A 144,179-nucleotide genomic window follows, 5' to 3' on the forward strand; every position below is an offset into this window, starting at 1 on the left:
CCACTGGAAATGGAGCAGGGACAGGAAGAGATAATGAGATAGAACCATCAGGTCTCTCCGCTCCCCTGAAACGCAAGCAGAGCTGATTTCTTTCCTCCCACGTTGAACCAGAGTTGCACAATCCTCAGGATTTATAGCTCCGGGGCTGCAATGATTAAACTCCAGCCTGAGACGTTTTCTTAAAGAAGACTTAGAGATGTATTCTTTGTGTTTACATTTTGTAAATTCCTGTTACTGGATAGCATCTTGGAGTTAACATTCAACACAACAAATCTAAATCTTTCTTTGAGTCATGAGCAAAATACCCAGCCAGATAACGAGCTGTGTCTCCTGAATAAGACTCTGATTTATGCATCTCACAGGAAATATTTTATTCTTGCTGCATTTTTCTACACCAATAAAAGTTCTTCCATTATTTATGGTAGAAAGCTTCTTCTTCATTACCTGCCCGACTGCGACAGCCTGTCCTCCTCAAGACTTTTGTTCCTGCCTTCCTCAGAGCTCAGAGAAACAAGAGTCTCAGTGTTAAAGAACTCGTCACTCTCTGTGAACTTTAGAGCTTTAACAAAACCTTCAAAATAGCTTCAGATTCTTTTAAGATCTTTACTGGAAACAGAAGGAACTATGAAGCACAAAAAGTGACCCAATTAGGGGAACTGAAAGGCCGGTGAGTCAGCACTGGTCCCCAGTAAGGCAAACTGAGAGGGGATGAGAAGAAGTCTGACAGGGAGCAGTGAAAGTGTCCTCAGTGCTTTTTAATTGTTATTCTGAGAGCGAACAAGTGCCACTGAGCAAGTGAGACACGGTAATAAGTGGTTTCCAATTCCAAAGTGAGCATCCTGAGTAACCCACCAGTCAGAATCTATTATCTCCTCACCTCCTGTGTCCCTGCTATTGATAGAATATTAAAAAGTGGGATTAAAGTCCTTTCTCACACTGTCAGCTCAATCTGTCACTTTCATATTTTATCATCAGTTCAGCGCTGAAGAGGAGTGAAGTTTAGTTTAGGAGGTGGATCATGATAACAGCAATCATACCTCTCAGAAGAGTGTGAAATTATCTCAGCCTGTAAAGACTGAAACACCAGGAGATGTGGAACAGGGGCTCATAGAGAGTTGTGATAGACAAGTTTGAAAGATGGAAGTCGCACAAAACCATGAACCACACAGATTGATCTCAGAGTCAAAACTAGATTTGTAGCATTGTTATATATCTGTGCGCTTGTGCTCTAATGACCGAGGACGGCCAGTACTCACAACTCCAGTACCAGAGGGACGAAGGATGGAGAGTGACAGTGATCGTATGGAACAACGTGTCTCTATCATAAGCAGAGTTAATCAACAGCATGAAGTAATGGCTGTCAAAGGTGACTGAATTACTTACTGCATAATGAAAATAATGATTGTTTTAATTCTCTCATTATGCCCTGTGTCTTGTCTCTACAGTATTTTGCTAATACAGTGCTGCCTTGACTTATGAGTTTAATATGTTCTGTGAAGGAGCTCCAAACTCAAATTACTTGTAGGTCAAATCAGTGTTCCCCATTGAAATGAATTGATAAGACCTTAATCTATCCCAGACTCCCCAAAACCCTACAGTTTTTTTTATTACTGTCACAATTTCAGAAAGAAAAACAAGGAGGAAGAGGACCCAGTTACAGATGTAACAACAACAAAAAAAAGTTTCATCAAACTTAACTGAAAACCCCCAAACTCAAAACCAAAAACTCTAACGAAAGTCTAAACCGAAAAAAAAAAGGAAACACACCAAGGGCAACATGAGAAAATAAACTAATGAAACACTGAGACCATATAGAGACATTGACAATCAAACAGAGGTGTGAAAATAGAGACACAGGTGAAACACATTAGGCGCAATCACACAGGAGGGAAACACAAGGAGAACCAAACCAAACACAGGGAAACTCAAGACAGTTACGTCTTTTTAAATAAGAAAATAGTACCAATAAATAATGAATATTATACAAAAAGAACCATACAAATACATACATACCACAAAAGATATAAAAAAATACTTGAGTTATTACTCTCAGACAGTGACACCTCTGAACAAATCTTACATGCATCCCTCTATAATGACACCAGAATGACACTGATCAACCTTGTAGATGAAGAGATAAACTCTTTTTAATTTCTAGCACAGACCCCCAAAAAAGAGGCCTGGGCTCAAAGGGTCAAAGGTTGTGGGGCTGATTAAAGTAAAGCTTTGTCTGTTTGGATGGAGTTTGGCCTTCTGAGCTGCACCTGCTGTTTGCAGCCACAAAACCTCTCAAAACAGTTAAGCAGAAAATGATTATTTTGCTTTTTTTAGGCTTCATACTGTTCTTGTAGTAGATGTAGGATTTTTTTAGTTCACAAGAATCCTGATTTTTCTCACAGGTGTTTGAGGAAACCCTTATTGCAGTCACTGTCTGAAATACTTTGTTTTAGTTGCTGATTTGTTAAGGCCCTGCTCCAGTGGGATTGGCCAGCTCTCCAGAGCAGTGATTCCCAACCTGTGGGCTGAAGGTGGTGCAAGTGGGCAGCCAAATCATTTCCAGAGCAAAACAATGTTTGAGGGATGTGGGGGAGTGTCGTTTTATTAAAATCAAAACTGTAATATTTACGGTGTTTTAACATGTTACGGATGCTGAGTGACTGTGAAACTCCCAACATGTTTCTCTTGTATTCATTTCGGTCCTTTATGTTCAATCTTCACTTGGAAAGGGCTTTGAACATATTACATGGCTTCCTTATTTATGGAGTTTGACGTGGGCCGTGAAAAGTTTTGACACTTAAAAGTGTGGCTTGAGTTCAAAAAGGTTGGGAACCACTGCTCTAAAGGCCTGTATTGGGTGGAAACATAGGTAGACCTTGGTGTTTGAGGCCCACCCCTTCAACGTGTCATGAACCAGTTAGAAGATCATCATGTGATGACCTGATCATTTCAGTGAGTCCCGTAAAGATCTTGTACGACACTGCCTGGCCAAAAAAAAAATAGTTGTCACCAAAGAAAAGTTCACACTCTAATGTTTTGTTGGACCGCCTTTAGCTTTGATTACGGCACACATTCGCTGTGGCATTGTTTTGACAAGCTTCTGCAATATCACAGGATTTATTTCCACCCAATTTTGCAGTCTGACCTCTGCTCAAAGCCTCCTCAGCACATCCCAAAGATTCTCAATGGGGTTAAGGTCTGGACTCTGTGGGGGCCAATCCATGTGTAAAATGATGTCTCATGCTCCCTGAACCACTCTTTCACAATCTGAGCCTGATGAATCCTGACATTGTCATCTTGGAATATGGCCGTGCCATCAGAGGAGAAAAAATCCATTGATGGAATAACCTGGTCATTTAGCATGTTCAGGTAGTCAGCTGACCTCATTCTTTGAGCACAGACTTTTGCTGAACCTAGACCTGACCAACTGCAGCAACCCCAGATCAGAGCACTGCCCCCACAGGCTTGGAAAATAGGCACTAGGCATGATGGGTGATCACTTCATCTGCCTCTCTTCTTACCCTGATGGCCCATCACCCTGGAATAAGGTCAGTCTGGACTCATCAGACCACATGACCTTCTTCTAAAGCAAAAACTCAAGCCTTTTTTCCAGTGAGCCTCATTAATTAGTGGTTTTCTTAAGGCTGAACAGCTTTTCAGTCCCAATCCCTTGAGTTCCCTTCTCATTGTGCATATGGAAATGCTCTCATTTTAACTATTAAACACAGCCCTGAGTTCTACTGTTGTTTTTCTTCCATTTGATTTCACCAAACGTTCAAGTGATCGCCGATCACAATCGTTCAGGATTTTTTTTCAGGCCACATTTCTTCTTCTTCTTTATGAGATCTGCTGTATTTAAGTGTCATGAGATAACTGAAGCCTTGGCATTAACAGAAATAATCGACTAGTCTTGTTTTCGGTGTGACTTTCAGCCTAATTCATCCAACATGTACCAAACTTTGAAGTCTCTCTCTGCTCCTCCTGAAATGACCTTTCAGAGAGACGCCTCTGAGACGGCTGCTCGCTGAGTTAGACTGAGAGTGTGCTCCACGCTGTTTAGACTTAATGGCGTTCTCTGCTATGTTCCCACAATGTCATTGTCTGAATACTAAAGCAAAGATTACAGCTTTCTCCACACCACCAGGTGAATCTATCAAGGATTGGACTTGGCCACACAGCTCCATCGACTGCAGAGAATGAGATCGTTTGCTCTGCTTCTGTTGTCACACAGCAAACAAATTGAAGGATTTGGAGGGGGGTAGGTTTTCACAGGGGGGGATTTGTCGCTGATGAGGAGGAAACTTCTGTCGTATTTGTTTCAGTTTGTTTTTGGGATTTGCACCGGTGCCCTCCTGCTGCAGGTGCTGCCTTTTTGCATGAATGAAAAGGAATGAGTGAGATTATCCGGTGAAAGAGCCACAGAGAATCAGTTTCCTTTCCAAAGAAAGCGACGCAGATTACCACGTCTGAGGCGTCTGACACCAGCAAGTCTGATTCTGCCTCTGTTTGTTTGGCTCTGAGTTTATGTGCTGCTGCAAACACAGGGACACTGAGTAAAAACACAGGAACAGTTTGTAGGAAGCGCAGCAGGTGTTACTAATCACTGCAGGTTGATTGGATGTGGTGAATTTACCTTTACAATGACGAACTGAGACGTTTAGAGCAAATAAAGGTTTTATATTGTAATGAATCTAATTCACGTTGTGGAGATATATTTTCCAAGCCTGTATGTCCCATGCACAAGACTCTTCTTTTTTCTTCCTCTTTTTTTTTTTTTTAAATTTATTTTTCCATGATACTGCTCTTAATAGCCATTTAACTACTTCCTCTGTATAGTTCTTATGGAATCAGTTTGTTTTGCAAAGTAGTGGGACAATAACTATGAGCAGAGTGACGTTTGAAAAGTGCTTTAGACAATGATTATAGTTGGTTTCACTTTAAGTAAGACTTGCATGAAACACACCTATGACAGAGGCTTATTTCATGTTTCATCCACATGTATAAAACATGGACATAGTCTCCCCGACGTCACCCGTCTGTTTTGGAAAATGAAGCACATTGGCTATAGCGGCCATATTGGTAGTGGTAAGGGCTTTGCATACAGCTATAGGGCACCTGTCGGTCACATGACCCTGAGCTGTGCCTCTTTTTGGGTGAGCTTGCGCTCTGAATATCCTCGTTAGAAAGCCTAGTTAGAAAAAAATTCACCCGTACAGTGTGTGCTGATAGTAAACTTAGCGACTCAGACAGGAGACGTTTTTTGAACCAGGCTGTAAACAGGTTAATTTCTGCTTTGAAAACAGCTTTGTTTGGCCCGGTGTGTATGACTTCCTGTAGTCCAGCCTCAAGTGGACACTCCAGAAACAGCAGATTTTAGCACTTAAGCATTGTCTCATATTCTTAAATCAGAGGTTGCCGCTTGGTTTTATCAGGATGCAAATCTACAGCACCAGCACATCCTGGTTTTTCAGCCTGGTGGAGGCCTGCTATGTCTGCAACTCTGGAAGGGGGGGGGGATTCCTTGCTAAATGACAGATGAGTGACTATGGTAAGCCAGTGTTTGTGTTTATGATTTGATTATCATGATTCACTTTCAGCACTTCATCTGTGCATTAGGTATGTGTAACACTTGTACAATAAGATTGATCAGATGAAACTATGAGGTAGGCTAGTTACCCGATCTAGGTTGGTCTCATGGGAGAGAGTGGCGAGAGACTTTAGATCAAGTTTTTAAATTCTTATGTAATGCAAAAGACACACACAGACACAAAAACACATTAATGACTATAACTTACATAGTGTATGGTATATACAGTGGAAAAAAGTGCAATTTCATCAGCGCTGACAAAAACCCCTGCAGTCCGTGTTCCCACCCCAAAGTTCATTTAAGGATGTCGAGATCCGCTTATGGAATCTAAGGAAAAAAAACTGCGGATGTGATGATTGTTATTGTGTGGAAGGGAGTAAAGAATTGTCCTTGTGGCTACAAGAGCCTCCTACCAGTCCAGCAGGAGCAGTTTCTTATAGGTCCTCGAGGTATCTAGGCTCTCCTTAGCTTCTCCTTAGCTCGCCATCAAAGTCCTGGTCCTGGAGAACGGGACCATAACTCTCATAAATTCAAGTGTTCATAAATAAAGGTTTGTGCACAATTCCTGTTACAGCACTGGGGGTACTATAATCTCTTCAGTCAACATCAAAAAGACTGTCAGTCAATGGACGCTTCATATGTATTTTACATACATACATGCAAACATACAATCAGTCATGACATGAAACCAAGGCTCTCCACAGATGTCCATGTAACAGATTGATACAAGTAAGTCTTCAACATCCACACTTTGTTTCATTTCATTCTGACCACGTTGGAGAAACCAGCATGCTGCTTAGCAAATATTTGTGCTAACCGCACCAATTAAGCTAAATGGCTAAGCTAAATGGACAAGACAGACTCACCTGTCAGATTTCGTTTTACTCCGGCTTGGGTCATCGAAATTTGTCACGGTAAGAGGCTCCTACAAGCCGCATAGTAAGCATGATTCAGTATCAAAGTTGTTAACATAGGAAAAGGTATCGAAATGAATAAAACAAACTTGTAGCTTTCAGTGAAGCACGTCTCCTGCCCCTACAACTCCCGCACTGACTGATAAGCTACCCAGTAGGCTGTTCAACCCCACATGACCCTCCCTGACGTCACTGAACTTCACGCTGTCATTGGCCAACCAGCCCATGTGACCTGTAGACTGCGAAGCCGTGAGAATATCGCGAGACCACTTTACCCAGGTACAGAATAGGAGGAAACAGAGCAGCAACACAGAATATCTCACCTGGGTTACATATGCATTCTACAAATCATTGTTTGTTTTAACTTTTTCTTGTAATCTATCACTGAAAATTACTATTTGTTATGACATATGCTGCTGACCTCTTGGCCAGGCCAACCTTGTAAAACAGATCAAGATCTCAATGGTTTTCTATGTAGTTACACACAGGTTAAGTTTAAATAAATTAATAAATAAATATATTATTATTATCGAATCCCAACTGTGGTTTGTGCTTTGGCTCAATACAAAACTCAGTTCTTAAGGAGCTTAATGATTCTGACCCTGGTAGTTTATAGTTTTTGTGAAATCATTTTGTTTCTTTGTGCAAACTAGAACCATGAAGATATCCAAAATAAAACTAGGATGTTTGATAAAGCTGTGTTAAAAATTGAGTGATCTGTTTCACAGCACTAGGGACTTTTTGGAAAGAAACTTAAATGTTTGGGCCTCGACTGTTACATTTACATTACATTGAAAATCCTCTTTTGTGCCAGCTGAACATGATCAAATAAGCCAAAAAGCTTTAGTCTAAAAAAAAAGCATCCCGCAACTCTTTGTCTCTTTGTGCAGCAAGAAAGAAGTCATTCCAGGACATGTCCATGATAACAGAAATCTGCACCTCACTTTTGATGAGTTGTGTGCTGCAGATTTCTGACGTCAGACCACTTGATGGCCATATGTGAAAAAATCCTCTCCACAAAGGTGTTCAAACCAGGCACACTGAGAACGAATGACACATTCAGGAAAAGGTTGGTCAAGTTAAGTATTCCAACTTTATGGAAGACAGACACCCACTTCTTGCTGGTTGTTTTATGGGCATCCTGACGTGCTTTTTCAATTTCTTCCTTACTGGTGCAGAATTCCTCATACAGCTTGTCCATGTTGAGTGTCTCAGTCAACTTTAGGGCAGCCGTCACATCCTCAGAGAATTTGAGAGTGTCAAACAGGCCTATGTGTCTGAGCTTCATCATCACTTTGCTGGCAGATAAAACCATTTGTCAATGTATAAAATCACAGTGGTGTAGAATCTAGTGTAATCACTTTTCACTGTGGCCTTTTCTGCAGGCTGCAGTTTATCCATCAGCTGTCTGGTCTGGAATCCATAAAACCTGTCATCTTTTCTTTGCTGCATTTTCTCTCTGAATTTTCTTAATTCTTCATAGACATCAGGGATGCAGAGTTGTGTTTCCTCTAGCTTCTTTACAAGCTTGTCGAAGACAAAAAAAAACACAAGTAGATCTCAACTGTGCCAGCTTTATCCTCCTCATCATCTGCGAATATCTTCCTCAGTGCAACAGGACAGGCCTCCCCAAGTGACCTGAAATATGCTGTTATTGCTGGCCAGCTCTGTAGGAAACGTTCAACAGCAGGATACAGAGACAGCCATCTCTTGCAGATGTGACGCAGCCACCCAATGTCCACAAACTCAAAAAGCCACACAGTTCCTCTCACCCAGAAGCTGACATTGAGAAGTGGCTATAAACCTTTAAGACAACTGTCTCTATGTCCACTGACTGCTGGGCACTTGATGTGTCCATGGTTGGGGTGAAGGCAGGTTTTTTTTAGCTGTTAACTAGTGATGGGAAACTCGATTATCTTTACTGAATCGAGTTTAAATGAGTCACTCACCAAAGTGAATCGGGTTTTAGAGTCATTTGAGTCACTCGAGTCAGTTACCCAGAAAGTGCATAGAAATCTATATCTCAGAGAGATTCATCTTCAATTTGGCATCAATCAGTCAATTAGGTTACAACCTATGATTTGTTTTTCAACGGAGGGGGCGGGATCTGGCAGAGCTTCTCTATCTCTGTCTAATACCTGGCTTGTAACAAACAATAGTACTGTAGGTGGCAGCAGTGCTGTTTTAATGAGAGATCAGCATAGATAGGAGAATAAAATGATGACAGCGATATGGCGAGACATTACAAGTTGGAAAAGTTTGCGAACTCAAGTGTCTGTGCCAGTGGGAGGTAAGTGAGATTATGTGCTGTGAGTCGAGCCGTGCAACATATTAAGCTATTGAGTGATTTGTAACTCACGGGCAGGGTGGAAGGGGGTGCGTGAGTGACCTGTATGTGCTTTGAATCATTCTGTGAGTGAGTTAGTGCGACCCGTATGTGCTAAGAGTTGAGTAATGCTACGTACGTTCGAGCTGGCGAGTGACGCCGCGCTCACATTGGCTCTGGAACGGTTGCAGTCCGGATACGGTGCGGATTTTCCCCAAGCTGCCTCTCACATCAGCTCCAGATAGAGGCTGCCGGTACCGGGTGCGGAAAGGGCACTAGCGAGAGTAGAAGCTCACGTGGGTTCACGTTCTTGTCTGGACTTGCGTGAGAGCTTTATTCCTCTAATGTTTATTATTTTTTCTTTTCTTGAATTATCCTTATAATAGTATGGGATGTGTCATATAAAATGGGATGAATTTCCACTTCAAGGATGAGTCTCTCGTCGTCCCTTGTTGTCAAAATGCGACCTCGGGTCAACGGGTGTGATGTAATGTTTACATTTACTACTAGCGCGACTGTGCTGTCAAAGAAGAGTCAAGTTACATTTGTTTGTACATTGATTATATTTTAAAAAACAACGGATCTTCGTGCCACCCGGCAATTCACTTCCTGTATAGCTCACCATATTTCATTCAGCTTGACGCAGACCCTCTCCGGCGTCCAGAAAAGATAGACTGCTTGCGGATTCTTTCCGTTGTGCCGTACGGCTCCCGCAACCGGACTCGCACTGCGCGGGGCTAATGTGAGCCTACAACAGTTATTTCGATGAAACAGTTTACATGCGGAAGCTGCACTGGACCCGCACCGGATTCAGTGTGAGCCTGGGATGACTCAAATGAGTCATTCTGTGAGCGAGTGCGACCCGTATGTGCTGAGAGTGAAGCCATGCTACGTATGTTCAAGCTAGCGAGTGACTTGTATGTGCTTTGAGTCATACTGTGAGTGAGTTTATGACCCGTATACACTGTGAGTTGAGCCATTCTATGTGCCATCCATTCTCCCGTGATGTGAGTGAGGGGCTGGGCTACTGTGAGCTTTGTACTGAGTCACTAAATGAGTCATTTGGGGCGAAGAATCATGATTCTCGAGTCAGTAAAGTGATTCTCGGGTATTGAACAATTCAATCATGATTTGCACAACACTACTGTAAACCATGTAAAGCTACCACAGAGGCACCAGAAGTACAGAGTGAAGCCTAAATAAAAAGCATAGTACCCCCGTTTTTTAAGCTCAGTGTAATGGAGGGAAGCGTTAGCAGCACATGTGAAGGAGTAGGAGGAAGCAGGAGACCCTGAGTGGCCTACTTCTCCTCCAGCAGGCTTGTATTGGTGCTAAAACTCATTAACTGTCAAAGTCAAATTGGCTCTGTAGATAAATATATATAAGTGTTTGACTCCCTGAGAAAGTCATCATAGATTATATAACACTGGCTGAAGAGACCATTTGTAAGAATTTGTCTGACAGCTAAAGTCACACAGACTATACATAACTCCAGCTGATGTATGGCAGCCATTAGCCAGATGCTTTTAACCAGCTGTTTGGATGAATGCCAGCCTCAGGCACTCTCCCCCCTCTGCCTCTTACTGCTTCCTGTTGTTATTTACAATGAAAGGACATGTTTAGAAGAACAGTGTGCACCATGGGACCTGTGAGTTATACCACACACAGTGGGTGTTAATCATATGGAGTTCCTACATCAGGTATCCACACTGCATCAGTCTTCCTGGATGGCCTCTGCGCTCTACTTCCTTTTAGGTCCAACTCCACAACAAGTCAACATGAGGTTACTCTACAGTTTATGATAGGAGAATGATTTTACACAATGTAAAGTCTGGTTCATTTGGTACATTTAGCTGACACTGTTAAAGATAGATCCCAACTTAGGCTTCTTTTAAGTGCTTCTCCCTCCCAACATTTTTTTCACCTACAGAGCTCTCCCAAGGTCCAAGACACGTTTGTGCTCTTAACGAGCTCTAACTCAGCTCACCTGTCCTCAGTGCTCCCAGCTGCTGCTCATCAGCCTGGGGAGTCTATAAAGGAGGATCTTTCCCTCAGTTAGGTGTGTGACACCAAAGAGCCAGCACCTTCAGGTGGTTTCTCTTGGTTTGAGGGATGAGTGTTTTGAGGGGAAGAGGGTGAAGTTTTGTAAGAGTCAATCCCTAAGGAGATTTTTTGCATTCACTGTTTTCTCCCCACCAAGTAACTCCACCTTTGTTTGAGGCCTTTTTTCTTTCTTTTTTGTTTACTCTTTTAGTAGAATAAGTGGAGAGCCACCCACTCCACCTTGTAGATCCCAAAGACCTTATTTTGTTTTTTAATAAAGGTGCAGATTTTCTTTGTTTCCCTGCCTGTGACCCCTGTCCTTCACATCACGCGACTTGGTGAAACGTCATACTTGAATACATCTTCTTGACAAAAAAAATGTTTATATTCCTATTTTAAAAGTTTTGTCAGTGCTGTTAAATTGTAATGATGTGTTAAATTAGGGGAGGGGTCCAAATCATTTGACCTCGACTAGCATAAAACATATAAATGTTCAGCTGGCCAGACCCACAGAGTTTACAACTGGGAGCAACGCATTACGGGGAGAAAGGGGACTTCTCTGTGATGGAGATCGAGAACACCAAAGCAATCAAGGTGGAAATAATGATGCCATGGTTTTTGGCAGCCCCTCCCCAAAAAATCTTGTCATCAAAAAAAAAAAAAAAAAAAAAAAGAAAAGAAAGGGGGGAAAAAAGTCTCTATTGGTTGAAGGCTATACGAAACCCTTACAGCATCAAAGGGAAACGGGAGCAATCTTGATCAGCCATTAATCTGTTTGTGTGTGTGTCCATATATATTTATATACATAGTTGAGTCTGAGAGGAGATAAAGTCCACAAGCTTTTACAAATGCATACATGAAGACACAAAACACACACATACACACCCTCCAATTAATGCCTCCTTGGCTCCCATCACCAGGGATGCTGGGAGCTCAGTGGTCTTGAGGGGTGTTATGGCTCTTTGATCTTTGTTCAGGTGAAGCTCATGAAGCTTGAATATGTTCTGCACCATTGGTCTGAATCAGCATCCTCTGTCTTTAAAAAAAAGACTCCATACCAATGGAAGATTTGAAACCAGTTTTAGGGCTCGTGAACACAGTCTGTGCTCCTCCTGTTGAGTGGTTTTAACATCACTTACCTCTGAGCGTGCTCACCTGGAGAGCTCTTTCCAAGTTGTGTAATATTTTGTGAAAAAGCATGTGCAGCAGGGTGTTCAAATAGCCAAGTTTACACAGTGTTTGACTTTCCTTCTGTTACACAAGATACATAAAACAGCAGATAAGCTCAGAGGGAGGGCATACTCATTGTTTTAGATAAAAGTCTACTTTTGTGGTACATTTTGATGTGTTTAAACTGATCACAAAGGGGGGGAAACAGATGTTTATGAACAGCTGGAAATCCACAAATGAGCTGTGTTGATTGTGAAAATTATGCAGTTTGACTGCTCATTTCTTAAAATGACAACAGTTTGATTTCTAAGAAGTCAAATGTCAGAGACCGTAAATTGCTGGCTCACACAGATTAAGACATAAAGCATAAAAACACAGTTAAACATGGAATCATATTGGGGCAGATCCGGGTGTAAAAATTAGTTTTTGGCAACGTTCACATGTGATTTATGAAACGTACGTACCAGGGCCAATCACAGCATGTGCCTGATCAGGTTTGGATAAAGGTGGCAGCTGAAAACAGTCATAATTTACATAGCACGCCCCTAAATATTCAAGGTTCAGCTAGCCGAACCCACTAATTTTGTGACATTGGTGGACGCATTATAGGAAAAATGGGACTTCTCTGTGCTGGTGATCCACAACGCCATAGCAACAGAGGTAGAGACAAATGACGGCGTGTTGTTTGGCAACTCTCCTCACCAGCAAGAGGATTATAGCGGCTCTCAGCAGTGTGGATGTGACAAACTAAAATATAAAAATTAAATTATATAAATAAATGAAATATGAAAATTGTGTACTCAGACTCAGACCTGTCATGGGGTTTAAGCGTACCTGGCGCCCACGTCCAGATTGATAAATGCCGATCTGTGCACGTTTGATAAATGATGGCCATTGTCCATTTGTCACTTCACACTCTGTGTTATTGTTTGCAACCCAAGGTTTTAAGTTTTACCTACGATGATTCAATTTTCCTGATCATGGTTAGGAACAAAATGTCCTCTCTTGAGTTTTTCAGAGCCTTTGAGCGTAGCAAAATCCCCAAACCTTGATAAATTTGTGATTTTGATTATTCCAAAATCTGAAGTTTCCCAGTGTGCAATGGAAGCATTACACAAGCCTGCTTGTCTTAGCTACAGCCTCTAAAAGTGGTATGGGAGGTGGAGCCTTCAGTTATCAGGCTCCTCTTCTTTGGAACCATCTTTCAAACAGGGTCCAGAAGACAGACACTCTCTCTGCTTTAAGATGAGGCTCTTAACTTTCATTTTTGGTAAAGCTTATAGTTAGAGCCGGACCAAGCCAGAGACAGTTTGTGCATCCAGCCATGACACAAATAGGACCATTATTCATAGTGTTGTCAAGACATCCAGGGAAACAAAAAGGAGGAGAACCCAAATGCAAATGAAACCAAAAATGTTTTATTAAACTAAACTCAAAAACGAAAGTTCAAACCAAAAACTCGTACAAAAGAAATGATACCAAAAAACACAAAACTCGAAGGAAAAAAAAAAAGAAGCATGAGTAGCAGAGGAGATGTCGACAGCATCAGCGATACACACATAGACAATCCAATGAACTGACAAAGAACTCAAGCAACACAGAGACTAAATAGATCAGGGGAGTAATCAAGCACAGGTGTGAAACAAGACACAGGTGAAACACAAGGAGCAATTAAGCAGGAGGGAAACACAAGGAGAACCAAACCAAACACAGAGAAACTCGAGACAGAGACAAAATACTTCATAAACTGAAACACTAAGAATAATCACAAAAAGACATACACATGACAAGAACCATACCAGAACCACAAGGAACAAGAATCAAAGACAAACACAGAAACCTCAGAATCTGAACCCAGAGAAACATGAACACAACTGAAAACCCAAACCATGAGAGAAAGAGACAGATACCAGGGCCCTGTTCTACGAAGCAAGTTCAGCCTAGCAAGATATCCTTGGAGCTACCTCGCTGAACTGAGCGCGGTAGCCGGCAATCTCGCTACACGGTTTTACAATGCTCATAAGTGGATCCAGCTAGGCAATGAGCGCGTGCACGCATATAAGGCGGAGCCCGCTGCATCCGACCAATCCCGAACATGGAACAGTCTGGAGCGTCAGAGCAGGTCGGAGAGAGAAGGACCGCATACTTCACACAGGAGGAGCAGGAGGTGATCCTAAGGCAGTATGAGGAGGCTAAACATATTATTAATGTTAAAAGCAACACCGTCGCTGCGTCTAAAGCTAGGAAGGAGTGCTGGCAGAAAATTGCTGACAGTCTAGATGCGTAAGTGTAGTGCAAAAAAAATCTTTTGTGCCATTATTATCCTGAAATAACACTGTTCACCATGCACTTTTACTGTAACATGCAACATACCTAATTTATTTCTTAGATGAATTTATTCATTTGTTCATTCCTTTATTGTCATGGAACAGAAGTGTTGGCATTGAAGATCTTATTAAGGCAATGAGAGTTCTTCATTCCCTTTAACTACCTGTAGAAAGTGTCATGTACTGTGTAGTGACTCTCAATCTGATTCTCATTTCAGCACCAATCAAAGTGGCACAAAGCGCAACTGGGAACAGGTGCAGAACAAATACAAGAACATCATTCAGAGTGGTAATTGAAAAAGATTTATTTTGTTACATTGTCATAAGACACAATGAAGATATTAACCCCCCCTCTAGCCAACGGAAAGAAAGCAGAGGGGAAAAGCACTGGGGGAGGGGCTCCACTCCCAGATTTTACACCTGTAGAGGACCTGGCCCTCTGCAGCCACAGGACTCAGATCCTCTGATCCATGTGGGAGTGGCACCAGTCACCTCAGGGCCGAACTGTTGCAGGGTAAGATAATAATCCATTGCAAATTACACATGCCCACACACACACACACACACACACACACACACACACCCACCCACACCCATACACACACACAGTGAAAAAAAAAAAAAGTTATTCACTGTCTCACCAGTCGAGGCCGGCACCGTCAAACTGCTGCCACCCCCAACTTACAGGCTGACTTCTCCAGAGGTAGGCTACCAGCTAAAAGGGATTCATATGGTTGCAGGAACAGTGACAGATTAACGTCAGCCTTTTCTTGTCCCCCCTTTTTCAGGTTGATGAGGAGATAATCTCTGCCAGCTCAGCAATGCTACAAATGGTACACCACAGTGAATAATAAGCCTCATTGTATATTCCCACAGGCATGACCTTGAAGCCAAATATCTAAGTGACCTATAGTTAATGCACATACAAAATGAAACAGAGGTTAAACTCCAATTATTTTATTATTTAACCTTAACACACTTAGGGTGTAACCACACTGAAGAAAATGCCAAAAGTGTCACTCAGTACTCAGGACCACGTGTTGCTTCAGATTGTCTAATTTTCTTGGCATGCCATGATGTGCAGGATGAGGAGATCCCCCTGTCCCCCCCCAGAGCGTGTGACCCTCCCCCCCAGCCCCAGGCCAAGGAGAGCACGGGAGGTATTGACGTGACCTGGATGTTGAGCTTTGATCACTGACAATGTGTAAATGTAAAAGGATTTCTACAGCATTATTTGTCCCCAGCCTGGAACAGACAACGTCAGGGCACTTTACAAAAGACACCTCGAGCTTGACATCGAATTGAAGCAGCTCCTAATCAAGAAGACCAAGCTCCAGGTGGAGAAACTGCTCGACGAAAAGAAGGTACTGTTTAATGTTTTTGTTGGAGAGCTGCCATATCACAACTTGAAAAGTACTCTAACTGAAAATGTTCTCTCCCTTCCAGGAACGAGACAGGAAGAGTCTGGACCAATGGTCAACATGAAAAAAAAAGACATTCCTGGGGAATTTGGAATACAATTTTTTTTTGAAAAAACTCAAAATCTGTCTCCTGTCTTTCTAAATGTAAATTTTAAAGTCATGAAAAAAATTGTTCTGTTATGGCCTGCCGCACAGCCCTGCCAGTTGGATGATCCAGGGTGATGGAATCAGTGACATCAGGGGGGAGTGGGTCAGCAGGCGGGACCCTCTCTTTCCGAATGGTGGCTACGTTGTGCAGAACCACACATGCCGCCACAATCCTGCTGGCCCGGCGTGGGGTCACCCTCAGGTTCAGCAAACAGCTGAAGCGGGCCTTCAGGATCCTGAAGGTCATCTCTATCCTGACCCTGGTGCGGGAGAGAGCCACATTAAATTGTGTTTGTGGCCCTGCACCTGGGTCAGGATAGGGGGTCATAAGATAGGGCAGGCAGGGATAGCCTCTGTCCCCTACCAGCACTCCACGGACAAGCCCTGTGAATGAAGGGAGATATCATGGTCAGTGTCACAGGTAGTGTGAACATCAAAACACAATGTGCATAGTGCAAGGGCCTTACCCTGCTCCAATGTTCGAGACAGCATTGACTCCCGGAAGATCTGGTAGTCATGAACAGAGCCGGGCCACTTGGCATCCAGGCTGGTGATGATGCAGTTATGATCACTGGTCATCTGCAACAGCAAAAAAAAAAAACAATATAACATGACAGCAGCAGATGAAAGGCAGCGATGCACTTTTACCTTCCATTGATTAAACTCCACACTCTGTCCTGTGAGTACTGATCCAAAGGACATTACAGTGGTTGATGCCCATGCAGTTGCTTAGCTGGTGTGACTGAACAATGAATCTTAACCCTATGATGCCAGACATATTATATTTAAATAAATGACAAAAATGTTATGTGTATCATCCATAGCCAGAGACACCTAGGGTGGCATCAGGTAATGGTTGACACAACTGTAATTGACAAGAAACACCAGATTTGATTGGTTTGTAGTTGTTACTGTTTTAACCTGAACTCTGCCAGTGTAAAAAAGTTGACACAGCTGACCTATCATTCATCATATGAATTTCCCTTTGGGGATTAATAAAGTATTTTATCTATCTATCTATCTATCTATCTATCTATCTATCTATCTATCTATCTATCTATCTATCTATCTATCAAGACCTGTAGGGCCTAAAAAAATATATTTACAGCATAATTCAAACACAAATGTTAAGAAAACAACCATTATTAGCCATAAAAATCACATTTGAACAGAATATGTTGTTTTTTCTAAGTGCCTGAAGCTATTTACCAAAAAGTGTTCCAATTTAGCTGATATCAACCTACTATATCAAAGACAATTACAAAATTAAGTTTAAAGTTTTGTGTAATATTGAATTATCATCGATTAAATTACAAAGTTAAATAAACCTTTCAGATCCCTACAATTAGGATTTTCTAAACTTAATTTGTTTTTCCAGGCTTTAAAGAGTTTGAAATATGAATTGGTGCATACCTCACAAGCACAGGGGAAGTTTTTGGGGACTCTGCGTGTATGTGTTTGTCTCAATGTGCAGATGGCATGTATGACGCAAGTTACCTGAATATTGAGGCTGTGGTATGACCTGCGATTGACGTAATCACCCTCAGTTAGCCCCAAAGACCCAGTGATGAGCACGTGGGTGCAGTCGATGGCACCTATGACCCTCGGGAATCCTGTGACAGGAGCTGACTTCATTTAATACAACAGTGTACATGCCACAATTTATAAATGAATGGACCATTGTAAAGTGCTTTGAGTGAGCAGAGTGTGGTTGGAAAAGCAATACATGACTGTGATCCATTATTTTTAAAACTGACTCTGATGAGGCAACATGTGAAATGTATGCTTGCCCTGTTTTAACACTGTTTGCATAAAAAGTGTCCGTCATGACACAGCGTGCGCTGAAAGATTTATATTTTTCCCTGTAATACATTATTTGGCCTATTTGATTTATAGTTGATCAGACTTACCTGCAATGCTGTAAAAGCCCTCTTTGATTTCCTGGATGGGCAAGTGGCCTGAGAATGCCACAAACCCATCCAGGAGCTAGGTGAGGGCTGCGGACACTCTCCGGACCGCGTCATACACCGTAGCTTTGCTGAGGCTTTCAGCGTCACCAACAGTATACAGAAATGTACCTGACGCATAAAAGCGAAGGGCAATACACACACTCTGTGGGACCGTTAATGCACAGCTTCTACAAGTGTCGCGAGCCACATACGGCTTTAAAAGCTGGCAGATGTATACCAACCCCTTCCTGGAAAACCGGTACCTTTCATAAAGGTGTTCATCCGAAAAAGAGAGTGGGTTGGTGAGGTCCCTGTAAACTCTCTCGCGCTGGGATCCTCTAGAAACGGACAAGCCATTTTTTCGTGAGGGCTCACTGGTCAGTGGGCGGGGTTTTTATAGTCCCCAAGTTCAATCTGGAACCTAACCTGCCCCGGAGCAGGTTAGCCGTTCAGGGTACGTTGCCATGGAGACTCACGTCGCTTAGGAGTGATCCCGTGTCGTAGAACAGGGAATCCGAAACCTATCCTCAAAGCTACCTCGCTAGGCAGTAATCCTGCTTCGTAGAACAGGGCCCAGATGTCCCCAAAATGAGAGAAAAAAAATAAACAAACAAAAAAAATCTCTGTGAGCCCAACTCAGGCAGATGGAAGGGGTAGGGTGGAAGGGACCACAGAACAAAAAAGAAAGTCAGGGGGCCAGCCCGGTGGCGGACAAGAGACATTGTTCAGAAGGCTGGCCAGGTTGCAGGCCACATGAGGGAGACTGAGCTTGGGTCAACCTGCTGAGGGCCAAGCAAGGCACTGGTGTTGGCCTGGGGACGGCCAAGCAAACAGGAAAACAGAAAAACAGAAGAAATACAAGACCAGAATCACAAATATTAACCTAAAACCTCAGAATCCAAACCCCGAAAAAACACGAATAGAACTGAAAAACCAAACCATTGCAAGCTTACTTTTATGCTACAGCTCATTTGGACCACTACTGCCAAATTAGCCAATTGATTAAAGGCACAATGAAAGCAAGGCAGGTGCAGAAAGTCAAAACCCCTGTCCAACAGATTGGAATTGCACATGTGTCCTCCGCTCCAATACCTGAGGCCTGTACTACAAAGCTGGTTTAGCTCTTAGAGAGATAACCTCCTGGATAAGTTGCAGGTTTTCCGTACTACAAATGTGGATCTCTTTTTATCCAGACACGTTGCCTCGGTAACTGAACGTCAAACCTGGTCCGGTGCAGGATAAGAGCTCATGGGGTGTGACAGACCACCCACTGACCAATCTGTTGTCTCGGGCGGGCATTAAAGACTGTACAGTCCCCAATTTGCTCAGCCAGAGTGAAGTCCTCCAGCGCGGGACCGCCCCCTGTCTTTTTGGACCAACATTTTTTCTTATGGGCTGTGAACAAACAATATCTTACTGATCATCATAACTGAGACATTGTCAGGGAAAAGTAGAAATGTGTGCAAATGGAATCTTTCATACTGACCACTTTGAAGGATGTTTTTATATTTATTTTTTATTTGCTCCCACGTCCTTTTTCCCCACTGCTATTGCATCTGCAACACAAACTGCCTATAATGAGCGTTTTCTTTGGGATTTGTAGGAAAGTGGACTCTTTTTAATTATGAGGTCACTGTTCTCTTTGTACATTCATCTTAAAGGGTAACACATGAACACACCGTACGCCATCTTTAAACAGTCTAACAGGTGTGATATATATTCAGTGCTCCACTGGAGCGTCAACCTGTCTCATGCATACCACTGATTCTTTTTCTTCATTTTTTCACCATGACTATTAACAGTCAGTTTTTCATTGCTAACAGCTGGACATGAATACGGGCCCTAGACCAGCTCTTAGCTATGGTGCTATAGGCTCAAACTGCTGTCAGTCAGGTAAGCTGAGCCTCTGATCGGACAGGCTCATCTTAATTTCTTCTGTACTTTTCTATTGTTGTGTGGTTTCTGGTCAGACTCAAGCAGACACAAACTTGGCTTTAAGCACTTCTGTATTTTTGGAGCAGAGGTTGTTGTATGGGGGATGGTAACAAACCGAGCTCCTATTTCCGTCTTTCCTCGATCTGTCAATCTCAAAATAATGGTGTGACCTGATATCAGTATGCAGTTTTTGACTCTACAGACTCCCTGCCAATCCAAACAGCCTACCATAGCTCACTTCTACCCATCATTCACTGCCTCTTGAGTCTTCAGTATTCATTTTATCTCTTAAACACTCTGCAATTTTGTCTAATTTCTTTCCATTCAGCATCATTCAGCAATCAGTCAGTGGATTAACCAGTCATAGCACCATCAGGCTTCGATGCTTTGAATAAAAACATAACTGCATGGAGGGGAAGGATCTGCAGTAACATTCCTGCTCCATGTCATATGCTTTAAAATCCTTATTCCAGTCCATGAACATCCAATCAGAGCTGACCATGTGACCATGGCCAGTGCTCGTGGCCTGAGGCCCACGTTGCTCTGACCAGTGCTGCTGCGATACAGACCAGTGCCTCAGACTGTGTGTTTGTGCCTGTGCTCGTTGTGTTTTGTGTGTAGAAATGTGTGTTTGGTGGTTCCTGTGCAGGGTGAAACTGCGGTCAGCAAGGTCTGCTCACCCTGAGGCCAGGGACGACCCCAGCAGAGATCCAACCAACACTGTCACCACACACGTGAACACAGAGATAAAGCTGAGCAAGCACAGGCAGTCACTATCACCCCGTGCCTCCCACTTACACACGGTTCACGGCTCTGAAACAACAGGTATGTTTTCACATGCGCTAAAACTGCTCACTGTAACATGTCAGCTGTGAGTTCCTGTGAGAACACAGCTGCATGGAGTCTGAAAACCCACAGTGAGATTCAGCTCAGAGATGTTTTCAGGAGGCTGGCAGGACCACAGAGCTGAGCGCTGTTACTGTCACAGGCTGTTATGAGTGAATCAAGGCGAGGTTTTCAGCATTAAAAGAGTGGTAATGTGAAGTGATCTCTGGTTAAACCATGAAGAAATTTCTTCATTAGAAAGGTCATGTTGTGTTAACATACGCAGCTTAAATAGCCTTGAACTGATATCTCCTGTGATTCACTGTGAGAGCGTTACACAGAGGCTTCATTCAAGCTGATTTAAGCAGTATGAGACTGAAAAAAAGGAGGAAACATTATTATGATTTACTCTCATTTACCATTCTACAATGTGCTTAAAAGTCAAGTTTTGTCAAGTATCTCCATGTGTTACAGCCACAGCTCTGAAAGAGGTAAAGGAAGTAACATAAAACCAGGTGTTAAAGGTAAATTAGGAATGTTTAATGAAATGAGTGGTAACATGAAGATCACAACAAAGGATTTTTTATCAAATCAAACCCCCTGTCTGTTCCTGAAACCATGAAATGAAGCCACATTTGCTAGGATGCCAGCTGTGAGTTTTACAGCTACAGGGCACCTGCTGGTCATGTGACCTGAGCTGTGCCTCTGATTCGAGATGTAAACAACCCTAATAACTTCTAAACCACAGATAGAAAAAAAAAAATCACTCAGAACAGTGTGTGCTGATAGTGAAATCAACGTTTTAGACCAGAGCATAGGCTGTAAAAAAAAAAATGGATGTCATCTTGCTCAGCTTGAAGTGAGGTCACCACAAAAACTGCTCCCCCTGGTGGTTGGCTGCAGTATAGGTAAAAAAAAAATTAGGCTCTCCAGTCATTCTAGATGGGCTGTGGTCTCACTTAAAAAAATTAATACACCTAATAGAAATGTTTCTTACGTCAGATTGTTGTGGTGATTTGAAGATATCATTTGGCTGCCTCCTTGTAATTTTTTTTTTTTTTTTTTCAGACACCGTTCTTGTGAATTTTTTTCAAAAATTGTAAAATATGTCAGGAAAAGGAGTCAAGAAGTGATTAGACTCTTGAAAGAAAAAAAAAATGTATTTCTGTTGCCTGGCTCCACTCAGTTTCTCCCAGAATCCCTCACAGTCTCTACTGCGCAGACTCTGGCTGCACAACTGCTTCAATGGCTGCGTCTGTAACGGGGGAATTTTGGTTTCAAAACTGTACAATGGTAAATGGCAGAGCCACACTGTCCACTCTATATACAGTGTATTGACCCAAGCTGTTTTTTGAACCAGGCTGTAAATATGTTTTTAATGTCGTAAAAGTCTGTTCTTGTGACTGGGTGTGTACGTGACTTCCAGTCTTTCTGCAGCCTCAAGTGGATTCTCAATGAACAGCAACTTTTAGCAATTCCACGTAGGCTTTATTTTTACTAACCGGATGTTGCCTCTTGATGCACACACAGACTCAGAGACACATACAACCACACACTCAGCAGCACACATAAGGGACTTAAACTGTAACACCATACAGTGAGGGTGTTGTTTTTTTCCTGATTTTAAACAAATCTGTAAAGTAACTATGCTGGATGTTCAGACTTAATGTGCATTACAGGCCTCCAGAGAGCTGGCCAATCAGAGGATAGGAAATTTGTAAAGTGGGAAGCCTTAATGATAGGGTCTGGAGAAATTTCCATTACCTGTTAGTTAAAACAAATCCTGGTTTACCTGCAGGTCACATCAAGCCGAGAAAAATGACACTTTTTTTTTTTCAATACAACCGACCCAAGCTCCTGCAGTAACACACTCTAGTGTCCTTGGGTGAGACACTGAACCCCAGATTTATCCCCCTGTTGGTCTGCAGTGTAAGAACATATATGAGTGAGATGAGCTTATAGTGAAGGTCTCTTACTGTAGCTGACTTGTAGAAGTACGAGTCCACTTACATGTTAAGTAAAGGCAGGGAGAGCATCATCAAAGACCCCACAGGGTACAGGACAGAGCAACCATTGATGACAACACATACACAGGTATGACACAGGTAAAATCAGACGCAGCATGAAAGGAGGAACTGTGATGGAGGAGAGTTCAAATCATAATGAAGTGTATCTTCCTCCTGCTTTTGCTCTCCATGCGTGTTTTTTTTTCTTTTTTTTAATCTGCTGGTGCCTTGATCAATTAATGTCATCACATTTTGCACATACTGTATAAGTGATGCACATACACTGCCAAACCATCAGCTGTTTATAAAACACTGGACTACAGTTTTATTGGTCCAATAATCCATTAAAGCTGTTGCAAAGATGCTTTTTCCTTTTACAGCTTACTCTTAGAAATGTCTTATCCCTGAGACGGAGGTTTATACAACTGAAACAACGATCATGCTACAATCAGAAAGCAAAACATAAAGATCTTTATGTAGAGATCAGTCACATATGAGCACAGCTGGATACCACACAGTGTAGAGGGGGCTCCATGATGATGATAAAACACACAGGCTAGGTGAGCTAATGCTAAATGTTATATTGAGTTAAACCTGGAATTGTGAAGATGTGTCAGGGGATGAAAACAGACTTTATTTTTCAAAGAAACACTAATTTATTCTCTCTAAACAGAAAATTAAAGTTAAGAAAGCAGCTGAAAAGCTGAAAAAGAGACGAGGAGCTGTCCCTGATACGCGTGAGAGCCCTGTGTCACTGAAACTAGTTCAAATAATTAACTCAGAGAACAGAAATATAACATCCTCTAGCAAAAACAAATGGAAATAGCAACAGATTGAAAAAAAAAAAAGTAAGGGAAATGAAAATGCAAATTTAAACCTTCACAGAATAATAATAGCACTTTTGTTGTTTCATATTGGAGAGCTTTAAATTTAGTCATGAAATGCCTCTGAGAATACTTTCATTTTTATTCTTAGAGGAAGAAGAAATTAAATCCTTTGTTAGCTGCATAACTGAAATCTGTCTGCTGAATCATATATCATATGTCCTCCAACCAAAAGGAGAGGTCTGTTTTTTAATTCATGATGACAACCCTCATTATTAAAGCACTGTTAAGTTCAAACTGCAAGAATAAACTGCAGAATATGGAGAAATCAATACTGAGAGGATTTTAACTTTGTTCAAAAAATATTCATCACCTGCTGTCTGATGTATTTCTAGCTGTAGAGAATATGAGTTTTTTGTGAGTGCTTAAGTGCTAAAAGTCTGCAACATTCAAGGTACAGTGTGTTGTATTTAGTAGCATTTACCAGAATCAGATGTAATATTCAGAAGTGCATTTAAATCTGTGTAAAATCACCTGAATATAAAAGTCATTTTGTTTTCATTTACAGAGAATGAGCCTTTTATATCTACAGAATGGGTGGGCCGCCACGTTTCTTGGCATTACAGACACAGTCCGGAAAAGTAAAATGTTTCATTGGAAGACGATAAAGATGAGAGTTGTTAACTAAAAAATTTGTCTTGACAGATGAATGATGATACTGACGATGCATCACAGGTACTTTTTTCCCGTTGCAGCTTCACGGGAATTTTAGGAATTTTAGTCTGAGACCTGACTGCTACCCAGTGGTGTATAGTCAGGAGAGGCAGAGCCTCCCCTAGGCTAACAAGAAAAAAAAAAAAAAAAAAAAAAACAATATATATATATATATATATATATATATATATATATATATATATATATATATATATATATATATATATATATATATATATATATACAAATATATTTTTTTCAGTTGTTCGTATACAATTTGTCATAGTTAAAAAAAAAAGGAAAAGGGAAATTGCTGATTTGTTAATAAGAGTGAGGCTAACAAAGGGGGCGGCCAGCGTTTGGCGCTGGCTTCATGCTTGTAATGTGCGTCAGAGGCAGAGACTCACGTTTTGCAGGTTGGCGCATGCGTACTAAGGTCTCACGCTGATTAACGTGGGCATCGATGTGGCACAGCGCTTCTCTGCCTCCGCAGGTTGTACCCTTTTTGAGGTCTCTCCATAGTTTGTTAGTGCAGACGTTTAATAGAGTATACCAGAGGTGCCTGGACTGTGTTCTTTTGTTGTTGAGATACGGGTTATTTTTGTTTCTATTTTGCTCTTGCTCCCGTGATGTAAATCCTGTATAAATGCAGGTGAACGTATGTTTCGGGTTTTAATTGGCATTTCGTCTCGTTAACTCCGGGACTTCAGTCTGTCTCCGAACCGTAGATGGGAAAGCTGATTAACATTTATTTACTTCGCTCGTTGCTGGTCTAGGAGTCCGGACCAAAGTGAGGGAAAAGACTAAAGAGGAGGAAAAAAAGGGGCACCTTGTGCACAACCGCACGTTTATTGAGGAAACAAAGACCAAAACAATGTACTCCCGCCCCACACACACCATGCATGCACTCAGACTGTCTCTCCTTAAGCTATGTCACGCGCGCACGTGCACGCACACACACACACACACACACACACACACACACACACACACACACACACACACACACCTGATCCTGTAAATTCTCATTTCTTTAGACTGTAACTTTGAATGTAAGTAAAAGGTTGACTAAAGAAAGTATGTATCTTGGGTACAAATGAAGCAACAACCTCCAGACTAAAAACATGAGACAGTATTAAAGTGCTAAAATCTGCTGCATCTCGATTGTCCACTCAAGGCTGACTCCAGAAGTCCCAAAAAGTTGTTTACACAGCAGAAATAAACATAGCTACAGCCTGGTACAAAACACATCTCCTGTGTGAATTGCTAATTTCACTATCAGCACACACTGTACGGGCATGACTTTTTTTCTAACTCGGTGGTTCAGAAAATATAAAGATCTTAAGTTCGCCCCAGCCAAAGGCAGAGCTCAGCTCATGTGACTGACGGACGCCCTGTAACTGTCAGTGTGGAGACTCAAAGCATGCCTCACTTCCAATATGGCCACACCAGCCAATGGGCTTCAAAAATCCAGTTCAGAAACAGGCATGTGATGTCACAAGGAGACACTACGAACATTTGTTATACAGTCTATGGTACAAACACTGAATGTGAAATAAGCCAAATCAAAAATAACTTTTTTTTTGTCTGCAACATTCAAAATCCTGCAGAAAAAGACACTGTGAATTAAAAAGTGATGTTAAAGGCAACAGACTGACTGAAAACCTTAATTAAATTTTATTACTATTATACCCCTCACTTATTAAATCATTATTATTGTGTATTTATTTTCTAATTTTCCTTTATTTTCTTTACCAGTTCATTTTATTATTAATGTAATTATATTTACTGATACTATTTCTATTTTATTTTATTTTATTTTATTTTATTTTAATATAATTTGTAATTTGCACTGCTTCTATTCCTATTATTCCTGTAATTAAATGCATTTTTTTTGTTTTTTTTGTTCATTTGTTTTTTTGCTTGTTTTTTTTTTTTATTGATTATTTATTTTTTTATTTTTTTATTTTGAGGGGGATAAATAAAAGACACTTTTTAAGTGCAAACCAACAAGCTTCCAAGACCTTTACAGCTACATTATCATTTTTTTTTTATTAAAAAAAAATGTATACATCAGCTCAATTACATGACTAAAAGATGAAAAACACATTTAGAAAAGTAGAGGACCAAGAACAGAGCCTTGTGGTACCCCACATCGGTTAATATCCATGTGCAGTTGTTTGGGGGGGTGGTCACTCTGCTTTATTTCAGGTGGGAAAGACCCAAAAAGTAAGAACCAGAGTGACGTATGTTCAGCCTAATGAGAGGATCCATGGTTTATAGCGGCTCATGAAGCAGAGGCTGAATGCAACAAGAAGGACCTGCTCTCAGTACACAAATCCTGCAGCCGCTTCTGTAACATGAAAGTCTGACTATTGACCAGTTTTTCGGAAGAGCACACACACACACACACACACACACACACACACACACACACACACACACACACGCACACACATGGACACAAATGTATTCATTTTTAACCCTGTTAATTCAAAGGGTGATCTTACGGAAGAATTCCATCCAGCTTTGTTAGTATTGGCCAGATTTGGCCTCATTCACTTTCAAATGTGAGCTAGATTGACAGTTTGGCATTGAATGGGTTTGGCTCTAATTTATGTTTGAATTTTGGTCCCTCACTTCTAAATGTGGGACGCTTCAGGGCCATAAGGCTTTACCAAAGCTCACACATACAGGTTTTCCATATGAGGCCCAGCTATGAGCCAGAGGTCTGGCTTTACTACGGTTCAGACATAAGTTTTATACACAAGCAGATATATTTTAACTGTTTACCTCCACTGAAAGAAAGATTCTCTGCTCAGTAAAGTTAAACAAAAACAAACTTTTCCTCCCTGCTGCCTCAGGAAACCCTCGTCACCTATCAGAGTGACGTATGATGACTGTCTGTTTGGATGAATTTGCCTCCATCTCTCAGCGTGTTATAATAAAATCCTGCAGTTTAGGCACAGCCGGTTTCTTTTTGAACACAGCATAAATAGAAAACTAAAAAAAAAGTCTCAGTGAAAATGAAAGGAGACGGTTACATCCGCCCCAGCTGACAACAACCCCGACCGCGTGCATGACTTCACACACTAACTCCTGATTGGTTGCTAATGAGTTGCTGACACATCAATTATAAAACAACGCACGCTGAGGCCGGCTATCAGAGCTACTGAAAGCTGGTCAGAAAGCAGCATCACCACAAAGGAGATGTGGAGAGACAGCAGAGTGGAGGATGAACAATAATAGGACATGGTGAGTCACACAGGGCTGGACATCTCTGACCGTTAATGAGACAAGGTTTGTGTCACCGTCATTACAACAGTCCACAATGTTTACTCTAAAAATACAAGATCACATCCTGTTTGTTCTTTTTCAGTCTAATCCAGGAGATGTTTCCTGGATAATACATGGAGCTTTCACTTCTGACATGTCAAAGACAGCATGTATACGTAACCACTGGATACTTTTCCAGGTCATGATCTGAGTCAGAACAACATGTTCGGTCCAGGATATAATTATGATGTGGTTAAGAGGATCTCAGGTTAGCTCACTCTTCCAGTCTTTTTATTCTCAGATCTGTAGCAGAGCAGAACAGTGGGGCTGTAGTGATTAAAAGAAAGTTACTGAGAAATCTCTGTCCTAAACGTGCTGCTACATGTGATGTTTGCTGGAATATAAAGGGTTGTAAACTGTCACACAGTGATCACAACACACTCTTTGTTTACAAGCATCACAGCCTCAAAAGACATTCATCTATTTTTTTTTTTCTTATGCAGAGAAAAACAAATTGATAAAGTGGTGTCATAGAGATCAATGAATCAATGATCAAGAGGTTAGATTTACCACAGTTAAGTTGGAGGTATTTCGCTTGCACCCAAGATTTAATGTCTGAGAGGCAGTTGGTCAGGGTGGAGATGCAAAGTTGGATGTCGTCAGCATAGCAGCAATACTGAAGACCATGATGACAGATTATTTTACAAATGGGGAGGTTGTAGTGAATAAAGGGGAGGGGACCAAGCACGGAGCCCTGGGGGACACCATGGATCAAGGGAGCTGTGGTGGAGGTACAGTTGTTGATATGGATGAACTGGTATCTGTCTGTGAGGTATGATTTGATCCAGGAAAGTGCTGTGCTGGTGCTGTGCAGAGTTGATTGCAGACAGGAGAGGAGGATGGTGTGATTGATGGTGTCGAAGGCTGCAGTGAGATCGAGGAGGATAGGAATACTGAGGTGCCTTGAGTCTGCAGTGAGGAAGAGGTCATTGGAGACTTTAATAAGAGCTGTTTCAGTGCTGTGTTTGGATCTGAAGCCGGATTGGAATGGTTTGTACAGGTTATTGGAAGAGAGGTGGGTTTTGAGTTGGGAGACAATGGCACCTTCCAGTATTTCTGACCGAAAAGGGAGATTAGAGATAGGGCGAAAGTTGCATGGGTCGTCTAGATCGAGTCCTGTTTTATTGGGTATGGGAGTAACGGCAGCCAGTTTCAGAGGTTGCGGGACAAAACCAGAGCTGATGGAGGAGTTGATGATGGCAGTGAGCAGAGGTGAGGTGACAGGAAGGCAGTCTTTGATGAGTGTTGATGGCATGGGGTCCAGGGTACAGGTGGAGGTATTCATTCCTGTCATGAGGATGTGTAAGTCTACCGAAGCCAGTGGGGAAAAGATTGACATTTTCAGCAGTAAATGTTGAGGAAGTGTTGTCGGGTGGTTTGAGGAGGGAGTTTATTGTGGTGAACAAAGCTTATGGGTTATTGGCACCAGAGTGGATGAGGTTGGATTGGTAGGTGGACCGGCCTGAGTGTAGTGTATCCTTGTATTGTTGAAGGTGTTCCTTGTATGCTTGAACATGAACTGTTTGTTGCAAAGTCTTTCCAGTTGTCTTTTACAGGGTTTCATATGGTGGAGTTCAGAGGTAAACCAGGGGGTAGAGTTTTTGAAGGACACTGGGTGTGTCTCAAAGTGGAAAAGTTCCATTCTTCCTTCCTCCACTTGCATCCATTACTTGCGTCTTAGTCCTTCCCACCAGAGATGCATGAGAGCGGCACAACCTGTTTCTGAACGATCCTCAGTGCCTGTCCTCGCTTGTCCTTTCTCTCTCATTAAACTCTTTTGTGTTTGTGAAGTTTTATGTAGAGAAGTCTGAACCACTGCAGTGTCCAATCAGAGAGTGATATTCCACATGGGGGCGCGTCTGTTAGTGAAAAGACTTCTGCAAAGCCAGCTCTCATGTTTCCTCGATCATAGCTCCTCCGATCAGTCTCCTCCATCCTCTCTCCTCTCTCCTCCAAGCACAATTATTGTTTTGGGACAGTCTTCAAAATGGCGACTAGGAAAGTACTTCTGGTGCTGCGGAGGAGACAGGACGGGGGAGGCACGAAATTAAAGGATTGAGACGCACCCATAGGTTTGGTTTTGGTGGGGGTGAGTTTGTTCAGACAAGAGGAGAGTGTGTCATTGTAAAAACTGACCAGAACAGAGGGGTCGCCAAATGATGTTACCTTCACCACTCTCATACTTCCATGCACCCTTTACGTTGGTATTGCAGTGAACCAGTACATCTGGGGGGCGTTGTAGGAGGTGATGGTTTGTGAGACAGTTAAATACACCACAAAAGGTCTGCCATTGTCATTTCTTTATGTCTCACTACAGCTACTGGGTAGTAAAAGTTACACTGCCCCCATGGTTTCCAGTGGTACTGCTCTGTTTGGCCGTATTCGTAAACTTCTCAGAAACATGCAGAAATATGGACAAAATGAACACGGAGCCCGGACAGTAGGCTCAGTCTATAAATGGATCTGTATGTAATGTTGAGCATAAATGGGCTTCTAGTGGAGCCGTTCATGTCTTTATATGGAAGTTGAACAGAAAGATCCTCTGTATCTGTGTACTGGTCCTTCCTCTGCTCAGCCTGTGAAAGCTGCACTGTGATGTTTACCACATGGTGACTGCTGCAGAAACCTCTAAGATTACAGCTCTTACACCTAATGTGAAGACATCTTCACTTCTCTCCCTCTGAAAATTGCCACACCTCTTCCAGCTCAGATGGTTTTAGTCTCCCTGTCTTGGGGTACGCCTTTGAGCCACATCATCATCTCTGCTCACTTCCTGCAGACAGAGGTTTGGACGGAGGAGCAGCACAGAGTGTCCTCTCATATCATGTGTACTTCTCATTGCTCCTTTTCTCCTGCTGAGTTGTCTCACCCTGACTCTTCACATCATTTCCACGAGGGTGCAGGCAGGAAAATGTCAGAGTGGATTTTTGAAGTGTAATGAGTGTTTTGTATGTGTGAGAGGAGGTTTATCATTGGATAATTTGGAGAAATGGAAAGAAAGCAATACAAAAAACAGAACTAAACACACTAGTAACCAACACTTTTTTTTGTTGAATTCATTAATTAATTAATTAATTTATTTTATTTATTTATTTTATTATTATCATCATCTTAAAGGACATAATGCAGGTTAAAAACAGTTGTTAAGAAACTGATAGAAAAATAACTTCAAAATAATATCATGAAAGAAACTCCTAAATTAATAAACCACAGGGTCTCCTGCAGTCGTTTCAGAATAGGTTTTTACTCTTCTGTGTTAAAAACCAGCATTTGAATATGACGTCACAATCAGGGGTCCCTCTGCTTCTGCTTCAGTTTAACATTGATAAACATGGATCAGACTGTCACTCCTGTCAATGAAGAGTAAGAAACCTGTATTCTATCCATATGATGGTCTTCAGGGTTATAACTATGAGCCTGTTAGGAAAGAACAGGGCAGGATTTAGAGGAATAACGTCCGTGGGAGAGCAGAGGAGTTGTGGTGTGAGGAGAGCCAGAGGAGAACAGAGCAGGTGTCCCGGTGAGTCAGCGCAGATAGTTAGTGATATGTAGCCTAACACTGTGTTCACATCAGCATATTTAAAGTTTGAAATCAGATACACTGACTTAAAAAAATGACCAGTAGGTGTAAGAGCTGAACGTAAGGCAACATGCTTTGAGCGTCATGATAAATTCCATAGAGAGAAAGACAAAGAGGTCTATCAGAGGTCTATCCACTGATCTAGAGTCAGAAAACAAAGACTTAGCTACGCTGCTCAGCTCATGTTTCCAAATATTGGGCTGAATCTCTGACAAATCCTTGTTTACGTCTGTCGCCAGAAGCCGGGGCTAGGAGCTGACGGGACAGCAGCCGCGTCGGTCTCACCCAAGGAGCAACATCTGGTTAGTAAAAATGAAGCCTATGTGGAAGTACTAAAAGTTGCTGTCCATCAAAAGGCACAGCCCAGGTTACGTGACCGCTGGGGGTCCTGTAGCTACTCAAAGAAAAAATAACAGCCAGCGTCACAGCAAATGTGGCTGCATCCGCAGATTGGTTTCATCAACGGTTTCAGGAACAGACAGATGACATCTAGGATGCTTCGCTTATGTTTTACACAGTCTGTGGTCTCACCAGGACCTGGCTCTAGTATCTCATCCTGAACTCCATCCATAGACTTTATAAAAAGAATCCAGCATAACAATTGTCCTGTTGAAAAATGGGCATCATGGGCGACTGCGTTTTTGTGACCAATGCAGCAATAAAGTCCTGTGTTGTCACCTGCATGAAAGGAATCCGAGTCTGAAAAGTGGACTCCATGTCCTAGCTAGTATTTCTGTATCCATGCATCCAAACGCGTCTGAATCAGCTTAATGGATGGTTAAATAAATAATACTTTGGAAGAAACACAATAAACACGGGCCAAAACGCCCAAGCTCACTCATGACAACATGTTAATCTCATTAGCTCAAAGCAGAGTAAAGGAATGCGAGTCCCTTTTGAAGCGATATGAAATGTTTCATTTCATCGATATCATTATCCTTTGTGCTCAACGATTCTCTTATTTATTCTTCACACTTTGCCAGAGCTGCAGGACCTTATGTGACATTTTTTAGCTTAGCAGTCAGATAACATTTCCCAAGAAAACTCTGATTCAGGATTCCCGGCGTGAAGTTTTACTGAAGAACTAAACACAAATAAATCTACATTACTTTCGCACAGGAGATTCCTATTCAATACATTAAATGTGGTACAAATCTCCTTATTTACCAAAAACAATATGAACAAAATAGCGCTAGCTTGATGCTAATGTATACGGAACATTGCATTGATACGCTAGCGGTTAGCATACCTAGGTACAACTTTGGCTTCAGAATAGAATATCAACTTACATGACAGAGGCATATCATAGTTACTCTTTTTAACCATTTTTTGAAAACTCCAAATGTCAAAGTACTTCAAGCAGATAAAAGAAAAGTTGGGCTTATGGTTGGCTTCTTATTTACAGCAAGGTCCCAAACAACTTATAATGCTATAACCACTTCGAGACACTAGATGGCCTACTTGAGTCAATAACATAATACAAAACTGTACGCCAATGTCACATGATGTGCAATTTTTACTTATTTCTTTGTATTTACGCCAGGAGATATCCAGATCCAGTAGCCAATAACATATTCGCTTTTAAAAAGAAGGAATTGATAAGGAAGTTGATAAAGAATTGAGTCGAAAAGCAGAATTGATAAGGGCATTGATATTGATAAAATCTTATCAATGCCCATTCCTTGTGATGTTATGGATTTGTAGCTCTGCAGCTGATTTCCTCCACATTTGATGTGTGTTTTTCCTCAGTATGAATCTTATTCTTTTATTTTCACTACCCCCCGGAAGCCTGAGTGTGATCCCTGCTGTTAATCTCTGTGTCTGTTAGCACCTGTCCAATCAAAATCTGTTGACAGATTCTAAAGAACGACTGTGAGTGAGAAACGTCCCCTCTGTAGATTTCATTCTGCATTAAACTGACTGTGAAAGTTATGGAGGAATAAAGTTTTAATGTTATTCTTCTGAGGGGTTATTTTTCTCCTGCTCCACCTCAGCCCTTCGGCCTCCTGCCTGCTGCAGAAAGCCGAGTCAGAGAGTCAGACTTCTGAGCCCTGCTTCACCGTGGCTTAACTGTTCTTCTGTGATCACTTTATAAGCAGAATTATATGGAAAAGCATGCACGGGGGAATTGTAATGGCTACTCCTGCATATTAAATGCATCTGTGTTTTCTTTCTCTGCACTGCTTTCACTTTTTATTCACTGGGATCAGCAGTAAAAGCAAACAGCACAAACACAATGCAGCATTTCCATTGTGCTTCTCTGTCCCCTGACCTTTCCACGTTGATAAAACACGCCCTGTCATCCACTGCTGATTGTGTAAAGCTACAAGATTATGAGGAATGCAGGGGTGTAATCGGCACAAATAAGAGGTTCTTTGATGCTGGGGTTTCCTGACAGAGCTGTTTGAGTGAGTGTGTGTGTGAGTGTGTGTTATTGTTGCTCCTTTCACAGTGTTCACAGCGTCCTCACTTTCCCCTCCCTCGTGGTTCCTCCGAGCACTTCAGCTCCTGTTGGTCTCATCTATCCATATTTGAGTGTGTGTGTCTGTGTGTGTGTGTGTGTGTGTGTGTGTGTGTGTGTGTGTGTGTGTGTGTGTGCCATCCATTCCCACTGGAATGAGATTAATGGTAAGTGAGGCCAGAGGCATTATCCTGATCATGACTGAGCAACAAGACACCTTCATCCTCCAAATGAGCTCTCCAACTGGTGTGTGTTTGCGTGTGTGTTCAGGGCAGCACTAAGAAATGAAAGAAAGAACGGGAACTGTGACATAAATGGTGAAGGAGGAGAGATGAAGAAGCAAACAGGGTTGTGTAAGAGACAAAAAAATAATTTGAATTTTGTGTGAAGAATCATCTGAAAACAAGTATGAAAACCAAACCTAGAAGCACATCAAGGCAGAAGAAGAAAAACAGGATATACTCGGGTAAATGTACTTGCATTATTGGTCAGGTTTTTAAAGGCTGACCCTTTGGGACCAGGATAAAGTAAAAGAATCACAAATCTGCCTCTTAAACTGACATCTAAGCAACTTACTGTTGCACCTGAGCATGAAGTGGACTGTATTTGATCTTACACCAAGTCTGGCCCAAAGTTTGATCAGAAACTGAAGAGACTCTTGAGGAATCAAGCAGCAATAACACTAAAACAACACATTTAACAGCCTCTCATCATTCGTTTAAATGCAGGTGTTTTGGTTGTCCAACATCAACAAGATCGCATGGCTGAAATGAGCTTTCTCCACAGGGCGTCTGAGCTCAGCCTTAGAGACAGGGTGTGAGGCTCAGACATTCATGAGAGGCTCTGAGAAGAGCCACTGCTACTCTGCATCGAGAGGAGCCACATGAGGTGGTTCAGGCATCTGGTGAGGTTGCCTCCCAGACTTTGCTGAGGTTTAATTTGTGGCTTTTTGACCAGTTTTTTTTTTAGAATTTCTTTAGTGTGCTGACTTCATTTTGGACTGTTGTAAGTAAACCTCCACTAAGGAGGACTGTGCAGGCTGCTCAGTGTCTGCCCCTGCTCAGGCAGTCCCATCTTCTTTGATACCAGCCACAGAATAAGCACTTCTGGAATAATGAGGAATCATCATAATCTTCTCCAGCCACTCCATCATAGTAGTTATCATCATCAGCACCAGCCTGGCGGCCAAACTTCAGCGTGCAAGTTGACATGTTAAGGTCTTTGGTCTCCTGGGTTTCATGACCACACCTAGGGCAGGTTTATTTTGTTCTAACTTTTGTCATTGAAGATGACTCTTTTTTGTTGCTCTGAGTCGTGCGCTTGGGTCTCTTGTCAATACTGGCAAAACTCACAAGTTTAGAAACTTTTAAAATGAAGATTTATATGAAAATGCACCCCTGTTCAGTGTGTGCTAGTGAAGAGAAATGACATAGTAAAACCAAAAATGTTTTATGAACCAGGTTAAAAACACATTTCCCTTTAAAAATCTGCTTTTTTTTAACTGTGCATGAGTGATTTCTGGTGTTTTTGCTGCAAGCCTCAAGTGAAACATCAGAGAACGACAGTTTTTAGCATTTATGCACAGGGTTCATATTTTAGACTGGTAGTTGTTGCTTGTGTTTTAAACATGCTCTGACTAAGCTGAGGCATGAGGCTGAAGAGGACGGTGGCTGAGATGGACTACAAGCAGCAGTTATCCGCAAAATCTATTCTTGAATTTTATTTATTCCTCTACTTAGTATGTGTGTCTTTGAAACACATGCATGTACTTAGGCTTAAAGTATTTGACATGCTTTTTTATTTGAGAAAACTTGTTTTTATTATTTATTTATTTATTCTTTTAAATCATCTGTTTTAAAGGTTTTTTTGTCATGTCAATTTTCACCACTTATCTGGGTCTGGGTGGCATACACCAATGCCAAACCACTTCCACCAGCTCCTCTGAGGGGATACCAAGGCGTTCCCAGGCCAGTTGAGAGATATAATCTCTCTTATGTCCTGAATCTACCCCAGGGTCTCTTTCCAGTTGGTCATGCCTGAAGCACCTCTGTAGGGAGGTGTCCTGGAGGCATCCTCACCAGATGCCCGACCCACCTCATGTGGCTCCCCTGGATGTGGTGGAGCAGCATCTCTACTCTGAGCCTCCGCTGGATGTCTGAGCTCTGAATTCTCTCTCCAAGGTGAAGTCCAGACACCCTGCAGAGAAAGCTCATTTCAGCTGCTTTTATCTGCGATCTTGTTCTTTTGGTCACTGCCCACAGCTCGTGGATATAGGTGAGGGTCGGGGCGTCAATTGACCAGTAAATTTAGAGTCTTGCCTCTAGCTCAACTCGATCTTCACCACAAAAGACCGGTATAGCATCAGCATCACTGCCGATGCCGCCCCGATCAATCTGTCAATCTCTTAGCTCTGTTTTCCTCTCACTTATGAACAAGACCCCGAGATACTTAAACTCCTCCTAGGGGCAAAGACTCTCTCCCAACCCCAAGTGGGCATCCACCTTTTTTTGACAGAGAACCGACACCTAACAGACTTAGAGGTTTTTTAAGTCCTGGTTTAAAATAAGAACAGTTGAGGATAAATGAAATTTCTGAAATTTTGTAGTGAAGCCTGGTTTCATTTTCAAGTTTGCCTCACTGATTCTGTCGTCAGGATTATAATGATAGACAATTTAATCTGACAGACTTTTATCAGTGACATTACACCTCTAGGATGTCAGTTGCTCTACATTTCACATGTGCTCAAACTCCTGAGGATTTCTCTAAATTGTCAGACGGCTGCATGTGTGGCTGAATCTTTCACCTCACTTTTGGCTACACTTGGTCACACTGGCCTTATAGAAAAAAGTTTCTTCAGGGTGAACATGTGTGAAGACAGAAAGTAAAAGTATTTAAAAAAAATAAACAGCCTGTGAGCAGGGTTGGACATAGATATTTCACCAGCTTAAATGAAATGAATGTAAACATCCTATAAACCTGTCCTGCCTCTGTAGCTGTCTCTGTCTTACCTCTAAGGCCTCTGCTCTCCAGTTTTATACAGACTGTGTTCATTCTGTTCATAGTAGCTGAATAATCTCCACCGAACAAAGAAAGGAAGCCATCTGTGAGCAACATGAGAGCAGCCTCAGATGGACAGATGAAGATTAAGCGAGTAAGTTCTGTAATAAATGATGTAAACAGAGGGGAAGACACAGAGAGCGAGGTCTCGCTGTGAGGAGGATCTATTTTTTGCTGGATTCAGACAGTAATTAAGGAGCGGTGTCAGGTAATTAGAAAGCTCCTGGCTGATGAATGATACAACTGATCACCTGGATGGGATTTACACCGACAACCAGGAGGCGAGAGGAGGATCTCATTTTAGAAATAACATGGAGATGAGAAGATTTGAGAAATACGCCTTAATATGTGTGAAAGCAGTGAGTTTTGACATGGATTATAAAATTTGAAGAGGGGATATTTTAAACATGGGTGGTCATACTTAAGCACAGATGTTCAAATCTCTGTATATTCATATGTTGTGGAAATCCCTGAACAGTCTGTTAAAAAATAGCATAAGATCTTCATATGACTTTCTGAAATAATGAGGTCATCACTCGAGGATCTCCTCACTGGTTCTGGACATGCTGGATCGGCAAGCCTCAAACACCTATGTCTGCCCATAGCTTTGGCCTCCAGAGGGTTGGTCAACCAGAAGAAAAGGGGTTTGTGGAGCAAGAAGCCTTAAAGAGACGTGACATAAAACAGAATAGAATATTATTTACCCCCCGTCAGTGTCACAGCAGCTCACAACAGACAAAGTTCAAAAATAGAATAATAAGAATAAAAGAATAGAAATTTAAAAGAAAAAAGTAAAGTAGAGGAACTATAACTATTTACACAGGAACAGAATTAGTACAAGAATCAGCACTAAACAATGAGTACTGAGATGATGTGCAAAAGAGGCTGTATGTTTTTGCAGTATTTGTGGCATACAGAGGGTAGGATTAATTAATTACACCCCAAATTAATGTGTTATAAAAATTAACACAGATTAACTCTTTGGCTGCCAGTCATTTCAGAGCATCTTCAACAGGCTCTCAAGATCCAAATAATATTGTTTTCTCTGACTATGTAAACACCAAAAAGAGTGGACTCTATTCTTTCATGTCTGTTTTTCTGTTTTTGATCCAAAAAACAGACAAAACAATTTTTTTTTTTTTTATCGGGTTCATCTCGGGCGCTCAATCCCTTGATCCTCTCCAGGATCTCTGTCGTCTTTTCTCTCGATCCAGCCACACTTTCTCTTTGAAATTCCACGACACATCCTCAGTTGGAGCATGAGCTGCCTGAACTTTTCTGACTCGCAGCATCTCTCTATGCCTCTGTCATCTCACATCTTCTCCTCATATCCATGCTGATCGATCATCCAAAAAGCACACCGCTCTCACCCACAGTAGTTTATAAGCATGATTTCATTGACAAGCTCCTCCAGACCCCGCCTCCCCTGCTGAAAAACACAATTTACCTCTATAGATGCAGTGAATTGTTGACGCTGAACACAGACATTTTAATATCGGCCAGTTAAAAAAAAAAAAAAAAAGATGGGGGATTTAATAATCTTCTCTTCTTTGTGTATTATTTTAATTAGTCATTACCGGGTAAAGCCAAGTGTCAGCACTAGTTATCTGGCAATAGACTAGAGAATAGAATAGAAAATACTTTATTTATCCCCGAGGGGAAATTCGGGAGTCACAGCAGCATTTAAGAAAACAAAAGTAAGAAAGTGTATAGAAAGTGCAAAAAGGTCCATAAGAAAATAGATGACGACAGCCCGTCCACCACTCTCCAGCCCAGCCAGTCTCCACCTCCACAGGGTCCAGGACTGAGCCTCCCCAGCAGTCTGTTCAGTCTCTGTCTCCTGGATCCTGTCTGCCCACAACAGGCGAAGCTCCTCCAACGTGGTGCTGGTGTAAAAATATCACTGAAGCCACAAAAAAGTTTGGTGTCCATGACCGACAATGAACCATACAAAGTGATGATCCACTCAAAATACAAAGATTACGAAAAAGAGACGAAAAAAATGACAAGAAACGGACAAAGAGGAGAGAGCTGCTGCAACAGGCAGCTACTTGGGCAGCGCCTAGCAACGGAAAGTTGCTAGGCTGTATAGTATAGAATAGAATAGCTGTATAGTATGAGGACTTCTGAAGGTGACAGCTTCCAGAGTCATTCAAACCACCATGTCTGACAGACAGTCCTGAAGCCTCACCTGTTGGTGAGGTAGTCCACGGTCCATGCAGCCAGGTGAGAGCCTAAAACTATCAGTGTTTCAGGCAGAGGCTGAAAGAAAGGTTTTCTAAAACAGCACTGTGAGAAATAAAAATAAAAAATAAGAATTTGAGCTGTAAATCATGCAAAACTACCTCAGGGGACCTATATGGATGAGATAAGACCTTTAAAAAAAAACAAAAAAAACAGAATACCCCGTCTTCAAAGACCAGGAAGTGGATCATTCATGCAAGATCTTCACCACCTTGATTAAGATGACCTCAAGTCAAACACTATCACTTTATTTAATAATCAGTATTATGGCTAATAAACAGTGTGTGATGGTGTAAAAAAAAGAAAAACAGTGTTGCACATGTTGTAAAATAGTGAGCAGGCTGCTTGCTGCTCATAGACTGTTGTTTCTGAAGGAGCCCTGAAGTCTGTAAATGTTTCTAACAGTAATCAACTCCGAAAACAATCTCTGAAGCCATCAGCAATCAAGTGATGACCAGTTAGCCTCGGGGCCTGACAGCCATTATTTCTCTGCTTTCAGGGAAGCCAACAGGAATCCAATACCTGATGTCGGATATCAGGACTCACAAAGAGTTCCTCCTACGTGCTCCGGTCATTTGCTACAGTCTGACAAGTGCTTCAAGGGGCAGGACGGGGCTGGAGTAAGAAGATTAGATCTACTGCTGCACTGATACCGCTTTACACAACAATGAAAAGCTAATTTGTCGTCTCGATAATCCAACACTCAGCCTCTTGTGCTCTCCACAGCCTTTTTGTTCTGCATACACAATCAAACTGCTTGAATATAACGTCTCCATTAGCAAAATCTTGCCTCTGACTTATAAATGCTGGGCGGATATCTGTGTCACGTTACAACACGTGTTATTTAATATCTTTATCAAATCATTTTGTCTTATCTGTCCGGATAAAAGTCTCTGTCTCCAAATGTATGAACATGAAAGTCCTCCTAATCAGGTTTTCTTTCTTTCATTTTCATTAATATCATCTGAAATTGATTGCTTTAATATTACTGAGAACTTGAAGCAATGAGCCCGCCGTGTTACATTTTTCATCCACCAGACATCCACACTCTGGTACAGGAAGATCGATAGAACACACACTGGGGACTTGTTAGCCTTTGCTTGCCTGCAAGTGAAATTTCCATCATCCCCACAGGCCCTCAAAATCTGGGGCACCATTAAATATGCAGAATTCCCAGTGATGTGAATTCCCTTCAGCGCTGAGGACCGAGGATTTCATTCCAGCAGCGCTCCAACCTGTGTCAACCAAAATGTGGGAGCATAATGCCAGCCCGTAAGGGTCACCCACACTGACATGACACAGCTGCCTTTGGCTGTCACACAGCCCACTTAGTATTACTGAACAGAATTGCCTCCTGTTAAGGTATGCCATGAGGTTTTTGCAGCAGGGCTTCACATTTGGAATGTGGAATCCATCAGCAGCACAGTCACCGCAGAGAAATTCAGCTGCCTCAAACCTTAATGCCGAGGCATTCAGGACCTGCCCCGCGGGCCTGGAGTCTGGGATGATTTGTGCAGGATTTATGCAAATTCACTCAGACAGCATGTCCAACATTTTTGCAGTCCTGTGGTACTGGCTGAAGAGTGTCCATAAACAGGCTGAGCCTCTGTCCGAGTCAACTTGCTCTGCTGTATTTTAATGTCAACAGAGCTGAGGGCAGTTAATGGCTGCAGAGCTGGAGAGAAAATTACTTTTTTATGTCTGTGTATATTTCAGTTTTCAAGGAAATAGACCAACTGACCTTCAATGAATACTTAAACTCAGGAAAAAAAAAGAAGAATTTATGCTTTCAACAGAAACTGTTTTAAGAGCTGACATCTGAAGATAATCTGACATCACAGCAGAGTTGATCCAGGAGTGTCTTCTTTAAGGCCCTGTGAGAGAGAGTCTCTCAAGAACTAGCCTTGGCAAGGGGTCTTGTCTTTACCACAGTAGGTGATGGTGCTCATGGGAAGCGGTGTAGAACCATTGAAAAACACAACCAATTCTAACCACAGGTGTCACTGCAATCAACACTAAAGACTCCTCAATTCCCTTTTCCACTAGAACTGTTTGGTGCTTGTGCTTAGTTGGTTCTTCCTAAGAACTGGTTTGGTTTTCCATCGGCAAGGAGCACAGTTGGAGCCACGTCATGGCATCACTGTAAAATGTCAGTACGCCACTGCAGACACAGTAGGGTCGAGGGGTTAGCTGCGGACACAGGGGGCGGCAACAAAAGCCCCACTACGGCCAAGCAGTCTGGTATAGATCAGTTCAGTTTGGCAAGGGTTTGATCAGTTAAGCTTGATCCTGTTTGTCCAACTGTGCCCCCTTGTGGTAGGCAGCATGTAAGCCGGATGCCAATAGTTGCATCAGCTGGATAATAGCATGACGCCACAGCAGTGCGACTGTGTACCCTGCTAATAAATCCAACGAAGAAGAAAAACTTGACACAGTAAACAAAGAGCAACTATGGAAGACATCTGGCAATTCATCATCTTTGTGTTTTCCATGTGGCTCTTTTTCACAAAGCAAAATTAAACTTTGTTTCTGAGAAAATTTGTGTTCAGAGCAGTAAAACAGCTGCTGCATGGATGATGTGACAATTACTTCAACCAATCAACGGATTGAAGCGTTGGAGCTCCACCTTCTGGGGTTGGGTTGGTTTAGTCTGACACCCCAAAAAGAGGGGAAAAGTCCCAAAAAGTGGGATTGGTCATCTTGGTTATATGGTATTTGGGGATCTGTCCCGGCATTAGACAATCTTCATTTTACAAAAAAAGACCAATAAGAATTATTACAAGAAGCAAGTATACAGATCCTTCAAACCTGTTATTTCTTAAATTGAAATTGTTAAAAAAAATTAGTGAGTTAGTAGATTTTGGAATGTTGCAGGTTATGTACAAGGCTCACATTTTTTATTTTTTTTTAACCAATAAACCTTAAGGATAGATTTCAAAAGAGACAAAGTTGTTTTAATTTTAAAGGATTTTAAGTTTTTAAAAAAACAGAACAAAATTAAAAGAGCATTACCTTACAGATAAAGGTGTCAGTTTATGGAATTATCTTAACAGAGAAACTAAAGAAGCTAAATCAATCAATATCTTTAAAACAATGATTTCTCCAGATTTCTCAGTAAATACAGTAAAATTAAATAAGGTCTTGTTGAATGCCAAAAAGGGGGAAAAAAGATGTGTTCTTTTGTCTTTTTGTTGGCTGTTTTTTCATTATCTTTTTTTTAAAAGAATTAAATTTTAAAAGGCATGTTTGCCTGCAGCTGTTTTGTTTAGTCGTTTTCTTATATTGTTGTTATGTGATTGTTTGATTTGTATTCTGTGAAAGAAGGGGCAGATACAATAAGAGTTTTTCTTCTTTCTGCTTCTTTAAGTCAGTTTTGGGGATCTTTTATTTTTTCTTTGTATCGATTTTTATTTATAAAAGAATGAAATAAATAAATGCCACAAAATGTGTGCCTTGCTGAGACGAACTGAACTGAGCTGCTTGGTGGAAGTGTGGCTGAAGATGTTGCTGAGAGCGCTTGAAAATGGGCAGAATTTTATTTATTTATTCATTTTTCTAATTCAATTAAACTCATTTAATTTGTTATTATTTTACATCAGCGTTTCTTGTGATGGTTGTGACATTGTTTTTCCTAACTAACACATGGAGTGCTGGTCTGTGTGTGTACATGTGTTTGTGTCTAAAAGAATTAGGGTGGAACTCTACTGTGCATGATACAGAGAGTAGAGGAGAAATGTGCACACATTAACATGAAGCAGAAGTGACATCCCATCACGTAAACAAGATAAATAACATAAAGCTATTTAGTTAAAAAATGTAAAAAGGTAAAGACCTGATCTGTCAGAAACCATTGCTCATTGTTGGTCATGGTAATCCCACCCTGGCCCCTGACGTCCAGCAAAGAGTTGGCACTTGCTCAACAGCACTTTTAAACACCTGGAGCCAGCTGTCAGTGGAAACACTAAGACCACTGCCATGAAACTGGCACCAGCTCTGTAGAAAAGAGGCATCAGAGCCTTTAACATCCACTATAAAGAGTTTCCTTAATGCTGTACTTAAGCCAGCTCTTACTGTCAGTTATTTCACTTATAACTCCTGAGGCAGACTGATCCTGAGTCAAACCAGCTGAAAGCTCCTCAGCACGCTGATCTAATCGCACACACACCTGTATAAATGTGAGCATGAGTGTGTTAATTGTATCAGGAGCAGAAGCAGGTATGTAAAGTGTTTTTCCATCTTTTGGCTGTCACTGGAGCCAAACTGTAGACTGATTGATTGATCAATAACTGGAATGTGTGGAAAGAAAGATGGGGTTGGTGCTGGAGTGTTGGGGGAGAGGCAACCGGAGTGATTGATAATGCATAAGCCAGAGTGGAAAGAAAGCAGGAGGTGGACGAGATGGAGAAAGCAGGAGAGATGGAGAGGAGGAGAGGTGATGATTGATTGACGTTTGGTAAGAGACAAGCTAAAAGCCAGGAGATGCATGACAACAAAAACCTGATTGGAAGGAGAAAGAGGGCAGTGATGGATTGAGGAATATTACTCTGGAAGGATAAGGGAGGGAGATAGTGGGAGAGGTGTGTGCGTGTGTATCTGGGGACAGTGGATAGGCTGGTTTATTTATTTATGATTGATTGTGCTGTGGTTCAACAGGCGGCTGGGTTTGAAGGAGAAATATCCAACATTTATTCAACATATCAGCTGCACTTTATTATTCCCCTCAGAGGCAGAGAAAACCAGATCAGTGTGTTTCAGCAGATACCAGGCACTGCAGATTGAAAGAGGGTGCAGTCTCTGACGTCACCCACTTGTTTTGAGGCCTCAAGTCCAGCAGAGTGGCCACCCAGTTTATTTCTATCTGGAGTCAGACAACCATGACCTCAGAAAGCCAAGAGGTCAGGCGTGTTCTGGGTAGACACCCATCTCTACTTCTCTGAAACTGACAGAACTACTGGGAGGATTTTACTCCCAAAAACATTTGGAGACCATTTGGACAACATGTCTCTACAATTAAAGTACTCCCCAGTTACCAAAACAGCGTTTATAGCAAAAGTCCTTCAATATGTAGGACAGGTCTGAGACATATCCTTCTACCAAACTGAGGTCAGACAGATTCTGACAACTATTTTCCCTTCATCACAGTCTACTTCTAGTGTTTTTCAATTTCTTCTTGGTCCATCACTCATGCAACTGCTCAACAAACCATCTGATGAGGAATTTGAGAAAGATTAGTTACAGGTCTCCTTCAAAATATAAAAATGGCTTTGAATGTTGATTCATTTTAATGTAACACAACTTGTGTGTATTAAAATGTCATTAAAAAAAAAAACATTTTATATTTTTATTTCATTGAAATAAAATTCGTATTAATATTTAACCGACTCTTTCTTCAAAATACACATTTTCTTAAGGGTAAGATAAAGAAATAAGCTTACAAATGTCTAACATGCATTGTAGATGTCACATGACTTTTGGTAACAGGACGAGGAAAAATGCAACCATCCCCGGCAGAGAAACTGTCTCGCCCTCCTCCTCAAGGTAGCCAGGAGGCTTCCTTCTCCACCTTGTGTGTTTATTTGTGTATTTGAAAGGATTCCCATTAGCTGATGCCAAGACGACAGCTAGTCTTCCTGGACCCTGTTCTACGAAGCAGGATTACTGCCTAGCGAGGTAGCTTTGAGGATAGGTTCTGGATTCCTTGTTCTACGACACGGGATCACTCCTCAGCGAGGCGAGTATCCATGGCAACATACGCTGAACGGCTAACCTGCTCCGGGGCAGGTTAGGTTCCAGATTGAACTCGCGGACTATAAAAACCCCGCCCACTGACCAATGAGCCCTCACCAAAAAATGGCTTGTCCTTTCTTAGAGGACTCCGTGGACATCGGAGCTCGCATTGTCCGAAGAGCACTCCGGCGCGCGAGACTTTTCAGGGACCGCACCAACCCACTCTCTTTTTCCTTGTATCCAAGTCCTCTTTTTCTGAAAAAAATTTGTTTTTAGTAGTTGTAAGAGGTTAAAAACGAGGCTTTACACCACGTTTAGTGATGATTGACAGCTGCGGTTCTTGTGTATTTTTGTCAGGGATTGTAAAATATGTTAGGAGGGAGAGCCAAGAAGAGGTCTGACTCTCAAAAGAAAAAAAAATATATACTAATTTTGTCGCCCGGCTCCACTCAGATTCTCCCTGAATCCAATACAGTCTCTACTGCACAGACTGTGGTTGCACAACTGCTACAATGGCTGCGCCTGTGACGGGGAATTTGGCTTCAAAACCGTACAATGGCAAATGGCGTAGCCATGCTGTCCACTCTATATGCAGTCTATGGTGCCAATACTGAAATCAGTGTTTCAGACCCAAGCCGTTTTTTGAGCCATGCTTTTTAATGGATTGAAGTCAGTTTTTATGGCTGGACGTGTACGTGACTCCTGGTCTTTCTACAGCCAGCATCAAGCGGATCCTTAATGAACAGAAACTTTTAGCAAGGCTTCCTTTTTCTAAACCGGTTGTTGCCCCTTGCTTTAACTAGACTTGTGTCCTTTTCAGTCCTTTACCAGCCAATAACACGGACATGCTGACATCATCATACGCTGCTAACAGTCTCCATTTCACCTGCCTTCAGTGGCCTCAGTCCCTTGATGTATTTCGCACGTCAGATGTCTCCTGTGCCCTCCAGGTGTCAGGGCTCAACAGCACAGAGCATGTTCAAAAGAGAATCCATCTGTCATCCCAACCACAGCTAATGATTCCCCCTGACCCCTCGTCTGCCTGTAAGCAGGTGCACATCAACAAGCATGAACTAACCGCAGGTCAGCCGCCACCTCATGTCTCACACACTGAGACCATATCCTTATTAACTCTGCAGCCAAACCAGTCTGGCCCTCACAAACAGACAGCCAGTCCCTCTCTGACAGCTCATTACTGAGGCTTTGTGAGGCCTCTCTGTCACTTTCTGCTCTCACTGATTGCTGAAAGAACACGGTGGTTTTGTTTAACTCTCTATGACATTTATGCAAATCAAGCCATGGTAGGAATAACGCCACAGAGCAGAGCAAACAACGCCTTCATCATGCTGCACTCCAAGCACAAATTACTGCAGCTTTAAGACTAATCCACCAAGGCTGGCACCCATAAACCCTTTTGTAATTGGAGCATTCTGTGATTAAATCAGACTCACCGGCCATGATGCTAAAAGCCACAAACACAATGCCAGTCATTGTGAACGGGTCGTGCTCAGGCGGCTTCTCGAGGCTGTCACTCGGGTCGCTTTTTGTCAGAACGCCACAGAATTGGCTTTGATTTTTGTTTTGCATGGTTTAGGCATCAAATAAATAGTTCATCTGCTCAATAATGAAATGCAGAATTAGCATTTCTGTGAAGGTAACAGGTGCGTGGAGGCTTTGTTTTCTGTCCAGGGTTGTTAGGCAGCTTTCCACTCCGTTCGCCAAATGACTGAACGAGCTGCACGGCTTTCTGATCTGATTGAGATGGCGACACAGAATGTCTGTGGGTGATTGTGTCCAGAGTGATTTCACTGGCCTGAGTGGGTTTCATGAAAACACACAGGCTTTTAAATCTTCAGAGCCTAAAAAGACTTTGAATCCACTTCAATTTGAGGGGTTGAATGATTTATATTCATTGACTAATTCATGACACAGGGTCACTGCCAGGAAATCTCGGGAGGGAATGATGACATATTAAAACCAGGGTCTCAGTTTGCATATTTTGGTCTGTTAATTGCCAACAGGTAGAAAAAACACATTAAAATTTGGTATTACTCCAGCACATTGCTTCAGACAGCAGCTGTGAAAAGGATTTTGTTAGTGCAGTAAAATCTACCAGGACAAATGTGCTTTCTAAACAAGTGTCCATTAACCGTGGATTTCAACCAATGGATGCTCAGATAGGTAGACTTTCTCACAGTCATCCAGAGACAATTACAGGGTCAGAGCTTCTCTAAAACATGTGGACCAACAGACTCCACCAACAAAGTTATTCTTCCAAAGAAACTGAGGCTCAGTTTAAAGGATGACAGTTCACCTGAGAATATATATATTAAAAAAAACAGCTTTTATATGGAAATGTTAAGGGATTGAAAATGCTGCAATGTGCATGCCAGGCCTGTAGTTGGCGATATAATTGCAGAGACACACCCCTACAGTTCTACAGTTTTATTAAGCAGACGCTTTTGTCCAAAGCGACATAAAACACAATCACAAATTTAGACAGAAGGAAAAACTTAAGCCGTGTTTCCACCAAGCAGTCCAGTTCAGTTAAATACGGCTCTGCATGGTTTGGTACAGTTAAGCCTAAGCAAACTGTGCCCTCTCGTGGTATGCCGTGTGTAAGCCGGATGCTGAAAGCCCCAGCTGTTAAACAATAGCAATCAATGGCCCTGATCACATTTGTAAACTTGGCAATCTCATAAAATTCTCTTTCAATCACTGTTTGCCAAGTGTCATCGTACGGAAACTGGATGTACCATGGAGAGAGGGATTTTATTGCATTTAACATGTCTGGCATCTTATAGTGGGCTGCGAGACAACGGACCTATGCCCAATCTCTCTCTGGAAGATACCCGTCACCGAAAATCTGACCGTGGAAAGCACCAATACCAGCACAGGTACTGCGTTTGAGCGCTTGGCTGCCCTTTCTAGCCGAAAAAGGGGCGGAAAAGTTGAATCAGAAAAAACTTGTCTGCAAGAAAATCACTGCAGTGATTCAGCAGACAAACTAAAAAACAGAAGAGTTTAAAACATTAAATTTACACAGCCTTCGTTTCTACCTTGATTAATTAATCTGTGATGTCTGACAGTCAGAAGCCACAATATTATTAAATGTTTCTGTTCAGGTCCAGAAATGTGAAAATATAATTTTTTAAATGTGTTTGATCCTGAACTTGTCGCAGAGTGAGGAGGGAGTGAAGCTCAGGCAGGAGTGACGGTGGGTCCGACCAACCTGCTCTGTGTCTGATACAGATAATAAAACATTTTCAATACTGCAAACTAGCTCACCAAAAACTGATCTTATTAACTTCATTTTTGGTTGTTTTGGTGCCTGGAACTGAAGTGTCGATTGTGCACAAGTACACATGGGTGTTGTGATTATTCGTACCACGAGACGAGACAAGTGGTTGTGGTTCCATATAAATAAACATCTTTTGTGATGAAATAGCCAATTTTCAGCACACAATTCACATTTATATGATAATATTGTGAGGAGTGAAACAATCATCTTCACAGGGAATCCTGTAATCCAGTGTTTCTCAATCCCCCTGCCCTGCATGTTTTTTATGTTCCCGACTCCAACACACCTGATTCAAATGATCAGCTCGTCATCAAGCTCTGCTCGGGCCTGATAACGAGCCATTCATTTGAATCAGGTGTGCTGGGGTGGGGTAACATCTAGGGCAGGGGTGGGCAATTAATTTTTACCAGGGGCCACATGAGGAACCTGAATTGTGTCAGAGGGCCACCAACTGTCTTCCATGTAAAATGCTCTAAATTAAATATTTTGAATAGCTGGAACTGATAATCAGAAGAATAAAGCACTCTGTAAATGTTTATTTTAGGTTATGTAAAACTGTGGTGTATAGGTCAAGTAGAAAAAAAAACAATTATTGAATCCTAAAATGAAAGAGAAAATGTCTTAAGTTTTCGTCTTTGTCAATATCTGTCATACATGAACTCACTTTTACCGATTGAGTGCTGGCAGACTGCCAACACTCCTGAATATGGAGGGAATCTCCCATTCTTTAAACCCTTTCTCCAGCTGTTCTCTTCGCTTGTGATTTCTCCTGATAGTCCCCAAAATTTAAGTTTGCTTCTGTGAGCTCTAATATTTTACTAAGTCATATCAAGTCCCGTGCTTGGGCGTTATATCAAAAACTCAAAAACCATCCACCCCCTCTCTCTTAGTTGGTTTGATCCAGAGACGCTGCAGGAGACCTCAGAGACAGAGACAGATAACTGTGCAGCACTTATTGATGAAGAGTTTATCAGAGCCTTAGCTGTTTCCTTTCTTTCTTTTTTGGAGCTGACATGACATGTCGGGAGTTAAACTAACGTAGCTCTGCTCTAGCATCCTCTTCAATCAGGAGAGTTTAGAGCAGCGTGAATATTATAGTGAGAATGCTGACTCTAAAATAGTGAAACGCGTATCGTTGTAAAGTTCTGTCCGTCTTCGGTGTGTGATGCGCATACGCGTTGCGCGTGTACGCGACGGCACTCAGTCTTCAGAACAGGAGAGAGTTCAGGTGGAGGAGACTGACTGAGCCAGTGAAAGAGAGGGAGAATTCAATCCACAATGTCTTACACAGTGCCTGTGATAGATGGAGTATTAAGACATATGCACCCGCACGAGTTTCATGTTTATGTTTACGATTGGCCTCACGCGGGCCGGACAGGGACGTACAAAGGGCCGGAAGTGGCCCGCGGGCCGTAGTTTGCCCAGGTCTGATCTAGGGCTATGTCCACACGTAGCCAGGTATTTTCAAAAACGAATATCCCCCCCTCGTTCATTTTTAAAAATACTTCCGTCCACATGCAGCGGGTAAATCTGCTGGTGAGTGCGGCTCGAGGCGTGCCAAACCGATAATGGGCAGTATTTTCCAGACTTAAAACCTGTGTCAGCCAACCAGAATGAGCCCCTGTCATTCAGCTGTGACGTTTAAGAACTAAAAACTCTGTTTACAGGCGTCTACACGAAACCATGGAACTGGAGTTTTCCAAAATCTCCACTTTGGCCGGAGTTTTTAGAAAACATTGTTTTCGGTGATGTAAAGCTGCGGTTTCGTGTGGACAACAGGCGTAAATACAAAAAATATATGCGTTTTCCTAAATACCCAGCTACATGTGGACATGGCCATAAACATACAGGGCAGGGGTCCCCAGGACTAGGATAGGGAAACACTGCTGTAATCAATACATCTTCCTTAAAAAACATTCAGGCTTAAAGTTTAGTCCAGCGCCATCTGAATGTTCTCTGCAGATACTTTATGATGGACACGAGAGTGCATTAAAAACTGATAACAGCCTCTCTCTCTATCTTTTTTTTTTTTTTTAAGGAAACTGGTACAGGAAAAACATTTTTAATGGGAAAAAAACAGCTGACAGCTCAGGCTGCTCTTTCATTATGATGTATTTTATTGATTAGCAGAAGAAGTATTATGGTTTTGGGTTTTCAGTTGGGTTTTGTGTATTTGAGGTTCTTGGTTTATATTAGAGATTCCTGTCTTGTGTTTCTTGTGTTTATTCAAGTTATTCTTGTGTTTCTTGTGTTACCCCTGTTTTTGTCCTTAGATCGTGTTCCTTGATTTGGTTCTTGTCATGTGTATGTATTTTTGTGATTTTTAGTGTGTTGGTGTCTTTAACGTATTTAATTTCTGTCTTGAGTTTCCCTGTGTTTGGTTTAGTTCTCCTTGTGTTTCCCTCCTTGTTGATTGCTCCTCATGTGTTTCACCTGTGTCTTGTTTCACACCTGTGTTGATTACTCCCCTGTCTATGTAGTCTCTGTTTCCTTTGCTCTCTGTTGGTTCATTGTAACTGTCACTCTGGCTGTCCTGCTTTGTGTCTCATGTGCTCCCCATGCTTTGGTTCCTCTTGAGTTTTTGAGTGCTTTTGATTTTGTTTCTTTTGTTAGTTTTTTTGAGTTTTTAAATTTTGAGTTTAGTTAAAATAAAAGTTTTGTCTATCTGCATCTGGGTCCTCCTCTCTTGTTTTCATGGGTTCCTAACAAGAACAGTGAAATGTTAAAAACATTCTTGGTGTCATATCTAATTCAACGATCTAAATATTAGTCTGACCACATCAGTTTTTCTGTCTTAAAAAGTTTTGCCGATACCTGTTTTTTTTTTTTTTTTTTTGTCTGAATGGATCTGAGAAGGTTGGCTAACATTGTGTAAAGTCAGTCCAAAAAGGTTCATTTGCATACGACTACAAATCTGAAGTGTCAATTTTGTTATCACAAATTCAGTTACGTTATGTCCAATTATACAACTTTTGTTGTTGTTGTTGTTGTTGTTGTTGTTTTAAATCAGTGTGTTAGGTTTCTGTTTTCATCAAAAGAGTCTGGTGTTCTTGCAGGATCAGAAAAACTTGATTTATGCCGAGAGAAAATTCACTTGCACAATTGTTACAGTTGTTTTTAAAAACAGTTTAATAGTCTTATGAACAAAAAGTACAAATTAAATATCAAATACAAAAGAAAAAAAAACGCTGAGAGGAAAAAATATGCCTAAGAAAAAACCAAGTTGACATGTTTTGTAAAAACAAATAGGAGATTAATGAAAAAATAAAATAAAGATCAACAGGAAAAACTGTAACAGGCTGCATACACGATCTGAACATACACACTCTACAAAGACAGAGGTTGCTTATAATTGTTTCCGGGTTCTGAAAGAATCATGTATTCTGTATATCTTTATTTTACTGGCAGATGTGAGTCTGTTAGTGACAGAAACTGACTCTTTCAGCAGGCAGCCTCTGGGTTTGATTCACCCACAGGAACTGTACTGCAGCAATAACACCATGATGAAATCAATGGAAACAATTCAAACTTTATTTAATCTGTAAAGACCAAAAAAATATCTTCTTTAGGAAAACAAAGAAGCCCAGGTTTGGACTGGACAAAACTCTTTTTCACTTGTTCTTGTGTTTCAGATTTTCAATCTGACAGGATGATGGGCAGACTGTCGATGAGCTGAGTCTGAGGCACAGTGGGGTCATGCAGTCACTCTGAGTTTTGAAATGTGGTTCCACTTTAACACCAGAAAGGTTTGAAAGAAACTTTCTGGAAAGTTTTGGAATAATCAGATTCAGAAAAATCTCAAACTTTAACCCTGCTCAGGAGCACAGACAGAAGTTAAAATATGAATATGAGGGTTGAGATTGATTTGGTGTGAATGTCCTAGATACTAACTATGAGTTTTAAAGAGGGGCTATTTTGCTTTACTTTATCTTCAATCATCCCCTTTCTGAGACCCTTGTTTTTAGCTGCTGTCTCTTCAATGCTCCTAGCTCTACAAACCCTCTCCCCTCTGATTGGCTAACCCTCTGAAAGCTTTTCTGGGAAACACCTTAGTGTTTGAGGCCCACCCCTCATGTGTCATGAACTAGTTTGGCGATCCTTATCTACAGTTTTGATCATTTTACAGACAGATTTAGGAATTTCTACAACACGTGACTATGTACAGGATTGGTTATATGCATGTGTTGAGTCTGAACATCCAGTATCGTTACTTCAAATTCATCTTTAAAATATTGGAAAGCAGAAAACCCCCTTTTTAAAGTCCCCCCGGAAAAGGGCTAAATCCGAAGTCTATTTGGTTCTAATAAACAGAAAGGATGGCGTTCAAGGACAATGATTGTCTGATTGCACTGTGTACAGTTGGGGAGATCAGGACCCTCATCCCAGCGAGCTCCAACCTGTCTAAATCGAAGTCATTTCATCAGGGATGTAATGAAAAGGTCATTTTTTAAAACAAAAAATCATCCTTGGATATGTGAAAACAGCATTTAACCCTTAGCATTTGATGTCTAAGGTATGGTTGAACAGGTGTAAAAGTCCCCCTACCTGTTTGTGGATCAGGTCCTGAGTGTTTTCCTCAGCCCTCCCCTCTTTGTTTTACTCTCTTTTCTTCTTTCTCCGTCACATTCCCTTTTACTCTCGTCCAGGCTCTGCTAACCTGCTGTGACATTTTATCGCTCAACGAAATCATTTAAATTCACACACACACACACACACACACACACACACACACACACACACACACACACACACACACACACACACACACACACACACACACACACACACAGAGAGAGAAAGGACAGCAGGAGATGGAATGGCATTTGCAGACGAAACGGCTCTGCTCACCTTGGAGATTTTGTGTGATGTGACCAAAATACCTGGCCTCCAGTTTAAGACTAAACACACACTTCAGCACATACTACTCAGCAGTTTGCCTGCGTGCATGTGTGTGGTGTGTCTAAGTATGAGACAGAGAGAGAAAGAGATTATACAAAAAAATGCAAATCACACAGTATCTATACAAGTAACACAGAGGTTCATACTCGATGTTAATGTAATACCAGAGCTTGAGTTCTTAAATCATTTTTTAAACTTCCTCTTCATTTCTAAGCTGTGGTCTTCTGGACAGTCTTCAGTTTTTCAGAGACAGTTCTGCCGAGCAAAGTAGCTATTACCTGTCCTGAAAGTCACTGAATGACATCATGTGAATGTTACTGACCTGGACTCTGCAGGGGGAAGGAAAAATGTTGTTGGAGAGATAAAAGGAGTTATAAACATCTGTTGTTTCTATTTTATGCCACAATTACATGACATGATGTAAAATTTCAGACCAGCTAAAACAAGGTTTCCTAAAAAAAAAACAAAAAAACAGGTGGATTGATAGTTTTATTTATTGCGTATTTACAGCAAATTAATAAGTTGTAAAAATTAATGCAGATTAACTCATTGGCCGCTAGTCACTTTTAGAGCATCTTTAATCTTTCAGACCCAAATAATTTTGTTTCCTTTGACCATGTTATCACCAAAACTACCTAAGAAGAGTGAACTCGTCTCTTATCTCTTCCTTTTTGTGATCCAAAAAACAAACATACTTTTTTATATTTGTGTTCATCTTGAGTGCTCCCTCCTTTGATCCTCTCCATGATCTCAGTTGTTTTTCTTTTTCAAGATGGCGCCGCTCTTTGTCTCTGAACTACCACGACACATCCTCAGTTGCAGCTTGAGCTGCCTGAACTTTTCTGACTGACAGCATCTCGCTATGTCTCTGTCATCTCACATCTTCTCCTCATATCCATGCTGAGCTCTCATCCAAAGAGTGTAACGCTCTCACCCACAGTAGTTTACGAGCAGGATTTTGATTGACAAGCTCCACCAGACAGCTTCTGTGTTAGCCTTTAGCTCACGCTCTATCTCTCTCCTGTTTATCTGTCTTCTGCTCTTCTGTCCTTTTTCTGTCTGACAGTTAGGCTCCAGTGTCCACCATCACTACAAAATTAATCACAGAAATTGTTTTCAGCAGAGAAAAACACAGATCTCTCTTCTCTCTACCAAACTTCATCAGTCGGCGTGGTGTTGTCACAGAGACCTAGACATGCTGCAAATCAATCTGGGTCTGCTCACACGATTTGGAAGCTAAGAAGTAGCTTTTTGAAAAAAAAACGCTAACCTGCAATATTGTTGCTGATAATCTAATTTTAAAGTGTAGGTTACAATCAGGCATATTTCTAGAAGGGAGACTTTTTCAAGATCACTATATATATATATATATATATATATATATATATATATATAGATAGATAGATAGATAGATAGATAGATAGATATAGATATAGATAGAAATAGATAGATAGATAGATAGATAGATAGATAGATAGATAGATAGATAGATAGATAGATAGATGTATTAGGGCTGGGCAGCGATTAAAACTTTTAATTGTAATTAATCGCATTGTGGAAGTGCCATAACATCTGTCATGCAAACACTAAATCAGTAGTTGTTATACAGTAATAGTTAAATCACATATTTAGTTCAAATCAAATTAACAAATTGTAAATACAAAATTAAAGCTTATTGCCACTGTCAGGGCATTAAAGTGATACTCCAGGATGGAACAAGTTGGGTCCTATCACAAGGTTTAGGGCAGAAATGACCCCTACAGCAGTGTTTTTGTGCAGCAGAAGCCCAGAGCGCTCGCACCAAACACCCCCTCCCTGCTCCTCTGCAGGTTTCCTCTGCACTCAGACAGGGCCATATTTTACTTGACCAAAAACACAAATAAACGGACCCCCACCAAAAAATCTGATATCGGTCTGCATTCACGCTTTAATTAGAGGATTTTCAGTGTGTTGCTTTCACACAAAAACACCGCTAAATAAGGCTGTAGTTCTCATCGTGACTCTTCGTCCTGGCAGACTACCTGCGGTTGTTTATATCTGGCACGCTGTACGCGTGGACTGATACACTAAGCGGCGAGCGCCTTTAAGTTCCGTGGCGTTGCCCCTCCTCTCCGTTCTTGTTTTGGTTACTCATCGTGTTTTCTCCGCCAATTTCACTTCCGGTTCCACTGCGGTCAGCAACAGACATTTACAAAATAAAAGCATGTGAGCAACATACACTAATGTGTGATAAAATATTCAACGGCGTTAATAGATTGACGTTTTAACGCAAAAATATAGCTTTAACTTGCCCAGCACTAGTATATATATATGTGTTTATATATATATATATATATATATATATATATATATATATATATATATATATATATATATATGTATATATATGTATATATATGTATATATATATATATGTATATATATATATATATGTATATATATATATATATATATATATATATATATATATATATATATATATATATATATATATATATATATATGTATATATATGTATATATATATATATGTATATATATATATATATATGTATATATATATATATATATATATATATATATATATATATATATATATATATAGAAAATAAAACAAAAACACCATACTTAAGTTCTAAGACAGGAGGAGGAATAATACACAGACCTGGCAGCACTCCTAGCAAGATAACCCCCCACATCAGATTACTCCACTAACTTCTTCAATAATGTCCTCCTTCTTTACAGATTCAGTCACTTCTCCATGTCCATGTTACTCTATACCAGAGTTGAGTTTTATAAACAGCTCCCCAAACCAGGGGGCGATGTCATGGTCATAATTTAAAACCTGTTTAAGTATTCCCATCAGTGATGTGTTCACCTTCACAGTGGAGCCTCTGCTGCTTCGACAAGCCTGAATCTGCTCCTTCACGGGGATAAAGAACTGTTCAATTGAGATGATATCGAACCAGAACCAGGGCTAAATTAGGCCGACAATGAGAGAAAGTGCATGTGTGAATAACTATCTATCTGTGTGTGTGTGTGTGTGTGTGTGTAAGGGAGAAAGTGGGGCCAGACGAAGAGATAGAGCTGAATATGAGCGTTCGTGCAGCAATCAATGAAAGCATCTGAGCACTGAGCTCTCCAGGCAATTATTCCCCCTCATACCTGAGAATAGAAAATCAATATGTATGAGGCCCTCTCAATGGAGAAAGTACCAGAGGACACAGACACACACTCACCAGACACACTCACACACACAGATATATAAATCTCCATAAATACACATGCACACATACACACACCTATTTCAAGGGTTAACCTGAAGTTAAGCAGCAGGGAAGTAGCCAAAAAGGCCTGAAACTAAAGTCATTTTGTATTAGAGAGATGTTCACAGACACACACACACACACCAGCAGCCTCACAATAAAACTCCTGTACAAACACAGACACAATATCACACACAGCAGAGAGCTGCATCGTGGTGTCGTCGGGACAAACATCACCTCAGTTTAACTCAAATCCCTCCAGCTATAAATCCATACGTACAGATAAACGTGTCGGGACATGCCGTAAACTGACCACACACACACACACACACACACACACACACACACACACACACACACACAATCACAGAGCAGTGGAGCAGTGGCACCTTAGGGCAGAGAGGTGTTGTAGTGAGATAAAGATGACCCTGCTGAAACAGCGCTGTGTGCTGAAGACAATATGTTTGTGTACTTCACAATGTACGCAGCAGTCCCAGGTGTGTCTGTGTTTGCATGAGCAGACTTTGTGTTGGCCAGAGCGCTAATCTTACACAGGAACATTTCTCACACACAGACAAGAAGCTTCTTCTTCTCTCCCTTGTATTGTTTATAGACTGGAGAGTTTCCAATGCCGAACTCAAGCCAAAAAGCTGAGCAAGTCAGACACTTGGGCTGGGTGATGGCTGTCCTCTCCGGCTCTGCTATGTTTCATGTTGACTGCATGCTCTCCTTTCTTTCATCTCAAACTGGCTGCATGTTCAGCCCAGCACCTTGCAGGACACCAGACGGCTAGAGTCATGTGACCAAGGCGTTCCCTCGACTCCCACTCCAGTGATGATCCTGTGCTCATCCATGTTGGGCTGTTGACTCCTGGCCTGGCTGTGCTCATTGTGTCAGTTTGTCAGTATAGTCAAGGTAAATACAAGCTGTTGTTGGCATGGTTTGTTATATCAAAAGTTACTGGGTGTTTTGAGGTAGTTTCTGTGTACAACTTCCTGCCCCACACGATTTGACTCACCTCAGCTTTGGAATCCTGCAAGATTAGATTTGCATATCTGCTGCAACCTGTAGCCAGAGCAGGGGTGGGCAAACTTTATGATTCATGGGCCACAATGGGTTCTAACATTTGACAAAGGGGCCGGACCAGGAGCAGATGGATGGAGTGCTTTGGTAACTCTCAGGGTATCATTCGTTCATTCCATATCTGTTTTAGAATCCAAAATCGGAAAACGGATAACGACTTGTTATTCGATTTTTTGTTTTCAAATCAAAAATCAGAAACAAGTAATAGTCTATTTTTCACTGTTTTGATTTTGTTTTGAAAGTAAAATTAGAATATGAGAGAATGGAAAAATGGGATTTTTAGTCCACCACCAGACTTGTTTTTTTGTTTCTCTGTTTTAAAACCAAAATGGAAAAACGGAATTACAGAAAAACAGAAAAACACGTTTTTTTCTGTCCTGGTTTTAAAAATGAAAAAAAATAATAATAATAATAAAAGATTGTGTCAAAATTGTTTGTGTGATATTTTGATATTAAATGTGAACTCTCTATATAGAAAACATCAGAATTGCAGGGAAAATAAAACATTGACAAGGTTTATTCATTTAATTTTTTCAAGTTCGGCGGGCCGGATTAAAATGTCTAACGGGCCGCATGTGGCCCCCGGGCCATAGTTTGCCCATGCCTGAGCCAAAGCAAGTACACAGCCAGACCACAATAAAGCAGACCCAGTGGGAGTTGACTCTTAACAGAAGCCTGATCCTGTTTGCATTTCCAAAGCCAACCATGCTCTTCTTGGCAGGAAACATGTAAGCCAGATGCCGATAGCTGCGTCAGCTATGTAATGGCATGACATCTATAGCAACGTGTCACAGTGCTGCTAATAAATCCAACAAAGAGGAAAACCACAGCACAGTTTCACTTTATAGGCAGTTTCACAGTGTTTCGTGATGCCATTTTCCAAACAAAAAGTATCTTCACCAAATCAACTGGAGATTTAGACATGGCAGGGTTATGTGTTGTTTTTTATTACTTCTGTTGCATGGAAAGTGACGTTTCTTTCGACCAATCAATGGACTGCAGTGTTTCTAGCTCTACCTTATGGCATCTGCTCAGTATGTCTGGCACCCCAACAGATGGATATTAAAAACTGGGGTGGTACAGATCAGTAACTGGGGGACCTCTCCTGGGCTAAGTCAAAGGAAACACTACAAAATGTGTCCTGGACCGAGATGAACTGAACTGAATCACTTGGTGGAAACAGGGCCATTGACTTCAATAAAAACCTACCCGATCCGGTGCCGTGACAGTGTAGAGCTAGACCAGAGACACATCTGATATATTTTGGCCATTAGATGTCAGATGTAAAAGGGAAACTTATGGTCATTACAGTCTGTGAGATCATTGACAAACTCCAGAGGCCACTTGTGAAGAGTCATGGACTGACATGGCTCTCTAATCTTCTGCGAGGAACTTTTCATTCTGGGAAGATTGTGTGTCGCTGATCCTGTCTCCTAATGCGAGCTCTGTTTTCTGACTGAAAACTCATATTTCACAAAAGGAAAACCTTTTTCTTTTTCCCTACCTAACAATCTTTGTTGGGGAAAATGTAAACATGGCACTAAGGGTCTGATCTACCAGAGGAAAAAAGCACACACATCCTTATAGTGTCATATCCAATGTGGATGCGTCCATGGACCGGCTTCATTTCTCTTTGTCAGGAACAGACGGGTGTCTACATCCACGTTTTGTACAGTATAGGAGTCTGACCCACAAATTGCTGAGGTCATTGTGGCGAGAAGGAGGCATAGGTGCAATAACAGTGCAGGAAGCTCATGTAAGATTCTTTCTCTATTGTCTAAGACCTCCACCTTCATGGCTTCAACTTCACTTTTCCTTTACGGCCACTCTGCTGTCCCAAACTCTCCATGGTGACAGCTGCTAGCACTTACTGAACCCTCATTTAAATAGGGTGGTCTGCACCACTTTTGCATCTGTTAACAATTGTGCACAAAGTCATAGTAGATCATCCACAATACACCCGCTAATTGAAATAATTTAGTTTGCAGAGTAATTTAGCGCTCTTTATTTGGGATCTTACTAGTGATAGAAATGAGGTCCTATCTGTATCACCAAATACCTTAAGATTATTCATGTGACTCCATACTTCTCTCGCCTCTTTCCACACCAATTGTTTGATCTGGAAGGATGATCAGGAAGCGCCCTGGTTCTCATGTGAATTTGAATTTATTAACAACGTGTCAAGAACGTGCAGTTACAGAGTCTCTTTGTGCAGCTTCGCTTCCCTGACCACAACATGTGCTGGGTGCTCTATGACCTCCCAGGAGCTTATAACCTTCCTTCAAGTGTCCCACAATTCATATCACCACTAGGGACGCATTTGTATGACATTGTTTAAAAAAAAGCACACGTACATTAGCTATATATTTTAACTGTAGATCAGGGCCTAAATCTACTAAATGGACAAAGAACCCTGTCCATGGTGGTGTCTTGATATTTTGTAGGTTGCAGAGGTGTCAACTGGGGATGGGTACCAAATAAGGTAGTTTTATAGGTACAGAGTTCTGTCAAAAGTACCAGGTACCGATTCACTTAAAACCAAAAGGTCCCATGTTTGGGTACCTAAACGCACCCTTGTGACTATGAGGGAGAGTGGAAGGGTAGGTGATTTTCCATGCTGGACATGAATACAGTATTGCAACGTTACATATTGGACAATAATTATGTTAAATTAGAAAAAGTAAATAAATAAATAAATAAATAAATAATAGTAAAAAAAATATTGTTATTTTAATAATAATAACAAAATAATATATATATATATATATATATATATATATATATATATATATATATATATATATATATATATATATACATATATATATATATATATACATATATATATATATATATATATATATATATATATATATATATATACATATATATATATATATATATATATACATATATATATATATATATATATATATATATATATATATATATATATATATATATATATATATATATATATATATATATATATACATATATATAATTATTATTATTATTATTATTATTATTATTATTATTATTATTATTATTATTATTATTATTATTAAAATAATAACAATTTTCACCGCATAAACACAAAAAATTACCAAAAATTGGTACCTTTGAATACCAGCACCAAATGCCAGGTACCGGGCATTGGTACCGTACCATTTCAAATGTGAAAGGTACCCATCCCAAGTGTCCACAGATGCAAAAATGATTCTTGAAGCATCAAGTTCTGTTCTTGGTGACTCTTCACAAAAGGACCAGCTCTTATTAAAATGTAATTTAAAGTCCTCAAACAGTTTGACCCAGTTACTGTCCGTCCTTTGGCACGAGTCTGCTCCATTACCAGCCGAAAGCCCCCACAGAGATTGGGATTTCTCATTCCTTTGTCTCTAAAAGCGTCTTAACGTTGGTCTCTGAATAAATCAAGAACTCTCCCTTTTAGGAGAGAAAACTTTATTTTCAGGGGTGAAGTAATTTCCAGGTTGAAACCCAGGGCATCTTTATATTCAGAGGTAAAAAAGTAATACCTCATCTCCTCGCACTCAGAAACTTCAGACATTTTCTTTTTTTAGCAACCACTTCCTTTTCAGCCGTGTTGACTCGGTGCAGGAGTGGCTCATTTTGAGTTATTGCTTTATTTTAACCCAGTCTCTCTCTGCCTATTCAACGTCTGTCAGATTTATGAGTGTGATGTTTTTATTATTGTTCTTCACTATAGATATTGATAAAGCCGGTGGCCGGAGCTCGGCGGGCTGGAATCAGAGTGACATTTAGGAAGAGAGGGGGAGACTGCGGTGATAAATGCTCTGCCAGGTTCTCGGATTTCGCTCACCTGAAAAGATGATTGTTTCTGGTTGACATTTGAAGCTGGATGCAGAGACCAAAATGCCAAATAAATCTTTTTCCATTTCATTTGTTATTCTTTGTCCCATTTCACACACATCCAGGTTGATTTGAACTTAAAAATCTGGGGTTGCAGCTGTGGATTGACAATCTTTAATAAAAATCCTCCAGTGTCAGGGTAGAAATCCTTGACTAAACATCCTCTTATTGCCCTTACTCAGAGGGAAACTGTAGGAACAGACAAGAAAGAAGTACTTCAAAATACAACAGAGGAGATCCTTAAAAGAGATTACTCTCACTGACCTTCCAGGTGGCTTCTCTGGTTGGAGATCAGCTTGTTTTCCCTCTCTGCTCACCCTGACACTTATTTGTATCATTCTTTCTGAAGGGCCCACCTCTTCAAACCAGCCATCAGGTATTTTAGGTGAATTCAGTCTTGATTTGACTCAAGCACCATCCTTAAGTGAAGCAGTTCAATGCAAGTTTAGAAAATATCTGCAATCCCCGTTTCAGAAAATGTTTAAGCACTATACTTAACGTGTCCTCTTTCAAAAGCAGATTGAAAGAGAAGCTTTAGCCTATTCCACCTCTACTCAATGAAGTTTTCTTCTTGTGATGCTGATGAAAATGTTTAAACACTACAGACTAAGAGGTGCTTTCACTTCTGTAACTCTGTTGGGTTTATTTGTCGTCCAGAAAATAGAATTCATGATCAGAAAATACAATCACAGCAGTTGGACCATTTTCCCACATATTGAAAAGTTCAGTTCACAGTTTCTCTAACATATTTACATCAACGCTGTAAGTGCTGAAATGTTCCCTTTAGATAAATGAATAGAACATCAGAATATCTGGGAAAGCCAACCAGGAGGTATTGAGCTTGTATTTCACACAGGTGTTGCTGGTCTTGGAGCCATTCCTCTTGGGACAGACCTGCCACCTGCCACCTGCCTTATGTTTGAAGCATTAGAGGAGTTGAGTTGTGTCTGTGTTTGGATGTCCGTCACAATAGTTGCAGCTGCTGTTGATGCTCATGGAAGCCACTGTCTTCATTCAATGTAAAGTTTCACCAATGCACAACCAAGCTAACCTGACACGCCATACGGACAGTTTCATATATCCGCCATGGAAATATTTCACTAGTCCATCTGGGTAGCAGCTCTTCAGATTTGTTTTCAGAGGCAGGACCTTCAAAAAAAATCAGCAGCTGGTGATTGGACGACCGTTCTGATTAACACACTCACCTCGGACCAATCCACATCAAGCCACAGTATGACGTAGCTTATGTGAGCCGCTGCTGAGAAACAATAGACGAACAACTACAGGAACACGAGAAACAGCTGTGATAATGGCGTTAGACGACTGCTGCTGTTTTTGTAAAGTCAACTTAAGAATCAAAGGAACACTGACAAGTACAAAAGTCTGCTGACGTCACCTCTTCTCGTCACTGACGCTGCTCCCACAACTCCCGCCTCTCTTCCCTGATTGGGCCAGTCAGAATGTGAAATCGTTGGTCAATGGAGCCTGGCAAGATGGATCAGCAGGATTTCAGAAACTGAATCAGGCAGGTACGTCTGCTCTGCAAGGTTACAACCAAGCAGCTCCAGGAAAATCCTCCCATACTGCAAAGGCAATGTACAGTAGACACTCACATCAAAGATGGGGCCAAACAGATAGTCATGTGTCAGCAGCTGTATGTGGCTGTGACCTTGTCTCGGTTATGAACCTCTCCCTTTGTCTTGTTGTCGTCACAGACCATTCATCAACATTTTTCAGTGTCTTTGGGCACCAGGGGCTCTGCTGGTGAGGGCAACCTTTCAAGATGTTACTTTCCTGTTCTCCACTTGAAGTAGCTCAGAGAGAAGCTCCGGCTTCTTTTTTTTTTACTCACGGTCCCCATCATGGTAACCTCCTACCCCCATATGGTGTGAATAAAATCCCCATGTTACGAGGTGACCTTTCAGTTCTTCGGGCATGTCAGGTACCAGCCTTATGCCCTGAATTTTCCTCAGGTGCTTCCCCAGAGGATTCACCACGGAACCCGAGGACTGTGCATCACATAATGCCCATACTTTGATACCGCATTTGGCAGGTATGCTCAGGATGTATTGTCTGAGGGGGCAGCACCCATGAAATGCAACCGGACACTCTTCCACAGTCACGCTGGGGCCTGAGTTGTAAAAAAAGGGTAATCGCTGAACCAACTTGTCCCATACGTCTGATACTGCAGTGAGGTTTTCAGGCTCTAGTTTTTCAGTAATCTATAGCCGCGTTTCCACCAAGCAGACCGGTTTGGTTTGTCTCGGTACGGCGTGCATTTTGTGGCGTTTCCACTGACTTATCTCAAGACAGATCACCAAATAACCGAGACGAGCCGTCCCACTTTTTGGGACCCTTTCGTATGGGTGCCACACTGAACTGATCCGCTCTTGGAGGGTGGAGCTACCGCACTGCAGACCCTTGATTGGTCAAAAGAATCTTCACTTACCCCGACAGCTGCTGCATTTCTCCTGGCGGCACACAGACTTCTCTGAAACAAAGCTTGATTGCACTTTGTATTAAAGAGCTACATGTCAATCACAGAGAGGACAGAATGCTGCATGTCTTCCAGCGGGGTACACTGCGTCGCGCTGCTACGGCGTAACGCTATTGTTTAACAGCTGCGGCTTTCGGCATCCGGCTTACACGGCGCCTACCACAAGAGGGCACAGTTTGCTGTGGAAATGCAAACAAGATCAGGCTTAACTGTGACAAACTGTACTGAACTGAACCGGACTGCTTGGTGGAAACGCGGCTAAAGTGTATGGTAGAGGAAAAAAAACATGGACTCTGTTTAAAAACATAGAAGCTGGAAATGTTGCCTTTTCAGTGTCAGCTGCACAAAGGTTTGCTGATGTTCACCTTTTGACTGGTACCAATGTGAGCAGTCCAATGTAAGCTTGCAGGTGGGTCATATCCAAGTCTTTCTAACTGTCCTGTTGAAATTTGTCTCTTCAAGTACATCTTTTAGTTGATGATGTTATGGAGACCTCAAATACACTTTTTGTTCCTTTGACATGGCTAATAGCAAACTTGGTGAGGCCTGGAACCAGTTTGGTGATTTTAGCACAGCTAAGTCTTCATTTAGTTCAAGCTGGGAGGTAGACTTTAATACATTTTGGAAGGTGGTGTGTTTTCTGGTAGTTTAGAGAAAACAGGAGGATCTTATCAGATGACACTGCCTCATAATCAGGGTCCTCTTCTACAGAGAAACCTTAGATCTCGGGTCCTCGACCTGAAACCACTGTCTGCTCCTATAGAGTGAGCTCACAGCATAGAGCAGCTGTTTCCTCTGAGATGAGCTGGAAAGGAGCCTCAAGAAGCTCCTCACAGCACTCCATGCGACAGTCTTCTCCTGCAAAGAGGTCCACACATAGGCTGTGTATAGAGTGAACAGCGTGGCTCAACCATTTACCATTGCATGGTTTTGGAGCCTCTAATAACTGTTAAAAACTAACATTTTCAGAAGAAAGAGGACTTGAATACAAGGCAGCCAAATAATATATTCAAATCACCTCAACAACTGGATGTGGGAACCATTTCTTCAAGGTGTATTAGTTGTTTAAAGTTTGACCACACCCCATCTCGAATGACTAGGGAGATTGATTTTTGGACCTATACTGCAGCCAGCCACCAGAGGGAGCAGTTTTTGTGGACACCTCACTTTAAATTGAGCAAGATGGCATCCATTTTTTCATCCATGACGTCTATGGGTCCACATAGGCGCTGACAGCATGGCCCCTTACGTCAGCTGGATCAAGTATTAACCTGAACCTGAAGACAGGACAGCTTCCCCTGAGCCACACACACATTTCCAGGTTAAAGACCAAAAGACTGGATCAGAGCTCCCTTCAGCAGGAAGAGCACACCTCCATACTCTTCTCCTGCAGGTGTGGACTGGTGATGGGATCCAGACTTAGCTGTGACTCTTCTTCTGGTTATTTTTTAATACCATTCTCAGGGTCTTTGACTGCTGCTCTTCTGTGTGTGAAGGAGTGTGAGGAAAACATATCTGAGCCCTAAAAACTTCCCTCACAGCTTCAGGGAACTAAAATCTTTTTTTTTTTTTTTTTAAATTTATCACTGTTTCCAGACGGCCCCAAAGCTTTGTCAGAAAGCACTGTTGTGATTACCTTGTTCTTCAAATGCCAGGAGGTTAACCCTGTCACCTGGTGATAGCACTAACTCAATGCTGATAGCAGGATGGTCCATTAAGCCTACTGGGCTTTGGACTGAGAGTGTCAGAGGTGACAGAGACAGGAGCCTGTCAAAGTAAACATGCTGTAAATTTACCTCACATTCAAAGTAGATACATTCTCGTCACAATCTGGGTTGTGACTGTTACTTTTAATCTGACTGAGTGATTTATTTTGAACATGTTTAAAAAAATAAAAAAAGAAGATCAATTTTAAAGTTGACTTGTCTGTTTTACTGCGCACTTTTCTCTGAGCTGTGATGTGTTTTGAAAAGTCTGAAACATTTCTTTTTATGTCGAAGGTCAAAATCTTCCTGTTTTTTTCATAAACTGACTGATGTGATGAATTTCTCTGTCACTGAAACAATCCCTCACTTCTGCTTTTCTGTTGAATATTTCATCCATGAACTGATTTATTTCTTCAAACAAATACAGACCTCTGTCTCTTCAGTCATATCTAAGTCCTCTCTGTCACACTAAGACAGTCACCAGCCTATCATCGAAGCTCAAACAAAAACAGGCTTTATGGTATTCTTTTATTTTTATTTTTATTTTTGAATTCCAGAGTGATATCTGTACATAATTCACAGCTCAAAAAGACAATGATTTCTTTCCCCACACTAGTGTTTTAAAAAACTTTTTTTTAGCCTCTTTCAGAAACTCTTTGTTTAAACTGCTGTCTCTTTAAGGCTACTACGCCACAACCCCCCTCCCCTCTGATTGGCCAACTTTCTGGAGACCTGTCAGTGGGCAGAGCTTTGGGCAGACCTTGATGATTGAGGCCCACCCCTCTCCTCTCGTGTTCTTAATAAGTCAGGAGATCCTTGTAATGACTTCATCATTTCAGCAATGTTTTTTAAAGATCTAGTGAAGATTTTATGCTACTTTTCAAACTGAGCTTTTGATTGATTTTTGGACAGATTCAGGGATTAATATGTAGAGGTTTTAAGCACCCAGCATTGCTACTTTATATCCATGTTTTAAAAATTGGAAAGCAGGAATACCCCCTCTTTAAAATACCTCCCAAGAAGACCAAAGTCAGAGGTCTTGCTTCTCTGTCTTCCTCGGAAATCTTCATCATATCACTGTCATGCTGAATTCTCTTTTGTTGGATTAAAATGAAAAACAACATTAAGCTAAAACAGCTCTTTGATGTATTTCAGGTCAGATTTCTAATTTTTAACACATCATATGTTACATCCTGTGACATTAAGGATCTGGCTGTGGCTTTCAAAACTGTTTCTGAGCAATGTGTTTTCCTGCTTTGTTCTGTCTCTGTTATGCACAGAACTATGGGAAGCTCTTTGTATAATTTGTTTTTGTCATATATATTTTATCACTTCTGGCTGCACTGTAATTTTTTCCCTCTATAATTTTGAATCAATCACATAAATCGGGCTGTTTGTAATGACTTGAGTATAATGATTTAAAAAATACCCAGTGTGACTAAAGGCTGAGTTCAAAAGTGTTTTCTCTTTGTGCTGTGGCGCTGTGGCTACAGGTGAAATGATTTATTCATGCTGGAGATGACGACACTGTGCTTTGCAAAAGGACTGTGATAACAGCTCCCCTGTGGCTCCTTCATCTGGCCCCACTGCCTCCTTTAGTTAGCTTGATGCATTGAATTGTACCAATTCAATTGAACAGTATCATATGTTTACAAGGAGCATGCACTGAATGTGTTGTGGTTTAAATTATGGATGTTATTCAGGAAAAGGGAAAAAATGAAAAAAAGTATGCTTTTGTCCATTGGAGCCCTTCTCACCCTTGAAAAATGCTGCACACAGTAGACATTCGCTCAAGTATTTGTAAAAGACAGAAAGTTAGAAACTCATTTGATTCTTTAATGACATAAAAGAAAAGGGAAAAAAAAGTTGTAACACTACCCCTATCAGTGTTTTAATTTCTCTGAATCCTGTCAGTTGCCCCACCAACAATCCTCCATCACATGCTGCTCAGAACACTATGATGAAAGAAAGTGACTTAAAAAACTTGTCTGTGTATGAAAGGTGCTGAGGAGGAGATCAGATGATCAGGTGAAAATGCAGTTTAGAGTGTTATCTTTTGCTTTCACACCAACAGCAGGTGAAATAATTTGATTTCCTGTAAGATCAGTGTGAAGATACAAGTAATTGCAACTCCTTGTGTTTTAAATGGGCGGAGCGAATGGCACAGATTACTGACACTTTCAACGCTCTACTTGCTTTTTGAGGGAAAGGGGCAAAAACTAAAAAAAAAAAAAAGAGAGAGCACTTTGAAACAGCACCTTTGTGTGTGTTCAGTCTCCAGAAAGAGCACTTTTGCGTGCGTTTTGTCAGGTCCGTCCTTTCCAGGAAAACAGTAAAACAAGTATCTCTTGTGTCATATGATAGAAATACATCTGCAGAAAGCAAACAGGGACATTTTATCCATCATGTCAAGAACAATGTCATTGTTGAACAATGAGAATCCGAGAAAATAGGGCAAGTTAAATGAAAAACATTGCGTTTGTGAAGAGGAGAAAACTTCAAAACAGTCTTTCAACATCTTGAAAAGTATTGAAAATGTTTTTTTTTTTTGTTTTTTTTTTCTGTGTATATAATCTAAAACAAAGCTGTCATTAGTTTTACTTTTTTTTTTTCTTGTTTGTTTTTTTTGACTATTTTAAGTGGATTTAAGTGGATAATTATTGAATAATTAACTATTAATTTACTCAGATGGATTGTTGCTATGCACTGCCCCATTTGTCATTTTTGTATTTAAGTGGGTCATCACTTTGTGTGGTTCTTTTGTTGGTCGTATGTCTTCAGTGATATTTTTACTACTTTTTCTCCTGTGTTTGTCTGGAGATCTTACTTGTAAACATGGGTGCATTATTAACATGTGAAATCAGCTGTTAGCAGCCTGTAGCATGTCAATGCTAACTGGTGTAAGGCCTGATGTCTTCCACAAGCTGAGGAGAAGGAGGTGAGAACGACGTGCAGGTTCTCAGGTGTGAGCTAAGAAGAGACAACATAGACCTGTCCTTCTATCCATCGTTATTGGGAACGTAAGATCTATCTCCAATAAGATTGACGAGCTAGCTGTGCTAACCCAGCAACAGAGGGAATACCAGAGGGCTGAGTAGCATCATGCTATTCACAGACATGGCGAATGGAGCTAACATCAGACACCAACACCACATTGGAAGAGCTTCACCTGCTGTGAGCAGACAGCCTGGCAGAACTGGACAATGATGGACAAACTGTCATCATCTATTTTCTTATGGAGCTTTTTGCACTTTCTATACACTTTCTTACTTTTGTTTTCTTGATTTCTGCTGTGACTCCTTGAAATTACCCTCTATCTATTCTATTTACACAGTCCAGGTCAAAATGACCCGCAACATAAACAGTGTAATTTTTTTTTTTTCCCAACATAACACAAGGGTTAAGATGTTTGATCAAAGCAGTAAACAGCAGATGTTTCTACTTTTGATGAAAGCTCTTACTTGGAAAAAGAAATCCTAAGAGTTTTTTGGACGTGACCATAAATGACATCTAAATCCATCAAACAGTGAGGACAGGTCAGTGAATATAATCCCGGATAATTCATGGTCATATCTGTCAATTACACATCATGGAGGGCAGAACCACTCCTGCCACCCTGATCCATCTGCACGTTCTGCTGTCAAGTCACAAATGTCAAAGTTTCACTGTCGGCCATGTGTTATTCAAGAGGAGCATCCAGGTTCAGTCAGTCATGCAGGGCCACATCATTCACTTGACTTGTGAGTCATCCAGCTGAATATTTTCACCAGACAGGAATAAGAACATCCTTCAATCCATCCATCTATTTATTTATTTTTTCTCTGCAAATCCAGGATTGGGTCAGAAGAGGAGCAAGTCAAGAGTCCACACACACTTACATCCCCACAGAGCTACAATCAAATGAAGACTGGTAAATTAGGATTGTGGTGCTGCTTAATGCAACATGTGCTACATATGAAACCCTGAATGATGATCTTAACACGCCAGCTGATATATCCAATCCCCTCACTGAAAGATTTGATTATTTAATTCAGAAGTAAAACTCATCTATTCTAAGATTCAGTACACGCAGAGTGAAATCTTTAGATGATTTGTCTGTTTCAATGTGATGATTACTATCAGAAAGATTATTAAAGAAAGCAACGTTCAGTATTTCATCAAATTAGAACAAAGTGAAAAAGTTGAACACTGTAAACTCATGGTGTCACTTTCTGATCAACTCACAAACTGAAAACAACTACAAATGTTTCCTGAGCCTCTAAATGGTTCCTTAGTCTGGTTCAGTCAGTAACACAGTCATGGTGAAGACTGTGACTGACAGTGGTCCAGAAGACAGTCTCAGACCCCTCCCACAAACAAAGGGTAGAAACTGATGTTCATTGATAAAGAAGCTGTTCACAGAGCACTGGATCCAATCAGATCACTAGGAAGAAGAGTGGAATTATGAACACGCCACAGAGATAACCTCAGCCTGGACAGTATTGTCATGACAAATCTGTCCAGGAGTTTCACAAGGGATGGACTGAGTCTGGAGTCAGAGCATCAGGAGCCACCACAGAGAGACGGATCAAAGAGTTTAACTACAACTGTGTCATTCCTTGAGTCAGGCCACTCCTGAACAAGAGACCACATCAAGAGATGGGCGAGTACCGATTCTAGGAAGCAGATGCTCTGGCAAGAAAACCCGTTGTCAAGCAAGTCCTCCTCGCAGTTTAACACCACCCACTGTTTATGTGCACAAGGTCCTGTTCAGACAACATGAATGAACCAGGGAGAGTTAACAGTTAAACTGTTTTATTTTGCACTTCAGTTTACTTTAAAAAATACTTAAACTCTGAAAGTTGTTAGTTTTATTGTACACTTTATATATATATATATATATATATATATATATATATATATATATATATATATATATATATATATATATATATATATATATATAAAATCTTAACTCTGAGAGAGTTTTTTGTGTTTTATTTGGACTTGATGGCATTGACTGCTGCCTTTGTTTAAAATGATCTGTCACTGTAAATTGAAACTGTATGTGTATCAATATGTATCAAAAGTACTAGTATTGGTACTCGGTATCCGTCGGTACTCAAGAGGGAGTACTCATTCTGGTATCGGTCTGCATTAAAAGTGGTATTGAACATCCCTATCAGAAGAGTCTGACCTGGACTAAGGAGACAAAGAACTGGACTGTAGCTCAGTGGTCCAAAGTCCTCTTTTCAGAGGAATTTTTCATTACATTAGTAAATGAAGCTCCCAGAGTCTGGAGGAAGAGTGGAGAGGCTCAGAATCTGAATCTGCTTGAAGACCAAAGTAAAGTCTCCACAGTCGCTGATGGTTTGGGGTCATGTCCACTGCTACTGTTGGTCCTCTTGGTTTTCTAAAGTCCAGAGTCAACGCAGACATTTAGCTGGATGTTTGAGAGCACTTCATTGTTCATCTGCTGATGAGCTTTATGGAGATGATCATTTAATTTCCCAGTAGGACTTGGCTCCTGCCCACAGTGCCAAAAGAACCAAAAGCTGGTTCACTGACCATGATGTTACTGAGCTTTGACCTGAACCCTGTAGAGCAGTGTTTCTCGAAGTGGGGTTCCAGGACCCCCGGGGCTCTGTGAACCATAGCTTGGTGGTCTACAGAACAATTCTAAAAAAATTGTAAAAGTATGCCATGTCATTGAAAAGCATAACAATAAACTGGGATCTCTTGCACCTATAAAATCAGCTATTTTTGCAAATACTCTTGCCAAACTAAGTTTTACGCCATGAAATCAATTATTGTATGATCATTACATGTTTATAACTTGATACTTTGCAACAACAGATTAAAAAATAAAAAAAATAAAACAAAAATCACCTTGGTACACAGGCGATTTGAAGGGCATGGGGTTGAGAAGAAGAAAGAAAAGAAACATAAAATGTGTGTTTTTGCCTCCCAGGAGGGCAGTTTATCATATTTTAACCACCCAAAGGGCATTGAAGTGTGTTTTGCCAGCTAAGAGGGAACTTCAGTGTATGTTTTGGCTCCCGAGAGGACACCTCAGCATGAGTTCTACAACAATGGGGCCACAAGGAGGGTGACCAATCCCATCTGTGCACACTACTGCCTGAGAGTCAACATTTCTCAAAGTTCACAAAATGAATTACTTGGGATGTATAAATTCAGCCTAGTTCTATTTTGTTGTTGTTGTTGTTGTTTTATTTGTTAGGGTTTTTTTATATTGGGGTTCCTTGGAAAAATGTCTAACCAACAAGGGGTCCACAGGCTAAAAAAGTTTGAGAGCCCCTGCAGTAGAGAATCTCTGAGGTGTTGTTAAGATGAAGATGAGAGACTCCAGACCCAGAAACACAGAGCAGCTGAAGGCTGCTTTCAGACCAATCTGAGCTTCCTAACACCTGAGCAGAGCCACCTACTGCCTGACTCACCACACTGAGGCAGGAATTCATGCAAAGGGAGACCAAACTAAGTATTAAAATTAACATGACATGATGTATTAAAAATCCTTTTTAGCCTAGTAACTGTAAGCCACAGTCACCTCAACTGAAAGAGAAGCAGGTGCTTGAATATTTGACTGTGTGAACTGAATCTGAAAAATAAAATAGTTTCACTTCTTGAATTAAAGGAGTAAAAGAATGAAACATCTGTCCTCAAAGAGGTCTCCTGCCTCATTCAACAGTTCTCTGAAATGCTCCGTGAGCTTTTTATTACAGTGTTTATTTTCCAATCAGAAAAAATAACTGAATCCAAAATTTGTCATTTCATGCCTTTTTGCAGTAACTCCCTTTTCCATGAGCAGGAAAAGCTTGGATGTTTAAATCCTTTATTAAAAAGCAGAGCAGTGAAATTGAGAGAGTTGGCAATCCTTTAATTATTTCCCCCCAGAACACTGGAATGCATCTCTGCTCAGACATCTGAGAGCAAAAATCCTGACAAATGAACGCACTGACTGCCAGAGAAGAAGGAAACAGAGAGTGACTATCTGATTTTTAATAAAAGCTTGATATCCGCCACAGAGGAGATGACAGATGGGGAGAAAAAAAGGACACAAAGGACTTGGAGATAAAGTCCAGCGATTACAAAAAGGAAAGGAGCTGGGGCTGATTAGTAATTCTGCAGGAGGTCGAGACTCTTAACATGGTGAGAGGGGCCATCATGTCTAAGCAAAATAATTAGGCTGTCTCTGACAAGACTCATTAGTGTAAGGGCCTTTTAAATGTCTGCCTTTTGATATGAATCAGGGGGATGATGAATTCTGTGGGAGACAAGCCAGAGAAAAGAAAACCAGCAGGAGTCGACAAGGTGATGTGTGCAGTTTGTCTGCAGAGAGCTCTTTTCATAACATGTAAATAAAAATGTATGTGTGAGAAAACGACTGTGATTTAAAGCCAGGATGACGTCCAACATCCAACATGCTCCAACGATGATGATGATGATGATGAAATGTTGGACCGGGTGAAGTCACAGCAGAGAGAGACAGAGCAGCAATTAGTCATGTCCAATGGCTAAAAAAGCAGGGACCAAAATACACACAAACATATGCACACACACACAAACACACTTGCACAAACTGCACTTGCCCAGAGCAAAAAGGTCTAGACGCAGAAGATGAGGGACCCAAACATGCTTTGGACCAAAGAAGAGAACATCACACACACACACACACACACACACACACACACACACACACACACACACACACACACACACACACACACACACACACACACACACAGGGGAATATGTGGAATCGGTTGGTCTTGCAGCAGGTTTCATCATTTTGAGTGACTGAAGAAGAAGAAGAACATCACTCACAGGAAGACGCTCTGCTCTTTTTTTTTTTTTTTTTTTTTTTTTTCGTGGATACATTTTTTAGATTCAGGAATTTACATTTGTGATTTAAATTTTTGATTTGGCAAACCGTCAGTCTCATCAAAATTCAAACCTCTGATCCACTTATGCCAGCCATGGATGAGAAGACTTTCAAAACCTTGTGCAAAACTTTTTGAAGACCATAACCCAGACACCCTCCCCTGTCTTGGACAAGAATTTGGAAAGTCTGAGAGCAGTAGCAGTGAGTCACAGTTTCTAAATCTACAAACAGATTCTTTCTTAGTTTGTGATGTCTGTGGGGACTGAGACCAGGGCCCAAATGTCAACTGAACTATTAGTCAAAACATACCTGTATGGAACAGCCCATTTTGCAATAGCATTAAGTGCATGCATGGCTGCCAAAAATCAGACAAATAAATGTTCACACCTTGAAAATCAGGCAGGGGCAGAGTGTCATGGCTGAAATACACCAGATGTGTCTGCAGTCCATGGCTGTTTCCCAAAGCCCAGGTACCTTGCCTTGCCTTGGTCTGATGTGGGCGTGGGCAGGCATCCACATCATCAGTCGCTGCCCAAGTGCTGTTCCAATGTTCATGTCCTCCGGAGGCATATGTCCTTTATTTGGTTAGCATGTGGCTAATTCACCAGGGATACACAGGTGTATCCTTTGCTGCCTTGCCATGGCTATAAATACCCAACATGCAACACGTGAATCTACAAAACAAGAAAAAAATGGAAGGAAAAGACGCACCACAGGGAGACGCTCCAGCGGAGGTGTGCAGTAAATTCCAATGTAAATGTTAGTAACAAAGTACACCTCTGAAAATAACAACTTATACCATGTCCACCACTTAACTCTTTTGTGTGTCACTCACGTAACTATAATTACTGAGAAGCTGCACCTGCAGAATGTCAATGATGTGACAATTAAAAAGCAAAAAGCGTACAAAAGTGGCAAGCCATGACAATATTTGTAGCCGCTCGAGCTCCTCCCATGTTTGTATTAACTTTCCAAGCACTGTCCACAGTGCAACACATGTTATGTGAGACAATGTAACTCCAATTACATATACATTTGTGACAGGAATCTGAGGGTAAAAAAATATGCCTTTGTAGGCTGTTCCATTAGCATCTCCTTTTGAGCAGAGGCAGGACACTTGCCTTGGATTGGAAGGAAGTGGCTTTGGAGGCACTGCCTCAAAAGGCAAGGCAAGGTACCTGGGCTTTGGGAAACAGCCCATGTCTGCTCAGTCCTGGCACCAGGTCAGATAAGTTTCCATTGAAGTCAATGCGTCAACTTACGCAATATTTGCTCTCTTGCTGTTCAGCTGTGTGGCTAGGTCCAGGCAGCTCAACCATCCTATTTTTTATGGATGCTGTGATGCGTCAATTTACCGTAAGGAAGATTGAGTGCAACAGGAAGTTGTGACTGGAAACTACCCAAAAAATAAAACAAACCATGATCAAAACCAGATTGAATTTAGCTTTACTACAACAACAAATGGAAATAATGAGCCGACACAGGCCTAGAGTCAACAGGTTGAGGTTTTGTGGACTTGGGGAAGGCATCCGACTGTGTCCCTCGGGAGTCCTGTGGGGGGGTTCTCTAGGAGTATGGGGTGTCGGGCTGCTTTTTACGAGCTGTCCGTTCCCTGTACGACCGGTGCCAGAGCTTGGTCCGTATTGCTGGCAATAAGCCGGACTTGTTTCCAGTGAGGGTTGGACTCCGCCAGGGCTGCCCTCTGTCACCGATTCTGTTCATAACTTTTATGGACAGAATTTCTAGGCACAGCCAGGGTGTCGAGAGGGTCCGGTTTGGTGACCTCAGGCTTGGATCACTGCTTTTTGCAGATGATGTGGTCCTGTTGGCTTCATCAAGCCGTGACCTTCAACTCTCTCTGGAGCGGTTCGCAGCCCAGTGTGAAGCGGCTGGGATGAGAATCAGCACCTCCAAATCCGAGTCCATGGTCCTCAGCCGGAAAAGGGTGGAGTGCCCTCTCTGGGTCGAGGAGGAGATCCTGCTCCAAGTGGAGGAGTTTAAGTAACTCAGGGTCTTGTTCACGAGTGAGCGAAGGAGAGATCGACAGGCGGATCGGCAGGCGGATCGGTGCAGCGTCTGCAGTAATGCGGACTCTGCACAGGTCTGTTGTGGTGACCGGTTGATCTTCGTTCCCACCCTCACCTATGGCCATGAGCTTTGGGTAGTGACCGAAAGAACAAGATCGCAGGTACAAGCGGCCGAAATAAGCTTCCTTTAGAAGAAGTGGCCGGGCTCTCCCTTAGAGATAGGGTGAGAAGCTCGGCTATCCGGGAGGAGCTCGGAGTAGAGCACGTTGAGAGGAGCCAGATGAGGTGGCTCGGGCATCTGGTACGGATGCCTCCCGGATGCCTACCTGGTGAGGTGTTCAGGGCACGTCCCACCGGGAGGAGACCCCAGGGCAGACCCAGGACACGCTGGGGAGACTACATCTCTCAGCTGGCCTGGGAACGTCTCGGGATCTCCCGGGAAGAGCTGGACAAAGTGGCTAGGGAGAGGGAAGTCTGGGCTTCCCTGGTTATGCTGCTGCCCTCACGAACCAACTCCAGATAAGCAGCAGAAGATGAGATGAGATGAGATGAGATCTTAACCTGGTGGAGGCTGGACCTGGCATTGCCCTGATGACTTTGTCTGTAAAGCTTCTTTGCAGGATTTGTTTCTTCAGAGAGCAAGAAATGAACTTTTTCAGTTAAAGTGTAGATTTACTTTCATACTGTATAGTCTATAGGTCTTTTTATATCTTTCAAAACACGTCTTTTTCCTACTTGGTTTAATCAAAAAACTCCCTTTTAAATTAAATAAACTAGTTAAAAGACAACCTCAAGTCTTCTGTACAATGAAAAGACAAGTTTGAGTCAATGCAACAAAAAAGAAAACATGACAATCCATTTCTTCATGTTCTGCTTTTGGCAGGCAGTTGAAGTGGAGGGGCTGGGCAAGCATGCAGGATTTTGATTCTTGGATAAAATAGAATTTATTCAGGCCGGCTACCAGAGAAAAATAATAATTTGATACAATGCCAAAGGTCCTCTGCAGACAACAACAACAACAGGGAAATAAACCCTAACAGGCACAACAGTCCTCTGGAGAGGGACAGAAAGACCAAACATGCTGCTCTTCCAAACCTTTTACACCAATCAGAGGAAAGCTCTGTGGATTATATTACTCTGACTCAGGTTGGATCAACCTCATCTCATCTAGGGATGAATTAGAATCAGTTAGTTTTTACCAAAAGATGATTGAGATTTGAGTCCAGAGCTCAAGTCTGATCTGAAAACACAGCCTGTTGAGTGTGGAGGAAGAAAACAAAACAGAAGCAAAAATTAGCTCATATGGAAAAAAAAATGAACAGAAAAACAACAGTCATTCAGATTATTAACCCCTTAGAGTTACCAGACATGTCGGCATGTGCGATTCAAGTGTCAGCTGTTGAAAGGCGGACATCACTCAATATGTTACAGTTTGAGACAAAATATGTAAAGACAGTAGACAGTCCTTTGGAAAAATGGTGATGTGTAGCCATACAGCAACTTTAGATTTAGAAGACACATGTTTTCAGTGAACAGATGAGATAAAAGTGGCAATAAAAGAAACTTGCAAACTGGAGAGGTTCGTTACCGCCAGTTTAACAAGTTTGATCCTTCTTTGCTTTTATACGTCTGCGTTCTTTCAAGATGTGTGTGGTGAAATGTTGGACTTCATAAACTGCTTTAAAAGTTATGCATCGAGGTACTGGGGCATTGGTGCAGTGCTAGCTTCACAAAGCAGCTTTCGCATTATTGATTTTATTATTGAGGTTTTCTACTGTGTGCTCAGAAACACCACATGCATTTACTCTGTTCATCATCGCCAAACTTTCTCTTTCTCTTTGTTTACATGATTGACTCATTGATAACAGCTGTTTGTGTATTCATGTAATAAAATCTCCATTTCTCCAGCTGAAAAATGTTTTTCTCCATCTTCTCTCACTCACACTGTTACCACTCGCCAGGTTTATTAGTGTTTGTGAGTAGTAGACATATGCAGTTCGAGTTTGTTTAATGAGCCTTTCCAGGAGGTTCCCCTTGATTATTACATAATCTGCACCTGCATCTTTTTCATTGTATAATAATTTAACTGGACGATTATTTGCAGTCGTGCATGCGGCTAACGCTGCAGCCAAACGGGCTGTTCCATAACAGTATGTTAGGACTAATGGTCCCGCTTGTTTAATGGCTGAACGTCCTTATAAGCCCTGATTTTGAGTTGTGTTGATACGCCAGGTATACCCAGAGGTGCGGGATAAAACAGTAAAAATGAGTGCCAGCAGGCTGAAAGTGATAGGTAGAAAAAAATAGGAAGAAAAAGACAGGACACTCCTTTCCTATTGCTAGTTTTGAGTAGACAACATTAGCCAATCACAAAATCATGTGGTTGCTAGGAGAAAGGTAAAGTCATTACAGGGGCGTGAGAGAAACAGTGTGGGCAAAAGGGGGCTTTGGTTGATTTGTGAGTTGTAGTGTGTTGGGATTACATTGTTTGGTGTGAAGCGTAGTTTCCTTTTTTTCTTTTTCCTCTTGTGTGTCAGAACAATGGGGCGATTCATGAGAATTATTCTCTAAAAGGCTATTGTGACACCTGATAGTTTGTATAAGGTTGTAAACAGCTGTACAATAAAACCTGAGAGTTTCCTGAATTTTAGCGCCAATAATTGCAGTTAAAGATGCTGTGTGGAGGATCTGTTATCGGACTGCCTCGCCACCTTCTGGCCCGGGTCTCATGACTTTTAGTGAGGTGTGTTTGTTTGAAATTAAAAGTAAATTAGATTGAAACAAATTTTCTTTGTTCGAGACAACTTTTTACTGGCTACAGCGCCCCGAGGTAAGAGATTTATCAGTACAGTTACGTAGTGCTACATTTTGAAAATTGACATCAAGCAAACGTTGTAGCAGCCGGCTTTGTGTAGTGCTATCGGCAGCCCGGTACTCTGACGTATCTGTAGGCTAATGTGACGACGGGTAAACACTATAAGTTTGTCTGTAGTTTAGTAGCTGTTTATATTTAGCACAGCTAGCAACCCAGTGCTCTAAGACGTGTTTATAATGTGTAACGTTAGTGAATCCTGTTCATGCCCTCATCTACTAAGCAGAGCTAACGTAACCTCACTCTTCATTTTATTGATAGACTCTTAAGTTTGAACAGACCACTGCAGAATAACTGCTGACTGTGGGTTAGAATTTAGATTATCACAAACAGATTAGCTCCTGTGTTAGCCTTTAGCTTGTGCTGTTTCACTCTCCCATTTTTCTTCGACTCTTCTGTCCTTTTTCTGTCTGACAGTTAGGCTGCAGTGTCAATTATCACTACAAAATTAATCACAGAATTGTTTTTTCTTCTCGCTACTAAACTTCATCTTGTCGTAAAACAGCGCTACCTCCGCTGCAGAGCCACAGCTGGCTATGATGCGCTTGCTGCTTAGTGTGTCTGTCCGCGAGCGGCGTGCCAGATATAAACAAATGCAGGTAGTCTGCCAGGACGAAGAGACACGATGAGAACTAGAGCCTTATTTAGCAGTGTTTTTGTGTGAAAGTAAAGCGCTGAAAATTCTCTAAATAAAGTGTGAATGCAGACCCATATCAGAGTTTTTCGGTGGGAGTCCGTTTATTTGTGTTTTTGGTCAAGTAAAATATGGCCCCATCTGAGTGCAGAGGAAACTGGCAGAGGAGCAGGGAGGGGGTGTTTGGTGTGTGGGCTCTGGGCTTCTGCTGCACAAAAACACAGCTGTAGGGGTAATTTCTGCCCTAAACCTTGTGATAGGACCCAACTTGTTCCATCCGGGAGTATCACTTTAAATGAATCCTGACCTGATCAGGGAACTAAGATGTCCATCCATCCATCCATCTTCTTCCGCTTATCCGGGGTCGGGTCGCGGGGGCAGCAGCCTAAGCAGGGAAGCCCAGACTTCCCTCTCCCTAGCCACTTCAGCCAGCTCTTCCGGGGGGATCCCAAGACGTTCCCAGGCCAGCCGAGAGATGTAGTCTCTCCAGCGTGTCCTGGGTCTGCCCCGGGGTCTACTCCCGGTGGGACGTGCCCTGAACACCTCACCAGGGAGGCGTCCGGGAGGCATCCTCATCAGATGCCCGAGCCACCTCATCTGGCTCCTCTCAACATGGAGGAGTAGCGGCTCTACTCCGAGCTCCTCCCGGATAGCCGAGCTTCTCACCCTATCTCTAAGGGAAAGCCCGGCCACCCTACGGAGGAAGCTCATTTCGGCCGCTTGTACCCGCGATCTTGTTCTTTCGGTCACTACCCAAAGCTCATGACCATAGGTGAGGGTGGGAACGAAGATCGACCGGTAAACAGACAGCTTCGCCTTCCGGCTCAGCTCCCTCTTCGCCACGACAGACCTGTGCAGAGTCCGCATTACTGCGGACGCCGCACCGATCCGCCTGCCGATCTCTCGCTCCATCCTTCCCTCACTCGTGAACAAGACCCCGAGATACTTAAACTCCTCCACTTGGGGCAGGATCTCATCCCCGACCCGGAGAGGGCAGTCCACCCTTTTCCGGCTGAGGACCATGGACTCAGATTTGGAGGTGCTGATTCTCATCCCAGCCGCTTCACACTGGGCTGCGAACCGCTCCAGAGAGAGTTGAAGGTCACGGCTTGATGAAGCCAACAGGACCACATCATCTGCAAAAAGCAGTGATCCAATCCTGAGGTCACCAAACCGGACCCCCTCGACACCCTGGCTGCGCCTAGAAATTCTGTCCATAAAAGTTATGAACAGAATCGGTGACAGAGGGCAGCCCTGGCGGAGTCCAACCCTCACTGGAAACGAGTCCGACTTACTGCCAGCAATGCGGACCAAGCTCTGGCACCGGTCGTACAGGGAACGGACGGCTCGTAACAAGCAGCCCGACACCCCATACTCCCGGAGAACCCCCCACAGGACTCCCCGAGGGACACGGTCGAATGCCTTCTCCAAGTCCACAAAACACATGTGGACAGGTTGGGCAAACTCCCATGCACCCTCAAGAACCCTGCTGAGGGTATAGAGCTGGTCCACAGTTCCACGGCCAGGACGAAAACCACATTGCTCCTCCTGAATCCGAGGTTCTACGATCTTACGGACCCTCCTCTCCAGTACCCCCGAATAGACCTTACCAGGGAGGCTGAGGAGTGTGATCCCCCTGTAGTTGGAACACACCCTCCGGTCCCCCTTCTTAAAAAGGGGGACCACCACCCCGGTCTGCCAATCCAGAGGCACTACCCCCGATGTCCACGCGATGTTGCAAAGTCGTGTCAGCCACGACAGACCCACAACATCCAGGGCCTTAAGGAACTCTGGGCGGATCTCATCCACCCCCGGGGCCCTGCCACCGAGGAGCTTTTTAACCACCTCGGCGACTTCAACCCCAGAGATGGACGAGCCCACCCCATCATTCCCAGACCCTGCTTCCTCCAAGGAAGACGTGCCGGTGGGATTGGGGAGGTCTTCGAAGTATTCCTTCCACCGATCCACAACATCCCGAGTCGAGGTCAGCAGCGCACCGTCTCCACTGAGCACAGTGTTTACAGTGCACTGCTTCCCCCTCCTGAGATGCCGGATGGTGGTCCAGAACCTCTTCGAAGCCGTTCAGAAGTCGTTCTCCATGGCCTCACCGAACTCCTCCCATGTCCGGGTTTTTGCCTCGGTGACCGCCGAAGCTGCATTCCGCTTGGCCTGTCGATACCTGTCTGCTGCCTCAGGAGTCCCACACGCCAAAAAGGCGCGATAGGACTCCTTCTTCAGCTGGACGGCATCCCTCACCACTGGTGTCCACCAGCGGGTTCGGGTGTTGCCGCCCCGACAGGCACCAACCACCTTACGGCCACAGCTCCGATCAGCCGCCTCAACAATGGATGCACGGAACAAAGTCCATTCAGACTCAATGTCCCCTACATCCCCCAGAACACAGTTGAAGCTCTCCCGGAGGTGGGAGTTAAAGCTCTCTCTGACGGGAGATTCTGCCAGACGTTCCCAGCAGACCCTCACGATACGTTTGGGTCTACCAGGTCTGACCGGCATCTTCCCCCACCATCGGAGCCAACTCACCACCAGGTGGTGATCGGTTGACAGCTCCGCCCCTCTCTTTACCCGAGTGTCCAAGACATGCGGCCGCAAGTCCGATGACACGACTACAAAGTCGATCATCGAACTGCGACCTAGGGTGTCCTGGTGCCAGGTGCACATATGGACACACTTATGCTTGAACATGGTGTTCGTTATGGACAACCTGTGACGAGCACAGAAATCCAACAACAAAACACCACTCGGGTTCAGATCGGGGGGGCCGTTCCTTCCAATCACGCCCCTCCAGGTCTCACTGTCATTGCCGACGTGAGCGTTGAAGTCCCCCAGTAGGACAAGGGAATCCCCAGACGGAGCACTCTCAAGCACTCCCTCCAAGGACTCCAGAAAGGGTGGATACTCTGAACTGCTATTTGGACCATAGCCACAAACAACAGTCAGGATCCGTCCCCCCACCCGAAGGCGGAGGGAGGCTACCCTCTCGTCCACCGGGGTGAACTCCAACGTACAGGCACCGAGCCTGGGGGCAACGAGTATCGCCACCCCAGCCCGCCGCCTCTCACCATCGGCAACTCCAGAGTAGAAGAGAGTCCAACCCCTCTCGAGAAGGCTGGATCCAGAGCCCTTGCTGTGCGTTGAGGTGAGGCCAACTATGTCTAGCCGGAACTTCTCAACCTCCCGCACCAGCTCAGGCTCCTTCCCCGCCAGAGAGGTGACGTTCCACGTCCCTAGAGCTAGCTTCTGCAGCCGAGGATCAGACCGCCAAGGTCCCTGCCTTCGGCTGCCGCCCAACTCACACTGCACCCGACCCCTATGGCCCCTCCTGCGGGTGGTGAGTCCACGGGAAGGGGGTCCCACGTTGCCTCTTCGGGCTGTGCCCGGCCGGGCCCCATGGGAACAGGCCCGGCCACCAGGCGCTTGCCATCGAGCCCCACCCCCAGGCCTGGCTCCAGGAGGGGGCCCCGGTGACCCACGTCCGGGCAAGGGAAACGTAAAACCATTGTTTGTACTCATCATAAGGGGTCTGTGTGAGCTACACTTTGTCTGGCCCCTCCCCTAGGACCTGTTTGCCATGGGAGACCCTACCAGGGGCATAAAGCCCCCGACAACTTAGCTCCTAGGATCATTGGGACACGCAAACCCCTCCACCACGATAAGGTGGTAGCTCACTCATGGAGGGGGAACTAAGGGTTCCCCCTTAGTTCCCCCTCCATGAGTGAGCTACGATGTAGCTAGATGTAGCATTTGGAAATAACCTGTAATATTGGCACTGATAATCTCATTTTGAAGTGTGGGTTATAATCAGGCATATATCCAGAGAGGGGACTTTTTCAAGACCCCAAAGGGTTAGAGCCCCTGAATCCAGCTGAAGGTCAGTGTTTCTACTTTAGGTCTCTGTATCATGCTTTTGTTGTTTGCTTGCTTTTTGTATGACCGAAAGGTCGTTTGAGGACATTCGAAGTGCTCTTAAAGAAGTCTCACTTTTATGTTTGCCTGTTCATAATAAACTTTGAATGACTATCTATGCCAAAACTTGTTATTTCTGAACATTATTTTTATCTTAGCCAGATTTCCCCTCAGTCTATTTATTCACTTATGAACTGATTAAATTACCTTTTATAAACAAAGTGGGCTACAGTAAATCTAAAAACCCCAAGAGTCTTAAAGTTTGACTTCACTTAGGCCACATGATAGTGATGCTTTGCAGTGTATCTCTGGATCCGTCTTGACATCCAAAGAAGGAAGCAGTTAAAGTTTCTTTTGAGCTCTGCAGCGGAGTAAAACTCAGACCCTTGGGGCTTCTCCAGGGATCTAAAGGGTTTTATTTAATTTAATACATTTATCACAATAACAGTAAATATGATCTGTGTTACAGAACAACAGGCCTCTTATTTCCTTTGCTGACACATTGGTGCGGTTGATCTGACTGTGAAATACTGAATAATTTAAATGAAATTCATTGTGAGCTGCACTTACTTTGGCTTTATTGTGAGATGTAAAACGAATAAAGGTCCCTGTTGAGCGTGACTCATACCATCAGTCCCACTGTGACTACATTCAGGAACATTATTGATGCTTTTCAACAAGTTTGTATGCATAACTTACTGTTTTATTCAATAATCTATAACGGTTGAAGGGATTAACATGAAGAGGAAAGATAAGTTAGAGGATGAAGCACTTGTGAGCTGATTTGAATGAAAAAATCGTTCCATCTGAAAGTCACGCTTTAGGCTCTGCATACCTTGGTAACAACCCATTACTCATGCACAGAAGTAAATCCCAAGGTTAGAATATGTCAGACATGTTTAGTCCTGCAGAGGGGGCCTTTGGCTGGACTTACACTCATTGTTAACCTCACATGCTCCTATAGGAGTCTAGAGCACACACCAGAGGGTCCAAGTGGTATCCAGCTACTGGAGGACTTTTGTCAAGATGATCGTCTGCTTCACTAAGTTAAAATTCTAAAATAAAAATAAAAAGTGGGTACATAAAATGTGTCACAGTCATGTATATTGCATGCCACAACATCATAATGACATTTAAAAGATGAGAAAAAAAGATTGATGGATTTCTGGCATCCTAAATTAGTTCATTATAACAATGAAAGATATAAGCAAAGGTTTTGCAGCCAAAATACACTAGATGCATGGCCGGTCCAGCTCTTCATGTCACAGCACCAGATCAGAAAGGTTTCTATTCAAGTCAGTGTGTCGACTCAAACTGGATCTGCTCCAATGAGGTCCTGCTGTATCCCTGCTCCAGCAGGACGCAGCAGGGATGCGACAATCCTATTTTCGCCAGATTCTGGAGATGTGACCAGTCAATTTAACAAAAACAGATTGAGCGGGACAGGAAGTTGAGCATGGAAACCAGCTGAAAATGCTCAGTGACTTTCCAGATCATATTTAGCTGTACAAAAACAACAAACAGACTTAATGAGTGAATCCAGACCAGGGGCCTGTACTACGAAGCTGGATTAAGTCATCCAGGATAACTCTGTAACAACTCGAGAACTTCGCCGGATCCCCGTCATCCAGATCTGCTGTTCTAGGAGGCTCGTTTTCAACTCGATAAGTAAATCTGGCTGGGATCTGTGTGCGCACACATAGAATGGGCGTGGTTAGCGGCCCCAGAGCATTTTCTACAATGGAGAAGAGAGCAGCCTACTTTACGGCAGAGGAGCAGCAAAGACTAGACCTATCTCATCATGTGACGACACGGGCAGTTAGGTCCTTATTCATTCATGTTGTTAGTCAGTGTGTGTGTGATCAGCATCATATCTGACCTCATAGTTAGAAAGAGTCCACTTTCCTACAAATCCCAAGGAAAACGCTCATTATAGGCAGTTTGTATTGCAGATGCAAATAGTGGGGAAAACAGGACGTGGGAGCAAATAAAAAATAAATATAAAAACATCCTTCAAAGTGCTCAGTATGAAAGATTCCATTTGCACACATTTCTACTTTTCCCTGACAATGTCTCAGTTATGATGATCAGTAAGGTTTTGTTTGCTCACAGTCCATAAGAAAAAATGTTGGGCCAAAAAGACAGGGGGCGGTCCCGCGCCGGAGGACTTCAGTCCGGCTGAGCAAATTGGTGACTGAGAGGTCTTTATGCCCCCCGAGAGAACTGATTGGTCAGCGGGCAGTCTGTCACACCCCGTGAGCTCTCATCCTGGAACTTGGCCTGCTCTGGACCAGGTTTGGCGTTCAGCATCAGTTACCAGGGCAACGTGTCTGGATAAAAAGAGATCCACATTCGTAGTACGGAAAACCCGAAACTTATCCAGGAAGTTATCTCTCTAAGAGCTAATCCAGCTTCGTAGTACAGGCCCCAGGAGTCAGCAGGTTGAGGTTTTACAGCCCAATATAAACAAAGAGAGGCTCATCAATGGAATGGGAAGGGTAGGGACTCCTCGGTCTCACAACTCCAGCTCTCTGGTGTCCTGCGAGGTGAACACACAGCCGGTGTGAGTTTACGTACACAGTCATCATGCAACTGAGCAGAACCAGACCAGAGATGTTCTGATTATCTGGGCCATTAGAGCAGACCTGGGCAAATTACAGCCTGCAGTCCACATGTGGTCCTTTGGGTGTCCCTGTCTGGCTTGCGTGAGGTCAATCATAAATTGGAACATAAACGGCAAAAAAATAAAAATAAAAATATGCCAATTATGCTGTGCAACTAAGATGTTTTTATTTTGAAATGCACGACAATAACATTATTTCCATTTGGAGGCACTTGGGTGCATGATCCTTGTGTGAACAAATCCAAACACAGGTCCTCTGTCACCGATTGCCACCTTGCAGCTGTCCATAGCCACCTCAGCAATTCATCCAGATTTCAATGTGTTTGTCATAGCTCAAGACGGACTAGATTTTTCTCACTGAAAAGGTAAATGAAGCATGGACTGAAAAAAAAAAAAAAAATTGGACGTCCTCTTGATCGGCTCAAAGTGAGGTCACAACAAAAACTGCTCCCACTGGTGGCTTGCTGCTGCATAGGTCAAAAAATCCGACTCCCCAGTCATTCCGGATGGGCTGTGGTCAAACTTCAAAATATTAACACACCTCATAAAAATGCTTCTCACATCAGATTGTTGTGGTGATTTGAAGATATCATTTGGCTGCCTTGCAATTTTTTCTGAAGAGTTTCGTTTTTGTTAGTTATTAGAAGTCAAAAATGAGGTTTTACACCACGTTTAACGATGGCTCAGCTGACGTTCTTCTGTATTTTTTTCGGGGATTGTAAAATATGTCGAGAGGTAGAGTCGCTCAGATTCTCTCTGAATCCCTCACAGTATCTACTGTACAGACTCTGGCTGCCAATAGCTGTGCCTGTGATGGGGGAATTTTGGCTTCAAAACCATACAAGGGTAAATGGTGGAGCCACACTGTCAACTCTGTTTACAGTCTATGAACTAAAGTGAAATTAATTGGTTGTTATTACTTTTGGAGTATTTTCCTATTTGATCTACGCCACAATTTCACATATTTACATACTAATTATCAGAATAACCCTATTATTCTGGTAACCTGTAGTGGCAAATCAAAATATATGAAAAGAGCATTTTATGATGGCAAACATTTTATACTGAGCTGAACTAGGTTCACATTATTGTTGGTGTGGACTCTTGATACAACTCGGATGGAGTCAGTGGTACATTTCCATGCAGTCAGTATTCAGGTTAAGGTCAATATTTCAGTTTCTGAAACATTCAAAATATCCAGTTTACATGTGTGAGCAAACAGGGTTATTCCTGTTTACATGGTACACCGATCAAAACAGCCACGCAAAGACAATGTCTCAATGCACAGAGAATGTCATGACGCAATGTGTCATTCCTGCTTCTTCTTACTATATTCATAACAACAGCAGCAGCACAATGGTCTTCCTGAACTCAAAAGACCATGAGACTACTTCTATTTATTATACAGTCTCTGATGTAAACATAGCCTGTGATGCTATACCAGCAGAGCCCATTGTGTCATTACCATGGATTGAGTTTTGCCCCATGTTACCATTAAAGAATGTTTTTTTTTGTTAAAGCCTACCAATACATGGTTGTTTCCAACTATTGGGACAAAAATCAAAAACAGAAACAAAACAAAATTATTATGTAAAAAAAAATAAAAAATAAAAAAATAACTAAGTGAATAAATAAATACATAAATAAACACCAAAGCTTCATTTATTTTCATTTAGGACCTATAGGTAAAGATTGGCCACCCAGCTGTTTATCAGTATCAAACCACTGGTTGTTTTGGATATCATTCGTGGGTCATGCATTTGTTTGTGTGCATGAGTCAAACAAAGCAGGGGACGACTTCACAGAGAAAACTCTCCAGAGTGCCACCAGGGGACAGGAACTCCACAGGGGAAGGAGAGAGGATTATCTCTGAAATTTCATTGCAGAGCAGTGCAGTGACCTGGAATGAACTGCAGAGAAGTCAAAAGAGGAAACATAAAGTCCTCAGAGTCCAGGTTCTCTGTGGTGAACTGAGAGTCTTGAGCCAAAGACAGCTGACAGTCCCATCGTTTGAAAAACAGCAGGATGAGAGCGGCTTTAAAATCCCCCCTGCGGGGATCTTTTCAGTTTGCATTCAACATTTCTGCCTCTGAATATTTGTTGCAACACTTTCCCTGAACCATAAATACAGCACGGCATGATTCCTTATCTGCAGTCAGCTTCTGGGCAACACTCAAGGAGTTCCTCTCCAATGAAAAGTGTGTGATTAAATTAAGTCTTTTGTTCTTTTTAGGCTGTTTTGATTTTTGTTTTGTCTGTGATTTATGAAGACAACGTGGATGATGATGATGATGGTGGTGATGCACACAGTTGGGGAAAAGAATCAACTCGAATACTGGCAGGGCTTTTGCACCCTGCATGAATCATCTTTTAATTTAATACTTTGAGAGATCTTCGGTGAAGATACATAGCATCAGAGACAGGAAAAAAATCACCTTATTCACCTTGTAAAGGATGAGAGTGTCTCTTCAGATGAGCAGTGTGTGTAAATGTAAAGCACTTCTCTCTCATCTACTTCATCCACCTAAGCAGCAGCCTTGGCATTGCCTATTTTATAATTGTTCCATCAAAACTAATGACAGTCCTCTTTAAGAGCACTTCATTCTTTTTAAAAGTTTCGCCTCTCTCACTCCTCTGGCTGCCCATGCATTTTAAAGCTGATTTTACAATTATTGTGTCTGTTGTTAAACATTTAAATGGTCTGGCCCAGTCTTACCTCTCTGAGCTTCTTCACCCCTACTCACCCTCTCGGTCTGTCAGCTGACCTGCTCCTGCAGGTGCCAAGGTCCTGGAGAAAGCTCAGAGGGGACAGTTCTCTCCAGTGCTGGTCTGTGGCTGTGGAATAATCAGCCCTTGCTCATTGCAAAGGCCTCTTCATTGTTCACTTTTATTAAAACGCATCGCAAAACCCATTTTTATTTCTTGGCTTTTCAAACACAGATATAGACACATACAAGAGATTTAGACACATCTTGTCTCAAACTGATGCCGAGAAACTAGTCCATGCTTTAGTTTCTTTTAGGTTGGACTATTGTAACTCTGTTTTATCCGGCTGTGCTAATAAGTCTACTGACTTGGACTGGGAGGAGAGAGCACATCTCTCCAGTGTTAGCGTCTCTACACTGGTTACCTATAAAATCTAGGATAGAGTTTAAAATTCTTCTTCTGACTTACAAAGCGCTTAATGGCATCAGGCCATCCTTTCTTAAAGAGTTAGTTGTTCCGTATTATCCGTCTAGGTCACTGCGTTCTCAACATGCAGGTCTGCTCGTTGTACCTAGGGTCTCTAAAAGTAGTATGGGAGGTCGAGCCTTTAGTTATCAGGCTCCTCTTCTTAGGAATAACTTACCAGTTGAGGTCTGGGGGGGAGACACAGTCTCAACCTTTAAGAGTAGACTTAAAACTTTCCTTTTTAATAAAGCTTACAGTTAGATCTGGATCAGGTCTGAACCAGCTCTAGTCATGCTGCTATAGGTTTAGACTCCCAGGGTACACACAGCTCTTGTTTCCCTCTCTATCTGTCAGTCTAACTTCTAGTCTTTACGTCCTGTTATAGTTACTGACCATACACCTCTCTGGGAGGCTCTGCATTTATCTTGTAGGTTTCTCGGGATCGTGATGTGGACGGTCTGCTGCTGTGCTCCTATCAGACTCCAGCTGCTACGGCTTTGGATTATTGACGGGAATGGCCTGCTGGTTTTACCTTAACTGTCGCCACAACGTCAAACTTCAGACCATGTCTGTGTCTGTGCATGTGTGTGTCTGTCTCCCCCTTTCTGTGATCTCTGTCTAACATGAGTCTAGTTCTGTCCGAGGTTTCTGCCTGTTAAAGGGAAGTGTTTCCTTGCCATTGTAACTTGCTATATACTGCAAAGTCCTGTACTCATGGTGGGTTAAGATAAGATAAGACTCCTTATCTTGTCTTTATGTTGGGTTTCTGCTAATAAAATTTTATTAACATTTACGGGTCTAGACCTGTAAATGTTTTTTGTAAAGTCTCTTGAGATAACGTTTGTTATGATTTGGCACCATACAGATAGATAGATAGATAGATAGATAGATAGATAGATAGATAGATAGATAGATAGATAGATAGATAGATAGATAGACTGATTGATTGATTGATTGATTGATTGATTGATTGATTGATTGATTGATTGATTGATTGATTGATTGGTTGATTGATTGATTGGTTGATTGGCTGATTGATTGATTGATTGATTGATTGATTGATTGATTGATTGAAACCAATGATCTTTGTCCAAAATCTGAAGAGACAAAAAGGATGGTTTCAAAAATCTACACAAAGATCACAAACCAAAAGCAAGCAGAAGCAAGGAAGGCTCAAGGTCTGACTAAAAGGACATGGTGAACTGGAACAGGAAACACTGAGTTTAAACACATCAGGGAAATGGTGTTAACACAACCCAGGTGAGGCAGATGAGGGTACTTAGGGAAGCTGTGACACAGGTAAAGGAAGTCATTGACCCGGAAATGAGAAACTAAAATGATTCTAAAAATAAAAACAGGAAACACAAGATGAGAAACCAGGAAAGGCATTAAATCCAATTCTCTAATTAGTCGGTGTTGGTTTTAAAAACAGTGTGTACCAGTAAACTCTTGGTATTTGATTGAATACACAAACATCACCACAGAGGATCAACATGGACTCCCAGTTTATTAGTACTGTCTTTAAAATGATCTTAACTTCATGGCTCTGTGCTGTAAAAGCTGCTGATTCTGATGCCAATACCAGGCTGAGTCCAGAGAGGCTGGAGGACGCAGAGAGGAATCTTGAGGTCAGCGCTCACCGCCGCTGTTGCCTCATTAACATTACATAAGGAAGAGTGTGAATAATTTTAGTATCTGAACTCAATTAGTCTGTTTTATTCCTCTGTGTCTTCTTTTAACATGTGGCATAATGAGGAGGAATATTTTTAGGGTCACAACAACCCAATTAAATATGTCTTCATGCTTCAGCGACTTACAGCAGACTACTTTTTAGAGTCCCACAAGCCTTCCCTGTGAAAACTCTTTTGTTGTGTAACCTTTAATTTCTATTTAATTATAGAACAATGTGGATTGGTAACCTTAATGGCTACTGTGGCTTCAACACTTCAAATGTGCTGCATAAATTCTCATTTAGGGGCTGCCTGTGTTTCTGCAGGGCCAAAGAAAACTTTGCAGGCACTGTTAAAGTTCTCTTCTCTTCTCTTTAGTAAATAATATCAACACAACATTTTTACTTTTTATCTTACAGTACAGAGCCCTGACGTCAGTGGAGCTGGTAGGGAATAAAAATATACATACATTATTCACAAAGATCAATGAAGGGCCGGATGCCAACTCTTTGAAGTTTTACTTAAAGGAGTAGGTCCCATAGTTTCAGAGGTCTGTATCAAAGCTGTTCATTAAACTAAAACAGTCAAACCCTGTAGTATCTATGATTGCAGATAAACTTCATCATTTGATAATACCAGTGTTCAATCAACATGCAAACATCAATAGACTTAAAGTGATACTCCAGGATGGAACAAGTTGGGTCCTATCACAAGGTTTAGGGCAGAAATTACCCCTACAGCAGTGATTTTGTGCAGCAGAAGCCCAGGGCGCTCACACCAAACACCCCCTCCCTGCTCCTCTGCCGGTTTCCTCTGCACTCAGACGGGGCCATATTTTACTTGACCAAAAACACAAATAAATGGACCCCCACCGAAAAAATCTGATATGGGTCTGCATTCACGCTTTATTTAGAGAATTTTCAGCACGTTACTTTCACACAAAAACACTGCTAAATAAGGCTCTGGTTCTACCTCTGCTGCAGAGCCACATCTGGCTACGAGGTGCTTGCTGCTTAGTGTATCAGTCCGCGCGCGGCATGCCAGATATAAACAAACGCAGGTAGTCTGCCAGGACTAGAGCCTTATTTAGAGGTGTTTATGTGTGAAAGAAACGCGCTGAAAATTCTCCAAATAAAGCGTGAATGCAGACCGATATCAGAGTTTTTCGGTGGGAGTCCGTTTATTTGTGTTTTTGGTCAAGTAAAATATGGCCCCGTCTGACTGCAGAGGAAACCAGCAGAGGAGCAGGGAGGGGGTGTTTGGTGCGAGCGCTCTGGGCTTCTGCTGCACAAAAACACTAACCTGACACGCCAGACCAACAGTTTCATATATCCGCCACAGAAATATTTCACAAGTCCATCTGGGTAGCAGCTCTTCTGATTTGTTTTCAGAGGCGGGACTTAAAAAAAAAATCCGCAGCTGGTGATTGGACGACCGTTCTGATTAACACACTCACCACAGACCAATCCACATCAAGCCACGATATGACGTAGCTTATGTGAGCCGATGCTTCTAAGAAACAATAGATGAACAACTACTGAATCACGAGAAACAGCTGTGAAAAAGACAGCTTTTTTAGACGACAGCTTCCGTTTTTATAAACTCAACTAAAGAATCAAAGGAAGGCTGACAAGTACGAAAGTCTGCTGACATCACGTCTGCTCCCACAGCTCCCGCCTCTCTTCCCTGATTGGGCCGGTTAGAATTTAGTCGAGTGAATTTGTTGGTCATTGGAGCCTGGCAAGATGGACCTGCAGGAGTTCAGAAACTGAATCAGGAAGGTCCGTCTGCTCTGCAAGGTTACAAAAACACTGCAGTAGGGGTAATTTCTGCCCTAAACCTTGTGATAGGACCCAACATGTTCAATCCCGGAGTATCACTTTAAAGTGTTAATCAACTTCCTTAAAGAGGGGTAATAGTGTTTTCAAGGCTAACCTGACAGCAATGTGACAAACACAGGTGTGTCATTCAGGTTGAACTTGTGTTCACATGTTTGAATCTGTCAGTACCTTGAATGAAATTGACTTTAAAGAGGGAATAATGTGCTTTTATAGGGTTTATACTGTCCCTCTGCCCCCACATAGAAGCATGACATGTTTTAGAGCTTAAAAAAATCCCTGTTTTACTCTCGCTGGTCTTTTATAAAACTCATATTTCAGCCTCTGCCAAAAACATTTTCTTTTAGCTTCAGTTTCTTTGAAGGTAGGGTCTGCACGAACTTTGGTTACTTGCTTGTAAACAACAATTATACTGGGCTCCTCCTTGGCTCAGTGTAAACCACTGCCTCCGACTGTGGCTATGTGGTGAACACATTCACCAGCCCAGCAACCACCTGTAGCATCGCGTTTCTACATGGGAGACACTCAAGAGCCATGCACCTGATTTGGTATGTTAGCACAAGCTAATCATTGGGTAACCTGACACATACCTGGTTAGCAAAAGTGCCCAAGTTTCCCAAAGAAGTGAAAGTTGAGCCAATCTTCACCCTCATTTAGGAAAAAACTTTATCTGTTTGGCATTTTGTTTCTTTCCTTCTTTAGGCTTTTTCCACTTGCTAATCAACATGCAAAGTCACTTGTGCACTAGGACGCTGTGATTGGCAGATGTAACCACACTTACCCTCCACCGGGAAATGTCCCAAAACAACCAAAACATCAACATAGAGACAGAGGAGGGGGTTGAGGCAGACTCAGACACTGACAGACATGTAAATAAGCCTTTAGATGATTGCGCAGGATTGTTCATGTGAAAGTTGACAGTTTTATTTTGTAGGAAAATCCTCCTGGCTCTACCTTTAAGGCTCCCGGCTCTACAAACCCCTTTACTCTGATTGGCCAGCCCTATGGAGGCTTGTTGCGGGTAGACCTTGCTGTTTGAGGCCAGCATCTCCAACATGTGATGATTCAGCTAAAAGATCCTTATGTGATGACCTCATCATTTCAGCATTCCTGTTAAAAATCTTGTGAAGATCTTCTATTTTCCATAATTAATCCAAAAACATAGTAGGTGGTTAATATTTCCTTTCACTGGTGCTTGATACTCTCATTCAGTGTATTGGGCATGTAAAACACACACTCTGTTTCAACAGCTGCTGAACAGTAAATAAAATACGTGTAAATTGAAATGCAGAACAAGTTTCCATAACCACACATTTTATTTAAATGCTTCGACCATTTGACCCCACTTTTTATGTTGCTTCTTTAAAAAAGAAAACAATTTCCCTTAACGAGAAAGCATACAAGCTTTAGAGAACCTCCCCCTCACTCTCACACATGTACACACAGTAATAACCACACACACACACACACACACACACACACACACACACACACCCAGTGGGAGGTGAGCTCACACTGCAGTAAGCAGGTTGACGGCATGCAGAGGTGATTGTTTTGATCTGTGATGAACAAAGCAGAATGATGATGCTCTGAGATAGTTGGATCCCAGCAGGAGGTCTGCAGTCTGATGGTTAAAGTGAACACATCATAGAAAGAGAAAATGACCTCACCATAACTTCATGTAACTTAAATAACAAGTATAAAACAACTCTCGGAGAAGGTGCTGGGTAATTACTGAGACCCTTCATTGGACTCGTTCTAACAACCTGATTGGATGTGACTGATTTACTGACAATGTGCAGTTTCCACTCAATCTGAAACAGTTTTACAGTGAGAGAAACTAGGTTAAGCTGCAGCCTGAGGGAGGTTGCAAAACCATACCGTAGGATTCTCGTCTCAGACTTCCTCCAGCTGTTGCAGGTTCCCAGGTTCAGTAGCCCCAGAGCATCACTGGGGCACCGCCATGCTTCACTGTAGGCACAAAGTTCTTCTTCTTCTTCCCTTTTTAAAGTTATTTTTGGGGGCTTTTTATGCCTTTCATCACAGAGGAGAGGACAGTGAATAGTGAAGGAAACAGGGCAAAAGTAGGGAGTGTCATGTGGGACAGAGGCCACTGGGCCGTCTGCGCTCCAGCACACAGTTCTTGATATCATGTGCTTTATTCTTCCTCCTCCAGACAAACTGCTGATCCAAAAGCTCAAAAAGTTCCACTTGTGTTTTGTTGCTCAAATGTACAGAATCTCAAACCATCTGTGGCTTACTTATACAGTTTTGAGAAAACTGGAGCCAAGCTCACTGGTGTTTGTGAGTCCGCAATGGGGAGCAATTTGGAGTTCAGGCTATAAGGACCTTTAGCATTCGATATGTGCTTCACTATGTGACGTGAAACCTCAGTGCATGCTCAGTCCACCTGATGATAATATGTATCTTTCATACAGGATGTCATCAGGGACATCAAAAGGATTACATCTATCACCAAAAACTCCTTCTCTCCATAGCGCTCTTCGCACGAGCTGCACACCAACTTTTGCAGGTCAATTTCCTAGAGAGCTGATTGGTCAGGAGGTGTTGCTTTTATACTCATTGATCTCTTCAACAGAACCCAACCTGCTCAGGAGCAGGTTAGCTAATCAGCACAAGTTACCATTGTGATTTATCCCAGTAAGAAGTGAACAAGCATCCTAGGACGGAAAATCCAGGGTTAACCCTATAGTTACCTCACTGAGAGAAAATCCAGCTTCGTAATTCAGGAATCTGGTTACCATGGTGGATGCCCCCTCTTTCTGCCTTGTCCAAGAAGTGAAGTCGCTGTTCTTAAACTTGCAAACTTTCAGCTTTATTTTTATCTATTTAAAAGTTATCTTCCTTCAACCAAATTCCCAATACGCAGGCAAACATTACCCTTGATTAAATACCAGGGAAAACTAACAAAGGCCTTAATCAGCTTCATCAGATGTGCTGGAGACGACACCTGATTGGAAAATTATCAGTTCTAGTCAGGAGGTTAAATGGTTGAGATTAAAGACAGCAAACATGTAATTTTGGGGGAATAATAGCTTCCTCCAGAGTTAAACTAAAACATTCAATTTGAATTCCTTGACTACTCGTCTTAGCTTTATCAGTTTCGCTCTAAACAAGTAGTCTTTGAATACTCTGTATGTAGTTTTCTAAGATGGACTGGTTTTGTTTGTGCACTCACATGACTTAGAATGTGATTACACACAAGTGAGCACACAATTCAAGTCCGTGCAGACCAGGAGGGAGGTGTGGTGGTGTGTTCAGGCCACGGCAGGTGCAGTGTTCATATTTTAACCCTTTTATTGTGTTCAGGTCAAATTTGACCCGTTTTCAAGTTTAGGTTTGAAAAAGTATCATTTACTTTTTTGTTTTGGAACAAGGATTCATCTAATCCTCAAACACAACTATTTTAACACAACAGAGGAAATTTTCTACACTTTAGTACATTTTGAAGGCCTCAAAAAAAAAAAAAAAAGCCATCTGTGGTGTTACGGGTCAAAAATGACCCGGCAGAGAATACTGATTGTTGCATGCATTTCTTAAAAAGAAAAGGAAAAAAAATATATTATTATTATTTTTTTTTGCCTTCCCCCTAGCATAAATCCATACGGGTCAGTTTTGACCTGCAACACCACATATGTTACTATTGTTAATAATGTAAGGTTTAAAACAGAGAACAAAACTAATTTTGTAGTTGGTGTACTCAGATTTTAGTCATTAAGACTTGCATAATGTGCTTACCCATGATCTTCACTATAGGAAATAAAAAGTGATTTAAAAACAGTTTGTTTTTTTTAATTAAAGGGAACATATCATGCTGTTTATACTTACATGTAAAATAAAGTTGAAAACAAGACCTTTCACCCCCTGAATTTTCAAAAAATGAGATATTGTATTTTTTCTGATATCCTAGAACGAGATTTGATGCCTCTGATGAGGTCATTGACATTTGGCTGCGAGATTTCAACCATTGTGACGACACGAGGATCCTTTCTTTTTATTGGAGTAATCTGATAAAGCAGCTCCTCCTCTGTGATGTCAGTTAGTCACACAACCACTACCGAGGGATACACCCATCAAGAGTCGAGTATAAACGTATAAACTATACATGTTACAGTACCGGTTTGACTCACCACACTGAAGCGTCCTGAGATGATCTGTGTCCAGGTGGATTTTCTTCCTCCTGAGCTGCAGAACAGTCCGGGTCTGACTCGGGGTCCAATACAAAAGGACGTATCCTACACTCTGCCATTGTATTAGTGCGTTCAATGCCTTACGGTGAAGTTTTGGCAAACAGCAAACTCGCTCGGTCTGCCCCATCCAGTATGGCGATTTTGTAAATACTGCCATGCTGCAAAAACCACGCCCTGGCTCTACCCCCTCCGCCCCTCTGATAGAACCGACCAATCAGAGTTGTGAGGTTACTGGAGGTCATTCTGGAAACGGAGCGTTTCAACGAGATCTTCAGAATGGCCTAAAATGAGGATAATTAAAAAGCTATTGTGGGGCAATGAAGGAACTGAATGACTTGTACTGAGGGCAGAAATGCTTTACAGGCATCCTAGTCTGGCATAGTGAAAAGGAGAAACAAGCATGATATGTCCCCTTTAAAAACAAGTGGTATATTGGGACGTCGGTTGTGCAGTTGGATAGTGCGCTTGGTCAGTGATTGGAAGGTTGCAGGTTCATGGCGGACACATGGCGATGTGTCCTTGGGCAAGACACTTAACCCCAAGTTGCTCCCACTGCTGCGTCAGTGGTGTATAAATAGCGTGAATGTGTTAGACATACTGTTGGATATTTAACATAGAAAAACTGTGATCCATCAGTGAGTAGATGTGAGTGCGAATGGGTGTGAATGGGTAAGTGTGACCTGCAGTGTAAATCCGCTTTGAGTAGTCCATGACCAGAAAAGCGCTATATAAGCTCAAGTCCATTTACCATTTTACCATATTGTATAAATAAAAATGATAAAAAGAGTAGAGAGCCAAAAAATATATAATTTAAAACATTGTTCACATGGATATGAATACATAATAAGTCAGCTATGAGGTGAAACACAATATTGGTTGGTAGCTATTGTTTTTAAGTATAAACAAGCTAAGTTTAACCATGGGTCAAATTTGACCCGCCAACACTTAAGATGTCGGCAGCTCTCTAACATAATACAAGGGTTTAGTGCAGTCATTTAATGTCCTCAGTCAGTGATTTTTTGTCACTGGAGAAAATAGTGACATGTTTTCATCTGTTTGATGTGTGATGGCACGGTGTGAATTCTCTGCTCAGCTTGTTTGGACAGAATATTAATTAAAATTGAATGAAAATTAAACGCTATTGAACATGTTATTATTTTAAAAATGAAAGTGACAGGCAAAAATAGACTGACAGGATTTCTATGACCCTGTCAGTCCAAATGACAGACAGTGAAAAAGTGCAGCCTCTGTTAGGAAGATGAATTATGGAAAGAGGAGGTTTCAGTTTGGATGGTGAGCCCCGGCATCAAAATTCAGCTGCTCTCCTTTTGTCATCCATCTTTAACCGGAACCAATACGTCCTTGTAGAGTATAGCATTAGAAGCATGCTCAGTGTTATGGCACATAAAGCTTGAAACAGTCATCTCCCATTATTTTTCATTTCAGGGTCCAAAGCCGTGAAGTTAACTCTGTCATTGATGCAACATGAGGTAACAGCAGTGCAACGTGTGGAGGACTCTGTAGAGTCTGAGGAGTCTTTGAGCTTGTCTGGTGTGTCACTGCGAGACGACAGTTTGACCCGACGCTGACAGGAGATGACAGCATGACACAGGAAAGTTTGTCTGCTCACAGGTTCAGCTGACACCAGTCAATCACACAAACAAAGGGAAGGAAGACAAGAGAAACACAACCGCTGCTTTCCCTCCCTGTCATGTTCAAGTACCTGCATCTCTCCCAGCGTCATGTCCCACTGCACCAGCCTCCAGACTCTCATCCTGAAAACTGTAGTCACCACTCAGACAGCACAGCACACAGCAGCTCTTTAATCTGTAAAATATTGTTTTCCGCTATCTGTGCCTCTGTGTTATCGCTGTAGTCAAATCTGTCCTCTCAGACAAAGAGCTTTATTGTCATGTAGAGTCTCCCTCACACACACAGCAGGAGGCAAACCACAGCTCTGCAGAGAGAGCCCTGACAGCCGCCACGGGGTAATTACTTTGATCTTCACCGTACAGAGCCCAGGGATCACGCTGTAGCCTCTTTGGAACTCAGCGGGGGGTCTGACGTCTGATGGCTACTGTACATGTCAGAGGTGAGAGACAAATGCCTGTCCACGGTCTTCCTTTCAAAGCCTGCGTCCTTTTTTTTAATCTCTAGAAACAGGCGCTGCAAATAAATGTTCCAGCAGATGAAAAGCAAAACAGACATCGCAAGATTGAACAGCTGGCCTGGAATGAGAATGATGCACATATTGTGTGTTGAAAAATCAATCTATAGACTAATGTGTGCAACTTTGTGTCACACAGCGCCATCAGTCACCAGAGTTTTCTTATTTCCAGAGATTGCAAAGGAAAGTGTCAATCCAAACTTGATGTGTGTGCCTGTGTCTGACGAAGAATGAACAGTCAATGTTTTACACACCTGAAATATAGTGCAGTCATTCTGTATTCCTGGGCTGATTCCTGGATCTCTCCCAGCTCTCTCTTTGCAGCTCATTCACCTCATCTGTCTAAACCTGCACAGCTGCCGTCCATCATTCCAACACCCCTCCAGCTGACCAAAAATCTGTATTCAAGAAAATACCAGGCTGGTCAGTTCTCCCAGTGGGCTGCCCAGCAAAGGAGTCATGGATTAGTAAAAAATGGTACTCATCATCATCATCATCATCATCATGTACCTTAACCTCTCCATGAAAACGTGCCGGACATGATCAAATAAAGTCAGTTACACAAAACGATTAAGTTTTCAACTCAAGATTTAAGATTTTGATACCATGCATTGATTTCCACTACAGAGACATGTCTGTTTTAATGATACAGTGTATGAAGGTAAGTCACCGCCATCCCAGAATTAAGTTTAGGTCTTTCAACTTTTGAAATTTCAGAAATATTTGCCCACATGAGTTCTTGTAGTGAACCTCTTCCTTCCATTTTTACTCCAGGTAGAGTTCATTTGTGCTGTTTTTATACCTGACCTGTTGCAATTCAACCTTATCTCTCAGGAAATGATCCTCCAGCTTTGTTTGTCCAAATAATGTGTGGTCAGAATCAAATCTAAAATGAACTTACATTTTTCATGAAACAACATTTTCAGGTTTAACATTTGATATTCTGACTTTTTTTCTTTTTTCAATAAAATAGGGTTTGAACGATTCCCAAATCATATACTACATACAGTGATGGCTAAAAGTCAGATCAGAAAATATATTTCCCTTCAAGCCCTGATCACGAAACATGCAGATGGTTTTTCTGAGCAGAACCAAAATCAGACTAAGTGAGTCCTTCTGCTTTTCTACAATTCTTCAGTTTCATTGAGCAGGCGCTTTTCTCTAAAGTGATGTACATCACAAGTGAGAATTTAAGATGGAGGGAAGACCTTAGTTAGTGCAACAAAGTGTTCCTTATTTTTCTTCCGCATGTAAAATTTTGTCGCCATAACTAACTGCAATTAAAAATCCACATCAGCATCATTCCTTCAACCTTCATCAACATTCAATGGTCAGTGCTAAATGTTCACTTTGAGCTTGGTCTTTGACCTTCTGACTCATTCTACCCCTAAGATCAAAGAGGAGAAGGCTCAGATTAAGGGCTTAATGCCAAACGGACACTGTGCAATTTCAAGGAGATTTCACCACGATTTTGCTGTCGCAGACCACGCTGCGTCATCGTGGAAACATCGTAGCAAGTCGGAAGGTCGTAAGCCGTACAGTGTGAGAACACTCATGAGGAAAGATCAATTGCTGCTACGTTCTAACGATAATGCTGCGACCTCCCGATCAAACTTCTGGCATGTCAGAAATTTTTGCCGTAGCTCGTACAGTGTGAGTGGTGTTACGTCACGATTCTGTCATTCATTCATCAGTAACTTTGTTCATCATAATGTTATCGGCTACAGATGAGAAGTTTGCCGGGGCAGTATGGTGTTTAAAGCAACATTGGTTGACTAATGCTAACATGAAACTATCATAGCTACTGTGAAACAATATATAGTTTGACATTAACGTTACCTCAAGCTCCTGATGAAGGATGGACATCCCATACCGACCAAGTCTCCTCAGCCATTCACGTACCCAAATCCTTTATTTATTTATTTTTTAGTTTCAGCGCACAAGACAGTGCACACAACTGCAACAACTTGCTGCCTGTTCGGCATCCTGTTGTCAGGCACGCTGTGGTTGTCATAGGAACTACAAACCTTTGTTTTTCGTTGTTCACACTCGAGCACGTCGTGCCGTCACACGCCGACTGACACCGACAAGAAGTCGTGGTTGTCAATAATCGTGGCTGACAGCAGTCGTACAGTATGAGTACACATGTCGTAGGGTCAAATAGAGTCAAATTTCCCCGACAGTCAGATTTCTAAAATCGCACAGTGTCCGCCCGGCATAAGTGTTCCCTGAACAGATGAGTTTTCAGACATCTCTTCAAGTAGAAAAGGACCACCATTGCACTGTTTTCATCTCCTTTTAACTTTAAGATTTTTTTTTTCCACTTGTTGCAGCAGTTACAGCAGCATGTCTCTGGTTTAGTGTCATTTCCTTAGAATTTCAACACCAGTGATGCCTTCAGCAACTGGAGCCAAAGGCTTCACTATGAAAGTTCAACCTGTCCACATAATTTTACAACTTGCCAAAACCTGCTGGATGAGGTTGAGGTTTGGACTTTGGGGGGCCCAGTTCATCATTTTCAATCTTTTTTTTTTTTTTTTTTTTTTCAAGAAATGACCTAAAACTATTTTTACAGTATATAGAACATCATCATGATGACTTTGTAGATATTTCATTTGTGTTATGAGTATTTAATGGCTGATTTGACAATAACAATTGAAACCTCTTAAATATGCCAGGTGTTAAAATAATTTAGACCACTGCTGTGATAATATAAATCTCCTCATGAGACTTTTTAAACTCTGTAGTGATGATCTCACAAAGTCTAAGCTCACATGCACCTTGACGAGCAATAAAATACCATCTCAGGGTGACATGTTTTATGGTCTAAATGTCTGAGGTGTTATGGCATTAAAGGAGATAAGGAGAGGAGATAATTAAAATCATATTCTACATGTATTTCCAGTGTCAGTCACACAGCACTAAAAATACAGATCTTAATTCATGATGGTATCAGGATCCTTTTGTTACACATGATGATAATGTTAATTAAATTCTGCTGGTTATCAAAGTATCACTGGAAGATATACACTAGGATGATAAATCAATGCTTTGCTGATGGAAAGATGGATAACTTAAGAAGAATATCAGGTATAGCCTGGAAATTTATTTAAGAATATTTTCTTGAAAGGTTAACTGTTTTGCAGTCTGTGTCATCACCCTTTGCCGTAACAAGGGGGTATTCCCCTTACAAAAAATATACTGCACCATATTGGAAAATATCATGTCATATATTAGGTAATATATTCCCATATGTGAGATTGAGTATTTATATTTTCCCATATATTGCAATATATGGAAAGCGGCGATAATTTGTATATTTTGCAATATATTACAATGTATGTCATGAATATACAATATATTGTATATGTGCCCTCAATATATTAATCCATGTACATCAAATATATAATATATTAGAAAAATAATATATTACAATTTATTACAATACATTTAAAAATATATATTGTTACATATATTTGTCTTTCATAAGGGTCTGCTTTCCCATGTTTAAATGTGGGTTTAAAGTCACAGTGCTGGATGTTCAGACTGAGCATGTGCAGATTTTTAAACCTCTTGTAGAAATCACTGAATTTAGGACAAGGGTTTCACCAGACTTGCTAAATGATGAGGTCATCACAAAAGAATTTCCTGATTGGTTCATGACCTGTTGGAGGGACGGGCCTCAAACACCAAGGTCTGTCCATATCTCTGCTGTCCACAGACAGATTTAAGGATTTCTACATACAGAGCATTTTAAAAATCTGCTCATATGTAGTGTGAACATCCAGCATTGTTTATTCCATGTTTAAAATATGAGAAAGTATGAAACCCCTTCTTTAATGAAATAACTACCATTATTTCTTTAATATCCTTCATAAATGCCATTACTGTTAAACCTTCTGAGCTGAGTACATGCTCAGGCGTTCATGCTGAAGTCTGTTTTATTTACTTCTCTATCGTCAGAGGCTTCAGGCTTTTAATAATTCAACGATAAACTCACTGCTTCATCTTCTCATGACCCTGAAGTAATTAATTTATACTCAACAGAGTGCACACTCACTTGTTTTCCTTCCATTATTTCATCCATGGATGAGTGCAGCTCACACACAAAACACACACACACAGAAGAGGACAAATCAGCAAATACACTAACACATAACAGAAGTTTAGCCTTGTGATTGCAGTTTGAGCTAAAGGTGGACTGATGAATCAATGTCAGCAGATATCTGTGTTCATGAGGTTGATGGAACCGTAGAGAATGTCCACAGGTTGGATTTAACCCTGGCCTGGTCCCCTGAAGACCTACACACTGTTTCTGTCAGAGAGTGGAAGGGTTAAATCCTCTGTACTGTAAACTCCAACATGACAAGTGTGGATGTAAAGTTAAAGGATGTTCACCGACGTCATTCCCATCTGTTTTTCATCAGTCTGTCTCTCCCCATTCCCCCATCTCTGTCCCTCTCCTCTGCTCAAAGAGAAACACAGAGTCATGATTTAATAATCGTACCTCTTTCTCTCTCACACAAAGACGAGTGTACATTCCCAGAACTCAGACTCTGACCTCAGCTCTTGAACTTTTATTCAACTCACTTTCTCTTTCTTCTCTCTTGCCATCTATTCCTTCCTGTGGGGAAAGACAAATGGAGGATTCCTTCTGTCACACACATTTGGTTCCTCTAATTCATTCAATTATGGCGGCACTCTGGGTCTGCTTCTTTGTGTGCTCCAGACTTCTCCTCCGTCTGTCTTCCTCTAAATGAAAAGGTCATCAGATATAACCCCCGGCTGAGCCGGCTAACACAAAACCCTTTAACACTTTCCCTCTCTAAACAGCTTCTGTTGGAGTGCCCTACAGCAAGAACTGCTACTGTATTTGACCCGTCAGTGTGAAAGACCTGGGTCATATTTGTCAGTGCTCTGCTGTGAGTGAAGCAGAATCCAGTTTTCAGTATGACCAGAAAGCTAAAACTGTCTCACGCCAAGGAGATGAAAGGATTCAATAACTTTTTAATGTTATAAATTTCTGTAAATACTCCAAACAGAGAGGTCATTAAGTTTTAGGTATGACACATTAAGACACATCAAGACACATTATCTACATGAGGAGGTCACCTAAGGTCTGGGGGCTATGCGCTGAGGACTTAATAAGCAAAGTCGATAATTTTCATGTTGTTTTTTTCTTCACCTTCACCCCATACTTGGGCCATGTCCACACATGGCCAGGAAACCACATTTGTTTTTATATTTTTATTTTTATAGCTTTAGGCATGTGAGCTATGGAGGGCCAAAACTGCCAAAATAAAAAAAAAAAATAAACAAATAAATAATTTAAAAAAATAGTGAAAATAAAAACAAAATAAAAACAAAAATTATTAAATAAAGAAAATAATAAAGTAAATAAATCAAAGTAAAATTAAATACAACAATACATGTGAAAATAGAATTAAATAACAATGAATAAGGAAATAAAACTGCTCTGCTCTCATTTCCATTGCCAGCATGAAATATAGAAAGAAATGCTATTCAAATGTATTTAATCCTTGGACTGCACTGTAGAAAACAAAAAGAACTGTAAAAGAATGGTAAAAGCACTGGCAACAAAGTTCCCAGACAAATACTGTAAAATTTCAGGCAAACACTGTAAAAGCATGGAACTACATGAAATAACTATACAAATACAGGACTTCATTGTAAAAAAAAAATATCTAGAAAATAAATTAATAAATAAATAAATGGTAAAAGCACTGGCAGCAACACACTCAGGACCGCCCCCTTGTTTGAATATCAGTTTTTGCTACATTTCACCATGGTGGTGTCTGCCTCATAAAATAAATAAATATGAGTGCAGAGAGCTTTTATTTACTCATTGATTGATTTTTGATTCTATTTCCACATTTACTTTTGTATTTATTTTTGCTTTTATTATCATTATTTTTTTTACTATTGTGTATATATTTTTATTTTTGTTTTTATTTTTGTTTTTATTTAATTTTAATTTTGGCAGTTCTGGTCCTCCATAGTGATCCACATGAAACCGCAATTAAGTCACTAAAAACAGAGGGGGGGTTACCCTCTGTCAAAGTGATGACATTAAGTCAAATTATGTTTTTTGTTTGTTTGTTTGTTTGTTTTTTTTGTGGTTAACTCCCCCACATTGGTTGACACACCAATACTCTGCACTCAAGTTGCGTGCGCATCCGCAATTGTTGATAAACAAGTAATCCCTCTATACCACAGGTGTCAGACAATAGTTTCACGAGCTGGCTCTTCTTCTGTCTCCTCACTGGCTCTTTTACCCTGCCTAAAGAAACTTTCCAAAGATGTTAGTTTTTTGTCCATTTTGCTAGCTTGGGTTGTTTGGGGTCAAGAATGAATCATAGACAGGTATGATAGAGAGAATCCGGTCATTTTTCAAAATGAAACATCATTCAGAATCAGATAATAAATCAAACTGAAATAATGTAAGTTAAGTATGTATTATGTGCGGCTCGGTACCAATTGACCTTTGTTACAGGTACCTGTCCCCGGCCTGGGGGATTGGGAACCACTGCTCCATACTGTAGGTGTATTTCTTTTTTTAATGGAGGTGTGGCTGGTGAATACTTTGCTGTTTTAAATTCACCAGAAGAAACTAAACCTGGTGCATAGTCACTGATGGAGTGTTTCCAGTCAAGCGGTGAGATGCATGTAGTCAAAGGGCTCACACCTTACTCGGTGATGATGGCAGGAAAAAGGGGATGGCACCAAAGTTGCACTGGTTTGCCCAAAAGACACGTCTGATTAAAAAGCTATTCTGTGGCCTGTCTTTGTGCTCATGGCTCAGCTTCAGTGGAGCCCTTCACACCCTGAGCATGAACAGTAGACCATGGTGTCAGAGAGTGAGAGAAACAATGTGAATGAATCACACGGATAAAAAGTGCATTTAGGACTAAACTGGCTGCAGAGGTGTCTAATATACGCTGAAGTGCTTCCTGTGTGCTCCCGCTCTGTAACGTTCTCAGACTTTTCCCTTTCAGAGCCACACAGCGACCATCAGTCTTCTCTACGTTATAACCAGGCCTCCCAGACATTAGCTATTTTGCTTTTAGGAGTCTGAGTGAGTGTGAAAGCTACTTAAGAGCCCGTGGGGGAGTAATAGGCGGGTGAGTGCCTGTGCTACTTGTCTTTTATTGTTCTCCTTGATGAAATGGGTGGAGGGCTGTGAATTGGCGCCGTCAGTCCATCTGTCGCTCAGTCATGCAGGATCTCGCTTCCTTTCTCATTCTGCTGCTGATATAAAGCAGAGGGAAGTTTATGAAATGATGTGTGTCATTGCTCTCTTGTGGCATTTTAACATAATGCTGATTGGTCAAAAGAGGCTTTTTCAATAGTTTGTACAGTTAAGCACAAAATCTCAGACGTGGCTGATTGGGTTTTCATGAAGCCTCGGGGAATGATGAGTGTATCTCACTGCTCTGTGCTGTCTTTGTTGTCTTTGGCTCCAGGATGTGTGTGTGTGTGAGAGAGAGAAAAGGGCAGTGTTTGGTTGTTTGTTTCTCACACACACTATGATAAGCACCATTGATTGCACTGTTTGCTGAGATTTGGTAAATGATGCATCTTGTGTCTAGGAGTGCTCTGACTGGCCTCAGGGGGCAGTAATGATGCTTAACTCTCATTATGCTACTCTCAGTAATGTTCCTATGAATGAGTTGTATCTCTCCCCTGCTGCTGCAACCAATTATCAGGGCTGGGTGTAAAGGGGCAGCCACCTGGCTCTTTTGGTGATGGATAAACTTATTCTTCCAGATTTGGAAACAGGGTTGTTGATGACAGAACAAAACACTGAGCTTCAAGAGACTGAAAAATGTTAGTTTGAAGTCAAATAGGGGTGAAACTTTTTTTTAAAAAAGAAACCTAACTCACTTTTCTTTCCACCAAACAATGTTTTTTGTGTAATCTGTAAGACTTTGCTTTCCCACATAGTAGTCTAGTATTTATATAACCAGTCTGTCTTTGATCTAGAAAGTTATAGAACACCTAAAACACCAATCAGGGACCATTAATGTGTTCTATTTAAATCAGAACTGGGAAGTTGGAATTGGGAATGACGTCATCTTCAAGTTAAAAGCATTAAAGTTGGAAAAACTTGCGATAACAGCAATACTTCTGAGTATAAACAATAAATAATACTATGAATAGGGCTGATTTATTGCAACAAACGCTGGTTAGAAATACTAAGATAAACGGAATATATCAGGAGCTAAATTACTGTTTACACCAGTGGCAGCCATCTTTGAGTGTAAACTCGTGGGTGGCATGGATCCACCAACTTACCAGTAGGTTCCGACTTTAGGGGGCATTCCAGTTGAAATTTAGCACTCAGAACTCGTAAATTCTGATTTTTGGGTATGGATGGACTGCACCACATGGACCCTGGGATTGTTGCTAGTCTCCGTTAACTTAACCAGTCTCTCATAAGCCTGGTTTATTGGTGATGGCTGACATTGTCATAGCCAACACAGCCAATCTGTGTCCCCTGATTCAATGTGAAAGCTTTTGTAAGTTGCCTGGCGTGCACTCCCTTAAAGGGCAACTCCGTTTTTTTGACACCTGGACCTTATTTATAGGTGTGTGCATGCTCATACTCACTCAGACAAACATGGTGCAGCTCAGAGTCCTTCAGAGGTTATTTAAATCCAATCGATTTTTGTCGCACTTAGCCGGGGCCACGGCAAGGGAGCTTCAGCGGGGAACATAAACTCTGCAAAATCGCTAATTTCGGCTATTTTTTTTTATCCATCGCTTTCCATCGTTATCACAAACACACTCCTCTTCTGTTGCCACAGGCGAACACTGTCCACAAGCACACCACCAGTTCGCATTGAGTCGTGAACATGCTCCTGTTTGTTTTTCACGAGCCAGCTCTTTGTCTCTCTCCCTCTGCATCCTTCTTTCATGGAGCTGCTCGTCTGTGTACTCAGGCTCAAACCGGTAAGGACAACCGTCAAACTCGAAGTCGTAGTCTGAAGACGGTAGATGAGCTAATGTTATGATAACACTGGCGATGGATGAAAGATATAGCCGAAATGAGCCATTTTGCAGAGATTATGTCCCGCGCTGAAGCTCCCTTGCCGTGGCCCCCGCTAAGTGCAGCTAAAATCTGTTGGATCTAAATAACCTCTGAAGGACTCCGAGCTGCACGATGTTTGTCTGAGTGAGTATATGAGCATGCACACACCTATAAATAAGGTCCAGGTGTCAAAAAAACGGAGTTGCCCTTTAAAGAATGACCATAGATTGAACTGGACCAGTGTGCTGTGATTGGCCGGATTGCAGTGTATAAACCACACATTACATCCCTTTCCTATTTGCGGTACTTAATGTTTGATCGACTGCAACATTCGTTCAATTAAGATTAAAAGGCCCACTGAGGACTTTATGGTTGATCAAAACCCTCCGGATCCCAAACCCACAGGTTCAAAAATGCTAATGAATTACAGCTTTTATTATTTTTTTACACTACAGAAAGACATAATTGAGTTACAAAATGTGACAGAAGCAAAAAGTGCTTGAGATTCTGAGGGATAAAACAGTCTTCCTTCATATATTTGCCTGTTCATGATTCACAATTTAAAATGAGATTATTATTGCCAAAATTGGTCATTTCTAAAATAAATTTTTCCGTACCCTGGATGACCTGTCTGATCTATTTATGGACACTATGCAGACTGGCAACGTTTAGCAACTAGAAGCAAGATCTGTCCATTTTCTCTGCTGAAAATGAGTTCCTGGTTTTACTATGTGATAATGATGGACAATGGAGTTAAACTGGCAAAAAGAAAAAAAGGACAAAAGAGCAGAAGAAAGATAAACAGGAGAGAGATAGAGCACAAGCTACAGGCTAAGACAGGGGCTAAACTGTTTATGCTAATCTTCATTCTAACCCACAGTCAGAAGTTATTCTGCAGTGGTCTGTTCAAACTTGAGAGTCTATCAATAAAATGAAGAGTGAGGTTACGTCAGCTCTGCTTGGTGAGGCTGGAGTTGGTAGATGAGCACTGGTAGGACATAACCAGATGTCATATATATCACAGCATGGGGCTGTGAGGAAAACTAAGCAGACTGGGCCTCATTCACTAATAAATGCATTGAAATGTTCTTCCTCTTCGCACAAGCTCCGTGTTCACACAAAATCACCGTCCAACTGGACGTCCGCATTGCCAGTGTCAGCCACACAGCCCACTCCCCGACCCCTCACCAGGAGTCTATACGAGGTGATCAATAATTAGTTGGCGCTGGGAGATCACAACAGTTAACCAAAACCTTAACAACGCATTAAAACAGCTGCTGGATATTTTTGCAAACAAATAAGTCTGAGTGAAGAGTGAAGCTGTGTGTGTCATTGGCTCAGAAGATCTCTAAAGTCATGAGGAGAAGCAGTTATTCCATGTCCCAGTTTTCATTAAGAAATGTGCTTTATAACTGACCTCCATTAGAGACACTGCATTTACCATCCCCAACCGTTTATTAAATGACATTTAAAATGCACTTTGTGATATTTTGAATTTTTTAAATAAGTACATTGGGGTAAAAAAGTATTAAGTCAGCCACTGATTACTTCAACGCACTTCAACTTTGAGAGACAAAATGAGAAAAAATCCAGAAAACCACATTGTAGAATTTGAAGGAATTTATTTCTTAATTATGGTGGAAGATACACATTTGGTCAATAACAAAAAAGTTTAACTCTATACTTTCTAACATAGCCTTTGTTGGCAATGATAGAGGTTTGCTTTGGTATGGTATGTACATCTTAATGGCAGTGGGTGATGGTGCTTATGAGAAACGAGGCCTTCAACCCGTGAAAACATTTCCAATTTTCACACAGGTGTCACTATAAAAGTAAAATCAACTGCTCTACTCCACTCTGAATACACAAATGATGCGAAGCAAAAAATAAATAAATAAATGTAAGACAATGTTCCAAATTTAGGCTTTAAATTGGAAGTGCATCAGGCCTGTTGGTGGGCCAACTGGCCAACATCAATATTCATTTCTGGGCCAGTTATTCTCCCTTAATGCAAAGAGCTCATGGTGTATGTTGAGAAATGGCGTTGGAAGTGGAGACTGAGTGTTCTCTGCAGTGGTGAGTGCTTTGGCTGGCTTAATCATGTCAGAAGAGGAGTAGAAAATGTTCTATCTATCTATCTATCTATCTATCTATCTATCTATCTATCTATCTATCTATCTATCTATCTATCTATCTATCTATCTATCTATCTATCTATGCACATCTCTGAAATACATACACATACTTCTCACACACTGTTTCTTAGCAACTGTGTCTGACTGTTTTCAGCAGAAAGGGGTGTCTGTACAGTGTCTGTCTCTGACGGTGTCTGTCACACTGATACCAATTAGTGCTGGTAGAGGTATCATTATGTGTCTGCCGCAGTAATGACACTTACTGTATCCGTCAGAATGAAGCAATCAATGCTTTTTGCTGCTTTAATTACAGTGCCGGATTCAGCATCTGCACCATGTGAGGAAATGTGAGGGATGCAGAGGAAGGTGTTCCTCACCATCAAATCATCAAATGCAGGTCACTCATTCGATATAAATGTTGGCGCAACATCTTTAAAGAGGGAGTATTCTGCTTTCCTGTACGATACGCATGGATGTAAAGTAACAATGCTGGATGTTCAGACTAAACGTGTGCAGGTTTTCAAACCAACACATATTCATAGAAGTCCCTAAATGTGACTCTAAAATAATCAAAATGGTCTTTCTAAGAAAAAAAGAAAGAAAGTAGGAAAGAAAGAAAGAAAGAAAGAAAGAAAGAAAGAAAGAAAGAAAGAAAGAAAGAAAGAAAGAAAGAAAGAAAGAAAGAGAGAAGGCACAAGATTGTCTCCAGACTTGTTGAAATGATGAAGCCATCGCTTAAAAAGTTCTAGCATTGTAGAGATTGTTGGCATTAAGAGGGGATCTTTTGTTTTTTTTATCAGGCTTTTTAATGTCCCTCTAGTGCCTCTGTAGTACCTCTACACATTTCACAGCTCAAAAAAATCTCAATTTTTCTCTCACTGGTGTTTTAGAAAACACTTATTATACAGCCTCAGTGTGAAAAACTTTGTTTAAACTGCTGTCTCTTTAAGGCTGTATTCAGACCAGAAAAGTCCTTTGGTCCACTTGTTTAGTCCGGACCAAAAGCTGACTTAATTTTTTAATTTGGTGCGGTCCGTATTCAGATTGTACATTTTGCAAGTGGACTATATTCTGTAAACACATCCAGGTGTGTGACGATCAGTGCTCTCATTGGACAGCACTGACAAAGGGCGGCACACAGAGTACAGACCCAGAAATGGAGGTAAACGTGTGTTGTTGCTCTTATTAGAGCTGCAAAATCATTTTCAGTTTCAAGAGCAGCTCCTTCAAAGCAGGCTTAACAACACCGTTTCCAATTTTGGAACAGCCAAGACGAATGCACGCAGCAAGGAGACGCTATGCTCTGTGTGTCCTGACCCACAACATGCTAGCAACAGCGTGGCTAAACACAAGATGGAGGATCAGGTATGAATTAGAGAACCACATTCATGGGGTGCGAGTGAAATAAGTGGGGATTAATGCACAATGCTTGGCTACAGTGGCTTTATAGGCCCAAAAGATGCATGTATCCTGTAGTTAGTTCGGATGGACCTTGGTTTGTATTCAGACCTGCACGGGAGAACCACGAATCGCACCAGAGTAAGTTGGGAAGCGGACCGAGACCACCTCAAAAAGTGGGTCTCGGTCTGGTTGTCTGGTCCGCACCAGGGTTCGTTTGTGTCTATTCACACCTGCATGAAAAGTCTGCACCAGCGTGGGAAACGAACCCTGGTCTGTTTAAAGTGGACCAAACAGTCCAGGTCTGAATACCACCTAAGTCTCCCCCTTCCCTCTGATTGGCCAGCTCTCTGGAGACCTGTTGGGGGCAGAGCTTTGGGCAGACCTCAGTGTTTGAGGCCCACTCCTCTTATGTGTCATGAACAAGTTAGAACAGGGATGTCAAACTCGTGCCATTCCAACCAAAACTTCACCAGGTAGTTTCACTGATTAGTCCCTGCTCTCTGCTTGAAGGTGAAGTAATCAGTGGAATCAGCTGGTGGAATTTTTGGTTGGAAAGAAAACCTGCAGCCTCTTGGCCCTCCATGGCATGAGTTTGACATCCTTGAGTTAGAAGATCCTCATTAATCCTGTCAGCAAGTCTCATGAATACTTCCTCAAAATCATGTCCTTTTTTATCAGTTTAATATAGTAGAGCTTGTGCAGAATGTGTAGAGCTTTGGGAAATCCGCACATGTTTAGTCTGAAGATCCAGCATTGATGAATGGTTCAAAGACTTTGTGCGACTTTCATAAAAAATAAAATTGATGGAGATTTTGGGGGGCTGTGCATCATTCAGGGCTACAGCAAGGGTGACAGTACAAAGACAAAAAAAAAGAAAATTCAAGATTCAAAAAAACAAAACAAAACAAAACAAAACAAAAAAACTCTTTCACGAGGACAAGTTATATTTGTACCTTTGAAATATCAATCACCTCTAATGTACTGTCTTGGACACTCAGAGCTCTTGAAAAAAACTCTTCGCCTCCCGAAAACTTGTCCTTTCCTTCCTCACCTTTGGGAACATGATAGCCAAAAGGCTGAAGAAGCAGATCATGTGCAGTTACAGTCCCAAAGATTTTTATGACATCATGATGTATGTATTTAGACACAAATTCAGAGATTAACCTGATATCATCCAAAAAGCCTGGGAGCAGAATGCACCTTACCTCATGTTAGCTTTGTGTTTATGCTAAGCTAAACCATTATTTGAATTTAACAGTCTAGAAAAGTTCAGGGCCCTGATGTCAGACTTTTTCTCCCTAAGCTTAGCATGAAATAGTTAAAACACCCACTCCCATCAGACACACAGCAGAGCCCAGATCCAGTACAGCTACAATTACTCTGCTTAGGGCTTTAAGCAGTAATAATACAGGAAAAATGCATGTATGCTATGCTGTTCAGTGGGTCACAAGCTTTCATACTCACATTGTCGTTGTGCAATGATTATGACCTGCACATAAATGTCACAACGAGTGTGAAGTTATGTTTCTTAGCAACCCACCACAGTGAGTGCAGCTTGTTTTGAAGTTACAGCACAGAACAGATAATAAAGGAGACTTTGCTGGTTTGCTGTAACCCCAGGAGTCCACCTCTGAGCCATAATCTCAGGATACATCAGTGACTCTCTGTCTTTGAATAAATGAACTACACAACGGTGATGATGTGTCTGGCTCGATGAAGGCTGAGTCAGCTTTAGAGGACTGGTCTGAGGATTTAAGTCCTGTCAGTCCTGTTTTTATAACAGAATTATGATATTTTGACAGGATCACCTTTAACTTGACTTTTTTTCTCATTACAGGTTGGAAAGTGCAGTAACTCATGGCAGGGTCAGACACTTAAAGCATTAAGTTTACTCAGTGTAAGCTTTTATAATGTGTGTCTGTAAGTCCACTGCTTTGGTGCAGAATCATGTTGTCTTTGAAAAGATGAGCCGTGCAGACTGCGGAGAAGCTAAGCTACCCTACCAAATCACACTCATGTCTATGAGTAAATAAAAACTATTGTTGTTCCCATGTTTTTTTTTTCTCTTTCTTTTCAGGTAATCTAGAACCTGTTTCACGGAGCGCCTGTGTTATATCAACCTGTGCAAATGAGAGAAAAAAGAAGCAAATGATTTTTTCCTTTGCTGTTTTTTTAATTAATTAATTAATTTATTTTTTGTTTGTTTTTCATGTATCAGGCCACAGACAAGACATTATTTAGATCTTAACCACTTTCAAAGTCAGACCATACACAGAAAGACATTCCTAACCAATGACAAAATGTCATTGGTTTGGTGTGGGATGTGTTACAAGTGATCCAGATATATGTCTGATTTTAATCCACACTTTAAAATGTGATTATCAGCACCAACATTACAGGTTACAAGCTAATTTAAAAGGCTACTTCTTAGCCTCCTAGTCAGGTCAGGCAAGACTAAACTGATGTATGACACGCCAAAGTCTGTATGACAAGACAACGCAGGGACGAAGTTTAGAAGAGAGATGAAACATCTGTGTTTTTCTCTGCGGCAAATGATTTATGTGATTAATTTTGTAGTTATAGTGGACACTGGAGCCTAACTGTCAGACAGAAAAAGGACAGAAGAGCAGAAGAAAGAGAAGGAGGAGAGAGATAGAGCACGAGCTAAAGGCTAACACAGGAGCTAAGCTGTTTGTAATAATGTTGATTCCAACCCACAGTCTGCAGTTATTCTGCAGTGGTCTGTTCAAACTTGAGAGTCTATCAATAAAATGAAGAGTGAGGTTACGTTAGCTCTGATTGGTAGATGACTGGCAGGACATAGCTAACCAGGATTTACTAATGTTACACATTACAGACATGTCTTAGAGCACTGTGTAGTGGAAATTTTACTATTTGTCCCAAGGTTGACGTGAAATAAGAATCACTCAAAACAGTTTGTCTTTCTGTTATCTTTATAAGCTTTGCGCGAAGGGTTTATTCAACAGTGTGTGAGTCTGCTGCAGAAAGGATAAATGAATCAAAAAAGTTTCACTACAAAATACTTTCACTAAGAGAAGCTAAAGAGAGTCCTGCATGCCCATATATGACGACATCAGAGATCACTCAGCAGTTACGAACTTCAGAAGACTGTTTCAGCCTTATCATAGAAAGGTATCTACAGAAACACTAACACATTCTGAATGTTTTTCATACAAGAAACAGATGCTAAAGATATTAAATTGGGAGAAATTACTCAAATAATTCACAAAAACATATAAGAGATTAAATTTTCCACACAACTGAGCTGCTAGTAGTGCAACATAAAGTGGGCTACTCAAATACAGTACAACATTTGATTGTTGTCACGTTTCAAACAACAGCGCTATGTAAATGTTGACAAACAACTGAACTCATCGTGTTGTATCCAGTAAAAAGTTGTCTTAAACAAAGAAAATTTGTTTAGATCCAATCTCCATTCATTTCCAAAACAAACACACCTTGTAAAAAGTGGTGTCTTCACGACAGTGTGCATGACAAGCTCGGCCAAAAGGTGTTGCTGCAGTCCAATAAAAAATAAATAAATAAATAAATAAATCCTCCTAACAGCATGTTTAAATAAAAGTGAGAGAAAGTTTGAAACTGGCACTCAACAGTAGTTGACAGAAGAGCTCTATGTACTTTTGTTTTTCAGCTGTGATATTTTAAAATAAATTGAATAGAATAGAAATAGAATAGAAAATACTTTATTTATCCCCGAGAGGAAATTCAGGAGTCACAGCAGCATTTAAGAAAACAAAAGTAAGAAAGTGTATAGAAAGTGAAAAGAGGTCCACAATAAAATAGATGACAACAGCCCGTCCACCACTCTCCAGCCAGTCTCCACCTCCACAGGGTCCAGGACTGAGCCTCCCCAGCAGTCTGTTCAGTCTCTGTCTCCTGGATCCTGTCTGCTCACAGCAGGTGAAGCTCTTCCAATGTGGCGCCGGCGTCCGATGTCAGCTCCATCAGCCACGTCCGTGAACAGCACGATGCCGCTCTGCCCTCTGGCAGCCCCTCTGCCACTGGGCTAGCACAGCTAGCTCGTCCATCCCACCAGAGATAGATCCCACGTTCCCAACAACGATGGATGGAAGGACAGGTCCACGTCGTCACCTCCCAGCTTACATCCGAGAACCAGCACGTCGTCCTCACCTCCTTCTCCTTATCTTGAGGGAAATCATCAAGCCCTACACTAGTTAGCATTGACATGCTACAGGCTGCTAACAGCTAATTTCACATGTAAACAATGCAGCCATGGTTACATGTAAGATCTCCAGACAAACACAGGAGAAAAAGTAGTAAAATCATCACTGAAGCTTCAAAAAGTTTGGTGTCCATGACCAACAATGAACCATACAAAGTAATGATCCACTCCAAATACAAAGATTACGAAAAAGAGATGAAAAAAATTACAAGAAACAGACAAAGAAGAGAGAGCTGCTGCAACAGGCAGCTACTTGGGCAGCGCCTAGAAACGGAAAACTGAAATTGTTATGCGTTCTGATCAATTTGCACACAGCAGATCTAGCAGATCTAGCAGGACAGGAAGTCAGGCACTAAAACAACATCAAACAACCATTCATTCATTCATTCATTTTCTATACCCCTTATCCTGTTCAGAGTCGCTGGTGGCTGGAGCCTATCCCAGCTGTTATTGGGCGAGAGCGGCAGGGTACACCCTGGACTGGTCGCCAATCAATCGCAGGGCTAACACAGAGAGACACCTAGGTAGCGTGTTTTTGGACTGTGAGGAAGCCGGAGGACCCGGAGAGAACCCATGCATGCATGCATGGGGAGAACATGTAAACTCCACACAGAAAAGCCCACCGGCTGAGGTGGGGATTTGAACCGGTGACCCTCTTGCTGTGAGGCTGTAGCGCTACCCGTCAAACAATCAGTTCACTTTTAATACAAAGAACTCTGTGTCAAAGCCAGATCATATTTCGCTTTACTCAAAAAGTGAACCGACATAATCAGCAGAGTCAGCCTGGAGCCAACAGGTTAGAGGTGTAGAGGCCAATAAACAGATCATGTGAACAAAGAAAGATGAGAGAAAAAGTATATGTTGTGTGACGAGTAAGTGATGCTCTCCTGGTTGTATCATGAAAACCAGTCAGCTGTTTGAAATCTGAAGCTGTTCATTTCGTCCAATCAGGAGCAGGCTCAGCCAGTACTGTAGGCTCGCCTCCAGTCATTGGCTGTTAAATCATTTCAGCTTTGCTTCCTGTGTCCTTTCATCATTATTTCATCATGTTTGGACAGATCCCAGCAGAGATCTTTTTATTTGATCTCAAAGTGATGTTGGATAGGCTCTGCTATTTCACCAAATCACCGCAGGAAATATCAAACTCCTCTGAGAGTTTTTCCTCTTTTTTTAAGTATTACATGCATGTTTCCAGAAGTGTGAAAGAAAGCGGTTCATGTTTCATTTGAAGTCCTTTCATATTTTCTGTCTTTCAGGTTCCTCTTAAAAGAAACACACGTTTTCTGTCAGCGTGAAGCACCGTGTCATTGCTTTTAGTGGAATAACTTTGTGGCACACACACACACACACTCAGAGAGACTCTATTTTAAAAGTGTTTCATTTGATGCATTTGAGTTTTAGTTATCTCCTTCCTTTATACATTATTCATGTGGTGTTTCATCTCACAGACAAAGTATTGTTCAAGTAAAACCCACTGTTTAATCTCTCAGAGGCAGAAACAAAACTAAACACACACAAAGAGGCTTGCACAAAGGGTGTCTGAGTTAAGATTTGACTCTGAGCTTGGTTTGGATGTCTTCCTGTGATGACTAATTAGTCTTACACATAGGAGCTACATCCTAATGTGGAGTTAGCTTGAAATTTGAAGTACATAATTAAAGCATGCTCTCTGCTTCCTCCATGCCGCAGCTGCACACAGTGAGTATTAACCGGACCTCTGCTCTCATCCGGGGTTTTTCTCATGGGTATCGACTTATTTTAAGGAAATTCTCATCGAGTCTCTTTTTGCCCAATGGTAAGAAAACCTGTTTCAATATCCGCTGTAAAATTCTGTCAGTAGTAGCTGGTTGTGCTCATTTTGTGTTAACACTCATATCTATGAGAAATGCTGCACACTCAGCTTGAAACATCAAAGTGGAGCTGATTTCTCAGATAAGGGAGGTAACATAAGACAGCAATACCAACATCCAGGGCGGCTATGCATTGATTTAATGATGGAGAAGTTATAACAAAGAGAGCAAGTTTAAAAAGACCCAGAAAAGCACAAAATGAAATTGTATAACATGTGCTGAAGAAAAACATTGAGCACACCTGACGTTTGTGTTCATCATCAGAAATGAATGGATGACTCATCCGATGTGAAGCAGAGGACGCTTCCATGAAGTCTGTTAAAATCTTAAATTTTTCACAAGAAGTGGCTGGGTGGACTATTTAGTATCTCTTGTGACGCGTTGCCAAGGTAACCAGCTCTAGCTACAGAACCTGCAGCTGTTACATTAGGCCTAATCAGTGGAGGGAAGCAAGATGATCACTTAATGTTATGTTACATGATACAGAGTATAATTTCAGAGGGCAAGTGCACCTCTTACCATGCAGTGCTTGCTTGTGTGTGTCCAAAGGATCATGGGAAATTTTGTTCCAAAGTATCAAAGTGACAGTTTCCTGAATCATTTTTGTTGCAAGAAATATTATCCACCATTCACTCTGATCATTAAACAAAATGTGAAATAATGTCTATTAACATATGTTAATGTATGTTCTGAGTTTATGTTGCCACGGTTACCTACAAACGTTTTAGCCAGTGCAATAATTTAGAACAATCAGGCTATTTGACTTTTCATATAGGTGTCCTACAATACTACATAATGTACAACCTGCAGCCAATCAGAATTGAGTACTGACCCAGATCATGGTATAAAGGAAGTAAACTCACGAAAGCATTTTCTAAAGCTGCCTTTCCACCAAGCAGACCGGTTTGGTTTGTCTCGGTACGTTAAGCATTTTGTGGCATTTTCACTGACTTATCCCCAAATAACCAAGATGAGCCATCCCAAATTTTGGGACCCTTTCGTATGGGTGCCAAACTGAACCAATCTGCTTTGGGAAGGCGGGGCTACAACACTGCAGACTGTTGATCGGTTTGTAGAATCATCACTTACCGTGTGACAGATGCTGTATTCCTCCTGTTGGCACACAGACTTCTCTGAAACAAAGCTTGATTCCACTTTGTATCAAAGAGCCACATGCTAATCACAGAGAGGACAAAATGCTGCATGTCTTCCTTCTATGCTCTTTGTTTACTGTGCCGCGTTTTTTTTCTTTGTTGAATTTATTAGTGGGGTAAACTGTGTCACGCTGCTACGGCATCACGCTATTTTTGGCAGATGGGGCTTTTGGCATCCAGCTTACACGCCACCTACCACAAGAGGGCACAGTTTGCTGTGGAAATGCAAATGGGATAAGGCTTAACTGTACCAAACCGGGCCAAACCATACTGAACCGAACCAGACTGCATGGTAGAAACGTTGCTTAAGTAATCTTCAAAAAGTCTCCCTTCTAGATATGCCTGATATTAATCCACACTTTAAAATGAGATTATCAGCATCAGTCAGCTGATTTGCAAACCCTAACACTGCTACTTGTAAGAAAATGTTACAATAAGATAATAAAAATGTGGATTTTGATTTTTTAACATAAAAATACACGTTAGGTTTTGCTGTGTGTTACATACCAGCAGTTGATTGACTTTATACATAAAGCAGAAGGTGGATGTAGTCTTTGTGATGTCACCCATTTATTTCTGATTCAGAGCTTTGAACCCCTTTGATGTTGGCAGCCATACTGTATGATGAACTCAACCTACCAGTTATGATGAAGTAAAGAGGCGGGGCTTTAGCCTCTTCACGGACAGCTACAGTGTGACAACCTGTTTGTCAAGTCAGTCCTTTCTTTTTGGACAAAACTTGTGTTTTAATAACTTAATGAGTTAGAAGAATAATTCCTCCCTGAACTCGAATTCCTCATCCCTTCTCTGCAGAGGCATTACTGTTGACCTGACTGTCTGCTCACGTTTTAAACCTTCGTTATGACTTCTGTCCTTCAAACTGCCTGTTTATGTCTGAACACGGCTGAAGAGCTCTGTAGTGCTCTATCTCTCTTCTTTCTTCCTCTGTCTCAGTTTTAATGAAAAGTTCTGCAGGAAGACTCACGGCACCTCTGAAGGACTTTCATCTTTATCACCAGAGAAAGTGCTGTTTTCACTCTTTCCTGACTATAAAAGTTATTGCATTAGTCTGGACAGATGATTTTTATATTTCTGATAAGTTTTCCAAAGCACCTGAAAGGACCCCATCACATCCACATCCCCTCACGCGCTTCCTCTCTGTCTCCGTCAGCTCTCTGTTACGGCCTCTCTGTGCTTGCATTGTTCTTTCATCAGGAGAAATGAAAAAAGGGGGAGGAAGAGGAGAGGAAGTGAGCTCTTAAAACCATGGATATTAAGTTAGTGCTTCAGGTGAGAAACTTCTTTATCATGTATAACATAACAATTCTGCATTTTCTACCATAATATGTGAGGCTGTTTAGAAAAGGCTGCTGTGTAATCCCAAACCAATCAATCTGAAGGCAGTCAGATCTGTTTCAGGTTCAAAATGTCACATCAGATGTTGTTATTTATGCTTCATTTAAACAGGAGTCACATCAATAAATCAATCAGTGCCAGGCTTGGGTTTCTTTTGTCGTTGTGTTATGTCACCTTTGTGTCATGACTAGCTGTTGAAGACAGGATTAAAGTTCATTTAGGGACAGAAATGTGACTCTAGTTTTGGGTTAAATTCATTAACTTTCCATTTATTTTTCTACCCAGTTCACAAACACAGAGCCTGCATACAGCCTGTTACTGTTCCCCTGTCCACTCCTTTATTGGCCCAACCATAGACTGCAAAAAAAAAAAAAAAAAAAAATGGACGTCATCCTGCTTAGCACAAAGAGAGGTCTACACAAAAACTGCTCCCCTTGTGGCTGGCTGCAGTATAGGTAAAAAAAATCCATCTAGCCAAACATTACATGGGCTGTGGTCAAACTTTAAAAAAATATTACACATCATAAAAATGTTTCTCACGTCAGACTGTTGTGGCGATTTAAAGATTTTTTTGGCTGCCTTATATTCAACTCCTCTTTTTTTCTGAAAAGTTTTGTTTTCATTGGTTATAAGAGGTTAAAAACAAAGCTTTGTTTCATGTTTGGTGATGATTGACAGCTGCTGTTCTTGTGTATTTTTTTCTGGCATTGTAAAATAAGTTGGGAGGTAGAGTCAAGAAGAGATTAGACTCTCCAAATGAAAAAAAAAATATATATATATATATATATATTGTTATTTTTGTCACCTGGCTCCCCCAGATTCTCCCAGAATCCCTCACGGTCCTTACTGTGCAGACTCTGGCTGCACAATGGCTGCCAGTGGCTGTGCCTGCAACAGAGGTATTTTGGCTTCAAGCAAAATGATGCAGAGGATGAAAAAAGAGGAGCAAAAATTATGATGAAAGGGAACTTGTGCAAGACTACAGAGGATTCTGAAGAGGTGATTTAACCCCTGTCCCTCCCCTCTTTCATTATGGACAACATGAGACCTCGGCTAAAGCAGTTTGAGAAGTCAGCAGCAGCTGTGGCTCCCAGAATGTATGAGTGGATCTGCTGCCTGACATTGGACTGTTAAATGTGGGCCTCCAAACATTTTTTCTGCCCCAGGGGAATTCCTTTGTCGTACTCAGTGCTGCCAAATTAGCAACTTTGTTGCTTTATTTAGCAGCTTTTCAGACCACTCTGGCAATTATTAAAAAAAAAAAAAAAAGATTGGTGACAAATTTAGTGACTTTTTTGAAGTTTGGAGCCTGATGTAAATATATATATATATATATATATATATATATATATATATATATATATATATATATATATATATATATATATATATATATATATATATATATCCCTATCCATACCACTCACAGGTGGATGAGTCCTCCTCACTGGCAGCAGTCCCTCCCAGCTGCAGTCAGAGCAGGCAACTTCATGCAAATCAATTGTTCATACGTTTGTCTCATTTGGGTGTAATTTGCTGGTCACAAGCCCAGAAAAAGGAAGAGGGTTGATATTGTTGAATTAAAACAACAACAGCAGTAAAAAATAAATAAATAAATACATAAAAAATATAAGATAATAAAAAAGAAAGAACTAACAGGAGAAAGTAGTAGTTTTTAACCCACCTTCTCTCCTACAATGTTATGCCTCTCTCCTACAGTGTCAATGTCAATTAAACGAAAATGACTTATCATGCAAATTTGGTGAAGCCAACAGCTACTTTTCATACTGAAGAGTTAGAAACAATCAGTATCTTCACATGCAGCTTAAGAGATTGGACTATGACAGCTTTGCCTGACCAAAATCCGATAAAGCATAGCTTGATTAACACACCTAGATGATGTGATTGCTATTAGACTATGGTTGGATTTGACAGTCCTCATTACCACTCAGTGATCAGCAAGAAGAGGAAGTAGATGACCATGATAAACTGGGTCTATGGCTCCAACACAACAAACACCATGACACATATGAGGGTGGGCTGAAAAGTTCATAGCCTGACTAGGAATGAGTTGTGCCATAGTGATGAAACTTGGCATGCATTAAATTCAACATTTTCAGAAACGTATTTCCAGATTAACTGTTGTGTTTGAGGACTTTGAAAATTAGAACCAGACGCATTTTGTGAATATGGATCAAATTTGGCACCGTGGTGCCAAATATCAAATATCAAATATCTGCAGAAAAAAGACATTCACGTCAACGCGGTTGCTACACTAGGGGGTGATGCGCCAGATGTGTCAACAGTGAATAAGTAGGAGGCTGAATTTAAGATGGGTAGGGAGAGCCCAAGGTCCAGACGTCTTGACACAGCAACAACCCAAGAAAACATAAACCATGTTGAAAAATAAACCATGCTGGAAGTGTCAGATAATGTTGAATTTGATGCATGCTGAGTTTCATCATCACTTATTTATTTTTTTCTCTTTGGGTGAACCAAAACTAGTTTGATATGTAAGAAGCTTCACTTATCAAAAGAGGACACAGTGCCAGAAGTCTGATTCTCTTTTCTGCGTGTACATGCAGACAGGACAACACCAGGCTGAGACTTTACTATTGAAATAATATAAATGTACTGACTGGTTAAACTAGTGACTGTTCACATCCTCGCTCAGCAAATCTAAAATCTGCAAATGACGTTCTCCATACTGCAGACAGAGCACATGAGATTTCATTTTACTTTATCTTCATATTTTCTATTAATATCCTCACTTAATTCTATATTAGAGGGACTGTGACAACTGAAGTCCCCTCGGGATAAAGTATTTTAGATTCTGATTCTGATTCTTTGGATATGTCTGTACACTGTTCATCAGAAGCAGTAGCTTTGGAGCAATAGTTTTGAAATAAGTATGTGTGAGCCACTTTGGTTACAGCCATTTCTGATAAACAGTACTGAAATATTTCAATAATCAGAAACAGCACCCCTCCTTAAAGCTATGGTCTATGATCTGAAACCCAGTTTGGCTGGTGAGACACTTTTGTCTCCACCTCACTCACCCTTCCCCTCCGTGTTCCAAGATCCCGCCCCCCAGCTCGTATCGCCCTGCCTCGCCTCCTAACAACACGCCCCCTCCAACAGAGCAAGAAGCCGGCCGGCAGAAAATGTAACAAACCCGACAGTTATTCCCCTTGTAACAAATGGTGGTAGCTTTTTCAATTGGACCGGCGCGATCAAAACCATAAATTAGCAGGGCGACGCAGGTCTGGCGTTGCCACTGCCAGCTGATCAGAGCAGAGCCGACTGTGGGCGTGTCTTCACCAGCTCAGTTTACAATGCTAAAGGTGTGTGGCTAACTTATGCTAAAATCTATTGACAGAGCAGACCCGTTACAACCAGCAGCATTCAGTCATTAGCCAGTACAGGCACAGACTAACCAGAGTTATTCAGCTGACATCTCCCACTGTGGTAAACAAAGTCATTACCTGTTCAACAGAAACTCAGCTGTCTGGGCATCAGTCTTCAGTCCCAAATCCCTCTGCAGCTTTTTCCACCAGTCCTACATTTCTCCAATATTCAGTCTCTGTTGGCACCTGTATCACTCATAATTCTTCCTTGCTTCAGCCTTTTCCTTGAAACTTTTTCGTTGTCTTCCATTTTCTGCAGAGGGTAACAGTAACAGCTTCCTGGTTTCGGTCTTCTCCAGCTCCATGATGCTTCAGCCGCTGGGCAGCTAGCTGACGTGAGAGGGGTAGTGGGGAAGGATGGGGCGGGACCATGGGCTGGACTGTGCGGATCAGGGGAGACAGGGGATTGGATGGACTCAATCACAAACCCAAAGTGAGGGTAACGGCGCTTTGGATTGGTCTATTATTATGCTGTTTAGCAGCTGATGTACTGAATGGATTTTTTAAATCTTTTTGCTTTTTATATTGCATAGATCGGACCATCGGTTCATAACGGTCTCATAAATGGTGTTATTAATAATTACCAAGCTTCCAAATCGTAGACCATAGCTTTAAGACACATTCGCTTTAGATTTGCCACAGAGACAAAAAAAGCTACGACCATTTCCTTCTACAGTAAATGAAGTATGTGTCATCTTCAACATCCAATTATTTCTTAGTTTGATGAAATATCCTCTCTGTTGAGGAAAACCTCACCAGCAGCATTTACATTTCATGTACATTAATTCCAGTTTCCTGATGGGGATATTATCTCAAAAGCCTTGAGACATTGTATCAGTGGAAGGTATCAGCGGGATTGTGCCTAATGTGTGAGAGAGGAGTATAATAATAAAAGTGATGATGCATTCTCCCCGGTGATTTGTGCGTGTCCTTATTTGACTTGTGCTCACAAACTGGTGTTCAGTAGTGTAACGCTGATGATAAAATCTGTGTTTAGGCCACACAAAGCTTTGAAACGCCATTCAAGTTTATCTAAAACACAAAAATACGAAACACCCATGTGAAATACGTGCACGCACAGCTAATGTGGAAGGATAGTAACAAAAATGGAAGAAAATCTGCAGTTTGGTGCAAAGAAAAAACAAGCCTGAAGAAAACAATGAAAAAGCAGGGATGCAGAAGTGGAGGGAAAGGAGGAGCAGAGGTGAGAGAGGAGTGGAGGAGGACGCAGACGTGTGGTGAAAGGCTGCAGAGAGGCATTTAACAGTCAGATGTGAGCCAGCGTGTGAACAGACGTGTTATAGCTTAGTCATCTCAGGGCACACAGGGGAAGCAAAACATTGTACACACACACACGCACTCACACACAGCTATGATTGCCTGTCACCTCTGGCACTCGTGTGACTTCATCTGATTTCACAGTGACAAACACACCAAGTAAAACAGCACCGTGAGAGCAATCCAAAAGGTGACACTCCACTTTGTCTCTCTCTGCTTCTTTCTTCTGCATCTGTGTTTGTCATGAAGTCCCAGAATGCATCTCTCCTTCTCCATGTGGCTTTTAGCAAAAACACACAGCACCTGCCTTGAAAGGCTTCCACACTGCTTTACCAACCCAAGAAGAGCTGGACGTGACATGTTCAAATCCATGCTCCCTCCCAGAGAGGACGCACTCTAAGAGGCTTAAAATATGAAACATGGTTGATGCTAAATGTTGCATGACCTCATGACACATCACAGCGAGGGCTTCGGCCTCTGAGTGTCTTTGTCTCCCTGGACTAAAACTACAGATGTCCCTTTTTAAAAATGCAGTTTAATGATTAAATGATAGAACATGAAAATGGGCCACTTTGATTCCCCAGCTCCTCCAGACACACCAGTAACCTTTTCACACCCAGCCGCTGAGCTGTGACAGCCTCGGAGTAAACAGCCTGGTTTAACAGACATTAACAGCCACCACAGCACTGCATTGTGGGACGCTGTGGTGTGGATCACTGTGCACCAATAACAGGTTTTGTGACCTTTTGAATCAGTTCCTAAATGAGCTTGTAGCTCTCTGATAACTGCTCTCCTGATATAAAAACACAGAACATTAGTAAAGTTTGCCAGAGCTCCCATAAACACAGCGCTTGGCCCTGAGGCAGAGCCATACATCACAGCACGGTGCTCTGGAAATGGTGCACAGTCTGGTAAAGACAGAAGACCCAAAGAAAGTTATTTCTATCCAAACACTTCCCCTAGTCTCAACTTTACTCCCAACATACTTACAGGCTCACACTCCTGATAAGGAGATATAACCTAAAGCTAATGATTAATCATTAAGTACAAGACTCACAACTACAGCACTTGCTGGTGTTTTAGTATTTTAATATTTAACCATCACTTTTCTGGTATCTGTGTTGCAGTCCAAAAAAGTTTCTTTTAGAAATCACTGCATGAGGAAACTACATCACAATCTTATCATCACTTCAGTGTAGGAATTTCTCAGACTAGTCGACAACTTCAACTACTAGTCAACACTGTAGGCATGAGTCAAATAGTTGTGTACAGCCATCAGCACCCCAAGCAAGCGGGTTTTGTCCCTTGCAGGAAATGCTGTCACCCAACAGCGATCAAGTTCGACAGAAAGTCATGCACTGGAAGATCAACACGCAGTGACTTTCAAAATAAAACAAACCATGTTTAAACCAGGGGGGTATTCCACGAAGCTGGCTTAGCTCAAAGCCTGGCTTATTTGGGTTAGCCGCGCTAACTTTAGCGAGAGTTGGGTTCCACAAACGAGGCTTAGGGCTAGCGTAGCTTGGTAACCATGATAAATTAGCCAGTGCGACTAGCCTGGTCCCGGTCAGGCTAAACATCAGGCTTACCTTAGCTGAGTCTCAGAGAAGGTCAGACCGGCTTCTAAAAGACGCCTTGTGAACTGCAGGTGTCACATTAAATTAATCTATATCTGTAATAGATGATGTTCTTGTTCAGAAACATAAACTGAGACCTTTTGGTAACTTTTCTGACACCTGCTAAAAACCAAAAAGTCAGAAGGATCCTGAGGCTCCGCCTTCACGGTCCGTATTCATACTGAAAATCAAGATCAAGCGAGCTTTTGTCCTTCAGCTCCACGGGAGGTTTCCGTCCTCCCTGAGCTCGCTTTAGGACACCTGCGTGATCCTTTGACAGGTGAACTGCCCCAGTTATACTAGACTAGAATAACCGTGAGTCAAGACATGTCAGATACTAGACTGTCTGTCCATGTGGTAGGAAAGTTGGTGGCTGAGAGGTTAGAGCGTAGGGCACAGACGCACGGTGATTCATGCTTTGTTTGCGGCGTGGGCTCGATCCCACTTGTGGTACCTATTTGAAAATAACTGATTTTCTTTCTTCTGTCACCCTCAAAGTACAGTCAACATATAACAGAATAAAGGCACAAATTGTCTTATGATATAAAAGGTGACAACAGCCACAGTTTTCCATAGAAACACCCTCCTTTACCGGCGGTCCGTTCTGATCATGATGATAATGTAAAGGTGATTCCACATGGTGACATAACTTTGTGTCTTCCTCCTTATTTAAATATAGGGCTCTGTATCACTGACACATCTCATCTGACAGCTGAATCATCTCTAATAAAAAAAAAAAAAAAAAAAAGACATCTCATCTACATGTGTTTTTCTGCTGTTTTAGTCAGTATTTGATGAAACATCACCCCATGAAGTGTATAGGCCTATATATATGAACAGCTTTAATTTAATCAAGACCAATCTCCTCTGGGCCACAGCAGTGTGAGGAGCTTTAGGGTGAGAAGAAAAAAAGGTCATCAAACTCAGCAGAAACAGTCAGTGTTGATTTGACACATAAGCATGATATTCTTGAACCAGCAGCGTCTCTGGCTTTAATTATTGCCACCGTGTCACCCTTTTATGTGATTTTCACTTTGTAGTCATCATACGACTCCATGAGGAGTGTTTTCTCCGCTGAGGGAAACATCTCCGCTCTCGGTTTTGACATGATTTGGTCATTTCGACAATCGACACGTCGGGGCTTTTTATCTACCGCGGACGCGCGCTTAGCCGCAGCTTGGATCAGCCTGGCTTGAATAAGCGTCTCTGAAAATCAGCTGAGCCTCGTTAGTGGAACGACTTGCAGCTAAGATTAAAGTGGCCGCTTATTCAAGCCACGCTTACCGGCGATAGCCCAGCCTTCTTTAGCCAGCTTCGTGGAATACCCCCCAGGTTGTTTTACCTTGATTACAACAATAAATCAACAACAATAAACAATACTGCGATACTACAGACTAGACCTATAGTAGTGCATGATGTCAGCGTTTCCACTGAAAATTTCGGCTTGCTGTTTACACGGCAACGGTGTCAGCAGCGTTTCAGAAAAATTCCACTCTGGAGGCTGTTTTCAAAAGTTTGCTTTCTGGTCTGCTAAAACACAGTTTTTGTGTAAACCCTAGGCTGCAACATAACAAAAGTTTTTGTGTATATGGCCCCTGAACCTGCAGCTGGTGTGAGTTGACTTATGCAGTCAATACCCAATAAAGAGGAGTAGGACCAGAGACACATCTGGTGTATTTGTTAGCTTTCCTCTTTGTGAATCAAAAAGTAAGCAAGATATACAATATAAGGAAGCAGGATAGTGATAGTAGTGCATGGCACACAGTGCATACATTCATACTGTTAAAATTGTGAGTACGGGGTTTTGACTGTGATTTAAGGAGGACAGCTGTGTTCATATGTTTGCTAAAAAGGGTCCAATGTGACATTAAATGCTGCTGTTTGTTGCTGTTGTATATAATTAGACTTTAATTATGGATAGAGGATGCTAAAATATGCAGTGCAAGGATGCTGTTTATTTGTTTACCTCTGTTGTCATGACAGCTGACATTGAGCCGCTGTATCTCTTAAAAATAAATAAATAAATAAATAAATAAATAAATATATATATACATATATATATATATATATATAATCTGTATGAAGCTTTTTCATTTAGAAAGCCGCCCTACCACATCTGTTGCAACAAAATGTCACAGTAAAAATGCCATAGTTTTAGCCTCATTATTATATAACCACCAGTTAACTTATATTTGAAAATATTTGCGACTGGTAAAAATTTGTGTCCGTATAAATAAAAAAATAAAATAAAATAAAATAAAAATAATAAAAAAAAAAATTATATATATATATATATATTTCAAGACAAAAAAAATTTCACCCTGTTTTTTGAAATTCCCCTATTTCAGTCTTTGTCTGAAACATTTTGTTTTAGCTTTTGCCTCCTTTAAGTTCTCTGCTCTATAAACCCCCCTTCCCTCTGATTGGTCAGCCTTCTGTAGGCCCAACAGGGGGCAAATTTATGGACAGACCTTGGTGTTTGAGTCCCACCCCTCCAACCAGTTAGGAGATCATTATAACCGCATTTCCACCAAGCAGACCGGTTCGGTTTGTCTCGGTATAGCACGCATTTTATGGTGTTTCCATTGACTTCTCCTGGGACAGATCCCCAAATAACCGAGACGAGCCGTCCCACTTTTTGGGACCCTTTCATATGGGTGCCAGACTGAACTGATCTACTCTAGGAAGGTGGAGCTACAAAACTGCAGACTGTTGATTGATTGAAAGGATCGTCACTTACCATGCGACAGCGGCTGCATTTCTCCTGGCGACACACAGTCTTCTCTGAAACAAAGCTTGATTGCACTTTGTATCAAAGAGCTACATGTCAATCACAGAGAGGACGAAATGCTGAATGTCTTCCATTGTTGTTCTTTGTTTACCGTGTCGCTTTTTTCTTCTTCTTGGGATTTATTAGCAGGGGTACACTGGTTTGGCGTCGCACTACATGCCGCTCTAAGCATCCAGCTTATTGGCCGCCTACCACAGGGGAGCATGGTTGGCTGTGGACACGCAAACAAGACAGAGCTTAAGCTGAACCGGACTGCTTAGTGGAAATGGGGCTAATGTAATGACCTCATCATTTCACTAAGTCTTGTGAAGATCTTGTGCTACAGTAAAACAACATTTTAGTGAGACATAGTGACTCAAAGGGCTCTAATTTCGTAGTCCAGGCGCAAGCGCAGGCGCACCTGCCCTACGCAGGCCTTCGCCGCGCGGGCAGGGTGTGACTAGCGCACTATGCAAGTTTCCTGCAGTGCCAAGAGAGGCGCAGTCAAGGCGCAGAGAGGCGCAGAGAGGCGCAGAGGAGCGCGTCCATGCCTCCCTCCGCGCAAATGGCAGAGAGGGAGGTGAAAAGCCATCAATCGGTTTAACACAGCCGAGCGCTGTTTTCACCAATCAAATCAGAGCCTCTCCTCGCCTTTAAATGTGCTGCGGCCGAGGCGCAGCGTCTGATTAGTCTGAGTGATCCCCGACACCGCGGAAAGACCCGGTAGTGGAGACGGTCAGAGCCACTGTCCCTGCAGCAGGAGAATGGACAGCGGGGCGCATCGGACATCGGACATGAAGCATGTCACCTTGTGGGCCAGCTCCCGGGACAGATGTAATCTGTTCCTTTGTCATTAATAGGAGTACAAAATTAAGAGGCAGTTACACAGCTGGCTTATCCATTCAGAATACTTTTGATCCACCTGCACTCCTGGTTTGTCATCGCCAAATAGCAGAACCTATGGTGATATACTGTATACTCTCCCAGTGTCTCCACCTCATCCTCCTTACAATAATGTACTCCATCTTTTTAGATCACGTTAAAAATAAAGACTAAAACAGAGAAATATGGAAAATCACGGGTAAATCCTGAGTGACAAACATTTATTTTGTCTCTTTTTTCTTCGTCTTTTCTCTCCCTCTTTTCTTTGAATTAAATGAAATAAGAGAACCAGATATATACTCAGTATCAGATGTTAAGGCTGTTTATTGTTTAATTGTAGGATGTGCATCAAACTTCCAGCTGCCGTCAGGTTAACTTTCCATTATGACAAACGGCTTTAATCTGACATCAGATGTGACGGGACACTTAATATAGATATAAATGTATATGCTGGTTCAGACGGTTACATTAAATAGTGATTGCTGTGATTGTTTATTGCATTAAAATGTGCCTGACACTCTGGAAACCTGCCTCTGAGGCTTTGATGACATGGGCGCACATGTTGCTCCTGTCACCAAATTACAGCTGCGGAGGGTGCGCTCCGCTTTGCGTCGAGAATAGACCAGGTTGGAGCTTGTGAGCTTTCATCGCACTTTCTGCACTGTTTTTGGCACAAAATTTTCACTGCCCCAACATGAATCTGCTGACACCTCCCCCTGGTGGGTGGTCAACCCCCCCTGGCGCGCAGTCACACCCATCTCTGCGCAGAAGGTCTACCAAATTGTCAAATCTTTAAGTTGAGCTGACTGTTGTGTCTTTAAAACTTGTAATATGAGTGTCTGATTGAAGACTGAATAATCATCCCAGACCCTGTGAAGTTTCCAGCTCATGTAGAAACACTCTGCTGTTGGCACAGTTAACATTATTAACGTGAGGTGAGTTTTCATAAGAGAGAAAGGTTCACGGCTACACATTATCTCTGTGTGCGTTGTGTGGCTCTCCCCACACAATGTGTTCCCTGGCAGTGACTTAACAGCAGTGCTTGTTTATGTGAGTGAGTGTGTGTGTTTGGGTTGACGAGCAGAATGCATGTGCGCTCTTGTGTGTTAGCAATGATTAAGTCATGACCAGTTTGAAGGGTTCTTTATAAATGTCAGAATATATAAGAGTCAGTATTTCCACTCGGGGGTTTTGCCTGTCTGATGGTGCATTCATCTTCCTCAGCAATGCTGTGAGGTTATGTGTGTGTTTGTGTGTGTAACAGAGGGAGGAGGGAAACTAAGTGCCTGAGCGTTTATGTGAAAAGTGCTCTGTTAAAATCTTAGCTGACTTAAATATGCGCAGCGTGTTATTAATTCAAATGAATAACAGAGGAAATCTTCCCTAATCTGCTGTGTGAGAAACAGATGAACTGAGATGACTCCATGTCAGTGCTGGGAAAGCGTGAGCAGCTGATATTACCTTGCAGACATATTTCATAATGCAGCACTCAATTATTATTCAATTGGAAGCAACAGGATCAGCAGAAGAGAACAACAAAGAACACATACTTCAGCAGAGAGACGTCAAACAGAGCTGTTCGGTCATTTCTTCTTCTTACAAAGCTTCTTTAAATTCTCCTTTCCTCGAAACACCTGCTGCACGCTGCTGGAAAATACAGACAGAACGTACCAAACTGCCATCCCCATTTAGCTCTGAAATCTCTATTTGTAGATTCAACATAAAAACACAAAGTCCAGTATCACCTCTTCTTAATCTGACCTATTTGCATCCTTTGACTTTTTGGTGCACCATCAGCCTGGACTCTCCTGTCCTCTCCATCATATTATTTCTCTTGGCGAGTCATGACAGTGCCTAAAATATACCACCCACATTGTTCCCTGTGACGCTTGCATCCTTTTGCAGGCTTTACATGAAGCTCACTTGTCTCTTTTGCCAAAGGGTAATGCCAAACTTAAGCAAAAACTTCTACTGGTTTGGAAATAAGAGGAAAATATAAGAAAGGAAACAGCAAAGTGAGCCTGACTCCAAAAAGTGCATCAGCTGAGGCAGAGCTATCGATGACGCAGGTCAGTCCAGATTTAGGACATACTTTATTGGGTATATATACTGGGTGCTAGATACACACTCTGACAGGTGAATAAAGAAATTACCAGCTCTAGTTTTTTCCTCATAGAGCACTGTTCCCAGGATCAAAGTCTTTGTATTCATGTGTTTTAGAAATTACTGACTCTTTCTGTAAAATGATATGTTCTAAAAATAGCATAAGATTTTCACAAGATCTTCAGGAGACTTGCTGAAATGATGAGGTCATCACATAAGGATCATCTAACTGATTTCTGACACATTGGGTGTGTCTCTTGTAGTGATAAACCGCAGTCTCTTCTCTCCTCATGGCACCAGAAGAACTTTCTATGCCATGATATTAAAGGATGTCCCAAAGTGATAACTGTGCTTGAAGGATGGAGGAGACTGATCAGAGGAGCGATAAGTGAGGAAACACATGAGAGCTGGCTCTGAGGAAGTCTTTTCACTGAAAGACACGCCCCCATATGAAATATCACTCTCTGATTGGACGCTGCAGCGGCACCTACTGATACTTCATATCACTGGAGTTTAATGACAGAGAAAAGACGAGCTGAAAACAGTCACTGAGGATGGTTCAGAAACAGGTCATAAAGCTGGGAATAAAAAATACCGAACACAGTCATCAACAAATCAATAACACGGGATCAATATCCAGTTTATAGAATTGTTCAGGTCAGATTCATCATCCAATGAAAACGCCTCATAAAATAGATGGAATAAAAATATTCATGATTGGTCATTTCTCTCATTCATTTTTCTGTTGGTTTACTTTTTCTTTAATAAAATAATTAATGACAGATAAATTCTGTCAGAATGAAACACTTGTGACATTTCCTTGAGAGTTCATAAAGTTTCATTTATGATCATAGGGTTAGTAAAGACTAACATGATTTTTATTTTTTCCTGAGATCTAATAAATTACTTATCCAGTGTTCCTAAGACATCCTTAACCAGGTTATATTAATGAGTCACAAAGTTCAGATGCACATTAGATAAAGGCTATAAAATTGATAAATAATCTTACAATTACACATTTTACCGGTAAAGTGATCCGAGAGCTTCTAAACAGCACACAGAATAAACAGAGAGCAGGTTTTCTTCATGGTAACGTGTTTGATAGACAGGTTAAAGGAACAGACAAATCTCTGTTACTGTTTATGTTTTACCAGAGTTATGGAGGAGTTTAGGACGTCCCATTGCTCTAAAAACAAATCTCCTCCATCCTCTCTCCTCTTTATTTCCTCATGTCTCTACATCATCTCTGGTGCGAGGGACTATGACAGAAGTGAACAATGCAAGTGGAGGAAGCAAGGAAGGAACTTTGGAGCTTTGAGATGCACCCATTGGGGGAGCATGTCATTTCCTGTCATGTATATTAAGTTGTCACTTCTGACTTTGTTCTTGTCTTTTATGTTTGTCATGTCAGCTTTTATTTATTATCGCATGTCTCTCCTCTTGTTTCAGGCATATTTACATCCTGCCCTTATATTTTCCTGCTATTGATAGTGTCAGCCCCACCTCTCATTGTTTCCACCTGTGCACCATCACTTCTTGTGTGAAAGTTTGTGTTCCTCCCCCCACAGCTGTACTCTCAGTTCTATTTTACCCTTTATCCCCAGTTCTTCCAGCATGGCTGAGATTTGTTGTTCTTCACTTTGTGGAGACTCTTTTGTTTTTTCAACCTGGGTTAAGTTTTTGAGTGTTTTGTGCTGATCATTGTCAGGTTGGGCCTCAAACACCAAGGTCTGCCTATTTATCTGCCCCCTGACAGGCCTTCTGAGGGCTGGCCAATCAGAGAGAAGGTGGTTTGTGGAGCAAGGAGTCTTAATGAGACAGCAGCTTAAACCAAGAGTTTCAACTGGAGAGACCTTTGTCCACCTTTCTTTTTACAGTGAAACTGAGACTCACCAAACACAGATGAAATGGAATATCTTAAAGGAAGTAATCAATGAAGAACTGTGATATTAATATTGCAGATATATCAGGAGGAGAAACTTCTGTGCTACTTTTTCCTTTAAACAACAGGCTGCTTTCCAAGCTGTCTGAACATTTTTCTTAGAACTATGAAGAGCTTTGGGTTCCAATATTTTTTTATTTATATTTTTGTGTATTTATTGATCTTTTTTATTATTTCAGGCATGCAACCCTGTTGTCATTAGTGTTTTAGCCAGAGTATTAAACCATGAGCCCTTTGGAAACAAAAACAAAGTTGCAGTCTTGCTTCAGCAGAACAGACTCGTGGCACACCAATGACTTTACACGTCCATGACTCATAAACTGTGACGTCCAACACGGCCCTTCGAGTCCTGCTATGTGATACTTACATCATCGTGTCTTCAGGCGCACTGCCACTGACCAGGCTGCTGCCTTTGATGAGCTGGAACTGAGAAGATGTTGACGAAGCAAACTGTGGGTAATACCGCTCATTTGTCCTGAGTCATGACACTGCACAAGGTTAGAGGAAATTAATTAGAAGTCACGGACTTTACTTCCCAACATCATGACTGTTAATCCCCTGGACTCTCCGTCACCACAGAAACCCGTGTTGTAGTCATTAGATGTGTCCTTGCTTGGTCTGTAGAATAGGAAAAGTTTTAGGAAGCGGTATGAATCCAAAGTTAGTTCTTAGGAAGTCGGCCTTCACACAGATAGAAACCTGCGGCAGAGCCGCACGGATGTACAAATTACATTAACAATACCTGATTGAAAATACAGAGAGAAAACCATCCTGTAAATGTTGGTTTGATCGAAAAATCATTAACGACTCAAGGACACCTACAGTGTGCTTCCACATGAAACTGAATGGAGACATTTCTTTATCAGGGCAGAAAGGAAATACTCAACGGATCACATAATGACAATTGTGCAGGAGAAATACTGGGAGAATTGAAGCATTCTGTTTCATCAGGGCTACCTTTTATGTATCAAAGAGGAAAACATACAATGGCCTATTACTTGTATGACAGCAAATAACATCCAATAAGAGTAGAGTATAAGAACACTGCTCAGTTAGATGAGGACAGAGCACAAACGAAATGAAATGCTGATTTAATCATCGGAGAGTTTCTCAACTCCCCCTCCGGACAAAAGCCCTAGAGAAGTTGGTGACCAACTATCAATTTCCTGTTCTGTTAAAGAGACACAAACTGTTTGATAAATTTTAGCCTGAGTCTTTTCTGCTGTCACGTGGTGTACCGCAGAGATCTGTCCTGGAGCCCCTACTTTTGTCTTTTTTTACCCCTAAACCACCTGTTATCAGTACAGAACACTGCTAATGGTAAATGGTAAATGGACTTGAGCTTATATAGCGCTTTTCTAGTCATGGACTACTCAAAGCTGCTGTACACCACAGGTCACACTTACCCATCCACACCCATTCGCTCTCACATTCACACACTGATGGATCCAATCTTTACTATGACAGCTATCCATCAGTATATCTAACACAATCACACCCTTTCATACCCATTCACACACCACTGACGCAGTGGTGTGTGATGTGCCCAAGGACACATCGCCATGTGTCGCCCAGAGCTGGGCTTGAACCTGCAACCTTCCGATCACCGACCAAGCGCATTCTCCAACTGCGCCACCGACGCCCCTAATGAGGTCAAACAAGTTAGAAATACGGTCTTATATCTCCTTGGCACCAACTTAGGCCTGGACCACACATAAATGGATATTTTTTTTTAACCCGATACCTTTGTTCTCTGTCTATTCACACCGCAGAAATGTCTCTGTCCATATGAAGAGGTTAAACTGAAAACGAGTGCCACTAAAGCCTGCAATGCCATGCCTGGCCAATAAGTGGCAGGTTAGCAAAACGTGAATATCATAGAAGAAGAACGTTATAAGTATGCACACTCAAAAACAGGAGGAAGAAGCAGTCAACGGAGTGGGGAGATGGCGAAAAAAAAACAAATAAAAGTGAGTCTTTTGTGTGGACGGACAATGAGTTGGACTTGTTACTTCATAAACATCAACAACAACATCATCATCAACAACCTTATATTCATTTGTAGAGCTGTGATAAGCACAAAAAGTGCAAAGAACACAGAAATAGTGAGGTTAACCTCAGCCCTCGTTCTTGTTGTTGGCAATCGTTGCTACGGTGACTTGTTGCTTGGCGCTTGACATCATTGCGTCAAAACCAGCTCCGTTTAACACCTCTACACAGATCCACTCAACCGGATATGTTTTTATTTCCTCACTTTTTTATCCATTTTAAAAATCTCTGTTTAAGTGGGTTAAATTGCCGTGTTTGTGTGGTTGAGAGGCCAAATTGGACTGAAAAATGTGCGTTAAGGAATATATCCATATCTGTGTGGTCCAGGCCTTGGAACCCTGTGGTGACCAATTCTTCCAGGCAGTCATTTAACTGTATGTATTATTTTAATCTAAAATGTTGGATTGATCTTTATTTCCATGAATCTGTTTCCTCTACTTCTCTTCCCCCTGTGGGGTTGTCTCCACTCACCTAACCTAACCTGCCATCAAGTCTGTTCACACAGCAAATTATTTAACACTTGCCAAGATTAAAGTTCACAGATTTAGGCATGTTGGATAAAAAACTTTAGTTTAAAAATGTTTAGAACCCTTTGTGTTTAAAAGCTTGTTATTGCTTATTTATCTATCTTTGAGTTTACACTACAGTCTTAGACTGAGCATTAACACATAATTTTTGTCTCAATTAATCAAAGGATTTAAGAGACGTAGTAAAGCAGGGAATACAGTTGAAGTAAGCTAAATCAGGTCTCTCATCAAAAAATCTTATCAGAACAAAACTTGATTTAAATTCAGGAACTCAACTTAACTCAACTCAAATTTTATTTATAGAGCACATTTAAAACAACCAAAGTTGACAAAAGTGCTGTACAAACACAAACAACACATATGGCTTAAAATATCTAAAACATAAGCAAAAGTCTGTATTCATTAAAATACATTAAAACACATAAAACATATAAAAATTAAAAAAACAAAAAAAACAAAAAAACAAAACGAAGATGTGCACTCAACTTTGATTAAAAGCCAGGGAGAAGAGGTGAGTCTTTAAAAATGATTAAAAAACCTCAACTGAGCTGGCGAAGCGGACATGCTCAGGCAGACTGTTCCAGAGCCGAAGAGCAGCCACCATGAAGGCCCGGCCACCTTTAGTTTTAAGTTTTGTCTTTGGGGGGACAAATAGCACCTGCCCCGAGGATCTCAATGTCCTGGCTGGGACCCAGTGTCACGACCTGGCTCTAGGCCATGACAAAGACACGGAGACATGTGGTTTTAAATTAATAAAAGGATAAATTTATTAACAAAATATAAATTCAAAAGGTTTAACAACTGAAGCAAAATCAACTAAACTAACAAAAGAGATCAATCCAGAAATTAAGGTCTGACGCGAGGGAGGACTGCGCCCAGCCAGGCCACGCTGAACCTGGTGGTGCTGGCAAAGGGCGACCCAGGAAGTGTATGATGGCCAGAAACTTATGCACCTGGGGGATCCAACCAAGTGCACAAACACCTCCCACAGGGCCTGCAAGGACACACATTTCACAGACAGGGGAGAACAAATAGCTGCAGCAGCCCTAGTGGTAGGAGGCCGTCACACCAGATCCAGAAGCTCAGTCAGGTACCGGGGGGCTAGGCCATTAAGACCTTTAAAACCAAGCAATACAATTTTAAAATCAATTCTAAAAGCAACTGGTAGCCAGTGCAAGGAAGCCAGGATAGGAGATATATGATCAAGTTTGCGCTTTCCAGTAAGGAGACGGGCAGCTGCATTCTGCACCAGCTGCAGGTGGTGCAGGAGGGACTGGTCTAGACATAATAAAGTGAATTGCAGTAATCCAACTTCGAACTGATGAAAGCATGGACCACAGTCTCTAACTGTTTTTGTGGTAGGTACCCCTTGACTTTTGACAAAATCCTTAGATGATAAAAACTATTTTTGACAACAGCGCCAATCTGGTGGTCAAGTTTTAATTTGTTGTCAAATATTACACCAAGGTTTCTGGCCGAAGATCGGACGTTGGAACCTGTTTAAGCTGCTTAATTAGAGACTATAACCTAATGCACAGGTTTAAAACACAGTTTTACCAATTTGATGTCTCAGACTTATACAAAAACATGTAAAAACAATTTGAAAAGACAATACAAAGCACGCCATAACTCCTCAAACACTTACACATCCTAATCCCCATTTTGATGTGCAATAAACTACAAACTTCACCTTTTTTGGTAAGAGCAAACTTTCTTTTAAACAATTAAAAAAACAAAAACAAAAAATCTTTATTATACTACTTTGTACAACGTAACTAATGAGAATTAGTTTTTCGTTCTTTTATTTACCAGTATATTCTATTTGACTAAAAAAAAAAATAAAAAAAAAAACTTCTTCTTTTGACAGTTGGGATTTCTTCTCAAGGCCCACTTATTTCTAGATTAAATTTCTTCTTTCCAAACTTATTGTAAAGTAAATTAAACGTGCTGCATGGACAGACAATTTCACTCATTTGCCAAAAAAAAAAAAAAACAACTCTTTAAATGTAGTGTCTCTGTATCCTGGCTCTGCTGCTCCTCTTTAACCGTGCCACCTAATCTCTCTGTAGTTGGAAGCTTGGCCTATTTTGAAAGTGTTTGAATATATTTTGCAGCCTATCTTTCCTTGATAATCCCCATGTCCAGATCTCTCCCGGCTTCATGATGAAAAGTTTTGGATACCCTGAACTCTTACACCCTCTTAGAAGTCTGGAGTCTCAGTGACTCATCTCTCAGCTGTTGTAAGTTTCTGTCTCCTGTTAACAGAGGTGGAGGTGTGTCAGCGTATTAAGTGTGTACACTCCTGACTGAGTCACTTTCTTTTTCTTTTTGAAGTTGCTGTGATCACTGACTAAGCTTTGTAAGCTCTGGACGGGTAAGAAAAGGTAGCAACACAATCTCACAATCCATATGGGCCAGTTAGAAACGCTTGTTTACATCATTGGATATGGGGCAGGTTCAGATGTTAACACATGGAGAGGCTCACAAATGTATTAAAGACTGTACACACACTGATACCTTGTTTTGTGTGTGACAGTGTGAAAGGATGCTGCCTCTGTCAGTTGTGCTGTCCACATAAAAGCAGATTAGATTCAAATCCACGGTCCTGATGTAAAGGGATGAAGCCCTGATCCTGTGATATTTGAGCAATGAGGCTGTCAACCGTGGGCAAATTTCAAACACCTTCTGACTTAGCTGGAGCTTCATTTACAAAGTTATATGAGCGATTTTGACGGTAGCACAAAGGCAAGTTATAGCACAGGTGCTGAAGTTACAGAATAAGATGCCACCCCCACAATGACTCGATGGATGCTTCTCTAAAAGTTTCTTCACATGAAGGTTTTCAGACAGTGGGTAAGTGAGTTAGGTACTCAACTTTGGACAATGGCTGTCAAATCTATTTATAGGACAAACATATAGACAAAGCACAGCATACGTGAAATCGAATTCATTAAAGAGAATTGGAGGCTGGTTCAAGGGAAGCCAAATCAAAGTTGGACTGTCAGACCTACAAAACTCTCTTTGGATGACATCTCCCATAAGTAACCTGATAAATGATGTCCGTAAGTGATATCACTTGATTTCAGTGCAATCCTGGAAGAAGAGCAACTGTGACAGGCACCTCAGGAGAGACAAGTTCATGTAACAGCATAAAAAGAACTATTCACACACTTTAGAGTGAAAAACAAACAAAAACTAAAGAGAACTTGCAGTTCTGTTACTTTGAGTTCCTCACATGTTTCTATCTATCTTCCAATGCATATCCGGGTCCAGGTCATGGGGTAAGCAGTGCCACCAGGGAAGACTAGTGGACCCCGTCCCAGGCCACTTCCACCAGCTCCTCTGAGGGGATACCAAGGAGTTCTCAGGCCAGTCAAGAGACATAATTTGTTCATCATGTCCTAGGTCAACCCTGGGGTCTCCTCTCAGCTGGACATGCCTGCAACACCCCCCCAGGGAGATGTCTCCTCAACCCCTGACTGAGAACAAGTTTGAATCAGAATCATCCATCCATCCATCCATACATCCATCCATCCATCCATCCATCCATCCAGTTTCTTAACCCCTTATCCTGTTCAGGGTCGTGGGTGGCTGGAGCCTATCCCAGCTGTCATTGGGCGAGAGGCAGGGTACACCCTAGACTGGTCGCCAGCCAATCGCAGGACAGAATTAAAATCGGAATATTATTCACTCCTCGAGGGGAAATGTCATTTTCATTATAGCACAAGTGTTGAAGTTACCCTCAAGGCCTTCAGTTGTTTCAACAAAACAAAACAAAAAAAACGTGCAACACTGCACTTGGCATCCACTTTGCTGAATGTGATAGCACCTAGTCCAGCTTGTGAGCTTTTTCTTGAATTTTAACTTGAACCCCAACAAAACCCCAAAACACCTCCTTTATCTCACAGTCTGCTTCAGTGTTAGCCAGAGACTGTGATATAACACAAACCTGAGCTTGGTTTGAGACATCGGTGGTCTCATTTACGTCTACAGCAACAAGTGGGGTCTCCTGTTTTCCAGTGTGAGTTTTCTAGTATTTTTGGTTTTGTTTCTTTTCTTGGAGTTTTGAGTTTCTAGTTGGATTTTTGAGTTTAGTTTGAATAAAAACTTTTTCTTCTCCAGCCAAATCTGGAGTGGGGCCCTTTACCTCTTGTTTCTGGCTCCTATAATACATGACAAAATGAACTTACCAAAACTAGACCAAGCAGATCTTTTGGATCCTTTTTGTGTTTCTCCAAGATGAGTCATTTTCAGTCTTTTTTCCACAGAGCTGCATGGTCTGTGAAGGGCCGGTGTCCCTGGGAGGGGGACAAGACTGGCCATTTTTTTTTTCAGTTTCTAAAATGATGCAGATCCATCTTGCCAGGCTCCAATGACCAATGAGTTTGCAGGAGCAGCAGAAGCAACAAGTAGACATGACGTCAGCAGACTTTCATACTTGTCAGTGTTCCTTTGATTCTTAAGTTAACTTTACAAAAACAGCAGCATTTGTCTAACGCAGGGGTGGGCAATTAATTTTTACCAGGGGCCACATGAGGAACCTGAATTGTGTCAGAGGGCCACCAACTTTCTTCCATCGTAAAATGCTCTGAAATTAATATTTTGAATAGTCGGAACTGATTATCAGAAGAATAAAGCACTCTGTAAATGTTTATATTAGGTTATGTAAAAATGTGGTGTATAGGTCAAGTAGAAATAAAAACAGTTATTGAATCCTAAAATGAAAGAGAAAATGTCTTAAGTTTTCGTAGTTGTCAATATCTGTCATACATGAACTCACTTTTACCGATCGAGAGTGCTGGCAGACTGCCAACACTCCTGAATATGGAGGGAGTCTCCCATTCTTTAAACCTTTTCTCCCGCTGTTCTCCTGGCTTGTGATTTCTCCTGATAGTCCCCAAAATTTAAGTATGCTTCTGTGAGCTCTAATACTTTACTAAGTCAAATCAAGTCCCGTGCTTGGGCGTTATATCGAAAACTCAGAAACCATCCACCCTCCTCTCTTAGTTGGTTTGATCCAGAGACGCTGCAGGAGACCTCAGAGACAGAGACAGATAACTGTGCTGCACTTGTTGATGAAGACTTTATCAGAGCCTTAGCTGTTTCCTTTCTTTTTTGGAGAACTTTGACATGACATGTCGTGAGTTAGACTAACGTAGCTCTGCTCTAACGCAGCATCCTCTCCAATCAGGAAAGAGCAGCGTGAATTTTATAGTGAGAAGGCTGACTCTAAAATAGTGAAACGCGTATGTACTGAAGAGAGTGTACTCGTTGTACTGAAGAGAGTGCCGTCGCATACATGCGCTGCCCGTGTACGCGACGGCACTCTCTTCAGAACAGCAGAGTTCAGGTGGAGGAGACTGACTGAGCCAGTGAAAGAGAGGGAGAATTCAATCCACAATGTCTTGTTCAGTGGTTGTGATAGATGGAGTATTAAGACATATGCACCGGCACGAGTTTTATGTTTATGTTTATGATTGGCCTCACGCGGGCCGGACAGGGACGTACAAAGGGCCGGATGTGGCCCGCGGGCCGTAGTTTGCCCAGGTCTGGTCTAACGCCATTATCACAGCTGTTTCTGTTGTTCCTTTAGTTGTTCATCTATTGTTCCTCAGCACTGGTGAATATAAGCTACGTCATATTGTGGCTTGTTGTGGATTGGTCTGTGGTGAGTGTGTGAATAAGAATGGTCGTCACAGATTTGAAAAAAAATCTGAAATTCTGCTGCCCAGATGGACTAGTGAAATATTTCCGTGTCGGGTATGTGAAACTAGCCGTCTGGTGCATCAGGTTAGGGTGCAGGGGCGCCGCCACAATGGATGTGGTGGCCCTCCCTGTCGTATCTCTTTAGGGCCAGTGAGAAGGGGGTACTGCTCGGATTTGGTTTTTGGTTTGCCTTGAGTTGAGTGTTTTGGTTTATCTTGTGTATCTTGAGTTTCTCTGAGTTTATTATTTATGATTCTTGTCTTGTGTTTCTCTTTGAAAATAGTTATTTCTTGCAGTTTTGGTTGGTTCATATCATGGGTAAGGTTTTTGTTATGTTTAGTCTTAGTGTATCTGTGTATTGGATTTACCTTGTCTCTGTCTTAAGTTTCCCTGTGTTTGGTATATATATATTCTTGTGTTTCCCCCCTGGTTAATTGCCCCTCATGTGTTTCCCCTTGTCTATAGTCCATAGTTTCTGTGTTGCTTGAGTTCCTCTTTCAGTTCATTGTCTGTGTTTGCTGTATACTGTTTTCTAGTGTAAGTTATCTAGTATTTTTAGTTTTGTGTCTTTTGTTCAAGTTTTTGGTTTGGAGTGGGATATTTGAGTTTAGTTTGAACAAAAATGTATTATTGTGCTGTGTTGATATTGGTGTTTAAGTGTCTTGTTACTGTTTTCAGGACATGAAATCTTCTCATTTTTTTGGCTCAGTAAAATTATCAGGCATCTAACGTGTGTAATGTTCATTCACTCTGAGGAAGTCTTGGGAGAGCAGGAGGAAAGCAAACTCAACATCCGTCTTGTCGGCTCCTCAAATGAGCTTGTTTTAACGAGTCGCTTCATCCTAATTCATGAAACAATCACAAGGCGGTTTTCTCTCAGCTCAAAGTAATTAATGAAAGGTCCAGACGACTGATTAAGTTTAGCTGAAGCGTAGTAAAGAGGGAGGACAGGCTCCGAGCTCCGAGCTGCTAATTTACATTTAACCGAAATCTCAAACACTGCTCGGCTCCCATTAAACTTAGCGTCAAATGAAGCGTTTTTCTGTGTCGGAGCCAAGTCCTGAGACAAAAACATGAGAATAAACACACAGACACTCACTCACACACACTCACACACACAGGCCGTCTCACCTACGCACCATCACACACAGCTCAAGCTCCAGACTGAAGTTGATGAATACGTAGGGCCGTTTAAATTGTTCCTTTTATTGAATGACTAACCAGGTTGCTAATTTGGTGTGACATAATTAATTACAGCCAATTAGGTAAACAGATGGGACAGAGAGGAAATGAGTGCGAGGATCATTAACTCGTGTGGGTGGGTGGATCGGGCTTCACAATGGGGCCACCAAGAAGCCATGAAGAGGCTGGGAATAATGAGAGGCTGGAGGAAATGGAGACGTAAACAGATGAAGACACAGACAGAGATTAGATTATTGTGACACTGAGCAGATAATATTGGCTTTAAAGTAATAATCTGCTGTATTTGATAAATATAAATGTCCATTTTGCTGCTGCTGTGAAGTAAAGGAAGCTCTTCATCAAACTGTCAACACTTTGTTTATGACTTCGGAGAGCAGTTCTGAAACTAAGAGGGAGAAGCTCCAGTTTACTGAACTGCTGGTCTCCATCTTTGGCTTTGGACTTTTCTCTTGAGTGATCTTGAAGCAGTGAGGTATTAATCTTATTAAACCAGATATAAAAAGGTGTGTGGCCTGCTGTGGTTACAAAAGTACTTGGATGTTCAAGGGCAGTGGAAGATTTCGTTGTGATTTTATTGATACATGAGATCACAGGAGAACCATGTGTTCCTGCAGCAATCACACCCATGTCAACGTACTTGCATGGTAATTAATTAAAATGTCAAACTCACCTGGTCCTCCCTAAAGTTCAACTTAGGCATAGCAATCGTTTTCATATGAATACTGTACAGGAGCTCCAACTTAGATGCCTGACAAGTTATCATTCCCAGTTTTTCATTGTGGCAGGCCTACAGTAAATATGCATTAGCACGACATGCAGGGGAATTCATAGTGATTGAATGAACAGCTTCAGACATGGAATCAAACAGAAGAAGTAACTATGGGGAAAAAAACAAAAACAAGTATGATTAAACTGAACGTGCATTGATTTATACGCACACTGAACACTTTATCAGGTTTACCTGTTTCAGTGCTTCTTAACACAAATCTCCAATTAGCCAATCACATGGCAGCAACTCAATGTCATGTAGACATGATGAAAATGAGCGGCTGAATCTCAAACCGAGCATCAGAATGAAGAAGAAAGGTGATACAAAGTGAACCCACAACAACAAACTGACAGAGATTCAAGAAACACTGAGGCTGTTTCCCAAAGCCCAGGTGTGTTGCACTGTGAACAGTTCTTGGAAAGTTAAATACAAACGTGGAAGTAGACCGTATGCTCAAGCAGCTACAAATATTGTCATGGCTTGCCACTTTTGTACGCTTTTTG

Source organism: Halichoeres trimaculatus, unplaced genomic scaffold (genome assembly GCF_033239565.1).
Source record: "Halichoeres trimaculatus isolate MK-OKI-2021-1 unplaced genomic scaffold, fHalTri1.1 fHalTri1_scaffold_7, whole genome shotgun sequence".
Classification (NCBI taxonomy): Eukaryota; Metazoa; Chordata; class Actinopteri; order Labriformes; family Labridae; genus Halichoeres; species Halichoeres trimaculatus.